The 117,766-nt window shown below is 36.7% G+C and overlaps 18 protein-coding genes, 1 long non-coding RNA gene and 2 pseudogenes across 27 annotated transcripts; 11 read left to right on the top strand and 10 right to left on the bottom strand.

The window, feature by feature from the left end:
• Window positions 1–1,930: 1,930 nt before the first annotated feature.
• SPY (Tetratricopeptide repeat (TPR)-like superfamily protein) lies at window positions 1,931–9,826 on the top strand. 3 transcript variants are annotated; one of them, XM_089066860.1, is made up of 18 exons: window positions 1,931–2,253; window positions 2,422–2,858; window positions 3,655–3,816; window positions 3,912–4,087; window positions 4,162–4,237; window positions 4,541–4,669; window positions 4,963–5,082; window positions 5,172–5,240; window positions 5,322–5,403; window positions 5,668–5,762; window positions 6,370–6,434; window positions 6,960–7,158; window positions 7,310–7,504; window positions 7,943–8,037; window positions 8,141–8,276; window positions 8,350–8,567; window positions 8,779–8,906; window positions 9,079–9,826. In XM_089066860.1, the coding sequence occupies exons 2-18, from the start codon at window positions 2,448–2,450 to the stop codon at window positions 9,522–9,524; spliced, it is 2,802 nt and encodes a 933-aa protein (XP_088922986.1). In that variant the 5' UTR covers window positions 1,931–2,253; window positions 2,422–2,447; the 3' UTR covers window positions 9,525–9,826. The 3 variants fall into 3 exon arrangements, with proteins under 3 accessions (XP_088922986.1, XP_088922988.1, XP_088922987.1); XM_089066862.1 differs by having other exon boundaries at window positions 1,931–2,277; XM_089066861.1 differs by having other exon boundaries at window positions 1,931–2,309.
• Window positions 9,827–20,910: 11,084 nt separating this feature from the next.
• Window positions 20,911–22,151, bottom strand: LOC148930677 (uncharacterized). The gene is made up of 2 exons (XR_016136295.1): window positions 21,673–22,151; window positions 20,911–21,564 (listed from the first exon to the last, which is right to left on the bottom strand). It is a non-coding gene; the product is annotated as an uncharacterized LOC148930677 (long non-coding RNA).
• A 6,190-nt stretch (window positions 22,152–28,341) lies between these two features.
• On the top strand, window positions 28,342–31,268 carry MKK6 (MAP kinase kinase 6). Its single transcript, XM_089067255.1, has 8 exons — window positions 28,342–28,511; window positions 28,600–28,684; window positions 29,215–29,349; window positions 29,828–30,052; window positions 30,127–30,309; window positions 30,419–30,642; window positions 30,910–30,955; window positions 31,028–31,268. The coding sequence occupies exons 1-8, from the start codon at window positions 28,438–28,440 to the stop codon at window positions 31,118–31,120; spliced, it is 1,065 nt and encodes a 354-aa protein (XP_088923381.1). The 5' UTR covers window positions 28,342–28,437; the 3' UTR covers window positions 31,121–31,268.
• Window positions 31,269–33,580: 2,312 nt separating this feature from the next.
• LOC148930675 (homeobox-leucine zipper protein ROC5-like) lies at window positions 33,581–37,856 on the top strand. Of its 2 annotated transcripts, none has more exons than XM_089069465.1 (9): window positions 33,581–33,711; window positions 34,716–34,909; window positions 35,005–35,122; window positions 35,203–35,862; window positions 35,969–36,070; window positions 36,149–36,352; window positions 36,593–36,764; window positions 36,826–37,181; window positions 37,270–37,856. In XM_089069465.1, exons 2-9 carry the CDS (start codon window positions 34,722–34,724, stop codon window positions 37,594–37,596), a joined length of 2,127 nt encoding a protein of 708 aa, XP_088925591.1. In that variant the 5' UTR covers window positions 33,581–33,711; window positions 34,716–34,721; the 3' UTR covers window positions 37,597–37,856. The 2 variants fall into 2 exon arrangements, with proteins under 2 accessions (XP_088925591.1, XP_088925590.1); XM_089069464.1 differs by lacking the exon at window positions 33,581–33,711 and adding an exon at window positions 33,990–34,567.
• A 163-nt stretch (window positions 37,857–38,019) lies between these two features.
• On the top strand, window positions 38,020–40,651 carry LOC148930674 (E3 ubiquitin-protein ligase XBAT33-like; annotated as a pseudogene). Its single transcript, XR_016136262.1, has 7 exons — window positions 38,020–38,627; window positions 38,752–38,811; window positions 38,968–39,038; window positions 39,405–39,651; window positions 39,727–39,871; window positions 39,947–40,030; window positions 40,225–40,651. The product of XR_016136262.1 is annotated as an E3 ubiquitin-protein ligase XBAT33-like (transcript).
• A 21-nt stretch (window positions 40,652–40,672) lies between these two features.
• On the bottom strand, window positions 40,673–41,722 carry LOC148930673 (CEN-like protein 1). The gene is made up of 4 exons (XM_089069466.1): window positions 41,476–41,722; window positions 41,327–41,388; window positions 41,219–41,259; window positions 40,673–41,134 (listed from the first exon to the last, which is right to left on the bottom strand). The coding sequence occupies exons 1-4, from the start codon at window positions 41,674–41,676 to the stop codon at window positions 40,917–40,919; spliced, it is 522 nt and encodes a 173-aa protein (XP_088925592.1). The 5' UTR covers window positions 41,677–41,722; the 3' UTR covers window positions 40,673–40,916.
• A 4,435-nt stretch (window positions 41,723–46,157) lies between these two features.
• On the bottom strand, window positions 46,158–47,105 carry LOC125209931 (uncharacterized). Its single transcript, XM_048109506.2, has 2 exons — window positions 46,763–47,105; window positions 46,158–46,504 (listed from the first exon to the last, which is right to left on the bottom strand). Exons 1-2 carry the CDS (start codon window positions 47,103–47,105, stop codon window positions 46,158–46,160), a joined length of 690 nt encoding a protein of 229 aa, XP_047965463.2.
• A 3,415-nt stretch (window positions 47,106–50,520) lies between these two features.
• On the top strand, window positions 50,521–54,793 carry EMS1 (Leucine-rich repeat transmembrane protein kinase). The gene has a single exon (XM_048112043.2). It carries the CDS (start codon window positions 50,737–50,739, stop codon window positions 54,631–54,633), a length of 3,897 nt encoding a protein of 1,298 aa, XP_047968000.1. The 5' UTR covers window positions 50,521–50,736; the 3' UTR covers window positions 54,634–54,793.
• Window positions 54,794–54,875: 82 nt separating this feature from the next.
• LOC125212033 (heat stress transcription factor B-2b-like) lies at window positions 54,876–56,496 on the bottom strand. Its single transcript, XM_048112044.2, has 3 exons — window positions 56,338–56,496; window positions 55,999–56,262; window positions 54,876–55,897 (listed from the first exon to the last, which is right to left on the bottom strand). The coding sequence occupies exons 2-3, from the start codon at window positions 56,251–56,253 to the stop codon at window positions 55,100–55,102; spliced, it is 1,053 nt and encodes a 350-aa protein (XP_047968001.1). The 5' UTR covers window positions 56,254–56,262; window positions 56,338–56,496; the 3' UTR covers window positions 54,876–55,099.
• Window positions 56,497–62,423: 5,927 nt separating this feature from the next.
• On the top strand, window positions 62,424–64,077 carry LOC125212794 (uncharacterized). The gene is made up of 3 exons (XM_048113052.2): window positions 62,424–62,699; window positions 63,511–63,587; window positions 63,836–64,077. Exons 1-3 carry the CDS (start codon window positions 62,501–62,503, stop codon window positions 63,875–63,877), a joined length of 318 nt encoding a protein of 105 aa, XP_047969009.1. The 5' UTR covers window positions 62,424–62,500; the 3' UTR covers window positions 63,878–64,077.
• A 673-nt stretch (window positions 64,078–64,750) lies between these two features.
• Window positions 64,751–67,771, top strand: LOC125211588 (uncharacterized). The gene is made up of 7 exons (XM_048111451.2): window positions 64,751–64,885; window positions 65,744–65,906; window positions 66,503–66,643; window positions 66,759–66,867; window positions 66,964–67,025; window positions 67,316–67,419; window positions 67,502–67,771. The coding sequence occupies exons 2-7, from the start codon at window positions 65,814–65,816 to the stop codon at window positions 67,599–67,601; spliced, it is 609 nt and encodes a 202-aa protein (XP_047967408.1). The 5' UTR covers window positions 64,751–64,885; window positions 65,744–65,813; the 3' UTR covers window positions 67,602–67,771.
• Window positions 67,772–69,532: 1,761 nt separating this feature from the next.
• Window positions 69,533–74,853, bottom strand: LOC125212782 (uncharacterized). 2 transcript variants are annotated; one of them, XM_048113040.2, is made up of 7 exons: window positions 74,508–74,853; window positions 72,954–73,067; window positions 72,643–72,738; window positions 72,358–72,504; window positions 72,033–72,114; window positions 70,956–71,129; window positions 69,533–70,613 (listed from the first exon to the last, which is right to left on the bottom strand). In XM_048113040.2, exons 1-7 carry the CDS (start codon window positions 74,586–74,588, stop codon window positions 69,775–69,777), a joined length of 1,533 nt encoding a protein of 510 aa, XP_047968997.1. In that variant the 5' UTR covers window positions 74,589–74,853; the 3' UTR covers window positions 69,533–69,774. The 2 variants fall into 2 exon arrangements, with proteins under 2 accessions (XP_047968997.1, XP_047968996.1); XM_048113039.2 differs by having other exon boundaries at window positions 70,956–71,159; window positions 74,508–74,852.
• A 955-nt stretch (window positions 74,854–75,808) lies between these two features.
• LOC125212783 (membrane steroid-binding protein 2-like) lies at window positions 75,809–76,967 on the bottom strand. The gene is made up of 2 exons (XM_048113041.2): window positions 76,586–76,967; window positions 75,809–76,318 (listed from the first exon to the last, which is right to left on the bottom strand). The coding sequence occupies exons 1-2, from the start codon at window positions 76,900–76,902 to the stop codon at window positions 76,018–76,020; spliced, it is 618 nt and encodes a 205-aa protein (XP_047968998.1). The 5' UTR covers window positions 76,903–76,967; the 3' UTR covers window positions 75,809–76,017.
• Window positions 76,968–77,052: 85 nt separating this feature from the next.
• Window positions 77,053–81,404, top strand: LOC125212490 (single-stranded DNA endonuclease family protein). Its single transcript, XM_048112679.2, has 14 exons — window positions 77,053–77,465; window positions 77,548–77,705; window positions 78,037–78,098; window positions 78,195–78,331; window positions 78,480–78,531; window positions 78,692–78,764; window positions 78,852–78,925; window positions 79,161–79,220; window positions 79,324–79,492; window positions 79,722–79,821; window positions 79,909–79,991; window positions 80,349–80,449; window positions 80,521–80,651; window positions 80,739–81,404. The coding sequence occupies exons 1-14, from the start codon at window positions 77,398–77,400 to the stop codon at window positions 81,322–81,324; spliced, it is 1,854 nt and encodes a 617-aa protein (XP_047968636.1). The 5' UTR covers window positions 77,053–77,397; the 3' UTR covers window positions 81,325–81,404.
• A 1,127-nt stretch (window positions 81,405–82,531) lies between these two features.
• Window positions 82,532–83,602, top strand: LOC125217001 (transcription factor LAF1-like). Its single transcript, XM_048118817.1, has 3 exons — window positions 82,532–82,658; window positions 82,738–82,867; window positions 83,107–83,602. The coding sequence occupies exons 1-3, from the start codon at window positions 82,532–82,534 to the stop codon at window positions 83,600–83,602; spliced, it is 753 nt and encodes a 250-aa protein (XP_047974774.1).
• Window positions 83,603–85,364: 1,762 nt separating this feature from the next.
• LOC125217000 (transcription factor MYB17-like) lies at window positions 85,365–87,571 on the top strand. 2 transcript variants are annotated; one of them, XM_048118815.2, is made up of 4 exons: window positions 85,365–85,523; window positions 85,875–86,099; window positions 86,497–86,626; window positions 86,801–87,571. In XM_048118815.2, exons 2-4 carry the CDS (start codon window positions 85,922–85,924, stop codon window positions 87,384–87,386), a joined length of 894 nt encoding a protein of 297 aa, XP_047974772.1. In that variant the 5' UTR covers window positions 85,365–85,523; window positions 85,875–85,921; the 3' UTR covers window positions 87,387–87,571. The 2 variants fall into 2 exon arrangements, with proteins under 2 accessions (XP_047974772.1, XP_047974773.1); XM_048118816.2 differs by having other exon boundaries at window positions 85,617–86,099.
• Window positions 87,572–87,660: 89 nt separating this feature from the next.
• Window positions 87,661–89,708, bottom strand: LOC125217003 (remorin-like). The gene is made up of 5 exons (XM_048118819.2): window positions 89,374–89,708; window positions 88,728–88,781; window positions 88,523–88,610; window positions 88,333–88,414; window positions 87,661–88,048 (listed from the first exon to the last, which is right to left on the bottom strand). The coding sequence occupies exons 1-5, from the start codon at window positions 89,540–89,542 to the stop codon at window positions 87,854–87,856; spliced, it is 588 nt and encodes a 195-aa protein (XP_047974776.1). The 5' UTR covers window positions 89,543–89,708; the 3' UTR covers window positions 87,661–87,853.
• Window positions 89,709–90,176: 468 nt separating this feature from the next.
• On the bottom strand, window positions 90,177–92,244 carry ACYB-2 (Cytochrome b561/ferric reductase transmembrane protein family). The gene is made up of 4 exons (XM_048118818.2): window positions 91,852–92,244; window positions 91,037–91,085; window positions 90,752–90,951; window positions 90,177–90,601 (listed from the first exon to the last, which is right to left on the bottom strand). Exons 1-4 carry the CDS (start codon window positions 91,993–91,995, stop codon window positions 90,302–90,304), a joined length of 693 nt encoding a protein of 230 aa, XP_047974775.1. The 5' UTR covers window positions 91,996–92,244; the 3' UTR covers window positions 90,177–90,301.
• Window positions 92,245–95,011: 2,767 nt separating this feature from the next.
• LOC125217152 (uncharacterized) lies at window positions 95,012–99,228 on the top strand. Its single transcript, XM_048118988.2, has 8 exons — window positions 95,012–95,143; window positions 95,445–95,645; window positions 95,768–95,890; window positions 95,982–96,019; window positions 96,128–96,221; window positions 96,341–97,969; window positions 98,371–98,463; window positions 98,830–99,228. Exons 1-8 carry the CDS (start codon window positions 95,081–95,083, stop codon window positions 99,055–99,057), a joined length of 2,469 nt encoding a protein of 822 aa, XP_047974945.1. The 5' UTR covers window positions 95,012–95,080; the 3' UTR covers window positions 99,058–99,228.
• Window positions 99,229–100,986: 1,758 nt separating this feature from the next.
• Window positions 100,987–108,196, bottom strand: LOC125217151 (protein SHORTAGE IN CHIASMATA 1-like). The gene is made up of 7 exons (XM_048118986.2): window positions 107,851–108,196; window positions 106,882–106,974; window positions 106,232–106,303; window positions 104,422–105,735; window positions 103,558–104,058; window positions 101,388–103,037; window positions 100,987–101,314 (listed from the first exon to the last, which is right to left on the bottom strand). The coding sequence occupies exons 1-7, from the start codon at window positions 108,139–108,141 to the stop codon at window positions 101,237–101,239; spliced, it is 3,999 nt and encodes a 1,332-aa protein (XP_047974943.1). The 5' UTR covers window positions 108,142–108,196; the 3' UTR covers window positions 100,987–101,236.
• A 506-nt stretch (window positions 108,197–108,702) lies between these two features.
• Window positions 108,703–110,556, bottom strand: LOC125210934 (putative 4-hydroxy-4-methyl-2-oxoglutarate aldolase 2 pseudogene; annotated as a pseudogene). Of its 2 annotated transcripts, none has more exons than XR_016136472.1 (2): window positions 110,307–110,556; window positions 108,703–109,417 (listed from the first exon to the last, which is right to left on the bottom strand). The product of XR_016136472.1 is annotated as a putative 4-hydroxy-4-methyl-2-oxoglutarate aldolase 2 pseudogene, transcript variant X2 (transcript). The 2 variants fall into 2 exon arrangements; XR_016136471.1 differs by having other exon boundaries at window positions 110,333–110,554.
• Between the last annotated feature and the right edge of the window lie 7,210 nt (window positions 110,557–117,766).

The raw sequence follows: 117,766 nt of genomic DNA, 5'->3' as shown, positions 1-117,766 counted from the left end.
CAAGTGAATCAAATCTGATCATTAACAAGCTATCAGTGATATAGAATAAGCTTGAATTCTAATTTAGCAATTTATATCATGTGTCCTAACTGAGCTATTCTATCTTATAAATATATGTATAAATTGACATGGTATTGATAAAGATGCATAAAATAGATATTCTTATGTTCGTCCATAATCTTGTTATTAATCATTTATGTGATTAATTTGGTTTATCTTACTTACATTTTCACTATGTTTTTATTATACTAAATTATAAACGAGTAGAATGTGTATTGAGCTAAAAAGATTCATTTTATGACTAAATACAAGCCTTGAAAGGAGACATACCAAAATAATGATTTTGGAAGAATGAAATTTGGCAAAAATAAGTAACTTAATTAACTTTATCTTTCTTCAATTTAGAAAGGGAAACACACGCAAGTTATACATAGAGAAGTGATTTGGACGGCAGAAACAAATTAAAAAAGGAACTTTTCATTCGACAATTACATTATAAATTTAGACGTAATTAGTGTAGTTAAGAACAAGATAAAAAATAACTAATGAAAGTCTTAATCAAGATAGACAATTGGATTGGAAAATATTATAAATCTTAAAATACTTCCAAAAATATAGAGTTAGCGACTTAGCATGTAATGAATGACATTGATAAACGTTGATTTATCAACTAAAATAACATTGCATTAGTTTAAGCTAAACTAGTACTTACAACATTCTTTAATTTAGGAAAAGATTGACTTAATTTACGCAACCCATAACTTTTAAGTTATAGCAAAATCTTAGTGTTGGGAGATAAAGTATAAGTGGAAGTGTCAATTTCACATTAGAGTTATAAACAAGACTACAAGGGTGAGATTGTTGTAGTCTTGTAGGCTTCTTGAAGATAAGACCATGTTTCTACTTTTTTTTTACCAACTTTACATCTCCCCATAATTCTTAAGCTCAAGCTGAATCACTATTTGAATGTCTTAATATTTTGAACCTCGTGCAGTTGGGCTTTGTTGATCTTGTTGCACCTGAAAGAGTGAAGAAATTAGGTACTTCTGGTGATCGGTTGAAAGAAATCCAGAGCATAAATATTTTTTGCGTCTGAATGCAAGAGACATATTCGCTTACACAGCTGAATGTGATCTTCTAGCCTATGTTGCATTGAATCCAACTAGCAGCTAAATGTGATCTTCTAGCTTTTGAATCCAACTTCATATTTTATTGATTGTTGCTCTTAATCGATTAGAACACAACCTTCTCTTCCACATATACACTTGACTTGACACTTTTTTGTCACTTTCATGCGACAAACACTTTTTAATACTACATGAGAGATAAAGAAAAAAAATGTCGCTTACTCATTTGCTTTCTACTCTAACACCTACTCCTATTCTTTTTTATTTTTGGAGGTGAGGTGAGGTGAGGTGAGGTTCCAAATTTATGTGAGAAAAACTTTACAATGAAGAATGACGCTAAGGTCCGATTTGATCAATCTAAGCTTAATATATTTATAATATATGCTTAGATTTAACGAAATATATATGACTATACGTGAACTCAAGTAAGAGCTACACGAACACTTCAATATGATGATAGAGAGCCAATAGTTTGAGTTATCTGGACGATGACAATTTTACGATCCTTTGTCTTTAAGTTATTTGGACGATGACAATTTTACGATCCTTTGTCTTTAAGTTATTTGGACGATGACAATTTTACGATCCTTTGTCTTTAGGGCTTCGTACGAATTTCATCTCATTTGAATTTCACATATTCGTAACCATAAACTCGAATGAGATTTACTACTACTATCATGTATGCATCTTCGAGTTTGTTATGCAAAAATATGTTCAAATAGACCTAGTCAATTTTTTTTCAAATTTCTGTTCCTTTACCTCTTTCCCATATTTGAACCAAAAAGCCCAAATTAGTTTCAAAATCCCTAATTTTCAAATTGACTTCAATATTTTTCCCCTCAAAACCCGTCAACAACATCACGCCGCCTCTCTCGTCCCGATTTCCCGACGGTTTTCCCTCAACCTCCATGCCCATTTACCTCTCTTTCACCTTCCCACCGCCCTAGTCTCCCCAGAACCCTAAAGGGGAACGAACTCGCGAGCCGAAGCCTTCGCTGCAGCTGAAGTGGCATCGCTGCTGTCCCTTTCGCTTGTGAGAATCACTAGCTGGAATCGACCGCCTTCGATCATGGAGTGATAAGTTTCAGCTGGATGGCCGCTGCCCGTCACCTCCAGATTGTGCAGCGTGAGTTTGCCCCTGGTTGTTTATGTGAGTTTTTGGCGTGATTGAGTGCAGGCGTGGTAATTTGGTTTGAAATTTGTGATGGCTTTGTTTTTTCAATAGAAAGAATCGTTCTTTAACATTAACTTATAATCTAACATAAACCACCAATACATCATTTTTTTGTTTCAGGATTCTGAGTCTGTTTGTTAAGTTAGATGGAGCTAACGAAGAAAGATGCAGATAGTGAAAAAGTAAAAGATTCACAGGATGGTCCCGTGTTCATAAACGAAGGGGGGCAACCTTCTTCGGGCAGCGGAGAGCCTCTGGGCATTACCCCAGCGAAGAAGAGTTTTGAAGGGAAAGATGCTTTATCATATGCTAACATTCTCCGCTCTAGGAACAAGTTCGTGGATGCATTTTCTGTCTACGAGAGCATTCTGGAGAAGGATACTGAAAATGTTGAAGCTTTTATTGGTAAAGGGATTTGCCTACAAATGCAGAACTTGGGGAGGCCTGCGTATGAGAGTTTCGCTGAAGCTGTGAGGCTGGATCCTCAAAATGCCTGTGCTCTTACACACTGTGGTATCTTGTATAAAGACGAGGGTCGACTGGTGGAGGCAGCTGAGGTATGCTTGCACATTCTCTCCTAGCCATAGGATGTTTCTTTAACTTGGTTGAGTAATTTTCTATATGCTTCAAAGAAATGCTATTTTACTTCTCGAATGAGCTTGCACACTAGATACAAATTCCAATTTTTCTGCTAGCAGAGTTACGAACATTATATAGGTGACAGTTTATGATGAATCCTTAAGAATTTTAACTTCTATAAGTAGGGAAGTCTAACTTGGTCACAGCCCTGAAGACTTTCTATTTCTTATGGATGAAACTTTCCATACTCCTACTCCCTTTTAATAGCTACAAGGTTTCATTCACCCAGTTCCCCAGTAAGCTTCCATAAAGTTAAATAGTAACAATTAACCTAAAAGTACTATTTTTATCTGGTTAATTTTGTTGTGGGTTTTTCCCTACTTATTCTATGTATGCTCATAGTCACATTGATAAACAACACTTTGCACACTCCAATGTTTCAAACTAACTGTACGAACTGCAATACTATGAATATCTAAGGCCCAACTTTCTGCTCTCATTATTTTTACCTAGAAGTGCATCCTATGCTTGTTAGTGGAAAATATTATTTTCTCCTCTCTGGTTCATGTATTTCACTTGGCTGGATTATAGTTAGGAAGATGCTGAAATACTATTCTGGAGTTGATAATTTATCTGGTCTCTCTTTGCTTTGGAACTGGGTCATGACATCTGTGTTAGAAGTTTCTTGCATTGCTAAACATAGCTGGGCTTTTGTTTTCTCTTGTTTGGGATTGCACCTTCCATCTTGACTTCAGCGTGTTTAATTTGGTGCAGATGTATCAGAAAGCTCTTAAGGCTGACCCTGCATACAAGCTTGCAGCGGAATGCTTGGCCATTGTTTTAACGGACCTTGGAACCAGCTTAAAGCTTGCTGGTAATACTCAAGAGGGAATTCAGAAGTATTACGAAGCTATCAAAATTGACCCACACTATGCTGTAATTCAACATTTTCCTGACTTCCATGATTATTTTTCGTTACGTGATTTTTGTTCTGGTATTTGAGTTTTGATGTATCAGTTCATTGCCTGCAGCCTGCTTATTATAACCTTGGTGTCGTCTATTCCGAAATGATGCAATATGACACAGCCCTTAATTGCTACGAGAAAGCTGCAATAGAGCGACCTATGTATGCTGAAGCGTATTGCAACATGGGCGTTATCTACAAAAATCGTGGGGATCTGGAGTCAGCAATTGCCTGTTATGAAAGGTACTCAGTTAACTTTTTACTTGTTTGATAAGCTTTCATCTATCTTACACATTTGTGCATGCTTGTATGTGCAGGTGTCTGACTGTCTCTCCAAACTTCGAGATAGCAAAAAATAACATGGCCATTGCATTAACTGATTTAGGCACGAAGGTGTGGCTTCTTTCTATTTAAAGTTATGTCTATACTGAAATACAGAAGATATTCCATTAATCTTTAAATATTTCTATGATTTATCCTATGGATCGGGAAAAAGGGTGCGCTATGGGTTACCATCGTTAAACTTAACTCTGGAACTTATAATTATATACTTTATGGCTGTTCCATTAAAAAAAAAACTATTCTAACACCTTAAAGTTCTTGTATATGCATTCACATTTTTACATTTTTGATACTATGGTTTGTGGATTCACCTGTCATTTATCTTGACTATTGACTCAACTTACTTCTATCCAGGTAAAATTGGAGGGTGACATCAACCAGGGCGTTGCATATTATAAGAAAGCTCTGTACTATAACTGGCACTATGCTGATGCCATGTATAACCTTGGCGTTGCTTATGGAGAAATGTTGAAGTTTGATATGGTAATTGAAAATAAAGTTCATGGTCCGTAAGATACTTTTTATTTCAAACATACATTTCTCACAGGGGTCATTTAAGTGATCGAGCTGTTTCTTTCCAGTCCCTATCTGTCGTTTCTTGTATCTTTGACACACTAATTTTGTAACATCCTTTTGCTTTATGCTGGAAAGTGGTAACTGCAGTAGATAATAAACTTGTATTAAGGCAGCACTTAGGTCTTAATGCTTTGTCTTGCTTCATGTACTCTCTGTCATGCCCTATTGTCATTTTCCTAAGTGAAATTCATCTAATGCAGGCCATTGTATTTTATGAACTGGCCTTCCACTTCAATCCTCACTGTGCAGAGGCTTGCAACAATTTAGGTGTTATATATAAGGACCGAGACAACCTAGATAAAGCAGTAGAGTGTTACCAGGCAAGTTTGAAGCCACCAAAGGAAAATATTTGTGGTGAATGTATAGCATGTTTTACTTGTTTTTTCTTATGATATCCATTTATTTGCAGTTGGCATTGTCAATCAAGCCAAATTTTTCCCAATCATTGAACAATCTTGGAGTTGTATATACTGTCCAGGTTTGTACTTAGAATTCTTGTTTATTAATTTAATAGTTTCATGGTTGGACAAGTTGTCACATTCTGTCATTCTGTGCACAGGGTAAAATGGATGCTGCAGCAAGTATGATTGAGAAAGCTATTGTTGCAAATCCGACTTATGCAGAAGCTTATAATAATCTAGGTCCTTCTTTTCACCCTTGCTAAAAATAAAGCTCTGGTTTTGTCAGTACAAATCTTACTTTTATCCTCATGTTAGATGTGTGGCATATTTCAAGGAATTGAATAATGCCAATATTTAATATTTCATACTAGGGCACTTTAATTAGGAAAAAAATGGTTGATTTCATTTCACAGAGTAAACGCTTTGTTGTGTTCATTGATGAAGCCATAGTGACATCTGTTATGTGTTCTGTTATTTTCTCACCAACCATTTTCGGATGTGCAGGGGTCCTTTATAGAGATGCTGGCAACATATCTCTCGCAGTTGAAGCTTATGAGCAGTGCCTCAAAATAGATCCCGACTCTCGCAATGCAGGCCAGGTATAGAAAATTCTACACAGTCCCTCGTCAATTTTCTTTTTAGTACTTGAAACTTTTTTTACATTGGGCTGCAAGCCTGTAATTAACTAATTATTATCTGATTTCTACATTTTATGGTTGATTTTTTCCTTTTATCACAAGTCCTTGTGTTGAATATAAGATGTGACATATAAAAGGGTATCCTAGACTATAATTGGTGAAAGATTTCATTATTTCAGAAGAGTTACCCTTCTAAGAGTCTTTGCTCTGTTGATTTTTTTTGCTTCTGCCATGTGTCCTTGTGTTGTATATACACGACATGACATAGGATAGGTCTCAGAGTATGTAATATTTGAAATATTTAAGAGTTGTTACTTGTTACACTTCATCTTGAAGATAAGGCCCTGCTCCAATTGCAACAAAATATGTCTGTGTTTTGGTAACTCTTTTGTGTTCTTTCATCTCTTATGATTCATTGGATATCCTCCTGACGCAGGTCTTTGGCTGCAACTTGTTTGTATCAGGATGATCTTAAGAAGTTGCATAGTAGTGACTTCCTGGATCTGAAATTTGCCTTTTGTCATCTATTGTGATTGTTTATTATCTAATTTCTTATCCTACCCTGCAGAATCGGTTGCTTGCTATGAACTATATACATGATGGGACAGATGATAAATTATATGAGGCTCACAGGTTGACAAATCAGACATTACATGCTTAATCACTAGCTGGATATTGAACTGCTGTGCCTTTTCAAACTCTGTGAAGTTATCAAAGTTTTGATTTATTGTTCACTAACATATGCAGTCATGCCATGCTTTGCACTTTTACCATCTGTATGCTTGGGTCTGTTTGGCAAGCATGTCAGCTGCACATATGATTTATTGCATTTGTACACTTGTCATGGAAAATAAATACAGTACATTTTTTTCTTGAACTTAGAGGATTCCCTTTTGAAATTCGAGCAATGTGGTTGATATTAGTTACTTCTCAGACTGTCAGTTATGATGATTAAAAATTTGATCCATTTATTCACTACCAGAAGACCAATAGTGGTTGTAACTTTATGCTTTGGTAGTATTTCTATGTTTTCTTGTACTAATATTCTAGGTCTAGCATTTTCTTGTGTTCTAATATGTACTCTAATATTTTCTTCAATCGAATAGTCATTGTCCAATATTTGTTTTCTGGTTCCTTATTCAAAATTTAAACTTGCAGGGATTGGGGCAGGCGCTTTATGAGGTTATTCCCACAATATACTTCCTGGGACAACGAAAATGACCCAGAAAGGCCACTTGTCATTGGATACGTGTCTCCTGATTATTTTACTCATTCAGTCTCATACTTTATTGAAGCCCCACTTATCTATCATGACTATACAGCCTATAAGGTGGTTGTTTATTCAGCAGTTGTCAAAGTAAGAAATCTGTTGTAATCCTTCTCATACTTTGGTGAATCACTATGTTTCCCCACAATGAGTGTATTTCTAGAATCTAGGATAAGTGACTGTCTTCAAAACATTTCTAAAATATTATTGATCAAATGATCTTTCTTTTGTTGTGTGACAGGCAGATGCAAAAACAAACAGGTTTAGAGATAGGGTCCTAAAAAATGGTGGAGAATGGAGGGATATTTATGGGATTGATGAGAAAAAAGTTGCAAGCATGGTCAGAGAAGATAAAATTGATATCCTTGTTGAACTTACTGGTCATACTGCAAATAACAAGTTGGGAATGATGGCTTGCCGGCCTGCACCTGTTCAGGTAAATTTTCTGCACAAGCTTGGAAACTTTGCACATCACTGGGTCATATAATTGTTGTTTGTCAATCTCGTTCTCTCTTCTTTGGGAAGTATTACATCTTTGGGCATTTAAGTTGGAATTTGCTCAACTGGCAGAAATCTTATTCACTTTAATGATTGTGTGAGCTGACTATATTATGTTTTGTTTTTATTTTCTTTACCAAATTCCTACATACTCTGAAATGTAGGTGCTGATCCATGGCCTTTCAAAAAATAACTTAGACTCCAAACCAACCATTTTGGGTTGATTCACCTTTTAGTTCTTCAACACCAAGTTGTTCCTTATTTATATGGCTTGTGGAACTTTAAACTAAGAGAAAACAATGTTTCATATTATGATGAGAGGGTCCTCTATATTTGTTTTTTTTGGTGCCATCTGATGAGTATTTTGGCTTTGTAGGTGACATGGATTGGCTACCCTAATACAGCTGGTTTACCCACCATTGATTACAGGATAACTGATGCGCTGGCTGATCCATCTGATACAAAACAAAAGTAAATTTCAAAATTTTTATCTATTGTATTATTTTTTGTCACCATGAGAGAGTTAGTTATTTATTCAGCTCAAGTTTACATTGTACATTTTTATCAATGACAGGCATGTTGAAGAGTTAGTCCGATTACCTGACTCATTTCTGTGCTACACTCCTTCGCCAGAAGCAGGTCCAGTGTGTCCAACACCTGCACTATCTAATGGCTTTGTTACTTTTGGTAGCTTTAACAATCTGGCAAAGGTAATGGGGACAAGCAATATTATTTTGACACTTATTATTAAGATCGAGTCCTTAAATATTTCAATTGCAACAGATAACACCTAAAGTGCTGCAAGTATGGGCAAGAATTCTTTGTGCTGTTCCAAATTCTCGGCTCATTGTGAAGTGTAAGCCTTTTTGCTGTGAAAGTGTGAGACAACAATTTCTTTCAGCACTGGAGAAGTTGGGACTGGAATCCCTGCGCGTTGATCTTCTGCCTCTAATTCTTCTCAATCATGATCATATGCAATCATATTCTTTGATGGACATAAGGTGATACCATTAATTCGTACTAAAACAGTTTAAAACAGTTGGGTGATGCCATTTTCATTCAGGCACTTCTAAGCTTTAATATTTGACTCTCGATCAATCGCTAGTCCTAAGTTTGATTAAACTGTGATTATTTATACTCTATGTACCTGACTCTGTTGTTTGCACATCAAACGTTTCTCAATGTTAATGTGTTGCTTTTTATATATTTCAGCTTGGATACATTTCCATATGCTGGGACAACTACCACATGTGAGTCTTTGTACATGGGAGTCCCATGTGTTGCTATGAGAGGCTTAGTGCATGCTCATAATGTTGGTGTGAGTCTTCTGCAGACTGTCGGTATGTATTCTTTACATGTACTGAAATGAGCTGTTTCAACTGCTTTTGGATACTTCCTTTCCAGTGAAATCATACATATACTGATGTTATGTTTTTTGACAGTAGTTCATGAGAATGAAAAATATGAACTGGGATTTGCAACTATACGATGAACTAATATATTTCTCTACAGGTTTAGGCAACCTGGTTGCCGAGAATGAAGATGAATATGTTGAGCGGGCTGTGCAGTTGGCCTCTGATATTACAGCCCTCTCGAATTTAAGAATGAGACTGCGAGATCTCATGGTTAAATCCCCCCTTTGTGATGGATCTAAATTCACCAGGGGACTAGAGTCAGCATACAGAAATATGTGGCATCGATACTGCAAGGGTGACGTGCCATCACTGAGGCGAATGGAACTGCAAACCCAACAGCAGCATTTGCAACAGGTTGGTCCAGAAGAGCTGGCCGTAAAATTTTCTGAACCTGCCAAGTCAGATACCTCTACAGATGCCCTCCAAGCAACCGTCAAGGTAAATGGTTTTACAGCGGGACAGTGTTCCTCGATCAATACTTCACATGTAGAGGAAAACGGGTCACTCCCGAATCAGAACTGTAGTTCGGGAAAATTGAATTGAGTCGTATTAGCCAGTTGCAAGTTTCAAAAGGTGATTGGAGTCCCCTTGTACCATAATATTTATGGGGCTTTATACACGGTAGGATTCGCAGTGGCAGAACGCGAGGTGATTGTTTTCGAACTTAGTCTAGGATGCAAATCTCAACTATTTGTTTGGTTAAAGGGGTGTAATTTAGCTCAGAAACTTAAAATGGTATGTGATTGTATCAAAGAATGTTGTGAATTTTCCCCCATACCTCCTGATTATAAATGGGGGTTTTGCAATATATATATATATATATGATTATTGTTGCAGCAGGTAAATTTCTTTCTCACCGATCAAACATATAAATCAATTCCCATATCATGTACTCTCTCAATCATTAAACCAATGTAAAAAAAAAGTATATATAGGAAATATTTAGATAAAAGTTCCCATTTCACAATTGAATCACCAATACTACATCGGCATGTATATTACGAATTTGGCACCTCCCTCTGACACACTGGGCAATTCTGCAGAACAAAATTAAAATAGATCAATTAATTCATTATTCAGATATATGATAGAGGCATATATATAACACTGACCTTGTTAATTTTTAGCCACTTGGTGATACACTCGGGATGATAAAAATGTTTACAAGGCAAAGTGATCACTTTATCTCCCTTCTTAAATTCTACACAACATACTGTACACCTTCAAAAAAATAAACGAATAAATTATAGCAATCGAACTATTTGAAACTCATCTTTTGACTTTTTAATTCACATTCTTGAAAACAAGAAAACATTTTGAGAAAAAAATGGAACATGCATGCAATATTGGAGTACATGCTAAAACACTAGTTAACCTTTTAGTTCATATAAATTTTCTTTGAAAAGGAACTAATAATCAAATTAATATGAAATGACAATTAGTGGAAGAAATCATACTCATCTTTTCCTTCTTCTTTTTTCTTTGATGATTTAACTTTGAACGAGGATTTTCGTAACTTGGAGATGGCTCTATCAGACAACCCTTTGCTCTCATGTCCAACAGCATCTCCCAGTGATTGTAATTCCTAATTAAGACATATAGATTTAATTAGGAAAAATTTACTACTAATATGATTCCTCAAAATTAGGGATTTTTGTATAACCTTACATTGTGAAATTACAGTTTTACTCAATATCAATTCATTCTCCTTATACTCTAGAATCAAATATCAAAACGAAAAACGAACCTCATAAGTCATTGTATCCGGATTGATGTCATGATCAAGTTCCGGGGTCTCCGCTACATGGACCTGCAAAATTTGACCATATAGTATATGCTTACTAAATCAACTATTGATTGAATTAATTAATCTTGTAATTAAGGAGTAGTGATTATACCACAACAGGTTGTGGTGGTTCTGTCACATTTGGTCTTGTGCTAGGAGGTGAAGAGGGAGGTGGAAATCCATCATCATTAACATCCATCATCATCAATGATCTTGCTAAGGCTTCATCAATATCATAGTCCACATAACCACCTTCATCAATGAAATTGCTCGATTCCCCGTGTTCAAACCCGGGTTGTCCAAAATTGGATTCCTCATGTTCAAATCCGGGTTGTTCAAACACAGGTTCCCCGTGTTCAAACCCGGATTGTCCAAAATTGTAGTACTCGTACGCACTCTTCTGTTCTCATGCATACAAATTATTATCAACAGAGCAAGCAATCTAGTTACATATATTACAGAAACAAGAAAACAAAAGCAAACGAGCAAGTATCAGTCTTAATATATGTGTATATGAGTTTTATTTGAACCTGTTGTTTAAGAACCTCTTGAGCATCAAGACCCTCAAGATCTGGCAAAATCCACTTTAGATATTCAGCTTGTTCAGCTGCTGAAGACTCATTCCAATAATTATTTCTCTCCATTTTCAGATCAAATTATCCTCATGAATTGTAAAATACAAATGTTTTTCAATGATGCTATTTATACAAACATGCACAACTATGTATTATTGGGTCAGTGTTAATGCAATATCGCATGCATAAATGCAAATTCTCTTTAATGCAATTAAATATATAAATTACAACAATTAACTATAATATATTCTTATTATAGAAGCAAATGCTATTATATGCATATGAAATCGTCTTGCATTAGTACTGGGGTGAGCATTTGGGTTTCGGTTCGATTTTTTACCAAAATCGAACCAAACTCGAAAAACCGAATTTAGTATAAAATCCAAATTGAACTGAAACTGACAAACTGAAATTGAAACTGAAAACCGAACTAAATCGAAAAAACTGAAATCATATGAGATTTTAAAAAACCAAAAAACAGAAAAAAAACACACATACAAAACCATAATATAATAATATTATATATATGTATATTCATACTATATTTATAGCATATACAGGGGATGAGAGACGATCAAAATAAGAATGCATCTCAATACAAAATCCTGACCAAATCCTGATGACCATGTTAATATGAGGGTCAATAATTATCCAAAAACATGGTGAGTCATTATTAAGCAGTTTTAGGCCATATTATAAATCTCGGATTTGATTTCATGTTAAGATGATTTTAGGTCATCCTTACTATAATGACCTAAAAATATACTAACAATGGCCTAAATATGACCTGCGTATGATTGTTTTTGTAATAAGATTGATTTTTGGATAGATCAAAAACCATATGTGATGTATTCATATCCTAACGCTAAATATAAGTAAAACTCAAAACACTTGCAATCCATTGGATCTTGTTATCTAATAATGTAGTTCAGATAATAATGTATCGTTTAGTCTAATAATGTAAATTTTCAGTCTAATATAATAATATTATATATATGTATATCCATACTATATTTATAGCATATACGGTATATGGGATGGGAGATGATCAAAATAAGAATGCATCTCAATACAAAATCCTGACCAAATCCTGATGACCATGTCAATATGAGGGTCAATAATTATCCACGGTGAGTCATTATTAAGCAGTTTTAGGCCATATTATAAATTTCGGATTTGATTTCATGTTAAGATCATTTTAGGTCATCCTTACTATAATGACCTAAAAATATACTAACAATGGCCTAAATATGACCTGCGTATGATTGTTTCTGCATTTTTGTAATAAGATTGATTTTTGGATAGATCAAAAACCATATGTGATGTATTCATATCCTAACGCTAAATATAAGTAAAACTCAAAACACTTGCAATCCATTGGATCTTGTCATCTAATAATGTAGATTTTTAGCCTAATAATGTAGTTCAGATAATAATGTATCGTTTTAGTCTAATAATGTAAATTTTCAGTCTAATAATGTACTTCGGGGAATAATGTACATTTTTAGTCTAGTAATGTAGCTCAACTATTATTATCACAACCATCCAATATAAGGATCCAAGGACTAAGATTTGTGCTGTGTTTTACTCTAAAAAGTTGTTATACATTATTATCCAAACTACATTATTAGGCTAAAAATCTACTTCCTCCGTCCACCATTAGGAGTCTCATCTGTTAGGGGCACGGGTTTTAAAAAATGTTAAGAAAAGTGAGTGTGAAAAAATTAGTGAAATATGAGTCTCACTTGTATATATTAGTTTTAAATGAAATGTGAGTGGAATGAGTTAGTGGAAGGTGAGACTCTATTACCATTTATGGTAAAAGTGAACCGGGACTCCTATTCGCGGACGAAGATAGTACATTATTAGATGACACGTGACATCAACCTAACCGTTAGATCACAAGATCCAATGGATTGCAAGTGTTGCGTGTGTTTTTTTTTGCCCAATCCCGAACCTAACCCAAAATACTGAAAATTTTGTATTTTTACAACCGAACTGAACCGAAAAACAAAAAATAAAAATCAAACTGAATTTCAAAATTTCGGTTCGGATATTCATTTTTTTTTCCTTTTCGGATATTTGATTTTTGATTTTTTTATTCACCCCTAATTATTACCCAATTTTAATATTTTATGGTTATCTTTTCCTGTAAGAGGTGACATATAAAAAGGACTATAATTGGTGAAAGATTTCACCGCTTTAGTTTTAATGATGAGATTAATGCTATGAACTAAAGAGAAATTGAAAGAGAATTCACACACCAGAATGATTTGAACATAAACAAGAAAACGTTGCTCCTAAAAGCATCCGCATCGCGTCTCGTTGCGGGCTCTATCTCGTCTCGAAGAGACGAGACCGCATCAAGACGGCGATGCGGCCTCCATCTCGTCTCGACGAGACGGGACATCTCGTCGCGTATCGCTCGCGGAAGAGGCCGGCCTCGAGACAGCTCGCCACGCGCTTTGGCGACGTGGCATGCTCCGGTTCATGCGTAACGCCCACTCGCCGGGCCGGCGAGTGGGCGTCGTTTATATCCGTTTAAAATATTTTTTTTTGTTTTTTTTTTAAATCAGGAAAATTCGAAAATAAAATAAATTAAAATATTGTAATTTTTAATTTTTGTATTTTTCAATATTGTAATAAAATCAAAAATTAAAAAATTAAAATTAAAATTAAAATTAAAAATACTCCATAGGATTTCAATTATGTATTTTTCGTATTTTCAGATTTTATAATTTTTGTGGTTTTTAATGATTTAATGAATTATTAGTATTAATTTAATATTTCAATGAAATATTAATTGAATTTGTTGGAAATAAAAATAAAAAATGAAATTGAATGAATAGTTAAGGGATGAGATGGTTAAGAGATGGAGGGATGCATGTGTTGTCTCTTAGTAAAGAGATGAGGTGAAAAGTACAGTGTGACCCATGAATAGTGAAGAGATGAGACGGTTAAGAGACGGATAAGAGACAGGGATGCGGATGACATAACACTCTTTCAATCATCTAAACTTCATCTTCTTGATTCAGTTTCATGCTAAATTTGGATACATTAATTTTCGGTACACAAACATTAAACATGTATGCTTAACGAAATTTATAATTAGCAACGAGATTGGTTAAGCATTTTATTAACTTTTTCATCAATCTTAAATGTTACGGAAGCATAAACGGTTAAGATCAAGTTCGTTACGCCCCGAAACTATAGAACAAGAATGTGAATTTGCATTATTTAGTGTCATGATAATATTAATATGTACTCCCTCCGTCCCATGCTACTCGCACTTTTCATTTTAGGCCGTAAATTTGAGATTGATATTTTTGTGTAATTAAATTAGAATTTTAAGTGTAATGAGACGTCACTTAATAAAGGACCTCTTAACTTAAACTAACATATTAATTAAATGCATTAATTCTAACTTAAACTATAAATAATGTAAGGAGTTTGTGATGTGTCGAAAAGTAAAAGTGCAAGTAACATGGGACGGAGGGAGTACCATTTTACTAAAAAGGTTGTAAAGGTCGTTATGCAAATCAACTATCAAATCCTTTTTCTAAAAGAATCAATGATAGGTCCTTGACCTATCGAGCCTGAGCACCACGATTTGAACGAACAATTTGAAGAACAAGATAAACCCTAGTTGAGGTGCTAGGGGGCGATTTCCGCCAGAACCGGGAATGAGAACAAATAATTAACTTTATTTCTCAATGAATGAAAATACCCTAACACAATCTTGCTGATCAAGAAAGATAATTAAAATAAAAGACTACAAAAAGATATGGAAAATAACTAAAGATAACTAACTAAAATAAAAGATACTCTTTATCAAATAAATTCATGAAAGATATATTAAAGATGATTTTCGGCAATATGTGCTGAATCGAGGACCCTATCAACTCCCCCACTGTTGAAAACCACCTTGCCCTCAAGGTGGAAGGCAAAATAAGAACGGCCGTAGTGATTTTCTCTTCTGAAATTGATAGCAAGTGAAGGCAAACAAAATCAAGCATCCGATACAATGCAAATACCCCATTAAAGAACACCACAACCACCAAATCAGGTCCTCTGTGATAATAACATGCTGTTAACTTTGCCTGCGTTTGCATAGAAAAGTCATTTTTGTGGAATAACTGGTCATTCTCATCAAGCTCATCTCCATTAGCACCAACATCATTCCTTTTCTTCAAATTAACATCAGTACTTTCTCTTCCAATAACTTCAATGTCGGACAGCCCATACTTCAAGACTCAGCTGGAAAATGGATCGTCCGGTGGTATGGTGCGAGCATCGCCGTATAGATTAAGGAGGACCGTTGCATCACCCCAAACTCCTTCAACATGATGTGCCTTACCGTTAGTCAAGTAAAATCGACGGTCATATTGCCATTCAAATGCACCACAGACAATACCCGTAAAATCTCCCGGGTCAAAAATGAGCACTCCTTGCTTCACATCAAACCGAAGAATTTCACACCCCCATCGTGTTGAAGCAGTAGAGAGAGTCGGCGACACCTGCCATTTTACATCAGTATCAGAATTCCTCCAGAATGATCCTAGTTCTCGGCATGGTCGAGACAAGGATACTTCATGGCCCGAACTGGACTTGCGCGCATATCCGGTGGAGGACTCGGCTGACTAGTGGCTGTTGCGCGTGTTTGGAGCAGCGGCAGAGGCTGAAGTTATTTGCAACAGTGGCTGCGTGTTCGTGACAGGAGTGTTGATCCGTGACAGCAGCGAGTCCACGGCAGGAGCAGTAGCAACATGGCTAGAGCTGATCAGTGAGAGTTCCCGATCACTATTAAGGAAATTTTGTATTGGAAAAGACTCAATAGCCAAAGGAACTTCACCAAGTTTTGCACGATCAATCAAAAGAGGAGCACCATTATGAAACTCATCATCAATGAAATTTTCCTCATTATCATCCATTCCAAAGGTAGCTGACTGACTAGATTCATATAAAGAATGGGCAATGAACCCTCCAACCTTAGTTTCAATAGCGACGAGCACATCAACCACTTTAACGTCATTCACTGTCTCCTCCAAATTCTCAAATGGGATGACGTTGCACGGAGGCTCCTCAAGTGTAGAGAGTGTGCCTGTATCATTAGCAATAACAACCTCTTCACTATCGAGGGCGAATAATTGCCTTTCATCGGCCGTCTCTGTTAAATCTGGAGAAAAATGGTAATAGACTGCCACCAAGAAATCCTCCCACGACCCATCAACATTATTTTTTTGATAATCACGAAACCAATCTAACGCCGGTTGCTCAATAATTTTTTCAACCACGGCCAAGCGAACTGATTCGTCAGTTACAAAATAATTAAAATAGTCTTGAATACCGAAAATCCAACCTAGAGGGTCATCTCCGTTGAAGAGAGGTGTCGCGCTTTGAATACGGGGAACAAATTCTCCAGTAGTGCGTGACGGCGGATGATACAATCATGGAAGCCGTGCGTCAAGGATTTCAACTACAGTTGGATTCAACTGGAAATCATCCTATTAAGATGACATCCGAAAGCTATGAAACTACCACCATTGTCTTCGTCTTGGAAACGGCTTCGCGTGGGTATCTTGCACATCCCGATTGGAGTCCGAATGAAGGAGTTATGGCAGTTTTACGGAAGTCGCGCAGAGAAGGCCGGGAGCTTCGGAAAAAACGCCCGACCGGGCGTTTCGCTTGTGAAAATCGCCCGGGGACAGGGAAAACGCCAGGGCGGGGCATTTTGGCATGTGAAAAACGCCCGACCGGGCGATTATGCCGATTTTTAGATTTTGTGGGCCAACTTTCTATATTTGGACCCATAGTATAAATATCTTTTGGATGTCATTTTTCATTCTAGATAAGATTGTGATTAAGATATCTCCTTTGTGAGTTTTTCCTCTTTGAGGATTGTATCCAATTCCTTCCTTGAAGGTTGCTTGTTTCCATCTTTGATTGATTCAAGTAGAGGTATGCATCAATGGAGTGTATCCATTGAGTAGTGGAGCCAAGGGGTGATAGAGCTAATGAAAGTTGCCTAGGGTTGTCTCCATCTTTTTGGTTAAGGTCCTATGGTTGTAGCTCTCTTATCTCATCTTTATACACATGCTTTCCATTCCTAATCTTCCATCCATTCTTGTTTAGATTCAATTTTTGTTGGTTGGATCTTTATTATCTTTTGTGTTGTGTTGATAAATTGAAAATCAATCTCACAAAAATAGTTAGATCAAACATCATTAAATGGGTAATCCTTGGGAAATGGATCATAAAATACATGGATCCACATCATTACTTTTATATATTAGTTATAATAAAATGTGAGTAGAAATGAGTTAGTGGAATATGGGGCCCACTACCAAAAATGGTAAAAGTGAAATGGGACAAGTTTTGGGGGACGGACGGAAATGGAAAAATTGACAAATTTTCAGGGACAGCGGGAGTAACTTTTTTCTCTTTCTTACTTTACTCTTTCTAACTTTATTCTCTCCGTTTTATTCACTTTATACTTTATTCTCTCTACATTTTCTTCTCTCTTACTTTTTTATCTATTTATTTAACACACCCAATATTCATTTCTAAAACTCTGTGCCGAAAAATTTCGCCTCAACTATGGCGAAACGGAGGGAGTATGATACAAACTTACACTTCCAAACATGGGTACATTAAATCAAATTCCATTTCATGTATTAATCATTAAACCAATGTAAATTCTAAATAAGATTTTATAACTATATATAGCTCAATGATAATGGATTATATAAATGAGTTCCCAGAATTCACTATTTGTATACTTATTACTTACGCTTCACTTCCTTTTGACAACGGGCAATGCTGCAATATAAAATTAAAATAGATTAATACATTAATTATTTATAGTAAATATAGTTTGGAGTACTATTTTGTTATAATTTTTACATAAAAAATATATTATAACACTGACCTTCTTGATTTCCAGCCACTTGGTGATACACTTGGAATGAAAAAAATGTTTACAAGGCAAAGTGATGACTTTATCTCCCTTCTTAAATTCAACACAACATATTACACACCTTCAAAACAACAAAGGGTAAATGTAAGAAGATCTCAATCCCTATGTTAAGCCAATAAAAATAAAATAAATATATAAATATATTTAAACATAGAGTATTCAAATATCCAATTTGAAACTCATCTTTTAACTTTTCTTTTCCAAGTTCTTGAAAAAAAGTGAACATTGGGATAAAAATATAGGACTAAGGAAAATGACTTCACATGTAAGCTTTAAACAAGCAAAGCCAATATCTATTTTGGAAAAGAAGCTAATTATATACTATATGAACTGAGAAATAGTTTTTGAGTTGAAGAAATCATACTGCTCTTTTTCTTTTTCTTTATCGTTTGATGACTTTATTTTGTACTTGGAACTTGGTAACTTGGAGAGGATTTTCTTAGACAGTCCTTTGTTTAGATGTCCAACGTCATAAAAATTATAATTAAGATAAATAAAATTAGTTAAGAAAAACTTACTAATATTATCTCCATCCACAAAAAATAGTCATGTTTTTCTATTTTAAAATGTCCACCAAAATTAGTGTTTGTCGATTTATAGTACTCCAATTCTGTCCAATTTCTACTAACAACACTTCAATTACTTAATCTTTCTATCTAGCTCTATCTAACTTTACCAATTTTGCTTTAAAACTCGTGTCATCCACATCTAAGATTATTTTTTGTGGAAGGAGGTATTACTACAATTTATCAAATTGATGTTTGCGATTATAATTATATTAAATTTGTAAGTAACTATTGATATACCGGAGTTGTTGTGCTATAAACATCAACACCCCTAGGCCCTATCCATCATTGATCTTGCATAGGAACCAAAGTCATGGTATTCCACATAATTCGTTTCACCAATGTGAATGCTCGATTCCCCACATTCAGATCCGTGTCGTCCAGAATTGTACATAAATACTCAAGTAAAAAGATGACGATCTAGCTTTACATAAGCAATTCAGAACGTAAACATGCAACAACAAAAGGCAGAACCTCTTGACTCGTTGTATCCGGATCGATGTCATGATCTACATGCTCCTGCAAAATTTGACCACATAGTATATGCTTACTAAATCAACTATTGATTGAATTAATCTTTTAATTAAGGAGTATTGATTGTACTGTCACATTTGAAGGGGGAGGTGAAAATTGATCATCATTAACATCCATCATCATCAATGATCTTGCTAAGGCTTCATCATCATCATAGTCCACAAAAACACTCTCATTCAAGCAATTGCTCGATTCCCCGTGTTCAAACCCGCCTTGTCCAAAAGTATAGTATTCGCACGCACTCTCCTGTTCTCATACATACAAATTCATAAACATTATTATCAACAGAGCAAGCAATCTATCTAAAGAAACAAGGAAACAAAAGCAAATAAGTGAGCATCGCACTGTTAACTTAAGAAGTTCCAATTTAATGACACGTATTGGGTGCCACCTACGCGATGATGATGTAAACTATATGTGTACATGAGTTTTATTGAACCTGTTGTTTAAGAACCTCTTGAGCATCAAGGCCCTCAAGATCAGGCAAAATCCACTTTAGATATTCAGCTGCTGAAGACTCATTCCAATTATTATTTCTCTCCATTTTCAGATTAGATTTTCCTCATGAATTTTAGTACAATACAAATGTTGTTAAATGATGTATTATTGATGCAGTGTTAATGCAATATTGTGATTCGTATTGCATCCCATGCATAAATGTAAATTATCTTTAATGCAATTAAATAGTATTACTTATAATTCACTACAATTAACTAAAATATATTCTTGTTATAGAATATATGCATATAAACGATTTATGTTGATTTTCTTTCTACTTCTTTCTCTATTATGTGGTTGCTTGTTCCTTTAATAATGAGCCCTTGTGTTGAATATAAGGCGTGACATATTAAAGGACTATAAAGATTTCACCATTTTGATAAACTTTAGTTTTAATTAATGATGAGTTAATGCTTCTATTACGCTCTTTGGACGAACTAAACTTCATCTTATTGATTCAATTTCATGCTAAAGTGAAATAGTTTTCACTTTTCAGTAGAAAAACATTAAACATGCTTAACGAATTCTAGCTATGATTTTGGTTAAACACTTGAGATCTATAACTTTTTTTTTATCAATTTTAAATGTTACAGAAGCGTAGAAGGTTTAAGATCTAGTTTTAAAGGTCATTAAGCAAATCTACTATCAAATCCTCAGATAAACGAATCAAATTCAATAGTTTTACGTTTATGTTTTCTGTCAATTTCTAGCTCAAAGAGACATTAGGAATAGAACAAATATTTACTCAATTTCCTTTTCAATTTATTTCAAAAAAAATGTCACATTTTTATTTTTTTTTTAAAAGTAAATCATCAAATAATACATCCAATTAGCTTTTACATTATTATTTTTATACCTTTTACCTCAAATAAATACATTAAAATATATTTTCTCTCTGAACTTAACACACTAGGCCTTAATATCTCTTAAAATCTCGTGTTATCAAATAAATATGACATCTTTTATCATACGAAAAGTGTAGTATTATCTAATATGCATAAAAAAGTACTACTATTAAAAGATTAATCAAACCATAACAAAAAATATCTATAGATATATTAAACATGAATGATCTAATTAGTTCGTCTAAACTATGTATTAGGAGCGACCAATAAAACTATAACCACACCAAAAGTAGTAAAGAAAATCGAAGTGATCCTTGGACAAATCCTTCCTTGTTGATCTTCTCAAAGTTTTCTTCAGTTTCCACTTCAACTTCCCTTTTATTTTCGTGCTTGGTGAATGAGCAAAAACCGCTACCCATAAACTATATCACTCGGTCAAGTAAAAATTGTTTAGTCTATATTAAAATAGAATACGAACTTACACCTCCAAACGAATAATTAAATCAATCCCATTTCGTGTATTAATCATTAAACCAATGTAAATTCTACATAAGTTTTATAACTATATATAGCTCAATGTATGTTACTGTAATATATAAAAGATTTCCCATTATTATTATTTTTAATAGGCATATGATTATACATTTGAAGGCCGTTCCACGATGGACTCAAACCCAACCTTTTGGCCTCATGCATAACTACTCTACTGCTAGGCCAACTCACACATGTAAAAGAGTTTCTCTTATTTCACTATTGGCAGCCTTTTACTACTGCTTCACCTCCCTTTGACACAACGGGCAATGCTGCAATATATAATAAAAATAGATTAATTCATTCATTATTCATAGTATATAGTTTGGAGTACTTTTTATTACTATTATTTTTACATAAAAATGTAGTATAACACTAACCTTCTTGATTTCCAGCCACTTGATGATACATTCGGAATGAAAAAAATGTTTACAAGGCAAAGTGATGACTTTATCTCCCTTCTTAAATTCAACATAACATATTACACACCTTCAAATTAAAACAACAAAGGGTACATTTAAGAAGATTCCCAATCCGTATTTTGAGTCAATAAAAGTAAATTAAATATATAAATATTTATACTACTAGCATATATGTTGTAGGTAGTGGAGTAGTATTCAAAAATACAATTTGAAACTCATCTTTTCCAAGTTCTTGAAGAAAAGAAAACATAGTGAGAAAAAAATAGGACTAGGGAAAATGATTCAGATGTAAGCTTAAAACAAACAAAGCTAATATATGTAAATAAAATTTTTAAAAGGGAAGCTAATAATCAAATTAATATGAACTGAGAAATAGTTTTTGAGTTGAGGAAATCATACTGGTTTTTTTCTTTTGACTTCCTTTTGTACTTGGAACTTGGTAACTTGGATAGGGCTTTCTGTGACAATCCTTCGCTTACTTGTCCAACGTCATAAAATTGCTAATTAAGACAAATAAATTTAATTAGGAAAAAAATATTAATACTATCTTCGTCCATAAAAAATAGTCATGTTTTTCTATTTTTAGAGGTCTATCAAAATTAGTCTCTATCAATTTATAAAGCTTTTTCTATTCAATTTTTTCTATTAGCAATATCATTTTTTTTTTTAAATTCTGACTTTACCATTTTGCATCTACAACCAAAGCTATTTTTTTTTTGTACCGAGGTAGCTAGTATGGGTATCAAAATCCCCCCTTTTCCCAATTTGGAAATTACGGTTTTACCCCCTATAAAAGTAAGTATTCATATATTATACCGGATAATTTGATAACGTGTTATCAAGTGAAGAGGGGGTTGAAGAGTGACGATCATCAACAGCCATGGTCATCAAAGCTGTTGCCAAGGCTTCATCATCATAGTATTCCTCATAATCCCTTTCATCAATGTGATTGCTCAATCCTGCGTGTTCAAACCCGTGTCGTCCATAATTGTGGTGTTCCACATAATCCCTTGCACCAGTGTGATTGCTTGATCCCCCGGATCCATATACGTGTCGTCCAGGATTAGAGTGCTCCACAGAATCCATTCCATCAAAGTGAAAGGTCGTTCCCCTGTATACATATGTGCGTTGTCCTGGATTGTAGTGTTCCACGGAATTCCTTTCATCAATGTGATTGCGATTGCTCGGTGGTCCCCTGTATTCATATCTGTGTTGTCCTAGATTGTAGTGTTCCCCGGAATTCCTTTCATCAATGTGATTGCTCGGTCCCCCGGCCCCGTATTCATATCCGTGGGGTACAGAATTGTGCTGCGCATGCACATTCTCATGTTCCTATACACATAAATACTGTAAAATAGACGACGATCCAGCATTACAGAAGCAATTCTCAACAGAGTATACAATAAAACAGTATAGAAAACCAAAGCAAAAAAGCAACACGATAAAAGAATAGTGATCACACCGCAAACCTGTTGTGTTTGACCATGTGGAACCGGATAAGAAAAAATCCACTCGATAAATTGAGCAGCTGATGAACCAATGTTCCAGGTCTCATTTCCGGCCATTCGAACATCAAATCCTCATGAATTATATAACAAAATGTTTTTCAATGATGCTATATATATACAAGTATGTATTATTGCTGCAGTGTGTTGAATGCTTCAATGCAACATCTAATAATACATAATTGCAAATATCATAGATGCAAATTCTCTGTCAATGCAATTAATTCAATATATAGTTTACAACAAATTAATTAACTCAATAATGTCGATAAATCTAGTTTCCATACTATTTACATATATAAAATTAAGATCACGCATGAATTATTAAAATATATTCTCTAAATTCGCCCATTATAATTTATAATAGAACCACATATATGCATATTAGCAATCTTGGAGTTGTATATATTGTCCAGGTTTATACCTAGAATTAATTTCTTGTTTATTATTTAAATCATTTCGTAGTTAGACAAGTTTTCAGTGATTATTAATTATCTGATTTCTACATTTTATGGTTGCTTTTTTCTTTCTAATTCTTGATGCTTGTCTTGCATTTATATTTTATGATTGCTTTTTTTCTTTTATCACGAGTCTTAATTTTGTGTTGGAATATAAGACGTGATATTTTGTGGCCCATGGAGCCAACAAGTGTCGCCATATATTTTTGGCCCAAAAAATATGGCCCCATTTTCCCCCCATATTTTATGTGTATTTAGTTTTTATATTATAAATGGGGTTTGGAAATATACTACTCCCTCCATTCCATAGTAATAGAGACATTCCATTTTACACAATCGTTTTGAAAAAATAATTATAAATAATTAAAGTGGAGAAAAAGTAAAGTAAGAGAAAGGATAATGTAGAGAAGAGTCTTATCTATAATATTTTCTCTTTTTTTAATTTTTCTCCATTTTAACTATTTATAATTATTTTTTCAAAACGAGTGCGCAAAATGAAAAGCCTTTATTACTATGGAACGTAGGGAGTACTACTCTGTCGATAAAAAAAATACTCTCATTATAAATGACATATTTCTTTCTTACTTTATTTTCTCTTCACTTTAACTATTTATTATGAATTTTTCAAAACACGTGCGGAAAAGAAGTGTGACACTTATAATGGAACGGAAGGAGTAATCTTTATTGCGAATGACATAAGTTTTTATGTAAAATTAAAGTATTGTTAAATAATGGAATATGAGACGCATCACATTCGAGAAAATAATATATTTAGTAGGAGTAGTACATTTTAAGTCCAGTACAATACATAAATTTAACTAAAACCATGTTTACGTAGGACTATTTTTTTGAATTTTTATTTTATTTTATTTTCTATTCTTGACTTTGCCTTTTCTTCTTTTTTTTCAAACTATTTTTTTAGGATTTTTTTTCTTCAATAATATCTCTAATGTCAGTTCATACTAGTCATTTGACATTTAGTCTTTGATTAGGTCAATTTAATAAGACTATAGCAGGTAAAATACAACACATATAAATAAAGTCACGTAGATTTTACATAGTTTTGATAAATATATATACTTGGATGTGTGTAAATAAAAGAGTTCCCATCTATTCATTATTGAGTTTGAGCCACCAAAAGTATATATATAGTAGAAACATTGGTCTTCAGTTGTATGCTAGACACTAAAAAAACTTATATGGTGTATCTTTTAAAGACATAAAAATCGAGACACAATTGCTTGCGTTCCAAAATTTTAAAAATAACAACAATTTACTACGCAAAAGAAAACATTCCTAAATTAAGGACAAATTAATTTAATATTTTGTTTTTTAAAGACGCTTCCATCCGCATTCTCTAATTTTGCTGTGACACCAACAATAAGGATTTTTTTTAAGCGTTGGTTGTATATTTAAGAACACAAACTTGCGTCCTTAATTGCATTTAAAAACATCCTTAACGGTTTTTCTTTCTGTAGTGAGAAGTGTTTCACCTCCCTTTGACACAACGGGCAATGCTGCAATATAAATAAAAAATAGATTAATTAATTCATTATTCAAATACTATACTACTATTTTATTATTTTTTACACACACATATATAATATAACACTGACCTTGTTGATTTTCAGCCACTTAGTGATACACTCGGAATGATAAATATGTTTGCAAGGCAAAGTGGTGACTTTAGTTCCTTTCTTAAATTCGACATAACATATTACACACCTTAAAAGAACAAAATGTTACGAGTAGGAAAAGTCTCAATCTCTACTTTAAGTCAATAATAATAAATTAAACATAATTAAATATAGCATATAGTATTCAAATCTCCAATTTCAAACTCATCTTCTAACTCCAACTTTTTTATAAAAAGAAAACATTTTGAGAAAAAAATAGGACAAGGGAAAAGGCGTTTCACATGTAAGCTAAAACAAGTAAGATGTTTTTTATTTTTTTATAAAGAAGCTAATAATCAAATTAATATATATAGAGAAAGACTCCAAGTTTGTGAGTTGAAGATATCATACTGTTCTTGTTCTGTTTCATTTGACGACCTAATTTTGTACTTGGAACTTGGTAATTTGGAAAGGATTTTCTCACTGAGTCCTTTGTTTTCATGTCCAACAGTATCTCCCAATGATTGAAGTTGCTGATAAGAAAAATAAATTTAATTAGGGAAAAAAATTACTAATACTAGTACGTACAATTTACCAATTATAACCCCTCCCCATATTTGCATAATTTTTTGAAATTACAATTCTATACATTATCAAAGTAAAATAGTTAGTAGTATTTTTTTAATCCCTGTTTATTTCAGGCTCCAGGCTCCAGGCTCCGAGTAGAATCAAATATAAATAAGAAAACGAACCTCATAACTCATTGTATCTGGTTCGATTTCATGATCATGTTCCAAACTCTCCCCTACATGGACCTGCAAAATTTTACCATATAGTATATGCTTACTAAATCAACTATTGATTATATTAATCGTGCAATAAAATATTCCTCCATTCCACTATAAACGAGACGCTTATTCATTATGCTCGTTTTGGAAAAAATGATACTCCCTCCGTCCCACAAAAGATATCAATCACACTTGTGAGACGATACTGGATTTTAGGAGATTTTGTTTTGTGTGTTAAATGGAGAGAAAGTATAATTTTTATATTCATGTGAGAGAGAACTTTTTCCAAAAATAAAAATGTGACATCTTTTGTAGGACAAACTAAAAAAGAAAGTGCGATATCTATCATGAGACGGAGGGAGTAATATAAATAGTTAAAGTGGAAAAGAGTAAAACAAAAGAAAGTGGAGTATTGATTATACCCCAATAGTTGGTTGTATCACATTTGAACTTGTGTTTTCATTGACATCCATCATCATCCCTGCTCTTGCCAAGGCTTCATCATTATGGTATTCCACATAATCATTTTCACTAATGTGATTGCTTGATTCCTCATATTCATACCCACTTGGCTCAAAATTGTGGTATTCATATGCTCTCTCCTGTTCTTACACACATGCAAATGCTCAAATCATAAAGATGACGATATAGTATTACAGAAGCAATTCAGAATGTAAAGATTAGCAACAAAAAATGATGAAATCGACATGTCAAGAAAGCATGAAAAATGAGTTACACGGAACCTGTTGTGCTGGAGCCTGTTGAACATAACGATGCCCTATATTAGGAAATTGAGCTGCTGATGAACCATTCCATATCCCATCTCTCCCCACAAAATTATTTTCATTAATGTGATTGCTGGATTCCCAATATTCATATATGTGTTGGTTTAAATTTTGGCGCCGACACGCATTTGCATGTTCCTGCACACACACAAATGTTGGAGTAATTACAAAAGCAATTCAGAATGTAAACAGCAACTAAAATGTAACGAAATCAATATATGCATCAACAAATCATGTAATGTACCTATTAAAAACAAACATGAAAATAATTGCACACTATCAATCCTCATCCATAAAAGAGTAGTGATCATACCACAACATAACTAAGCAACAAGTTTCAATATAATCATACATATTGGGCGCTGCCTACCCGACGATGATGAAGTAAACTATATGCATATATATAAATATATGTTTGAGTTTCATTGAACCTGCTGTGTTAGAACCTCTTGAGGAAAAACCCAGTCGAATAATTGAGCTGAGCCATTCCAAATCTCGACTCTATCCATTCAAAGATCAAACCCTCATAAATTATAATAAAATCGTTTTGCAATCATGCTATATTTATATATACACTATATAAACATGCATGAATCCTATTATTATGCAGTAGAAAACTGTGATGAATAATGTTAATGCAATATCACTGATAATGCAATTACTACAAATTAACTCAATAATTCCGATGTAGTGTGACTTATCCGAAAAATCGACTTTTCGGATATGAATGAATAACTAAAAAGGGTTACAAAAATATATTCTCTAAATTCATTAATTATGGAAGCACGCTCCATTATATATAATGCATATGACGCTATAAATATTATTCGAGTAATTTATGCTATACATACCAAACTAGTTAGCATTTTCATTATACAAATCAAAATTGTCTTTCTGTCCTTTCCTTTTTCATACTCCCTCCGTCCCCGAATAAGAGTTACTAATTTCCATTTCGATCTGTCCCCAATTAAGAGTAGCACTACATTTTTACTATAAATGGTAAGTAGGTCACACATTCCATTAACTCATTTCACTCACATTTTATTATAAAATCAATATAAAAAAGTGAATCCCACATTCCACTAATTTTTTCAACCAACTTTTCTTTACATTTCTTAAAACTCGTGTCCGGTCAAAGTGTTACTCCTAATGGGGGGCGGAGGGAGTAGTATTATTTTGGATAAAAAAAATTCAGTTTTTCGTTGCCCTTTGATATGTTATTCTTTTCCTTTTTTCTTGTTATATTCTTAATTAATATTTAAAATAAATATTGTTTGTAATGAGAAAAAATATAAAAAAAATGAAGAAATTTTTATCAAAAATTTCAAAGACCAGTCTCAAGGGCCCACCTTTGCATGGAAAGCAATATTTATTTTTGAATAAATGCTGAAATAATTGTTGATTAAATTAAACTTTTTATATTTGAATTTTTAAGTTAAAATCAAGAAAAAAAGGCAGCTTACCGTTGGAGTTGGACGGTCACTCCTATTTGAATCTCTCTTCTTCTACTCTTCTCAGTTCTCACTCTAGCTCAATCCCTAGCCCTAAATTTCTGCTTTTCAATCGGAATCATGAAGCTGAAGAAGCCCCTCAAGGATCTCAAGCTATCTGTTCCAGCTCAGAATTCCCCAATCTCTTCATTTTTGTACGTTTTCATCCATTCTACATCGTTTCCTCCTCTTTAATCGCTGTCTCGATTTGTCGATGGAGTTAATGTTCGTTTCTCGATGCAGGACGGCGAGTGGTACCTTTCACGATGGCGATCTGCTATTGAATCAAAAGGGGCTTCGCTTGATTTCTGATGAGAATGAATCACGGGTAATTGTTTTCTTGTATTTAATTTCCTCTCGATTTTGAATCTAAAGGGTTGATTTTTGTGATGTGGAGTGAAGAAAAGAAAATTAAAATTTAGTGCTACTCTAATTCGAAACCTATTCGAAAAATTGTTAGTTCTTGACGGAAAAAATCGGCTTCTTTTCAAACAAGGGGATATTCTAGTTTATTGCTGATAATTAGTGGAAAGTTGAAATCAAAGCCACTATGTATTCCAAGAATAATAGCAAATCACTTCATGTAATGAGGGGATTGGCTCGTCTTCATACCGATTTCGTTTGCTGTATTTTCTTCGAAAATAACTTGAAAATGTAAACAGGATAGAATCAGGCATGTTCTTGAGATTTGCATAACTTGTATAATAAGGTTGCAGATGGCACATGAGTATAGCTAATTTGTTGTTGTACTTTCATAAATTGGTAATATAAAGTTCAAGTGTCAAACTTTATATCTTGGGAAAGAGGAGCTAACCTGACTTTGATTTTTCTTTGTCTATGTTTGGGATACTAATTTAGCCATCAGAGATTAAGGAGCTTGATCTTCAATTCTCACTGGAAGACCTTGAGACCATCAAAGTCATTGGCAAGGGAAGTGGTGGTGTTGTTCAACTTGTTCGTCATAAATGGGTTGGGACCTTCTTTGCATTGAAGGTATGTATGGATCATATACAAACACAAATCTGGATAGCTAAGGACTGATGGCTCTAGCCTTCCCCTTTAACTTCTCCCTTTGTGATAAATGCAAATCTCTTGAACGCTGCCATGCTTAATCTCTCAATGCTCATAGATAGCAGCTTAGCCATATTACTCCATTGTGAATATCTAATTGATTATGCAGTTACAATGGAAAATCACTCAATTATGACCAAGTCACTTGTTATTATAAGAATCACCTATCTTATAGTTGTTTGATTAAGTTATATTGGATTGCAGTTGTGAAACTAATCGATAGAAAATTTCTCATCACTGTTGGACAAAGTGAACTAGTTGTGACTTTTTACTCTGTTTTCCTCTTCTCTAACTTTGGGCCCTTTCTTCCGTTTGCTTCAACCGTTATATAGCAAAATCGCGTAGTTGCTCCTTTTGTTGACTTTGGTCTTTAGCATTTAACTGAGTAAAGTTTCCACAGGTTATCCAGATGACTATACAGGAGGAAATTCGGAAACAGATAGTTCAGGAGCTTAAAATAAACCAAGCATCTCAATGTCCGTATGTTGTAGTTTGCTATCATTCATTCTATCACAATGGAGCTATATCTATTGTGTTTGAATACATGGATCGTGGATCATTAGTTGATGTAGTCAGGCAAGTCAAGACAATCCTTGAGCCGTACCTTGCTGTTCTTTGCAAGCAGGTTGGTGTTTTCTTCTCGTCACTGTACGCTTTTGTGCTTGTTTCAGTTTTAATTGAAGTATATTTCTACTTCAGGTGTTACATGGCTTAGTGTACTTACATCATGAGAGACATGTTATTCATAGAGATATAAAGCCTTCAAATCTGCTTGTAAACCACAAAGGGGAAGTAAAACTTGCAGATTTTGGTGTTAGTGCGATGCTGGCTAGCTCTATGGGCCAACGGGACACATTTGTTGGAACATACAATTACATGGCTGTGAGTATAAAATCTTAATATTAAGCATCAAATGATACAAATGTATCTACCTTTTTAGTTAAAGAACTTGGTTCTAGAGTCTTTTTTCTTATCAGAATCTTTTTTTTAGCCTGAAAGGATTAGTGGGAGCACCTACGACTATAAAAGTGATATTTGGAGTCTGGGCATGGTTATTCTCGAGTGTGCTATCGGGCGTTTTCCTTATGCCAAATCTGAAGATCATCAAAGTGGCCCTAGCTTTTATGAGCTTCTACAGGCAATTGTAGGAACTCCACCACCTTCAGCTCCAGCAGATCAATTCTCTCCGGAATTCTGCTCTTTTATTTCTGCATGGTAAGTATACACGTTACAGTCCCAGTGTAGTTTCTTCGGATCGGGTAGGGGAGCTGTTTCTTTCCCAAGATCAAGTGTTGATAGGCATATAATCCGAATTTGTGTTTAGTTTGTGCTCAGCATAAAACATGTTGTGTTAGGATTACTTTTGAGCTCGCTTGACCATCTTATCCTATCACTCAAAGTAAACGAGAAGATCACTAGCTTCCATTTCCTAGTTAATTAATTCCGCCTTCTTACTCGTTGCATTGGCTTGCAATTCTGCAGCATACAGAAGACTCCTAGAGATAGATCTTCGGCTTTGGAGCTACTGGTAAGATTGTGTTCAATATCTGCACCATATCTGTATGCATGCCTCATCTAACTTGGAACCTTGCATGCGCAGAGCCATCCTTTCATCAAGAAGTTCGAAGACAAGGATATTGATCTCGGCATTTTGGTCGGAAGCTTGGATCCACCCGTAAATTTTTCTAGATAATCGCGTTCCTTGGTATACTAACTTCATCAGCTCTGCATTGTTGCTTTGTAATGTGCATTTATACTTGCTTTATACATACTTTGTTCCACATTCATGAAATTCTTTGAAGTGATTTTATATAGTTAAGGAATGGAGCTGTTATTGTGAAGCCAAGAATTATAGTAAGCCATAGCTCTAGTGTATCCTATATTAAGCTTATTTTCGACATCTTACCAGCTCCAACAATTATAATTTATAAGTTGTTGAAGTGTTCGGAATTATAAATTTGATTAACCAGTGTACTAATTTATCTAAATTCCAAATAAATTAAATATTTGATTGGAGACAATGTTAATTATAAATAAATTCTTTACAACATTTTTATTAAATTCCTAGGTTGATCCAAGAAAATTAATTTATGCAAGATCCGATAAAAATGTTTTTTAATCATACTGATTAATGTTGTAGTATTTGACAAAATCGCAGTACGTTAAGGTAACTATATTGGTGATGATTTCTAATTATTTTTCAAACTACACTTGCGAGTCTACGTTGCGTCAACGATGATCAACACTTAATACCCTTTAATTTCTACTCCATGAAAAATATAAACTGAAAAAAAAGTACTTACATTAATGAATTTTAGTTAATAATTAGTCTTTAGTCTACAGACAATTGACAATCTGGTATTTTGACCAAACAAGATATATGGCAATTATGTTTGCTTTACTATTATAAAATCAAATAGTAGTATACTAAAATCATACAAATATATATATAAAATTGTTAATTGTACATTGCACAAGTGGTATGATAATTATTATTATTGTTATATGCCGACATCTTATTGACTTTTTAGTATTTCTTTTTTCTATTTTTTTAATAGGAGTATTTCTTAAAATTTGTGTTAAACTTAATTATGATTTTTAACTGCATATATATTAAACTCAATTATGATTTTTAACTGCATATATACGAAGAGGGTAATAAGTAAGGGTGTGACTGGTGTCCTTAAGTGTCGTTTGATACTACTACTACCCCTTCCACCAAAATTTGTCTCACTTTGACCCGGCACGAGTTTTAAAAAATGTAATGGAAAGTGAGTTGAAAAAGTTAGTGAATTGTGAGTCTTACTTTTATATATTAGTTTTATAATAAAATGTGAGTATGAATGAGTTAGTGGAATATGAGATCTACTACCAAAAATAGTAAAAGTGAAATGAGACAAATTTTGGGGGACGGATGAAAATGGAAAAATGAGACAAATTTTAGTAGTCGGAGGTAGTGTAATTTATTATCATTATCATTTAATTATCTATGAAGGATAAAATTGTGATATTATTTAGTTGTAGATTGTGGTTATGACTCATTATCATATGATTATCCATTTAGGATGAAGTTGTGAGATTATTTTAATTGGAAGATGTAACTATGACTCATTATCATATAACTATCTATCTAGGATTAAGTTGTGAGATTCAATCTCATGAACTAAAGATAATACTAGTACATATTCAATTATGTGATATAATGTTTTAGATCGAATGGGCCCTTAATGGAGTGATTTGTCATCGTTCATCAATCTAGGAGAATCATTAATTAATTGATTTGACTAAATTCAAAGAGAATTTGATATTGAGAGAGATTAATTGTTGTATTGAAAAAGATTGGAAGGGGGGCAGGGATAGTTTTTTCGTAATTTTTCGATAACAACAACGAAAATTTTAAGTTCTTCAATCTGTGAGGATAGTTTTTCTTGAAGTAAACCCTCCGGAATTATTCTAAATTTTGCAAATATCTAAGTTGTTTTTACAAAAATTCTTATTCATTTTATGGTAGGTAAATAGCTTAACTTTTTCTTTTAATAATTGGGAATCCGTACTCTATTAGAAAAATATTTGTAGTAAAAAAAAAAAGCAAAGGCCCATACGCTCTTAGCCCACGTTGGGATTATGAGTTTGATGGCCCAATTCAACAGAGGCTATGAAGTTTATTAAAAAAGTAAGTGGAAAATCAAATAAGTGGAGCAATCGATAAATACAAATATTTAAATATAATAGGAGTAGAAATATCATTTTTAGGAGTAGTAGTAGTATCATCTAGTATCATCATCATTTCTATCGTCTTGAAAAATTAAAAGTTTTAGACCATCGTGAATTCGTGATTTTAATGCTCTTGATAAAACATGAAATTGTCAAATTATTGAGCCAAATTAAACTTAGACAACAATTAATGATTTGGAATAGTATGATATATATTCGCTTTAAATGCATTTCGATATTGAGGTGAAAATCTTTGCAAAAATATTTTGAGAATATTCCACAATATCTGTGAAAGGCACGCGCTAAATGACGAGCGTGAGGGAGATAATTTGATTACACTCCACACGACATTAGTATAAGTGGACCCCATCTCGAAATCTAGCAAACTCCTTTTTATATGTGAAATTCATTTCTTTTTTCCCAATTTATTTCCCCAGAATTTAGCAATCAAATTTCAATCTCCTCTCTCTCTCAAACCATTGATGAAAAGTGCTGCGCTACGGCATATGTATTTGTATGTAAGAATAGAGTAGAGAGAGAAATCAAATTAAGTGATTGACTCCGGTGAATGTAAGTCAGCTCTTAACCTGGCAAGAATCCATTTTTGTAGTCGACATAAATTAATCAATTCGAGGAAAAGAGATTCTGAGAATTTGTAGTTTTCTGATTTTTAAATTGTGTTTTGCTTCTACTGTGAAAGTCGCACTCAAAGTCGTCACATAATTACATTGGACTTTGTTGTTTGTTTGGACTTTGGAGTTTTCACACAACCGAAAAAGGTTGTCTTTTTATGAGTACTATTTTCATCATATTCCGCAGCCAATATTACACAATAGGGAAAAGGGCCTTTTAAAAAGTGGTGTTTGATGAGAAAAGGGGGTATTATAGATTTGATTGAGAGAGATTTTATTTTCAAAAACCTAGAATCTTGAACTTGATTAGAAAGATTAAGGTTTTTGAGGGAGAGAGTTTGTTGTTGTCATCTACCAACCTGGTTTAGGTGTTGTTAAATTTTCTGGGGTTTTGGTTGGTGAATAAGTCCATGTATTGAGTAGCCAAATTCAATGGAATTTTGGTGGATTGTAATAACTATTTACAGCTCATGAACTCATTTATGGAGGATGGCTTCTGCACTCTCAACTAGAAAGATAAGAAAGAAGTTTATTTGAAAGACTAGTAGAGTAGTAGTAGTTTGGAGTAGTGAATTTCTATCTTCCACCCTCTTAGATAGATGAACAGCTTTGGGGGATTTCCTAGTAAAAGTAGAAGCTTTGCGAGTGAGGCTAGTGGTGGAGAGAAAATGGTTGCTGATGGCTTTTCTTCATACAATTACAATAATATTATGTCAACTGCTGCAAATGCTATGTCTCTCCAATCATCTTATTCTCATCCTTTGTTTACCACTCCTCCCCTCTCTATTGCCATTGTATGCATTCTTCTCTCTCTCTTGTGTTTGTGTTTGTGTTTGTGCTTGTGTGAATCAGTTTTTGGCTCTATGATTTATGTTTTTCTATAGTGTGAGATGCTTATTGTTGTTGTTGATGTGATATGGTTATGTTTTTTTGTTGAGGCAGCCCAAGATGGAGAATCTTGGGGAGATGGGCTTGTTAAGGGGAAGTCACAATAGTAGTTTGATCGGTCGATTGAGGGAGGATGAGCTCGAGAGCGAAGGTGGATCGGGAGATGAGGACAATGCCACTCATAACAAATCATCCAAAAAGAAAAAATACCATAGGCACACTCCATTCCAAATTCAAGAGCTCGAAGCGTAAGCTTGCTCGTCTTTCCTCCCTATAATTTGGTTGTATTGTTTGTCATGTTATCAACTTGTTCAACTAATTTCCGAATTGTTGTGCATTATAGTTCTTTCAAGGATAATCCGCATCCGGACGAGAAGTCGAGATTAGAACTTGGGAAGAGGCTAGGCTTGGATGCTAAGCAAGTCAAATTTTGGTTTCAGAATAGAAGAACCCAAATGAAGGTAAGTTGCCAATGTAGTACTTATATCACGCTTTTGATATTAGAATTGCGTGCATTAATGATTTAACTTCGATTATCAAGACTCAACTAGAGCGCCACGAGAATTCGATTCTGAAGCACGAGAATGACAAGCTCCGGATCGACAACATTCGCATGAGAGAAGCCATGAGGAACCCAATGTGTGAGAATTGTGGCAGTCCGGCCATTCCCGGAGAGGTACCTATTGAGCAGCATCATCTTATGATTGAGAATGCGAGGCTGAAGGACGAACTCGCTCGACTACACCACCTAGGAGGCAAGTTCTTGGGCAGGAGTAATGGTTCCATGCCACCATTAACGAGCAACTCAAGTTTGGATCTCTCGGTCAGAAGAAATGGATTTAGTGGGCTGAACTCTTTGGATCATGGGATTCCTTTGGGACTTGATTTTGGCAATAGGATGTCAAATTCTTTTCCTGCTATGCCACCAAATGGGAACATGATCAACTTTAGCGATAACTCGTTGTTTCTAGAGCTCGCGATGGTGGGACTTGATGAGCTGATAAAGTTAGGCCAGCTCGATAGCCCTCTTTGGTTTCGGAGTTTGGAGGGAGATGGAGAATCTTTGAATCTTGAGGAGTATGCAAAGAGGTTTTCTCCTTGCATCGGTGTAAAGCCTAGTGATTTTGCAACTGAAGCGACACGAGCTACTTGTGACGTTATGATCAACAGCACGCAACTCGTGGAGGCATTGATGGACACGGTAATTTCTTTAATATTTTAATATCAATACCCGACGTTACAATGTTCATTAAAAATTATTTCTACCTATATGGAAAGTCATTTTTGTGTGTGCTTACTATGTGCAGAAGCAATGGACAGAACTGTTCCCATGGAACATCGGGAATGCCTCGATTCTTGACATAATTTCTCCCGGGATAGCCGGAAGTAAAAATGGAATGCTGCAACTGGTTTGTTGTCCTTACTTCTCCACCACTTTCCAGCAAAACAAATCAGAAAATTATAGATAAAAATTCGTTTGTTTTCAGATGCAAGCTGAGTTCCAAATTCCTTCGCCTCTGGTTCCTATCCGTCCAGTGAAGTTCGTCCGTCTCTGCAAGCAGCATGGAGAGGACGTGTGGGCTGTGGCTGACGTCTCTATCGATACATTACTACATGGAAATGTCCACGTCAGTTGCCGCAGGCTCCCTTCAGGTTGCATCGTACGAGATATGGCGAATGGCTGTTCGAAGGTAGTTGATTTGATAGATTTCTGTTTATTTATAGTGGTTCGAGTAATTGGATTACAACTATTCAGATCTGAGTTTTTTAATCTGATATCGATGATTCTAGGTGTTGGCAATTGAAACTAAAAATAACATTATAACTATCCCACATCGGTGTAAAGAGAGAACTTAAATTGACTATATAAATCTCATAGATTTCTATCTTGTTATATGTACCTTCTTATATTGTTACTACTGCTGATTTAGGTTACGTGGATTGAGCACACTGAATATGACGAGAGCGTTGTGCATCCTCTTTACCGGCCATTACTCAGGTCCGGAATCGCCTTTGGCGCGCAGAAGTGGTTATCCAATCTGCGTAGGCAATGTGAACTATTTGCTTCCCTCGCGTCTGCTGCCTTTGGTGCCGATCATTCAGGTATGGATTCGATGTGTTTTACGAGTGAATGAGAACCGTATCTCACACTGTGTCATTGCAGCACTTTCGCCTAGTGGCAAAAGGAGTATCGTGAAGCTGGCTCAACGAATGACTCGTGGATTCTGTTCCGGGATTTGTTCGACTGTAGACGAGTGGGAGCTGGTCCAGGATGCCGACAACACCAAGCTCATGACGAGGAAGAGCTCTGGCAACAGCGGTGCGCCACCTGGCGTGATCTTGAGTGCTTCAACGACCGTGTGGATGCCCGTGTCGCCTCAGCATTTGCTCGACTTCTTACAGGATGAGAAAACCAGGAGCCACTGGGACGTCCTGTCGCAAGACGGCCCGATGCAACCCATGCTTCGTTTCTCCAAGGGCCGGGAACTCGACAACAACATCAGCCTTCTCCGAGCAAGCGTGAGTTTACCCTGAACGAACCGTACATGCATCGTGCGTTGCCAGCCGTTTCGTTTCTGATCCATGTAGTCTCGTGTAATACGTGCAGGCTGACGCGAACCAGAGCGACGTGCTGATCTTGCAAGAAACGTGCGGGGATGCGTTGGGCGCCGTGGTGGTTCATGCTGCGGTTCCAGCTGCGGAAATGGACGTGGTAATGAACGGCGGGGACTCTCGGGCAGTGCCCGTCCTGCCGTCCGGATTTGCGATATTTCCGGATTGCAACGAGGGGGGAGGATCGTTGTTGAGCATCGGGTTCCAGATACTGGTGAGCAACCTGCCGGAGGCGCGGCTAACGGTGGAGTCAGTGAACACGGTGAAGTCGCTCATTGGTCGGACGCACCGGGGTATAAAAGGCGGGCTCGGGTGCAACTGATTTGGTGGGCAGGAATGTGATCAGTTTGAGTCAAGAACGAACCTTTTGGTGAAGATTTTGGGTGAAAAACCCTCTCTGAAGACGGGTTGTGGTTCGGGTATTGACTCAACAGCTTGTGTTTGTGTGTGTTTTGTTTGGCTACAATTTTACTATTTCAGTTTATTTTCTCACAATAGCTAACTCTTTGTCTATCATAAATTTGTGCATATTACTATGAATTAACTGTGTTTGATTCAGCTTGAAATCACTTGTTTGATTGAGTTGAATGTGATATTATCATGAGATATCAGTGTGCTAGTAATTGTAATTGAAGAACAGATTTTACGTGAATCACAAAATTCAAAAGATTCAATTTTGTTACAAAGGAGAAACTGAATAAAATGAACCCAAATAAAGACAAACACTTATATCAAAATTTCAGTAATAAAATTACAAGAGAGAGAGAGAAAGAGGTGGATAAAAAAGGATGCATATCATCCTCACTCATGCTTTCTAAAAGCAACACAAATTTGTGCTTCCAATTACAACAATGGATAATCCCTTTATAATTTTCAAGAATGCACTTTTACATCTACGGATAACAACCTTGTGACATTTTCTGTGTTTTGTCTGAAGATATTATCTTCACTTCTGAAACTAGAGTACTTTAGTTTTTCTTTCGCAAAAGTTGGTCTCAAGATCACTTTTTTCCCACACTTTTTTTATCTTACAAGATTTTGGCCTCAACAGAAAAGGTGCTGTTGAATTTTCAAAAAAGATTAAGAAACACCTCTCCCATTTTTATTTGGGAGCCATCCATCCTTGCAATTGAATTTTCAAGCAAATTTGTTTTAATTAAAGGTTTAGAGGGGGAAGGATTGGTTAAAAATGGGGAATTCATTTGGGTGCTTCTGCTTCTGGAGAGAGATTGTTGTCGGCTGCAAAAGATGGAGATTTTGTAGAGGCAAAGATTCATTTTGCTTTGCAAAGTACTCAACTTTTGGGGCCTGAATTCCCCTCTTCATTTTGCAGCTGCTAAAGCCCACAATGAGGTTCAAGAAAATATTTTGTTTTCTTTTTCCCCTTTTTCATGTCTATTCTCATGTGGGGATGTGATTTCTTGTGCAAATTTGTGGGTTTTTGTTTCCTCTGATTACCGTGGTTTGAATTATGTAGATTGTAGCTTTGTTGCTGGAGAATGGAGCTTATGTGAATTCAAGTAATTACTGTGGCCAGGTCAAAGAATCTGCCTATTTTCACTCTGTAGTTTTGAGAAATTATGGATATTATGAAATTCTGCATCACTACTTCGCTATTTTCATGAGAGCTCTATGAATGTGTGAGTATGATTGTATATTTGGCAGAAATTTACATTTATAATTGCATTTGCAGACAGCTTTAATGCAAGCTACAGATATTGGCATTGGGAAGTTGTTCAAACTCTTATTCTTTTCAGATGCAATGTACTCCCTCCGGCCCATAGTAATGGAGGCAAAACTTTTCGGCACGGAGATTAAGAAAAATTGTGTTAGGTGAGTTAAGTAAAGAGAGAATAAAGTGAAAAATGAAAAAGGTAGAGAGATGAAGATAGAAAAAAGTAAGAGAGAGTAAAGTAGGTGTGGAAAAATGTGTTGACTTTTACTAAAAAGGGAAATGACTCTATTACTATGGAACGGACGGAAATGGAAAAACGCCCCTATTACTATGGAACGGAGGGAGTAAGTCTTTACACTAAAAAACTTATAGTAGTATACCATTTATACCATTGGGAAGTTGTTCAAATTTGGTACAAATTATGTTTTTTCGCCTCATGCTCGGGTGCCTTTCAGGTTACTAGAGCGGATTATCTGAGCGGGAGGACTGCTCTCCATTTCGCAGCTGTCAACGGATTTCATAGGTTAGTTACCTTCTTCACCACGGATAACATTCCCTCGTTTACTACTTGTACCTATCTCGTTCGCACTTGTTAGGCGCTGGAAGCATGCCTTTGCACAATGCTGCTTGTGGTGGAAATCTAAAATGCTGCCAGATCCTTCTTGCACGAGGCTCCAGTCGTTTAGCACTAAACTGCAACGGGTAATCCTCTGTTGTTATGTTACTTCAAAACTCAACTATGCACCTGGCCTTGCTCTACATGTCTGTTCGTTGCAGATGGCTTCCACTCAATGTTGCAAGGATGTGGGGCCGCCTTTGGCTTGAACCGCTGCTCGACCCCAATTCAGACCTTCCACTCCCAATTTTTCCTCGTTCTAATTATTTATCGTTGCCACTCAATGAGTGTGCTCAATATAGAAAGGTACGATGCAACATAGTGTGATATTATCAATACACTATCGATATGGACCTTGAAAATCCCTAGCGATTGCTGCAGAGACTACGGGTTGAAACTATCAGCTAGTGCTTCTGATGATGCTGAAATCTGTGCTGTCTGTTTGGAGAGACCTTGTATAATCTCGTTCCCCTAAAACTGCGACTTTAGACTAACCCGTTGCTCTCGTTCTTTCTTTATTGTTTTATCCATGTACTGTTCAAGCATTAGAGTGCAAAAATGTGGATTAAGAATATGGTAGTTTAGTGTTTTTTTCTGTGTTTTCAACATTGTTTGAATAACCAAATTTTGATTTTCATCACTTTCCAATTCTGAATATTTTGCCCTGTGACCTGCAGCCCGTTCGCACTGCCCCTGTGCACGTGCAACGAGGGACCCTGCCCCAGGTTCGAATTCGGAGAAAGCGACCTCCAACAACGGTCCCCTGAGTCCACCTCGAACGAGCCGGGGAAAACGGAAGTAATGAGATTGGAGAAAACTACATGTTTAGGAGAAGCTGCAGCAGGGAGCATCAGTGCTGAGATCAATACATAAAACTCTCGAAGCTCTAAGCCATCGACGCGGCTGCTTTAGAAATGTAGGAGCTTGTAAAAATCTGTATGTATGTCAAGAAATGGTGATTGGTTTGATTGTAATTCATTGGTTTTTCTGCAGAAATTCTTGTTTCATCAAATTTGATCACATGTTAATAGACCTTGCGAGGGAAAGGATGACACGTATGAATCGAGAAACAATAAGAGTTTTGAATGAGTAGAAGCAACAAAGACAAGCCAAACAGTGATAGCATTGAAATGAGGGGGGACCACACTACACAACAAACACACAAATCTTGTACAAAGTGTATCTACTTACAAGATCACCAGAAACCTTAAACACATCAAAGAAGTTGGTGGGGACCAATTAATAGTTCCCAAAACCTTGCCAAAAGGGTTTTATTTTTTTGTTTAATTAGAAAATAACAAACTTTTACAATTATTGATCCATGTTTGTTTATTGGTTGGTTGATTTAGGTTCATCTTCTTCTGCAGGCAGTCTCTCTTTGTGCATTGAAATAGACAGCAGCAACTGGCAATCCCAAGCCATTCTCTTCCGCAAATCCCCTTGTGTTGAAGTAATCTCTCGAAGCCGGTGGCCTCACGGTCTGTCTGCCTCTCTGCTTGAACAACAGGAACACGTAGCGATGGATGCCAATCACCGGCTTCGGAACCTCATAGCCCAAAATCTCCCTTCCTGCCATAAAAGATGCAATCTTTAATCTTAAAAAATGCAATCTTTTTTGATAAACTTATGCTATGCAACAAATGAGATTCATACCAAATGATGCATCAGTGGTGCCTGGGATGTCTGTAACTATCCTGAAAATAAAAATGAAATCATAAGATTTAAGTTTGATCAAAGTTGATGAATAAATGTGACACTAACCAGTGGAGATGCTCCCTCATGTATGGATCACTAGGGCCAGGAACATCAGGATCAGTCATCACCTACAAAAAGCCATGTATAAAAATGTGTGACAAAACCACACAACATAACACAACACAGAGAGAAAGAGTGTTGGCTAGAATACATACAAGAGTGTAAGCAGCCCTCATGTCTTCTCCACCAATATCAACCCGTGGTTTCGACACAATGACAGAGGGCATGAGCTCATGGCCATTGCAGACTTGCTTGTTGCTGTTGTATGTCACAACCAGCTTCACACACGGTACGAAGCTGTCCACGACTTCCCCCACAACCCGGCCTACGGACAGCGAATCTAGCATCCTCGACATTGTGCAAGAACTCACTCAGAATGCAGCTATACAAGCTTGTTCTTGTTTTTTCTTTGTATTGTGAGAGATGTTGAAGTTGTGAGGGTGCATTTTATAGTGAGGATTTGAAGTTGAAGAGATTCTTAGGAATCTCTTGCATGCAAACAATAGTTGTTTGATAGAACTTTGCTACTAAGATGCCAATTCATCAACTTTTGGGAGATGGAATAGAGCATTGTTTCTTCCACAACTCTAAGATATTTAATTCAATTGATTTAAAAAAACAATCTTTATGAAAACCCTTTTAGTCCATCAACAATTTGTGACATGCACTAGAGATTGATTGCTAAGGTATTACTCAAACTCAATGTGACAAAATCTTGATTTTTAGTTGTCCAACCATTGATTTGTTGCAAGTGCTTTTTGACCTTGTATGTTAATTGGGAGTTTGCCATTTCCCAAGCAATCTAGTAGCAATAAAAAACAAAATGTCATGGTTTGATTGGCTGGAGGGGAATTTGGAATATAACTTTTGTCACTATAATATGATATCTTGAGCAAATGGGAATTCAACTTTTGAGGTGCTTCTCTAACTACAATACACAGGAGAAGGGAAAAATTAAATTAAAGGGATCATAAGTGTCTTATCCTTGGAAGGATGCTTTGCCAGAAATGGAATGACTAAACATTTTGTGGAAATTCTTTGATCAATTAAATAGCATGTGGTTGTCAATCATGTGTGGTTTCCTCTTGTGGAGCTCTATATAGTGTTATTTTATTCTTTTAAAAAGTATGTTTTGATGTGTTCTGGAACCGACCCTTTGGATTATTTAGTTGTATGCTTCTTTAGGTATTACTATATTATTATACTCCCATTTTTTGCATAGATTATATATAAATGTGCATTTTATTGACCAGGCAAAAATTTATGAGACGTTTTTCATATCTAAACTCAAATATTGGGCAAATTATAAGGGGCTCTTGTGTCTTATATTTGGACGTGTTTTTTGTTTACAAACAATTTCTAGTGTTTCATCTGAACTTTTTCTTTTGAATCAATTACAAGAACCTAGTGCTTTTCTAATTCGTTTCCCTAACAAGCAATTTAGATCTAATTAAATTCAATCAAGGATACACACAACATGTCATTTTGATATGAATTAATTGGCGGACCCGGGAAAAATATTTTATTTTTAAATTGAATTTGCATTTAAAGATGCTGGAAAAACAAAAAATGCTGAAAGTTAGTACATTTAAGGACAAATAACTCTATTTAAAATCAGAAATATATCGTTAACAAGCATGGATATAAATATTAACCGACTTCATATTAAACAGTCTCAATATTTTATAGAGTAACATTATAAATGTATTATATATTAGAAAAAGTGGGACATTATTCTCTATCTTCTTTTCAAAGTAACAACTACTATTCGATTATTTTTGTAGGCTACACATCCTACACTCTTAACAATAAATTTAAATTAAATATCTTATATCTTTTCTCAAATTTATGATTTCTATCTACAAAATAATTAAAAAGAATAGTTCAAAAATATGGGAAAATTGCATTCATATATCCAATATCTTGATTTCATTTCGTAGCTGTACATTTGTACAACAAAAAGCCACACTAGTGTCACCTAGAAAATTAAAGAAAGTCTAGTATTTTCTTATTTATGGAAATGTAGCCACTTGTCCTTTATATAGGTGATGAATATGCATATTATTTGATGGTAATGTATTCAATCAAATACTACTAGAAAGTTGGATGCATGAGAATCTAGCCTGAACGTCCCAGCCCTCTCTTCTCTTCTTTAGGACCAACGTCGTGCTCTCCCTTTTTTTTTAGTATCATCGGACTTTATTACTTCCGTCATGTTTTATCGGAAGTAGGTATAATCTCGCTTGTGCTAAAATCCGTAAATAAAAACACTTGTTCCCTAGTATACGTGCAGTAATCGTTAAAAAAAATTCAAGAATCTTACCAAACATATTTTATGGAGTATCTATTTAGTTATGAATCTACTAAGCAATCAAGCAAGGCATTCCTTTTTCTTTCTTGGGGAAGGAAGGTGAAATACTAGTGATATCATGCATATCATTTAGATGTTCTTCAACATTTTTGCACTTTTTTCATTCATAATATATTTTTCGTGTAAAGAGGTTTTTAATTTGTCATACAAAATATTCTCATATAGATGTAGATGAAGCCCAGCCCACTGAGATTTTGCATGTAAATTGAATCTAGTCTAAATTGGAGAGAATATAATTGATATTTTATTTTACCAAAATAGTCTATTTACACAAAAATTTATTATAATAGTTGATTGAAGACAAATAGTGTATTGACACAAAATATAATTAGTATTAATAGTATAGTTTTACTTTGTAACTAGTAGATTATTAGCTATATTTTGTTGTTGTTAGTAATTAATTTTGCTAAATTAATAATGAGGAAATGAGTAGAAAGTATTAATATTGGGACATTGAATTTGAATTTTGAACTCTAATGCTGCAAAACTTGACTATAATTCCTTAAAAACGTAATATATAATTATTTTCATTTAAGATGTTGTAATCAATGATCTTTTTACCCGACTTAGCTAATATGGAGGTGAGAAAGTAGTTGTGAAGTAATTAAGCAATAAATGGCTAATAAATAAGTAGAAGATGAAGAAGCTGGCAGCAATAAGATCTAGGCAATCAAATAGTATTAAGATTTCCAAATTAGCCGAATTAAATTATTCATCACAACTTGCCCATGTTACATCAAGTTACAAGATATATTCTTGTTTACCTGTACAATTTTAACATTATTAATAATAATAATATTAACAATAATAATATTAACATTAAAATATATACCCCTAATAAGTTCTCTCTCGTCACATCAAAATAAATTTCTTTTTATTTTGCACATAAACTAAGAAAATCCATTATTGATCTATAGTGTGCTCTTATTTATAAATTATAGCTTTATGGAGTAGTATATTATTTTCACACTAGTAAATAAGGTGGTCCTATTAGAAATGAAATGTTTTTTTTTTTTTTAATTTGTCTCATTAAAAGTGAAATGTTTCCTAAAATGAAAATATTTCTATCTCTACTTTTTCTTTTTCATTGCTCTTAATTTATTCTCTCTTCATTAACTCAGTAAACAACACCACATAAAAACATGTGCCGATTTCCAAATGTTGCATATTTAATGTGACGGAGGGAGTATTTCACCATTGTTAACCGTAGATCAAGTCCCAACATCAAAATCTTAGATTGGACACCGGTGAAAAGTAGAAGTCTAAATTCATGGGAGATGGAAAGAGTTATAAATAGCAAATAGCATTCATATTATAATGACTTTGATGGGTGGGGTGGGCCAAATTTATGGTAATATAGATCTCTGACTAAATATTTTTGGTCTTTGGCCCAACTAACAAAAATTAAAAGTGATTAAATACATAGTAATTGGGCTTATTCAATGACAGACCTAAATGCCATCAATAGCTTAGTTACAAGTAGCCATCTCCCCTTGGTAAAATTAAAACTCTACTAAAGGTCTCCTTCTAGAAAAATATTATAATCTCACTTTACATTTTGTATTTAAAATCGTATAAAAATCATTATGCACTAGTACCAATTTTCGATTTCCAATTCCTATTTCTTGAAATTGAATTGCCCAATAATATTTGCATACAAAATGAAAGATGAAAAAGAAAATTAAACCCTGTTCCCAAGAGAGGTGGTGTGTGATGATGGCTATATTGAATAGTAAAAGTATATGGTCAAATAAAAATCTTTTCTACAGTTTCTTCAAATAGTATTGGTTTCAGAGTATCAAACCAAACAAATCTAAGCGTGCACGTTTTCGACAGTTACATCACACCAACAAAATTAACTAATTAATAAATTCATATCATAATATAAAAGTCACATATTGAATTTCCATCTAATTAATTTGTGGAACCAAATCAATTTAACACAATGTTTCTGTTCTTGTAGGGGACTGCATCTTTTTTTCCTTATCCTCGTTATATTATAATATTGATTTTGATATCTCACTCACGTTCATAATTAATAAAATGTATATATAATTCAATATTTTTTCTAATTCCGTGATAATATTCTCACTTTATAATTTATCCATCTATAAGAGCATCCACAATGGATGCCCTAGTGCATACCCCAGTGAGAGCCCTAGTGGTTGCCACGTCAGCATGCCCTATCTTTCTGCAATGGTGGAGCCCTAGTGCATGCCCTATCTAGTATCCATTTCTCATTTCAATTTTAATTTTAATTTTTTTTATGTTTACCAATTATAAATAGCAAAATTAGACTTCTAAATTAAAGAACTAGAAAAAAACATACATTACTTAATTTTTTTCTAAAAAAAGTTACAATAAAGAGGTACAATTTCAACGACCACTACGTGTCCAAACTTCTTCAATCATGTCGTTCATGAGATCAAGATGAGCTTGTTGGTTGCGCATGCTCTCCTGAGCTTTTTATCTCTCGCTGAGTCCATAGGATAAACCTCGAACGACTGGCGGGGCTGCATGACCTGCGCTCGGAGCGGCTTCATCGTCGGACCACTGGCTAGTTGCACGACCTTCATCGTGAATAATCATGTTGTGCAAGATGATGCACGCGTACATGACATTGGCGATATGATGCCTGTACCAGGAACGGGCCGGGCCTTTCACTATTCCCCAACGCGCTTGAAGCACACCGAATCCTCGCTCCACGTCATTCCGTGCAGCCTCCTGCTTTGCCGCAAAAAACTCTCTCCTCGCACCCGTTGGGCAGGAGATCGTCTTCAAGAAAACTGGCCATCTCGGGTAAATGCCGTCGGCTAAGTATTACCCCATATGATGTTGTCATCCTTTGGCAGCTTCCGGACCGTTGCCATTGCATTGCTCGGTGAAGAGACTGGACGAGTTCAGCACATTGATGTCGTTGTTGGACCCCGCCACGCCAAAGTGAGCATGCCAAATCCAAAGACTGTGGTCAACGATTGCTTCAAGGATCATCGTCGGGTGGGTACCCTTATACCTACTGGTGAATTGGCCTCTCCACGCTGCAGGACAATTCTTCCACTCCCAGTGCATACAATCAATACTCCCTAACATTCTAGGAAAGTCGTGCACCGTATCGTGCATCCGCAGCAGGTCCTGGCAGTCTTGGGCATTCGGCTTGCGCAAATATGTGGCGTCGAAGGCGTCAATAACGCCCGCATAAAAATTTACCAGACACTCCCGGCCAGTTGTATCCCCTACGTGAAGATACTCGTCGAACATGTCCGCCGTAGTGCCGTATGCCAACTGACGAAGCGCAACCGTGCACTTCGTCAGCGGGGATGGACCCTTTCTGTGGGCCGCATCTTCCCGCCACTGGAAGTACTCGTCGCACGCCTCCAACGCGTGAACAATCTGGAGAAACAACTCTCGCCGCATCCTAAATCGTCGGCGAAAAATCGGCGCGCCCCACCAGGGATGTTCGGCGAAGTAGTCCTCGAACAGACATTGATGAGCTAGGACATGCTCTCGACGGACGGATGTCCGTCAGCGGATGGGCCTCAGGACCTGCTCTTGGGCCTGCTGTTCGGCTTGCTCTTGCTCATGTATTGCACGAATACCGGCGAGAATCCGGTTCCCGAAAGCAAACATTGCGCGTTCCATAGACTGACCAATATCTTCCCTGGGAAACATTTTGGAAAAGTGAGTGAAAGAGATATTGCAATGGAGAGAGAGTTGAGAGAGACGTGTGAGAGTTGTGTGAAAAATGAGTGAAATTAAGGTATATTTATAGAATTGAAAAAGAAAAAAAAATAAAAATAAAAAACGCGTTGATCTGGCCAACGCGTGATCGGGCGCGCCTCTGCAATGGCGCCCGATCTCACGCCCGATCGATCGGGCTCGCGATCGGTCGCGACCGAACTCTCGGTCGCGCTCGGGCGTGACCGAGGCCTGCAATGGATGCCCGACCACGCCCGAGCCCGATCTCGGCCGATCGGGCGCGCGATCGGGCATCCATCGTGGATGCTCTAAATTCCAATATCTTTGTGGCTTTGTTCTTAATATTTACTACTACTAATAAAAATTTCTCTTGCACTGCGCATTTTAATAAAGTTTGAATATATAATGTTTATGTATTTATTTAGTAGTAATATTTAAAATTTTACTGAAAGGTAGTACTCCATAAATTAGTTAATAATAATAATTTCTAAAATCCAACAAGTAAAACAATTTTGCATTTTTTTACCTATAAGTAAGAAGCAAGGGGAAACAATTAAGAAAAGAATTACCGATCCCTAATCAAGTTTACTAATCGAGTTACTTTCCATAAACGGAAAGGATGGAGTGGAAAGGGTAAATAATAATTACATAAAATTGCCAAATTTGGAACTGAGAAAACAAATGATGGTATCTTTTCTTCCTTAAGCATTTGGTCAGATGCAGCTGAAATATGGGCCACATTCACCTACTTGATTTTGCTGTCTAGTCCCCATCAAATTCTCTTCACAGCCCATGTTCCTATCCCGTCCGCCGCGATGACCTTTTTCACCGTGTCTGTATCTGATGATGTCGACAATCATTTTCACTTTATTTGTCTTCTAATTACGGTGGCGACATTCTTCATTGTGTATATCGTTCGATTTCGAATGCTCAACCGATGCAAAATTACCAATAACATCTACAAGTATGTGATATTTATACTATCAATACAAGTTGCATCCAAACAATATTTGAATTAAAGTTTCCAATTAAAAATCACAGTATTTATTTTCTGTTCTTAAAATGTTATGATTCGGCAGAACAGAAATTCATTTTCCAAGATGCATACAACCAATCAAGTCACCAAATTCCTCATTAATGAGATGATTTTGCTTTTCACCGTTCATGTTTAACTAGTAGTATTTTTGTTTAAGAAGAATATTAGTAGTAAAAGTTAAAAACAGTGAAAATTTTGAAGGATGAAAGACGGAATGAATAAATTTTTAAGTAAGTATGGTTCAAATAAAAATAGTTCTATACATTTTGCGTATTTTTTTGTTATGAATTGTTTATTATGTACTACGAATATTTCCTTCGTGTGAAAAATGATTGGCTGAATAATACTAGTAGTTGGTTTTAAAATACTGACACTGAATAAATATTTTGAATATAACATATATCCCTTTTATATGCATGTAATATTGGAGTGTGAATTTATTTGGTTGCAGTGATGTAGATAGTGAATATGAACTTGTTATTTACATAGAAATCATTTCAACCTGCAATTTTTTGTCATCTATCTGTTTCATTAAATCCCACACACATAATTAATGAAAGTTAGATACAGAAATATATTTCTCACCACCAATCAAACTCAATCACTATTTATGTGTGTGACAAAAACCATTAAAACTAGTAAGAATATAAATCAATAAGTTAAAAGCATGGACCTACTACGTGGGTAAAAGCCAACAAATCTTTTGAACCATCATGCAATTGCAAATGCATGCCTATTTTATTATTCAGTTGCATGCAGTTTATTTTTCGACTTCAATTTACTTTTATACCCCACGATATAATCAATATAATAAGATACGGAGTAGTTTAAACGAAATAAACTTAATAGTAACACATTATTAAGTGCTTCAAACTCATAGTATCTCATATAGTATCTTGGCGTGGTTAAAATTAGAATGACATTTCACTTTTAACAAGCCGAAAGCCCGATAAGGAGACCCAAGTCCATCCGATAGAGTAGTATGGTACCGAACTTTCCCTAGGAACTTCCCTCAGGTGTGGCATCCACAATGGGGCGGAGGATGCGACGCCTTAAGCCTCGCCCTATGCTCCGCCACATCAGCATTCTATCCTCCCCCTTCCACCTGCAACGAGGCGGACTATAGCCTGCCATATAGTACGCCCTAAGCATTTTATTTATTATTTGAATATTTAAACACTACAAAAATATTAAAAAAAAACTTCATTTCATTGAAAGTTCAAATTACAGTATATCAATTAATTAGCAAGAATTAAAATATTTTTTTTATGTTTGCAAATTCATTAATCCTATTTTTTATATTTGCAAATATATCAATTAGCAAGAATAAAAATATAAAAATACCACAAATTAAAGGCATATCCTATTGTTAGTATTTATTTTTTATTTTTATATTTTATGCTTGCAAATATGAAAATTTTCGGAATTCATTATTGAATTTAGAGAGAAATTGAGATGGGGAAGAGAGTGGAGTGATATATATAGAAGAAAATATAAAAAAAAATTATAAAAAAATAAAAAATGTGTGCATCGTCCGGCCTATCCTCCGCACACCCCATAATTGGGTGGAGGAGAGTCCGCGGACGATCTATCCTCCGCGAAGGATAATGTGTGCTTAGTCCGAACCCCTACAGTGGCGGACTATGGGGCGGAGTGGATGCTCTCATAGCGTGATCGAAACCGTTTGAGACATTTCCCTCTCTTACATATCAGTACATAATGGAAAAGAATTACTCTCTCTTCCCACTACAAGTGAGATGTTTCTTATCAGCCGTTATTTTATGAAGATGATAATAAATCGTTAGAATGAGACAAAGTAAAATAAGAGAAAAAATAATATAAAAGAAAGTCGTATATACGTCTAACTACTAGTGGGAAAATGGAGCAGGAAGTACCATATAAGTAGAAGGGCATTATAGTAAAGTAGAGGTAGATGCTTCTGAAGTGGGAGAATCAATATGGATAATAAGTTGAAGACTGACACACTTCGTCGTCTACAAATGCTCTTTTTCGGGTTTTGGGACCCCACCACCTGTTCAAACGACGCCGTCCTAGCATGGTCAATCCCATCATAAAACATTTCATCCCTTTAAATTAATTTCAAATCGTTCAACAAAAACCATGTCTTTATGTATGTACCATCGCTCCCCACTCTCTCTTCGTGTTCCCAACAAACTGTACCTTCTCTCTCTCTCTTCCCTTTTCAATTCTCAAGAATCTCTCCCTACTGTCACACACTTCCACTGATTTCCCAAGAAATCAAAAATGCATCTTCCCATACACTGACCCAATTCTCCACCATTGACGAAAGGAATGGCGTCGCCGTCGCTCACCCTGTTCTACGCCGTTTTCGCACTCCTTTCCAGTTTCACGCTTTCACAAGCCTCCGACAGAGACGCCCTCCTCTCCTTCAAGAACTGTCTCCCAAACCCGGAAGCTCTCTCTTCGTGGAGCCCTTCAATCTCCCACTGCAGATGGCCCGGAGTTCTCTGCCACGGCGACCGAGTCACCTCGCTCGTCCTCTCAGCTCGCCAACTCAGTGGCCGTCTCCCCGCTTCCCTCTTCTCCCTCACCGCCCTCACCGTCCTCGATCTCTCCTCCAACGACTTCACCGGAGAAATTTCCCACGAAATCAGCTCTCTTGCCGCTTTAAAAACCCTCAGCCTGGGCTACAATCGTCTCTCCGGCGAGCTCCCGGCCGGGCTTGGTGAGCTGACTCGTCTCCAAACGTTGCGACTCGGCCCCAATTTCCTCACGGGGAGGATTCCGCCGGAGCTGGGGAAGTTGACGAAGCTCGAGACTTTTGATCTCTCCGGAAATGCACTCGCCGGAAACATCCCCGCCCACATTGGGAATTTAACCCGATTGCAGATTCTGGCGATGGGGAGCAACTTCCTCACCGGTGCTCTGCCCTCGAATTTGTTCTCGAAGCTTCGATTTTTAGCCTCGTTTGACGTCTCCAACAACTCCCTCTCCGGCAGCATACCGCCGCAGCTCGGAGAGCTCGCCTCCCTCACCGAGCTCTACATCGGAGAGAATCATTTCTCCGGCGTGCTTCCACCGGAAATCGGCCGTCTCTCTAATCTCGAAATCCTCTCCGCGCCGTCATGCTCGATCAACGGCCCGCTTCCGGAATCATTCTCACAGCTGAAGTCATTAAGCAAGCTCGATCTCTCCTTCAATCCGCTGCAGTGCTCAATCCCGAAGAGCTTTGGAGAATTGCAGAATTTGACAGTGCTAAATCTCGTCGAATCCGAGCTCAACGGAAGCATACCGTCCGAGATTGGGAAATGCAGAAACTTAAACCTATTGCTCATCTCTTTCAATTCAATCACCGGAGCTTTACCGGAGTCGCTCTCTAAGCTCTCGTCTCTGACGACGTTTTCTGCTGAGAAGAATCAGCTCTCCGGCGCATTGCCTTCTTGGCTCGGGAAATGGACGCAGGTTGATTCAATTTTGCTCTCCAACAACAGATTTTCCGGTAAAATTCCACCCCAAATTGGGAATTGCTCGGCGCTTAGCCACCTTAGCTTGGGGAGTAACATGCTCAGTGGTGAGATTCCGAAGGAGCTCTGTAATGCTGCTCTGTTGGCGGAGGTGGAGCTTGAAGACAACTTTCTAACCGGAAGTATCGAAGAAACTTTCAAGAATTGTGGGAATTTGACTCAGTTGAAGCTGATTGATAATCAGATCATTGGCTCCATCCCTGATTATTTATCTAATCTCCAATTAATCAGTCTCGAATTGGATTCCAACAATTTCACAGGTCCAATTCCTGTATCCCTATGGGGCTCATTGTCGTTGATTGAATTTTCTGCGGCTAGTAATGAGTTAGAGGGCTTTCTTCCTTCTCAAATTGGCAATGCGGCGTCGTTGCAGAGTATTGTCCTTCCCAACAACCGGATAACCGGCACCATTCCGGCAGAGATTGGGAGGCTGTCTTCTCTCTCTGTTTTCGACATGAACTCGAATTTCCTTAGTGGGCCCCTTCCACAAGAGCTCGGCAACTGCACTGCTCTCGCCACGTTGGATTTGGGGAACAACATGTTAAACAGCTCCATCCCACAAGAACTTGTGGAATTGCCTCAGTTGCAATGCCTCATTTTGTCATATAACAATCTCTCCGGTGAGATTCCTTGGAAGGAATCCAAGTATTTCCAGCAGGTTTCGAGCATTCCTGATTCGAGCTATGTGCAGCATCACGGTGTGTATGATCTCTCCAACAACAGGTTGAGTGGAGCGATCCCAGATGAGCTAGGGAAATGTATGGTGGTTGTTGATCTTCTTCTCAGCAACAACTTGCTATCTGGAGTGATACCGAAGTCCTTGGCTCGTTTAGCCAATCTCACGACTCTTGATTTGTCTGGTAACTTGCTATCTGGTAACATTCCATTTGAATTTGGTGATTGTGTTAAGTTGCAAGGTTTCCATTTAGGTAATAACAAGCTTGTAGGGTCGATTCCGAAGAGTCTTGGTAGGTTAAGTGGATTGGTGAAGCTTAATTTGTCTTCGAATATGTTGTCTGGTTCAATTCCTCCTGCTTTGGGCAACTTAGTTGGGCTTACTCATTTGGATTTGAGCTTTAATATGCTAACCAATGAGCTTCCTGGTGCACTATCTGGAATGGAGAATCTTGTTGGTTTTTATGCTCAGCAGAACCAGCTCTCTGGCCATTTAGACGGCCTGTTCAACGATTCTGGGGCGTGGCGAGTTGTGTTTGTGAATTTGAGTGGCAATTCTCTCAGTGGGGACTTGCCAAGTTCGCTGGGGAATGTGTCGTACTTGACAGTGTTGGATCTTCATGGCAATGATTTGACCGGTGTGGTTCCATCTGATATTGGAGATCTTGCTCAGCTCGAGTATCTTGATCTCTCTGATAACATGCTCCATGGGGGGATTCCGGAGGAATTATGTGATTTGAACAATCTCTTGTTCTTGGATCTCTCTGAGAACAAGCTTGAGGGCCCGGTTCCAAGAAACGGGATGTGCTTGAACTTGACGAGGGATGCACTGGCTGGAAACAAGAATTTGTGTGGTGGAATTGTGGGGTTCAGATGCCCTATGAAGAGCTTTCCTAGAAGGTCGCCATTCTTGAATGTTTGGGGGCTGATATCGCTTGTCGTAGGGGTGGTTTTGGTAGCCCTCTCTGTGGTTATCGTGTTGCGAATCTGGAGTAATCGGGGCAGCAAGAACGACCTTGAGGCGAGCGGAGACAGCAGCAAGTTGAATAGCTCGGACGAGCAGAATCTGTATTTCTTGAGCAGTAGCAGCAGATCAAAGGAGCCATTGAGCATCAACATCGCGATGTTTGAGCAGCCTCTCCTCAAACTGACGTTGGTTGACATACTCGAGGCCACCAACAACTTCTGCAAGAGCAACATTATCGGTGATGGTGGTTTTGGGACGGTGTACAAGGCCACCTTGCCTGAGGGGAAGATAGTCGCGGTGAAGAAGCTCAGCCAGTCGAAAACTCAGGGGCAGAGGGAGTTTCTGGCGGAGATGGAGACTCTTGGGAAGGTGAAGCACCGGAACCTGGTTTCTTTGCTTGGCTACTGCTCGTATGGCGAGGAGAAGGTGCTCGTTTATGAGTATATGGCGAATGGGAGCTTGGATCAGTGGCTGAGAAACCAGACAGGGACGGGTTCTCACCCTGTCTTGGATTGGAGCAGGCGATTCAAGATAGCCCTTGGTGCTGCCCGTGGCTTGGCTTTTCTTCACCATGGGTTCATTCCACACATCATCCACCGGGATATCAAGGCGAGCAACATCCTCGTGAACGATGATTTCGAGCCAAAAGTTGCTGATTTTGGGCTGGCGAGGCTGATCAGCGCCTGCGAGACTCATGTGAGCACGGACATTGCTGGGACTTTTGGGTATATCCCGCCTGAGTATGGGCAGAGCTGGAAGGCCACGACAAGGGGGGACGTCTACAGCTTCGGTGTGATCCTGCTCGAGCTGCTGACTGGAAAGGAGCCAACTGGACCGGACTTCAAGGACATTGAAGGGGGGAACTTGGTGGGGTGGGTGTTCCTAAAGGTCAAGAACGGGCAGGCTGTCGATGTGCTTGATCCGGCCGTTCTTGATGCGAATTCGAAGCAGATGATGCTTAGGACGCTCAAAATTGCTTTGGTTTGCCTTTCTGAGAATCCACCAAATCGGCCAACTATGCTTCGTGTGTTGAAGTCCTTGAAAGTGATCCAAGAGGAGTAACTTGGTTAGGTATAATGTTAATAATATGAATATCCACTTTATGTATGGGTTGGCAGTTAGTAGCACTATTTTCTCTAGCATATGTTACATACTTACATTACTTATGTGGTATAGTGTGGCTCGTGTACCAGAACATCATCTATTGGTATAACTTTAATCATATTCAGGTCTCTTTTACAAATGAATTAGTAGTATTACAAATGAAAATGAAGTTATTTTTCAAAAAAAAAAAAAGAGAAATATTGATATAAACAAAAATAGCCTCTTTTAAATAAAAGTACAAAAAAGGACTTAGTATAGGAAGCTTCCGGAAAAGGTCCCCATGCGCACAAGATTATCGAGACACGGGAGGCTGTTTCGCACGTGCCTCATCACGTACATACACGCGCTTCTACACTAATCTAAAACATATTTTACCAAAAGATCCTATCCTCTGCGATGCTCCGCACCACACACCTAGCACCCATCAATTAAGAGCCCTCCGATTTCTCGAGCTGCACCGCGTCAGCCACGACGACTCCCGATCGTCGCCGCTGCTCTCTAGATCCATCGGCTCAGATTTCACGTCGCCCATCGGTTGCTGCAGCTGCAAATCCATACCGTGCTCCGCCGAGCTACCTTCCCCTTCCCTCCCCCGCTTCATTCCGATCGGCACGCCGAACAATCTCGCGCTTATTTCCTCCGCCGCCGATCTGATGTGGCTCTCCTCGGCGGCGTTCGCCGCCGCCGCCGCCACGACGGCGGTCTGCATCTCCTCGCAGAATTTCGTCATCGGGAGGAGATCCAGCGGCTTCATCGCGTTGTCAGCCACGGAGAGCTTGCAGCTGTGCGTTTGTTGGTCGCCGCTGCTGCTGCTGCCGCCGTTGTTGCTCTTACCGCCGCCGGCGTAATTCGACATCAGAGTGAAGATATTGTTGCATAGATTCTTCATCTGGCTCAACTCTTTGTTGAGATGCGAGTTTTCCTTTCTCAGCCTCTCGTTCTCGCCGATCAGCTCCGATGTGCCGCCGCTGAAGTCGCGCGTCCTCGCCGGCGAATTGGAAGACGAAATCACCTGCTCCTCGCCGGAGTCGGCCGGAGAAACCGTCCGCGTCGCTGCTATTGTTGGCAGCACCACCGTGGCCGCCGCCGCAGCAGCAGCCACTACGACCGACGACGATGACGCAATTTTCCGGCGCTGAATGTCGCATAAAAGCTTCTTCTCACCTCTCCGGAAGCATTCGTTGGAGAATTCCCATCGATCCGGCATAACCTTCCTGAATCCCTAAGAATTCAACGCAAAATTTTCTCCGTCAACAACCGAAAACATGACATTCAATTTTCAATTTTCAACTTTCAACCACAGATTCAGATTATCGAGCTTACGTAGGTGTTGAGCTGCCTCACAAAACTGGAGAAATTATTGTGCTTGAAATACTTGGGGAGCAAATCTCTGGCGAACTCCGTCGGATTCCAAACGATAAAACCAGATCCATCCTCGTTCCAAGAGATGACGTCATCGATCGCCGGGTCGTCCACGAGCTGATACGTCTTCGTCAGAAACGGCGTTGGAAGAGACCGCGATGAATCGCCGGCCGTGGATTCGCCGCTTCCGCTCCGATCCGCCGGTAGCAGAGCCATGCCGCACACCTACAACCGCATCAAAATCAATCAATTCCAAAGCAACAAAACTGAATCAATCGAGAAATCGGATGTTATACTTACAGTTAAGTCTGTTGAAATCTGATTACCAGAGGGGGAAAGCGCGCAGGTTTGTGTGGTAATTCCAGAAGCTTCCGAAGACACAAATAAATGGGTAGAGAGAGAGAGAGAGAGAGAGAGGGAGTGAAAGAGGAAATGATGAGAGGATAGAGAGAAAAAAATGGGAAAATGAGAGAAAGTGCAATGATAGGAAAGAACGAGAAGTTTCGGTGGGGTACGCTGACGTGGCGGTAGGAGAGTGGTTAGAGGTAGATTAAATCACCTCGAAATAGTGTGGTGTGGAATTATACTATTTTAAACCTACATTAATTGGAGGTTATCAACTTTTATACTACTCCACTAATATAATCAATTAATTATGTTTAAAATAATTAAATTAAAGTATCCACGTAATTTATGAAAATTTTTCAAAAGCCATTAATATTTGTTTAAATTGAATGTTAATGACATTTTCTGAAAAATCATGGACATAAAACACTAGTATTAGCCTTAATTTATTAAAATTTGTAGTGTATCACTTCCAAAAATATCAAGGAGTTACCCTTGACTCTTCTTGGAGTATGGCCCAAACTTGAATTTACCACGACTTTTTTAAGTTGAATTTAAAAATATTACAAATAAAGCGATGTATCTTTAAGCAATAGATATCAAAATCAATTATGCATATTCTTGAGTAGAGAACTTTCTAATGAACAATAAATGTGGAATTTGAAAATGATGCATTATGATGCAATTTAGATCATGAGTTGTAAAACCAAGTCAATTTTGTCACCGGACATAAATAATTTTTAGTTTTTTAAAGGAGACAAAAAAGAGTAAATTTTTTTTTTTCAGAAAACGCTCAAAACGACATACTAGTACAAAATTAAGACTAACCCTATATTATGTAACTTATGTACGAGCACATAAAGCATAGTACATTTAGAATGTTTAATCTACAATGTAATTTAACTTGTAAAGTTCATGTCCAAGAGTACTTACTAGTAATTAATAGTACTCGTATAGCATTATATGCAACATATATATGCTCATTTATTACTATTTGTCCATTCTATAATTTATCATTTAGTGTAATTTATAATAGAGAAAGTCCACAGTTTTTATGTGGTGTAGAAGTGTTGGTCCCCCAAATATTGCTACAAACGGATATTGGATTTATGACAGAGCTTATCCAAAGGGATAAAATTTACAATGATACTTCAAACACAAACGACAATGACTTTTGTTTGTTGTACCACAAGATAAAAACTTACACTAATATCTTTCTTTTACAATAGTTGAAACTAAAAGTGACTGTTTTATTAATAAAAGTGGAGCGCAAAAATAGCTTAATAACTACAGTTTATGATGTACTAACCTAATAGTAGAATAACTAAATGATCGAATCGATTTTTTTGGTTGGTAGGAGGATTTACTACTTCTTCAGTTCCACATTAGCTTTCTATTTTAGATCATCTCAACAAAAATGTTACATTTTCATTTTATGAAAAAGTAAACCAATCACTAATTAATTCAACTACAATTTTTATATACATTACTATCCTAATAAAAATGTACACTTTCATTTTATCTATTAATTCAATTAACTAGTTTTTCTTTCTATGAACAATAACTTATAAAATCTCAAGTCCACTCAATAAGTGTGACGTCGTCGAATATTTTTTTTTAATTTGAAATTGGGGGTTAAAACTTATTAGGTTATTTATGATAAAAGCCCAATTCACAACCATGTATCCGGCCCATATTATCCTCTTTTCATATGATTTCGAACCCAGAAAAATAAAACATTAAGCTTTGAAACTAAATTTGGATGTGATATATTTATGAATATAATTATGAAATTGGGACCATATTTACTAAATATCTGGTCATGAATTATTTGGGCTGGAAATAAAATGTGGACTTACATAACACTAATTAATCTTATGAATCCAACTAGACTTAACTAACTATATACAGAAAACTTGAAGGATCAAATGTTTATTACTAATTCATAGCTCGTTATAATTTAAGATTTTAAATATATCTCAATAAAATAGGAGCATTTCAAATAATAAATTCTAGATACAAGCTTGACCATTCCAACATATTGTTGAGTATTTAAGTAACTAAGTCATTGAAAATATTGAATTGATAATTATCTCTTATCTTTATCTTAATATTTGAAATATATATAATATTTTCATCGTTTTATTCTTTTATTTTGTTTTTTTGGGAAGCACCGGTGGTTGTGCTTGTTCTTTTTCTCTTTTTCTTTTTTCCCTTTCCAGCTTGTACTTCAATATACTCCTACAATCCTATAACTATTTTTTGTGTGGTCCTATTTATTCTAAAATAATATGCATATGAAAATAATATCATTTGGTCTTGATATTTTACACTGAGAATTTGGTAAGTTAAAATGATGGGGTGACGTTGACATCATACTATCGGATTTTGATATTTTTAGGTTCCCAGAAAGCCTATCTTATCCTACAAATTATTTGGTAATGAAAAATAAATTAAAGTGGTCTAAAAAGTAGTATGGCCTAATTAAAGAACTAGGAGTCTTTAATTTTCTTTTTTCAAGAGCAGTTTTCTTTGCCTCAAGTTATCCGTTCCCATATTTTTATGGAACAAATGAAAATAAAAAATACACATTTTTTATGAGACGGAGGGAGGATGGAGTAGAATGAACTGTTTAGCTTGAATCATAACTTGAAATCAAAGCTAAGTTCACAACATAACTTCATTCCTACGCTTGTTGGACTTAGAGTTGTGCTTAAGTTTATTGAAAATGAGAGAGAGATATAAATTAAAGTAGAGAAAAATGGTTTTAAGGAAAATACACAAAATAAGAAGCAAAAATACATGAATGATCAAATAATTGCAAAAGCGAAAAACACAACATCCACAAAGGCAAACAATAACTATAACCAAAACACTAAATTACGTCAATAGGAAACTTTTGAGTTTTGAATGTGCCATATGCCGCTTCAATAAACAACGGTAAAGAAATTTAAAAGGCAAGAAGAGTTACTCAACTTATCATCAGAGTGATGCATAGGTTCTGATTAATCGTCACACACTTGAGGTGCGACAATTAGATTAAAAGAGGTCGACATCGTCATACTTGAGGGTGCAACCCTAAAATGTCTACAAATAAATAGAATATAAAAAACAATAATAAGAAAATGTCTAGAAATAAATAGGATACAAAATAACAATATTAATAATTCTAGAAGAATAAAATGAAATAGATGAGAGTTCTAAAACATTTAGATAGTCTATATGTATGGTAACTCAATCATTGAAAATGAAAAGTAATTCGAAGAGATTGACAAAAGATGAACATAATAGAAGCTATTAGGAAGTGTATCCAATCCTTCCAGGTTGTTAATTCTCCACGGAAAAACAAACCTCTAGCTCATTTATCTAACTAGTCAAGCGGTGTAATTTAGCATTAGACTTTTGAGCACCATGCCTAATGGCACTTTCATGCTTACAATTCTCGACCGAAAATTAAATATGAAGTGAAATAAAATTAAAAATGTTATATTTATTAAATTATTAGATGCATTTCATGCTTCTAATCCAAAGTAGCTAACAAAAGGAGAAAAGAATAGCTATTAGAAAGTGTTTACCATCTCTCCATGTTCTTGATTCTAAACACATGAACACACATCTAATTCATTTATCTCGCTAGTAAAGCTATGTAACTTAGCCGTGCCTAATGGCACTTTCTTGCTTACAATTTTCGACTGAAAATTTAATATGAAGTGAAACAAAATTAAAGATGTTATATTTATTAAATTATTAGATGCATAAAGTAAATAATAAAAACTAAACATCAAAATGAAATAAGTTGGAAAGACATATCAAGTCAGCGTATGAATTAAAAACAAAATAAATTGAAAAGAGTTTGTTGATCAAAGAAAAAAAATTATTAAAATAAAGGAACTATCGAAAATAAATTGTAGCAAAGAAAATTATATTAAAATGTAAAGAATAATTGGTTATCAACAAAAGAGCGTTGAAATGAAGTTACGGTTTTTTCTCAAAAATTGAAGATAGAATACATTCCAAAGGTTCGAACACGTGCGTGGGTTTGAACAAGGGAACTCTTTATCACTGGGCATCGATGATCTTTATTAGATTTAGTACCAATATAGGATTGAAGTTTTTCGGGTACAGTTGAACCCCTTGTTCTAGTGTGCATCCGCCACTAGTTGGTATAGTATAATGACTCTGAAGATGGGCAGGAATTCCGCTTAGATACTTTGATAACAATACTCCCTCCATCTACCATTTAAAAAACTATTTTGACTCAGCACGGGTTTTAACTTTTAACATAGATAATATCGTAACACTTGGTATCGTCTTGCTGGCGATTCTATTTCTTCAACACTCGTGATTGACCTTACCGAAATATGATAAGAATCACAACAATTTCATATAGCACATAACGTCGACATAGATCCACAATAACCAACAACAAATACATTTACTAAAAATAATTAAGGAAAAAAAATCTCAAAACATAAAAGTAAACAAAAACAAACAAACAACAAAAATATACAATCATTATGATATTTTAATCACCTGATCGATTATAATATAGCAAGAGATCAATTTTTTCAACAAAAAAGGTAGTATTACAAGTATAGTGAAGAATGTCTAGCACTAAGGTTCATTTGGAAGAGCATATAAGCATTATTCGATTCGATTTTAATTCGATTTTGCTCAATTCAATGAATGATAGGTGTCCAAAAATTTGAGCTTCCAAAAAGTTAGCCATCTTTTACATATAAGGGTATGCATGGGGTCACTATGGAGTAAAATGAAATTGGAGAATTATAAGTGGATAACGTCTCTATCTACCTTTAGAAAAGCTTCAGATTTTTATATATTTTTCAATGGGAACCAAAAAGAGAAATTGAAATTGGACTTAATTTTAGCATTTCTTAAAAAAGAAAAAAAAAGTATTTGATCTGTCACACACCACAAGAAAATATCTTAGGCAATCCTCTACCATTGATCTCTCAAACCTAGATATTTTTACCTTTCTCTTTTTTCTACTTATACTCGCACCACTACGAGCGTACATCCCACACACCAACCACACGGATATTTTATTTCTTTTTGTGAGATACTTAGATATTTTGAAACTTTATCACTTGTCATTTTATTAATTTTAAAACAAAGTCAACCAAATGTTTCTTTTGTTTTGAAAGTTGAATTTAGTAGGACCTAGATTGATGTAGATAACCTGAGATGAACTATTTCAAATTAAAAACAAGAAATGATGATGAGTAGGAAGTTTTTATAATTTTTAATTTACTATTATGGATAAAGATGTTTTAATCAGATTTGTTATTTAATACTAATTGAAAGTATTTGAATTTTATAAATTTGGAGAATCTGTGGCATTAATCTTAAGCTTCAATACATGTGTTCCGTGAAGTTTTTTTCGTTCATTATTTATCACTGTATTTATTGTCTGTACTGATGCATAGGCTGCTTTTTTTTTGCCTTATCCATGGGTGCTTCTCACCTCATTTCACTGCAGCAAAAGGCGATTACGTCGCCTTGACGACCCCCACACTCCGAGCTGACATTATGAAATGAGGTTTAATCAGGGTACGCAGTAGCTCGACAAAGGGGAGACCTTAACCCACTGACTGCCAGAAGATGCAAAGGGGGTTTAATCAAGGTACGCAGCAGCCCGATAAGGAGGAGGCCTTAACCTACTGACTTCCAGAAGCCTATCTCTCAAGGCCTCACACTTGTGTCTGAGAGATGGAAGCAACTACATGACAGTAGTGGAATTCGAACCCAGACTCATTGCAATAAGTTTTGCCCTCCGTTGCCAACTACACTAGCTGCCAGCTCAAAATGAAAGACTTCTAAGCTCTTTTCACTTTTTTTAGTGTGTTATATTCTTTTCATCAATTTATTCTCCAATCGATAAAAAATGGGGACACACGCCAAAGAGCAGCGCGTGAAGAAGAAAGAGTGGGAAAGAAAACTAGTTGAAAGAGGCTGAAAATGTTGACACCAACCAACCAATTCCAATACAACAATCAATAACTCACACTATAAAAACCCTCAAACCATAGCACCTAATTAATAAAGTAAACAAAACCAGCAGCATTCTGGCCACCGGAAACAGCGGCGGCGGCGGGTGATGGCTGATAAAAACAGCAAGTTGCATTGCACAAACGAGAAGCACTTGCATTTCTTGAACTCAATGGAAGCTTCTTTTGTTCAATCCATGCTCCAAAATAACTCCCGATTTCCCCCTCTCGACCGTTTTCTACCAGACACCTCTGATTCTACCCTGGATTTGGACAAGTTTAAATCATCTTCCTCCACTTTTCATACAGGTATAGTTTTACATGATTTCTTGGATAAGGGTGGTCATTGGTCAAAGTCACAAAGTAGGTCATTCATGTCCAATTTTTTAATACTAATGTTTATCTAATTAATAAATGCCCGGTGCCAAAGAAGAAAGCGGACTTTTGTAAAAAATATCTTGTTAGTTAAGGTTTTTCATTAATTTAGTAATCTTGGTTTTAACGACAACCATAGAGGATTAGAGAATTATCTTTTGAAGGGTTGGCATGAAATGCATAATGATGTAGGTTTGATTAATTTGTGAACTTTAATAATTCTATACTTATAGAGCTAGGATATTTAATGTGTGTGTGCGTTTATTAATTAGTGTAAGATGTACTATATGCTTTTACATGGGCGACACATAATTTGTTTTGGTTAAAAGTTGTAATATATTCTTATATTTTGTATTCAAAATGTTCCAACGGAATTTTTACCAAGATTTATTTGATCATAGCATTTTCACAATACTTTATGTACAAAAGATCAAATATTTAATAATATCATATAATGAAAAAGAAATTTTCTAGGGGGGCTGAAGCCCGTTATGACTTTAATAATATCTAGGCTGGGAACTTCTTATTCTTGAAGCTATTGCGAGATCACTCATGTGTAATAGGTCATGAAATGGACAGATTAGTTACCATATGACTTTTCTCTCCCATTGTATATATTGTCCGTTATTTTTGGCTTTGAGCATTTCTTTTAATATACAAATTACAAGGAGTATATACCTAAGGAATATGTAATTAATCATTCTATTGGGGTTGTAATTAAAAATTGAAGTAAAAAATGTTGTAGATAATGTGGAGTCCAGTGTGAGAAGGACAGAGAGAAAGACGAGAATTTTATCATGCCAAAAATCTTCTCAAGATCAGGTCTGTCTCACTATTTCTATCCTCTAATCTTCACATGCAACCATGGAAGTAACATCATGGATCAAATCAATTTTTAATACTTTTTGGGCTGTGACAAAATTGAATTAGTAAAATATCTACTTCCAATAAAATTGATCAATGTATTAGGTGGGCTTGCTATTAAATGTACAGTTATTAGTATAATTATTAAACATTGTTATTGTACTATTAATGATTTTTTATTTGAAAATTTATTTTGCATGTTTCAGGTGGTCCCAGAATTTCAGAACAAGGGAGATGATAAAAGATAATCTTGATGTCCCACAACCCATCAACAATATATTTTTATCACTTCAGCTAGTTTTTTTTTTTGTTTTATCTTATTTTACTTTGGAGAATTGACTATTTAGTTATTTGGGTAAGTAAAATAGCTTCGCCGCCTAATTGTCGTTACATAAATATTGACTCAGTATAAACATTAATTGAGGTTTGTAGTTTCATTTTGTTTTAATGTTTACTTGCAGCTGAATTTATAATTCTACCACAATTTTATGCAAATAAAATACTGATACTTAGTGATATTATAAATATTTTGTGTATCAAATTTTCGACATTTATATCTAAGGGACCCTAGAATTGATTCGACCTAAGGTTGATTTGAATTTTATATCTAAGGATCTTAGGGTTGGTTCGACCTATGATCCGGGAAAGAATCAACTAAGAAACAATAGGGAGCTTATATTTCACTCGACATTTATCTTTAAAAAAAAAAAAATTAATAATTGTATATCCCAAAAAATACAAAAATTAAATAACTAGAAAAAATAAATAATAAGTGATGCTTCTTCCTCCTAACGAGTGACGAAGTCACCATAGCGATCGGGACGCCGAGTCTGCCTTTGCGAACGTTCTCTCACCGACAGTCTCATGCGACTGTCCTCCACGATCGACGGTGTTGAGTTGTTATCCACCTCCTGCGAGCTCCCTACTTTTCCAGACTTGAATGAAGATTGTACTGGAACATAGTTTATAATTTATGTAATCTCTAATATCAAAGTATAAAATGATTAGCTTGACATTACTTACATTTATATACACATTTTTATTAGTAATATTAAATCACTCATTTTGGTACTACGAGAAATCATGTGTTAGTAAATATGTGTTTATTTTAAGAATAAAACAACTTATTTTAAAAAGAAAATAATAAAAGTACAAAAAAAGCTTGGGAATTTCTCAATCATCACGTTTTCTTCCAAAAATTACAGTAAGTAAACAGCTCTACAATTCAGTCTTGCCACTTCTCCAGAATTACGCAAGTATGGTCTTCTTCACATCTCTTCGATTCATGTTCCAATTTCCTCCGTTTTTCTCTAAATTCTGCGCAATTGCATTTCTTTTTCTTATTAATTTATTGATCCGATGTTTCGATTGCTTTTCGTGTGTTTGATTGAATTAAGGTGATCCCTAGAGCTGTATTATTTCTTAATTGTTGTTTGGATCTTGGGTTGATCTGAAATTAGTGCAAAGTTGAGATCTTGACCCTATAGATTTGGTGTTGCTAAGTTATCTTCTTTTATTTCCCCCCTCGATTGTTGGCGTTTGTAGGAGACTGCAATTTAGGGACGAAATTCCCCAGTGTTTAGTTACTTTGCGTTGAATGCAAAAAAATAAAATAAAATGATGCCAATTGTCAATCGCTCCAACTAGGATCTTGCTCTTTGATTTCATATCATTGAGGCTGCTGTTTTTGGAGAGTTATTTGTTGAATGTAGGGCCTTACTGTATCATATGTTTGATCTCTTCACTTACACCGCCAGTTCAAATGTTTGTCTTCTCATACTGGAACTACTTGATAAGAACATTCTTATACACAGTATTTGTTCATTTGATGTTGTTAGGTGGGAGAAGTGCTGCTTAACATATAGCTTCAGTTAGTGTTGCTTTTCTACTTGTATCTAATCTATTTTCAGTCCGTTGGAACAACCTTGTTACTTGATTTGTTAGCTTGTTATCTCATGTTAGGACTCAGTCCACGCCTCATAGTTAACTCGTGTATATGTAATTGCCAACTATTTTATCTCAGCCCGTTTTAAAACAAAGTGAAAATTGTTATCTCTAGTAAGTGCTTCATTATCTTCGAATTTATTCCATTTTTCTGCATTTTATGATTTCAGCTTCAGGGCATCAAGGTCCTAGTACCTGAATAGAAGTTAAAGATAGTACAGAAACCGGAACTAAGGATAGATGTTTTCCCTACTTGATGGACTATGGAAGTACGCGTTCAGCAAGATGGAGTTTCATGTTCTTATTCTTGGAATAGACAAGTCCGGGAAAACAGTAATATGCTGACTTATCTCGGAACCACTTTTTGAATACTAACTTATATGTTTGATATTTAGCACCTGATAGTTTGATCTGATATACGTAGAGACAAAACAATGGAGTTATCCTCCTTTTAGAAATATTTGCTTTGTTGCTGGTCTAGCCCAAATAAGACTGTGAGTTGACCAGTACTAAGATGGTCCTGTGCATCCATGTATTGTTGTCAAAGTATCTAAGCGGAATCCCTGTCTAAACCAACTGTTATGATATTGCCTATGTTAAACCTGATGAATTGTCTAACTGAGCTGATATATGTTAATATAAAACCAATTGAAGGGCTAAAGATGCTGATTACAGAGACTGGCAAGTGGCAATTTGATGAGGGTTTCTTTCTTTTTTTGTTCTTTTCAATCCATTAATACTTTTTATAAGACCCCTTACCGAAATGATTCTTTTTTGGCTTGTACTTGGAACCAATAAAATACATAGTTAATATATAGTGCCATCTGTTTATGTCTCGTGCTTTTTGTAAATTTTAAGAATATCCTGTTAAGGATACCTGAAGTAAGCTTTTTCTTATTGATCTTAGCTAATGAATCAATCAATTACAGACATTACTGGAGAAGTTGAAGTCACAATACTCAAACTTGGAGGGTCTCCCACCAGATCGAATTGTTCCCACTGTAGGACTTAATATTGGCCGCATTGAAGTTTCAAATACAAAACTTGCATTCTGGGACCTGGGAGGTCAGGTTTGGAATGCACTCTGAACTTTTCAGCTAATTGTTCATGACTGTATAGTGTATAGATTCATGGTTATATGGTTCTGTGAAATTATATTATGACACAAGACATAATTTTCACCAGCTTGCTCTTCGCTCGATATGGGAGAAATATTATGATGAGGCACATGCTGTGATTTATGTAGTTGATGCTGCCTGTCCATCCCGTTTTGAAGATTCAAAATCTGCACTTGGTAATATTTTGGGAATTCAAGCAACTGTAGTAGTATTGGTTTATAGTATTAGTTTAAGTGAAAAGGGTGTCCTCACTTTTCTCCCTGATATTGTAGAAAAGGCTCTGCGGCATGAGGATTTGCAAGGAGCTCCAGTGTTGATACTAGCTAACAAGCAGGTAATCGTCTCATCCTGGTTAAACGCTTATTGCCAATGATAGTTCATTACTTTGTCATGTAGTATCATTTCATTATATTTAAAACTTCAAGATATCTCATTTTGCTGGATTGCTGTGATAAGGCTTCTTGCTGTGCTGTTCTCGTGTCTACTTAGATGCTCTTATGAAACCATGCTTTATGGCTTTTTTCCTTTCACTATTTTTAGAAGAATAGACTAAGTAAGTTAAAGAAGATAGGTTGAACAAATAAGTTTGACCAAGTACCCTACTATTGATGTTGTGCTGCACAGGATCTTGAAGAAGCCGTATCAACTGATGAACTTGCTCAGTATTTGGACATAAATAAATTGGACGGGCGAGATTTTAAATTTCAAGCTGTTTCAGCTTTTGACGGGTATGCAGATGGATATCAAATTCTATCATTTTAATTTCTAATTGATGAGCCCAAATGTAACCGATTGGGATGTTTATTGCAGATCGGGAATAAAAGAGGGTGTAAACTGGCTGGTAGATGCAATGCAGAGAAGTAAGAGAACTGAAACTTTGACGCTTCGTGCTGGAAGCAATGTTGTTTAGAAGTGATCAAATATAACCAGATCCCATCCTTCATATAACTCTGTACATAAATCATGGATTAACCTTGATGCTGCGCGACTGGTGCCCGACCTTGATTGTTTGAATGGTTTTTTCTTGCAACAAAGTTGTTTTGTGACTTCACCCATTTATAAGTACTTGTTAAACCCTTACCACATTGTTCAAGTAACATGATATATTTAAAGAGTGATGCTAAACAACCACATTATGTACAACCACACAAGGTTATATTAGTAAATTAAAGCATTAATTATATTATTATAATATTCATTATAGTTAGTGGACAAATAAAATGACTTTATTAACCCTCAGCCTCAATTTTCATTTTTTAAATCAAAATTCCCTCTCTTCTTACTCTTCAAATTTAAATTAAAGTTGTGCATTAATCAGATGTTACAGTTCCAATAATAATAAATTTTAATACACAAATTTTTAATATAACCACAATATTTTGAAATAATAGTACCACCGTATGAGAATTTGGAGAAAACTTTTCCATTTTACTGTTTTTCATTTTTTTTCTTCTAATTGATTCATTCCAGAGTACTAGATTCATTATATAAACTTTTCTTCTAATTGATTCATTCCAAAGTAGCGTAGTATAACCTAAATTCTAATCATTCACTTCAACTAATTTTAAGCATAAGGTAGTACTTGTCGAATGATGTATAACCCAAATGGCATTAAGGAAAAGAAAAATGAGTCATATTACAATTTAATTGAGGTATTAAATTTAGGATCTTGATTATTTATCAGGAATTTAAAAATGATTATATAAACAATATGATTGATACTTATATTCAACTGAATCATCTAAGATTTTAATTTAAAAATGATTATATTAAATAATATGATTGATACTTATATTCAATTGAATCATCCCGATATTTCAGTTGCTAATACTATATTTTAATTTGGAAGCTCTAACTATTCTGACAATTAATTTAATTTAATTTAATTTAATTTAATTTAATATTATACTCGTACAAATTTAAAATTTAGATTCAATTATGTTTTATCATAATACAATTCAGAATATATATTAATCACGTTTGATAGCTTATGGTGGGGTCGAAGATAATCAAAATACCGAACAATAAAGAAATTTCTATACTGTTTGGATCTATACTGTTTACAAAACATAATAAGCTTAGCACCATAATGAATCCAAGAGTATTTATATGTACTTATAAAAGCTAATAAGCCAACTCTGCGTGTTGAAATTAGAAGGAGTTATGTATAAAAGCTTGTATCCTCAAGTACTCGACAATGACCAAGCTCCGGCCTTAGTTAAAAAATCAACATTTAATTGTAATATTCGACGTGCAGTTCAATTCAACAAAGGCGCGAACTCTATGAAAGGAAATAGTAGATGAGAGGGGAAAGATGAAAGTAAAACAATATTAGAGCAAAGAAAAGATCAGGCAGCAATTTCCACAAAAATAACAGCAAAGGGTATAAAAGTAAATTGAAACTGGTAGTGGACCGGAAGCTTTAAATAAACCAATTTTTTTTTTCTATTGAACCAGTTTATGGTTGTACATAATGTGGTTGTATAGCTTTTCCCTTTTTGAAACACCAATTGTTGAATACTATAACTCTTCTAAAGGAAGCCATTTTGTTGAATTTTGGACCTGTTGGTGGAAGATTTTGTTTTTTTGTTTTTTGGTTGTGGAGAAGAGGGATTTTGTTGTGCTATTGCACATCATGTAATTTAAGATTATCAAAGTGAGAAGTTGCCTTCACTTATCTCATCAAATTCAATGATTAACAAGCATTTTATGCGCTCTATGGTATAATAAATAGATGACCAATTGCTCTCTCTCTCCATTGTAATCTCTTTCATAGTCAGTCACAGTCACACTTCCCCAGAACATATCTGCCTGCAAATGTTCAAATGTGAAGGAAAGACAGGGTACAAACAAGCTAAAATAAGAAAAGTGTGTTTCTACATATAGTTAGGTAAATATGTTAGAATTAAAGAAATCTAGCACTAAGTTACTAGTTTACAGCACTTGAAATGCTAATGCACAAAGCCACAACAAGATGGAGACTTAAAACTCCATCATACATTCAGTGATTAGATACCCCACCACTACATCCTAAGCCCTTCGAGCCTGTCGCTCAGGCCCAGATTGACCTGAGTTCCATCCATTTACACACCTCGTTGCTTAGCATCCGAGTAGTTGGATGGACACACACTGTCTACCTTGATCTTCGGCAATGAACTCGCAGGGTTCTTGTACGAAATCTGAAACCGCACTCCATCCTCACTGGGCATTTCGCCTGTCAGTGTCTTCACAGCGAATTCAAAGCAAGGATCAGACCAGATATCACCACAAGGCAACAGAGACGAGCAGCCTGGCGTCTGATCAGTTGAAGCCAAGGAAGATGCTGGATTCTCATCAACTTTGTTCAAATCTTCAATCGGTATTGCACCGGTCAGAGTTTTGATTGCAAACTCGATGCACGGATCCATTAATAGGTCCTTCATAGAGGCGTCCAGATGTTTTTCATCCTTTTGATCTTTGTGGCAGACGGCTCCAGTGCTTCTGTGCTTTTCAGGAGAAATATTTTCGCAAGGAATGGTTTCTTTCTGCTCATCATTGGTTGGATTCTCTGTTATGCATTGCTCGTCTGAGTCTGCTGTACCAATTTTTACAGAGGTATTCATCTCTGGCTCATTAGATTGCACAGATGTACCATCATTTTTGATGGAATCCACTTCTTCTTTGCTTGATACTCTAGCTGAAGCCTCATCCTTGGCACTGCTCTTTACCTCCGCTGGTTGATTGGCTTCCAAATGAGCAAGTCTCGTTGAAGTTCTACGAGGTAAATTGCTCATCCATTTCCTTTTTGTGTTTTTGTTCTTACTTTGACGTGCTAGATCTTCACGCTGCTGACTATCTTCCTTGTGATTCTTCTCTTTTTCTCTTTGTTCTGAACCGTTAGTTTCCGGGATATTCAAATTGTTCACAGCAGCAATTGTTGAGCCTGCAAAGATAATTTCCAAACAACTATTAGAAGAGAAACAGTCTAAATATCTATTAGATCATGAAACTTTGTGTAGTGAAATGTGTGAACTTGCATTACAGAAAATGTAAAATCGATTTCCTGAGACAACACAAGCTGAGGAAGCAATACGGACACTGACACGAGCAAGATGAAGTTAAGCAAAGTTGAAGAACTAATACATACAATGAAGCTTTATGAATAAGTTGAGGTAACAAGTAAAGAATATGGTGAATGCATATCGAGACAGGATCCCTGAACTTCAGAAATGCAATCTGGAAATGTCAATTTGTTCTGAAACACACCAATAGCTATATTATTCACCTGACCGTAAGGCATCTCCTTCAGTGTCAAGTTTTAGTTTATTGTAAACAAATCTCCCACGCAGTCTTCTTCCAACATTGTGTTGTTCGTTGCCATTTTCTTGCGGTAGCTTATTTTGAAGTTTCTCAGTCCCAGAATCATCTTCTCTACAGCTTTCCTCTACAAGAGGCTTTACTATGGTTTTCAGTGCAGTAGCATCAGGTCCTGCAATTGTATTCATCAGTTGAGCCAAAATACAACGATCGAATTACAGTTCTTTACTCACTTTCATGTTGATCATCCGTCCATTCACAAAAGAATTATTAGTGCGTTCTCATGGTTCTAAATCTTAAAACACTGCATAATATAGCACAAAAAAAATGCAATTTTACACTATCACTTCCACAAAATAGTGATGTTAGATGGTAAGTGTATCCAACAGCAGGGCAAAAAGCAGAATTTAGAAGCTCTATATAGGCTATGGAACTCACCAAAAGTTGTACTGAAAAATTTACAACCAAGATAAAGCGCCTAACATTAAAACCAATTCATGTAAGCACTTAGCTACTTTGCTGTCAGCTAATTTCTTAATCTCATTGTTCTATAGCAAGTTGATTCACTCTGTTCACCTACTGTAGCATATCAGAGAGCGTAATTCTGAGCAAATCAATTTATAGTTGCTCCATTCTACAGTCCTAGGGCACATATTTAGATTATTAATGCAGCAAACATTACCACAATATCATGCAAAAGGGATCATAATTCAATCACACTACCTTTTGTGTCCAAACTTGTTGTCTCAAATTAGAAGAATGCATATCTTGATGGATAAACTCGATCAGCGAACATTTTCAGTTTCTATTTGCATTCTTTGATTGAATTAGCAGTTCTATGAAAGTATTGTGACAATTGTTGCCTATCTTTTTGACCCTCCAAAAAATTTGCATTCCACAGATATAAATAAACCCCATTCTAATAGGTGAAAGTGAATCTTTTGTGCAGCCAATGACCGGTGGAAAGTGAACTATGCTGTAAGAGCTTTATGCGGATAAGTATATTAAGTTGGTCTAGTACAATGCACAAGGATAGGCTCAACACCTGACTTTATCCTTTCTCCACCAGTCATATTTTTATCTCCTTTCTTGCCAATCGGCCTCTGTCCTTTAGCTTTGGCAGGCGACTAGGTACAAACCAAGCCAAGTCAAATGTAAAGTCAGAGAATTCTGAGAATAATGAGATTAAAACATAAATAAATAAATAAATCTCAAAAATATTCATAGGTGCACCAGACACCAAATATGAATAGTCTGCCAGTCTGATGCTGTGGCAACATTAACATGAATATATCACTAAAAATATCAAACTTCATAGAGAAAAAAAAGGCAACAATTAAGGAAAAGAAACAGATGGAAAGCCCACTAACAGATGGAGAATGATCCACCAACTCCATGCTCGTGCAACCTTTGTCATCTGGTTTGGACTCCACCTCTACTGAATCCATGGATTTAAGATGGCGATAAACTTCTTGCATGGAGCGAAATAGACGGCCACTAATAGGATCGGTGTAATACTGCAAGAATTATTGATACAAGAAAACAAGCAGTTCAAGAGCACCATCATTTGGCCATAAAACTGGATAGTGGATACGGTTCAATGTAGAATAGAATCATAATGAGTTGAGAATATGAAGGTTACTAAGGAATGTTACCGTGTCTGTCCTGATCTTGCCTTTAGTCTTTTTCCTCCTGATTTCTTTAATCCACCCTGGAGGTAAGTTTTCAGCCACGGTTGTTTTGATGTTAATCTACAATTTTGGGACAATAAGGATGAGAGACATGTAATATAGGAGAACATATATACAAAATTAAATAAAATATTAAGCATTATAACTTCATGTTACTATACGAGACTTTGTAAAAGGACAGGACAATGAACGTTGACTTTTATTTTCGTGAAGTTATGGTTAAACAACTCTAATTTCACAAAGTAATGTGCGATACAATTCTAGTGGGCATTTACCTTATTTATCTCTTTGTGTTTTGACGTTTTTATGGAACTCTTGAGATCTTTCAGATGCCGAAGAACCTCTGGCTTTGAGTTGAACGTGAGGCCAGTTGAGGGATGAATGTAATACTGGAGCAGATCCAAATAGAACACATAATTCAAAACAAGTAAGGGGGTGAAAGATTCACGACAGTCATAGTAAAGTTGGTAAGACTTGCTTTTGAAATGAATGACAGCAACATATCTAATTAGAGTGGCCAAACTTCGTTGCATGTTTAGAACATCACATCACTAAGAAATGCAAACCCACTCAAACCAACCTAATTTCTTTTCATTAGGTCAAAAACTACCAAGAAATCATTTCCCTAACATGATAAAGAATAAAGTAGAAAAGAATGGGAGCAAAATCCAAAAATCAATTGTGTGAATAATCTACTAAGTAGAATACCATACTAGGGTTAGTTAAATACTATAAACACATTATTGATAAATATATAAAATTCACAAAAGGATGTAATGGATGGTAGCATTTAATTAGATCCAACAGCCATAAATTGGAAGTAATTCAGTGTGAAAGCTAAAAGCGCTAAAATATGCATCTGGGGAGAAATGTTGAAGTGGTTCAGAATCAATGATTCTCATCACCCAAGGGTAAAATAGAAATTATATGTGTTGCATGTATTTATGCTCAAGATTTGACCTATTATTTAATCTTTTGAATGTTTAAGTGATTTTCAAGAATGAAGTATTCCATGGAAGCATCCATCGACATGGAAAACATTTATGTATGCTAGTCCTTCAAAATTTTAGAATTATCTATTACTACTTCATATAAGCTTAGGAAGCCCTTGTATCTCCTTCCCTCTTTTCCTTCCCCTTTTACAAGCTCAAGCTGCCCTACAAGGCAAGTGGTGAGCACAGCTCTCAAACATGAAATAAATATATGTCAAATCGGTTAAGAATTTTCACCCACAACCTCCCTCCCTCTCTCTCTCACTCACACATACAATACATACATTGGAAGTCTGCAGTCTGAACTCTATACTAGATTTGAAGGAATAAACTAACTTCGAGATGTTGGATTTCTTAATCTTTCAGCAAGAACACAGTTTTGCTTGATGTATCCCTTAACATATTAGCTCTATAAAGGTTTTTCAGTCAATAGTTCGGTAATGACGGAGGATTAGCTAATACAGTATAATCAAAACAAAGACAGTTTTGTCCAATATGACATCAATGGTGGATTGTTTGCATGATCTCTCATGTCCAAATTACCATGGAAATGAATGCAAGGCCACAGTATTACGGAACCAGATCAGAAACAACACTCTATTCTAGCCTCTCATAACTCAAATATATCCTCTTTGTTACCGATTCAAGTGGTAGAACACAAAAATGCATGTATCAATATATCATGGGGCTTCTTTTTGTATTAAACAAATTTCCCAACTCTCTTATCCTTCCACACGAAAACTAAGTTGTGAAGCATCATAAAATTAATTCAAGAAAAACTAATAAAAATATAAAGCTCAAGTGAGAAAAAGCAGCTGAAGGAATCTCCAAATTAACCTTGTCTTTCTTTCCAGAGCTCCGGCGTTTGACGCGGACCTCCCAATCGGCGGGTAGCCACTCCGGATGCTCACCACCCATTTCACAAGTTGGGATTTTGAACAAACCAAGAGAAAGAAAGATCGAAAAATCGAGAAAAATAAATACATAAACGATCCTATCGAAATATGAAACAAACACGCAACTTCCTAGTACCACTAAGATTCAATTTGAGTTGAAAATCTAGGTGATTGTTTCTGGATGAAGAAAGAAGGGGAAAACGGCAGAGAAGAAATGAAGTTAATGGAAGTAGTGGAGTTGTGAGAAAATGAAGGAAATGGACAAACAGATGCCACAACCACGTGCATTCCCACAAAACAAAAAAAATAATTAAATTTAAAAGAAGATCCATGACCATTTCATGATACTCCGAATTGGTGGTAGTAGTAATATTTATTCCCATAAATTTAATTATTAATGTTGTTGGTTTCTTAGATTATAAATGCATAAAAAATTAGTAATTCAAAACTCGTCTAAATTGAATGAACTGACAAATTGATACAATTTTGTTGGTTAATTTGAATTTTATCCGGTCTCTCTAGAATTGGAAGATTACAATTTTGTCAAAGTTATAAGTGTGACTTTGCTCATATTGTGTCAAGTGATACAATCTTATTGGCTACTTCGGATTGTTTTCCTTGTCTTAGCCATCAATGAACAATTACGTGAACACCATAAAAACTTAGATGAGAGTTTTGTTTCGCACTTAATTACTCTCACATCTAGACTAACCAAAAATTATGTTACTTTTGAAAATGGTATAATCAGATGGATAACTTATTGTAAAATTGAGAAATTAACGTCAATTCAAATTATTCAAGAAAGAAGATTAAGAAAATATCTGCATAGATAATCCTTAAATTATTGGCTGTCACAATCTCGATTAATTATTTAATTAGCCTATGTTAACATGAGCAACCTGAAAAACATGTTACTGCCATTTTTTCTTAACATTATTTATTTACAGCAGTTTACTTACCTAATTCAATTTAATGTTGCCATTGATTTCAATGTCAACAGCCATACCTACTATTACTAAGCTCAAAACTAGCTACATAGGGCAGGCTTACAGCCGCCATTGGCCACCAGTTCTTGGGGGGGAGCCACCCTAAGCCGGCGGTGGCTGAGGAAAATAAGGTAGCCATCAAACACACAGACAATCACATTAATTCTTGGTTTTTAGCTACCAAACTAAAGAAAGTTCGGTACCTTTAATGGCCTCTGTAGATGTCAAAAAAACAGAATATCCAACTCATAGATCATTTACCAGTAACATGGAGAGCATGTTATTCATAACAAGTGAAGGTTACATTCAAGTGGAGATGTGTAGAAACGAAAGAGGAGGCGAAAAACAATGCTTCTCAAGTTATTATTCAGTATTCAGTATACCTTTAATACCTAATTGCCTATGTCTATAACCTTTTTGTGAAACAAGGATATATATTGATTGCAGTTAAATGGTGATGGAGGATCACTCTGTTTCCTTTTTGTCCGACTCACGAGCAATCTCTGTTGCCTCCTCGGGTGCAACTTCACCGTTAGCAGCAACAGCAGAAGATTCATCAGCAACAGCAACCACCTTGACAGTTCCAACCTTGACATATTTGCTCATGAATTTGTATTCCCAGTCTTGCAAGGCTTCGAGCTCGTACGCGCCCAAGCCAGTAAGGTCACCGTTGAGATCCTTGTCCTCAAACGACATCTTTGCAAGCGCTCGACTAGCATCCTTTCCAGCAAATAGGGCGTACGGTCCACCTGGTCCGTAGAACATCCTGCAAAGGCCAAATTCATCCTCATCAGGCCTCAATAAAGCATTTCCACCAACAAATTGTAGCTGATGATGATTCATTTGCAGATTCATATGACAAATATCTTGATATTGAGAGTAATTGTACTTGATAGCAATTGAATTTGCAATTGGAAACTCATCAAAAAACCTAATTTCATCTTCTAACAAGCTACACTCAATCACAATCAAAGTTGACTAGTAAAAATTGGAGAAAACGCAGAGGAAATAGGGAAGAAGGAAAGCTTGATACCTGCTTTGGGAGACGTCGTAGATCTGGCCCTTGATGGCCATGAGCAGAGGCTTACTTGAATCAGAGCCGTCGTACTGTTTGAGCTCGTCGCCAGTGATCTCACCAAGCTGAACTGGAGGCGGTAGAGGCTTCACATCCTCTTCCGACTTGCTAGAGCCGTGATCAGCATGCCCTACATCATCGGAGGAACCGAACAGAGCTGAGAGCAGCTGGTAGAAGGCAATGGCCACGGCGATTGCTGTGAAGAAGGCCGCCGGCGTCAGGCCTGTGTATACTGTGATTGATTCTTTCAAACCCTCCCACAATTGCACAGCCATCGCTTCGCAACACAGAGAGAGAGAGAGAGAGAGAAAGAGTTTGTGTTGGTGTAGTTCTTCAATGGTGAAGTTTGGTTTTTTATAGTCTCAGACTCGGCACTCTGGTCAGTCAAGGACATCAATGTGGACTGTTTTATTATTTAAATATTCATAATAAAGAATTCAAATACCAAAACTACTACTACTAAAATCAAATGAATTCAAATTTCTTGAACTTCAATTGAAGCTTCCCCATTTCAACGTTCAACCATAGAAATGCCAACCCCTCCACGCAACACAGTTTTTTTCCCCCAAAAAATGAATCTTTGATGATTTTGAATACTCAATCCGAACGCATTCCTTCCACCGGAAATTCACTTCTCGACCGAAGCAGGAATTTGCAAAGATGATCAGAGCAACCATTGAATCAGTGAAGAAATCTTTAAAATACGGTTTTAGTTGTGCCTAGTTTCGAAAGGAACTCGTCACACAGTACACTCGCAGTGTGAAGAGAAGATGGGAGTGAAGAATCTGTGGGATATCTTGGAAACTTGCAAGAAAACTCTCCCCCTTCATCATCTCCAGTAAGTTTCAATTTTCAACTCCCATGATTAAAAAAAATTCCTACTTTATTTATGCTGATGAACTGGGTTTGTTGTTGGCTAGGAACAAGAGGGTGTGTGTGGATTTGTCGTGTTGGATGGTTCAGCTTCAAAATGTGAACAGATCCCACTGTCCATTGAAAGACAAGCTCTATTTGAAGAGTCTCTTCCACCGCCTCAGAGCCCTCCTTGCTTTGAATTGCAGCCTTATCTTCGTTACTGGTACTACGTCTCTACTTCTCCTTTCCAATTAGACCTATTTCACTCTTCAATCAAGTGTACAATTAGTACAATGCTGGGTTTCGTTTTAAGCTTTGTGGACATTCTATTGTGAAAATGTGTCTTGGGGAAGGGATGGAGAAGGATAAGGATTTGTAGAAGAAGAGCTCAACTTGTCATAGACTTCTAATGTATCCATTTTGTTTCAATCTGAAATAAGGAGTAGAAAGCAGGGATTTGTATGCTTAAGGGATTTGGCTATGTGGGAATTTTTTTTTAAAAAGTATGTTCACATTTTTCATTAACTAACACAAGCTTTGTGCTTGTTGTCTAGACGGCTCCATTCCTGGTATCAAATTATCTACATATAGGCGCCGCTTGAATACAGGAAATGAGGCAAGACTTCAACATGGCTCAACTCAATGTACCTTTATGGAGCATCACAGTTTCATTCTTTTACCTCCGTACTAAACTTTTTTCTCTATGGTGCAGGCAATGCCAATTGTACATGCCAAGCATACTAGTGAAAATGTATCATCTTTGAAAAGAAATATGGGATCTGAATTTTCTTGCATGATCAAAGAAGCCAAGTTGCTCGGCATTGCCCTTGGGATTCAATGCCTAGATGGGTAAACTGTGTGGCCATATTAAAATGTTATTCTAAATCTGATGCTTTGAAGTAAACTTTAAAAAATATACTCCTATTTAGAATGGCTTTGCAGATTTTAATTGACATTAGCTAACATGTTTAACCTATTTTGCTTAAAACATACACAGGATTGAGGAGGCTGAAGCTCAATGTGCTTTGCTGAACGCAGAATCATTATGTGTATGTGAATACCCCTATTCTCTCCTGAAGATTTAACTCAGAAATTTCGCACACTAACTTTTCTTGTTCCACGTACAGTTTTATGTACTGCAGTTCATTTGTTATCACCATTTAATGTCTGCTAGAACTCTCATTTCTGTTGGTTGAATTATGAATTCAGGATGGATGTTTTACATCAGATTCCGATGCTTTTCTGTTTGGTGCGAGAACAGTTTATAGAGACATTTGTTTGGGTGAGTTATAGTACAAGTTTTTTGCTTTCCAGTAATCATTTAATATATACTGATAGTACAAATTATTTTCTCCCCTCTGAAATTTAGGAGAAGGTGGTTATGTTACTTGCTATGAAATGGACGATATCGAGAGAGAACTTGGGTTTGGAAGGGATTCCTTGGTAACTATCTCTCTGACCTTTATGTAATCGGCATCATTTACGAGTTAGTCACTAGCCATTCTGTTTTATCGTATGGTTTCACAGTGGACAGAAAATTACGCGGATGACCAAACATTCTTGTTCTGCACATAACTACATATTGCTTTCATGTTTTGTGAGTAGTTTGGACATAAATAATTGGTTGTGTGAATTGGCAGTATGGATCAAATCTTGTTTACATATTTTTTATCTTCAGATTACTCTTGCTATTCTTCTAGGGAGCGATTACACCCAAGGAATTCGTGGGGTTGGGCCGGTAAGATGAATATTTTCTTCGTTTCACTTGTGTTATCTGGTTAAAAATATTTTCTGATCTGCATACAAACCGGATGTAAATTTTTTTTAAAACTTGAATGTAGGAGCATGCTTGTCAGCTTGTGAGAGCTGCTGGTGATTCGTCTGTTCTTCAGCGGCTTGCATCAGAGGGCTTGTCATTTGCAAAGAAGCCAAAAAACTCGAAAAAGAAGGGCAAAATTACTGAGGGTGAAAATAAAGAGAATTATGATGATAACAAGAGGGATTTTAATGGTGAGCTTGCAATGGCTTCTCTATTATCATTTTCCTTCCATTAAAAAATCCTTTCTTTCTTATCAACCTTTTTTTTTAATCTTGATGCTGCAATTTATACGGGCTTTCGTCACACAATTTGGAGATGATATATGATCATAACCGAAAGTAGATATGGTGGTTGCTTTGCAGCCTGCTAAGGAAGGATATGTGCAACTTTCGGTTTTAACTTAAGTTTGCTCGTTTATAGGGAACGAATCTGATTTTCCAATGGACAATCAGTTTTTGCAAGTGATAAATGCATACATGAAGCCCAAGTGTCATTCAGCAGACTCAGATGCAGTGAACAGGTATAGGGGTTTCCTCCCCAGAAATTTGTTATATTCCATCGTTTTTTCTTAACAGTCGAAAACTTCTACATTTCTTTTGTTTAATAGGGCTCTTGCTTCCTATCAAGTCAACAACAACCAGCTGCATCAGATTTGTGCTCAATATTTCGACTGGACGCCTGAAAAGACAGGTTATATTTTGTCAACCCTATGTCCCATCACGATAGATATCGCCATATGCACCAAGGTTATTATGTATCTCACCCTCTTAGTGTGTGTATATCCACAATGTCACGCGCACAAGGGATTTAAGACATCGGCAACCTTTATTAGAAGTTCAAAGATACATGTTGCTGGTTATGAATGTGCACTGATGCATTCACTGGTTATGCTTTGATGCTTTCTTTACCTCTTGGTTGTGAAATGCATCTAACAAAATGTATATTGGTGTCAAATATTGGACTAAAAAATAAAATAATGAAATGTGAGAAAAAGATCATCGGAAACTCTACTTTGTGTTGCTGAAGTTTGTAATTTTCTTGGGTTAGATGAGTACATCCTTCCGAAGATTGCTGAAAGAAACTTGAGGCGATTTGCTAACCTTCGCGTCACTTCTTCCAAATTAGACCTCCATCCGCCAATCAACGAGGTACGTGGCACCAGTCTCTTCTTTCGACTTCACAAGGCTGTATATTCAATGAGTGTTTCTTGTGAGTACAGATTCCAGTGAAATGTCCTATATCTAGGATTATCAAGCAAAGAAAAATCCAGGGAAGGGACTATTTTGAGGTTTCGTGGGAAGACATGGATGGAGTCGAAGCATCGGTTGTACCTGCTGATCTTGTGCAGAGGTATGCCATTTCAAGAACCTGATGTTATCAATTTATAACATGCATATATCCTCGAGTAGTTTGATGACACGGCTCGTGTTCTTACAGTGCTTGCCCTGAAAAGATCATGGAGTTCCGGGAGCTAAAAGCTCAGAAACAGAAGCCCAGTCGTAAACCAAGACAGAAACAGAAACGAGACACAAAGGAACTCGACAGAAAGCTCCAACAACTGGTGGACGAGATTGAGAAGGAGAGCACCACCTCGAACGCCATTGGAGAGACGAAAATAGATGCTCCCACATCGAGACAGAAGACGGTCGACATCGAGGAAATCGATGGAAAGCTTCAGGAACTGATCATCGACACAGAAAAGGAGAGCAGTGGTAGCGGCTCGAGTAATCCAAGAGGAGGAATGCTTCAGCAACAGAGGATGATGCACTTTGGTAGCAGCATTGGTGGTTGCTCTGCTGCTGCAGAAGTTATTGATCTTATTAGTCCGCTGCCGCCACGACGATGTCCGGTGTCGAAGCCCCGAGATTGTGTTGAGGTGATTGAGTTGAGTGATACGGAGAATGATGCCACACCTCAACATGCGAGAAAAATGGTTAGAGATCAAGTCTCTACAGCATATGATGACTACCTTTATAAAAAATCTGATAACTGTGCTTCCAAAAGTAGTGTGATTTTGCTTTGATTAATGAAATGATTGGATGCAAATTTTATAGCATTAAGCCCTCTTGAGGTTCTCCATGAAACTCCTCTTTTGGATGTTCATCTTCCTCTCTTTTGCATTATCTCAGAGATCAAAATGAAAAGAAAAAAATAGAACACAAAAAAATAAAGAAGATGGAGTGCAAAAAAGAAAAAGAAACAATGTGGAATTCTTTATTTTTACGATTTTTTTTGCTACTAAATTTAGTTCCAAATATTGATAGAAGATTTAATATTACTAAATAAAGAGACATTTTATGTATACAATTCGAAAATCAATAAAAAGGGTTAAATATTTAATTGATTTCTTCATATTTCATGCAATACAATATTGTATAATGCTGAATATTCATAGCACAAAATGGCCACAATGAATTGCTAAATACTACTCCCATTAGTTCATTACTAAGTTCTATCTAAAATGTGATTTTTTGTACTTCAAAAATTAACTAAATTTAATACATGTCGCCATTATATTTAAAGCTAGCTATTATGTTAAGCTATAATTTATCACTAATACCAAACTCATGCACTTCTAAATTGGATATCAAAATGAAAGTCGCCTTACTCAACTACAAAAAATAAATTAATAAAACGTAAAATAATTAGTTTTAGGACAAATAATCTATTTAAATACACTCACGACTCACGAGGATTATTAATCAAACACACCGACTCATTAGTATGTTAAAATCGCACTTACAGTCTGTCTGTCAAATCAAAATGTATAGATTGTATATTTAGGGCCACGATTTCAAAACCATATACTAGTATTTTATGACAATTATTGTCCCAATTAAAGTTTAGAATTGATGTAACAACATAGATTACCTTAATTCTACCTAACCTAGAAGAAATATCAACACGAGAAAAATGTAAATTTATTGCTATTTGTGAACTAGTGTGAGAATTTTGAGTTGATTAATGAATTCCACATTAGAATAATGTTGTCAACCATAATGTGAGAAAACTACACAGGATCTGCCAAAGTCTTAAGTAACAGAAAAAAACAATAGAAGTTGAACAATGTGCATGCAAATATTGTTACTTTAATGCTTCTTGTTTAACTTTACAACCCATACTCTCCAAATCCATTGAAATTTTAAAATCCTTTGCCTTTAAATACAAGACAACAAACATGTTTTCATCATCAAATTTAACAACACATATACCTGCAGCTTGTTCGAAAAATGGGGTGTAAGAAGCCGACACAGAATCACAAGAAGGGGCTTTGGTCACCAGATGAAGACCTCAAGCTCAAAAACCACATCATGAAACATGGTCATGGCTGCTGGAGCTCCATTCCTATCAATGCAGGTATGTATGTATGTTCACGCATTATTTAAACAAATATATATCAACATGCAAAATAGGAGTATATATGTGTTTTGGGCAGGTCTGGAAAGGAATGGAAAGAGTTGCAGATTGAGGTGGATTAACTATCTAAGGCCGGGACTGAAGCGAGGGGCGTTTAGCTTCCAAGAGGAGGAGAAGATCTTGGCCCTTCATCAAGTTTTAGGAAACAAGTAACTTCCTATAACATGCTCTTTATATATATGTATGTATAAATGAAAAACTAAGGTTTTCAACTGTTTGTACTTAGAAAATGCTACTCCATTTGGATAAAACTGATACTGGTTGATTTTTCTGTGTTTATATCTTTATACACAATCTCAGAAAAACATAGAATTAACAAAATTTAACATGTATACTGTCATTGACAGATATCTATTGAATTTTAACATTAGATTATTGTATGTATCAGATGGTCTCAGATAGCTTATTACCTACCTGGAAGAACTGATAATGAGATAAAAAACTACTGGCATTCTTACCTTAAGAAAAGAGTGTCAAAACTGGAACCAACCTCTTCTTCTACTTCGAAGTCGGGTCAAAAAAATTGTAGCTTCCAGTCTCTAGAAAACATGGAAGGATCATCAACGGACCACCAACAAGGAGCTGAGAAATGCATCTTACCAAAAGTCCTTTTTGCTGAGTGGCTGTCTCTTGACCAGTTCAATGGCTCTTCTTCCAGCATTGCACAGGTCGACTGTGGAAGCTCGAATTCTGAAGATTCTTCGGCTCACGGCCAGCAGCTGAGCAGAGAGATGCTCGGTGCGTTCCACAGTAAACCAAACTTTGTTTGTGTTGATGATATGCTCCAATCAGCATTCGGATTCGAGGATCAGATCTCGGAGAGTGGTCTGGTGGATTATTTCCAGGGAGTTTTTGACTTTTGTTGTGATGAATTGTATATGTGATGTATGTTAATAACTTGTAGACCCAAGGGCCAAGATACATGTAGCTAGTGGTCATAATTAGTGGTTATTGTGTAGTTTGTTTGATCACACTCTCTCCAGTTCAACATTGTAGAGGGAAATCTATCTTCAGTTCTTGATTTAGTTCAAACATTCTTTTACTTGATATCTCAATCCAACAAAAGGGGATTTCAATCTACATATAATACAATGGTAGCATGGCTATGAGATAGAGCTTTCATCAAATTCACCATGTTGTTCGAATCCACAGATCAACAAAGAACACATCACAACGACGAAACCATCTGTTTGAAGTTTATAAAACCAGTAGTATCTTCGATATAATCACTACTCCTATTGGGATCCATTTCAATCTGCAATAAATCATAGTTCTAGTTCCAAACATAAGCAGCCCCTCCCATTTGTTATGCAAAATACCTCTCTTTTTTTTTTCATGTAAAGCTTCCATATCTGTTTCTATTACATGTGCTGTAAAAGCTCTCTGAAATCACATCTGTGTTTTGGGAAGCGTCTTTGATAAGTTGGCTTGTGAGTATCAACATATTTCCTTCTAACATTTGCAATCACAGCATCTGCATTTCAAACTATCATCTTGAAAATTTTCCCATCTAAATTAAGCTTCCAGAGCACTATTTCCAATTTACATAATTTAACAAAGCTATATGGTCTCATTACACTGGTAATCAAGGCCAAATCCTCAAACTTCACAATCTTGTACACTCAATCAACAATGTAACTGAAAAAATGGATAGTAAATAACATGGTAAATTAACCACAACATCCCATAATAAAAAAATTAATACTTGAAGCAATAAATGATCCAAGAAAATGGTGATCTTGGAAGGTGGCAATGCTCTTCTAGAAGCTTCCTGGAGCAAGAACTCAGCTTGTTGCTTTTAAGCAGAGATGACATGTCATCATCATAATTCTCTTCATTCACAAATCTTGGACATTGGGCTAAAGGCAGGCCCATCACTTACCCTTCCAAACATACAAAAAAAAAAAGAACAAGTTTCACTACTTTTACTAAGAAAATGAAAAGGGGTTTAGCTAATTTCTATTTTCTGGCTGTGCTGTTCTGTTGGATACATGGAAAGGGAAAGAATTGGGAATGTGAAATTTGTAATAAAAAGGAAATGTTGTTTAGGACAAAGAAGGGAACCAAAAAGCAAAAGGATTTGTGGGGGCCAATGTCAATTTTTCTTTTCTTGAACTTTTAATTATACATGTATGGGTCACGTTTGGAAATTCATTAAGGTTGATGTTCACTAATTTGTTGTGGTTATGTTGTTGTTATAGTGAGTTTAGTGTTTTCATGCTATACAGTCCCAAGCTTATGGAATCACGTGATTCATGTCATGTCATGCGTTTCATGACCAAAAATACAAAATGATGGTTAATAATTATTCATATAATCCGTAAATCACAGACTAAAGAAAATGATATAGTATGACCTAATGTATGGAAGATTTTTTTTTATATACGGCAATCAAGCTTCAATTGTTTTTGCCTCTTTTTTTTTTTTTTTTTTTTAAATATTCACTGTATTTGGTTGGAAACAACTATATTGCATCTTAGTATAATTTATTAATATCAGTATAAAAAGCTACACAAGTCTTTGTATGATAAATTAAGAAACACAGAGATGAGAAAACAGATTTGTACGGTGCTCCGACACTAAATAAAATTGATAGAGTCATATCTTTATTTAATATAGAAAAACGAAGGAGGTTAGTATCTTACAAAATTCACAATCTTTTGTCATTATATATTGGGAAATTAACATGAGAAGAGAAGATGGCATGAAATCAGCTAAAACAAGGCATAAAATAGAACACTTCTAAAGAAAAGCCCATCAGTTACACGCTTTCTCCACTGCTTCCTTTCTCCCTCTTGATTTCTGGTAAGCACCATCTCCCTCTCTCTCTCTCATGCAACTCATATGCAATAGAATTAATTGGGTGCAAATTCTTGAAGTTTTTTTTTTTGGTGCTAGTCAAAAAAAGATGGCACCTTTATGACTCTAAAATGAAGTTATGTCAGAGAGAAGTGAATAGCTCATAGCTGGGAGAGTACAAACATTTAATAAATGGGGATGATGCAGAGATGAGAACAAATGAAAAAAATGGGGAAAGTGATGCTTTGATTTTCACTTGTCAATATAATCCCCATGCATTTAATGCCCTTTGATTCTCTTGCTTTGCTTCTTGCTCCCTTCTTCTTATCTCCTCTCTCTCTCTCTTGAATTTTGAAGGGTGGCACTTTTTATGTTTTTTTGAGAGAAGTGAAAATTGGTTGAAAATGGGGATGAAGAGAGAGAAAGAGGAGGTGAAGAAGAAGAGGAAGAAGGGAAGAAGGCCATGTTGTGAGAGAGAGGGAGTTACCAAAGGAGCTTGGAGTCCTGAGGAGGACAAGATTCTTGTTGAGTTTATCACACAGAATGGACATGGCACTTGGAGAAATCTCCCTCAGCTTGCAGGTTTCTTCTTTTTTTTTTTTTTTATACCAAATTTGTCATTTTAGGTTTTCTGATGGAATAGTTTACTGTATGGTAGTAGCTGAGTTTGTGTTGAAGAGATGAAAAATAAATTAAGGCATTTGTGTTCTGTTTATTATAGTACATATAAGATTTTCACTTTGTTAAGCGAAGGCCCAAGAATTGATTTTGTTTTGTGTGTGTGTGTGTGAATGTTCCTAGTTTGTGATTGAGGGTTTTAGGTGTTGGAGATCGATGGAAGATGAACCATATTCTGCAAATGTTGCCTATGATTCTTTCTGATCCTTGATAATGATGAACCATTTTAGTGTGTTTGATGCAGTTGATTTACTGAGGCATTCACTGTGATGGTCTTTTGCTTGTGTGGTAATTTTTTAAGGTCTCCTTCGCTGTGGAAAGAGCTGTCGTCTTCGCTGGACCAACTATCTTCGACCTGACATAAAACGTGGTCCCTTCAGCCCGGAGGAAGAGACTATGATTATTCAACTCCACGGAGCGCTTGGTAACAAGTAATTCCATCACCTCTGTCACTTGTCCAGCTCTAAATAGATTTTGTGGTGATGAATTCATTGTACTCCTGTCTCTGTCTTCCATTTTTGCTTATTTACCTGGCAATTCTTGGTTAAAAAACATCGGTAGGGCCCCTGCTGTTTCTTAAAATTGTGATGTTTGTGTTTGGGTAGATGGGCTGCCATAGCCTCTCATCTCGCAGGAAGAACAGATAACGATGTCAAGAACTTCTGGAACTCACATTTGAGGAAGCGCTTCGACAGCAAGGCTCTCGACCGGCCGTCTTCATCTTCAAAGTCTGTTGACACAAGATCTGTTTCCCCTCACATGGTTAAGTGGGAAGGTGTGCGGTTTGATGCTGAGTCCCGCCTCTCTATCCCGTTCAACAACAGCAAAGGTGACTACTTCCTACACCTCTGGAACACTGAAGTCGGAGAGTCATTCAGAAACGTGCACGAAACTGGAGATGGATGTGGTGGAGCTGCTGCATCTCGCAGTTCAACATCACAGTCATCATCATCCTTGACCAAAGTTGAGTCGACCAGTGTTTTAGAACTCTGTAAGACCCCCAGCCCGGTGGAGATGAAAGTCGAGCTTATGGATATCAAGAAGGAAACGGAGGAGGACATTGCTGTGTTTTCAGACACATCTAAGCCATATGAGCTTGAAGATCCATCTGATTCAATGCTGAAGCTGCTGCTGGATTTTCCTATTGGAGGTAACGACATGGCATTTCTCGACTCTGATGTCTCTACATAAGCCCGGGATTAGCCCTAAGCTGCTCTCATCAACATATATATATAGCTCACAAAGTGAACCAACTTCATTTTCAGCTTAGAGCTGTTTAGTGTATTGTAGGTTGGGTTCTGAGAGCCTTTTGATAATGAAACGTAGCTTCTTCGTCTGGATTTTATAATTTATACTACATCGGAACTGCTTTTTTCCGTGATCGTCTACTGTCGAATCTCTAGCTTTTATACATGAAAGAATGCATGTATTTTGGTTTCTACAGCAGTTTCTAGGAAAAAACTCGTGTGAAAATTTCTTATAAACTTCATTTCTAGTTTATATAAACAAATAAATCACTATTCAAGCATAAGATAATCAACAAGAGACAATCATATTCTACATCAGAATACCACAGAATGAATCTGGCAACCAATAAATAGAAATCCCATAACAAAACAATGTACAAATCAACTTGAGCTTCAAACCCCATTTCACCTTCAGAAACATCCAAGTAATTTCTTTGGACCAGTGCCCGTGGCGCGATATTTTGCTGATGTCTCCTCTGCTTTGAGAAGTTCCTCTCCACGCTTTGCCTCAATCATCGCTCGTTTCTCCTCCGCTTGCTTGTGGAGTAGAGCAATCTTGTTCTTCGTTTTCTCAATATACCCGGCCTTCTCTTTCTCCAGTTGCTCCTATTAGCCACAAATGTATTAACATGACAGTTAAAGCAGCTCACATGAGGCAGCAAAGCCTAATTCAGAGAGGACATGAATTTGGGCATAAAAGCTTCATCTGTTTTATGCATCTATTGAGTTCAGATAGGGACCATTACAAAACCAACACATCAAGTAAGACCGAAGCTGTAAATTTCGACTGGATTATTGGGCAACGACATAAATATGACGTTCAAGTCAGCCAACTTTCCCATGTGTATGTGTCTACATAGAGCAAAACTGAAGACATAAAGAATCTTTACCTCTATCTTCTTCAGCTCAGCTTCGAGAGTCGCTTTCTTGCTATTCTCCCAAGCCGCGACAGACGACACTTTCTTCTGTGCCCTGTAAAATAAGTAACCAAGCAAGAGTCACATCACTTTTCCCCTCTTAAAATCAAGTGAAAAATCATCTTAAATTCTAGTATCATATAGTATTGAGGAGCATTCTTACTTGTTCTCAGCTTTTGATTTCTCACTTTCCTCCCATGCTCTGATCAACGACAATCTCTTCTCCGTAGCTACTCGGGCAAGCACAGCATCTACATAGACACCAGAGGAGTTGAGTAAAAAAAATTCTCATTCCTTATCTTATTGGCCATAGATTATCTTATTTCCAGCAAGATAATTATAGCTCAAGAGCACAGTCATCTTGATACCTCTGTTTATGGAGCCCTCCTCAGATTTTTTTTCTTCGGCAGCAGCTTCGGGTTCTTTTGAAATAGACATATAAAGTTCCACATGTTAGTTGGGGGAAAAATTACTCAAAAAACAAGGAAGCCATGGACTAGCAGTTTGATTTTAGGTGAATTTTTGCTTTTCTGCTAAAACAAAAATCCCACCTTTTTTTTGAAGTTTGAAACAAAGAAAAGGAAATAAATAAACAAGCTTTGGACAGAAAACTGGTAATAGTTTAAAGAATTATTCAGCAAGAGAAGGCAAAAGGCTCCTGCCTTTTTTTTTCCTTTATTAAATACAACTAAGAAACAGAATCAGTTCTCTAATCCAATCTCAAAACAACAAACAAAATGATTCCAAACACAAACTTTTACAGAACAATCCAATAAGATATTCATCACCTAACAACAATTCCAAGAAACTAAAAAATTGAGAAATCTCATTTTTAAATATTCGATTATGAATTGTTTTGGAAAAAAGGTAAAATAAAACAAGGATAACAAATTTCTTCACGTGAATAGATATCTAAATTCAGAAACCAAGCATCAGCTACACATAAATGAACAAACACACACAAAGAGATGCTAATATATGATGAAAGTGAAAGCAAGTAAGAAAGTGAATTACTTTCAACTATGACTAGAGCTTTGGAGTCTTCTGGTTTATCCTGTGCCGGAGGTAGTGGCGGTGGCACCACAGCTTTCTCCTCAGCCACGTCTTTTGGCGGCTCAGCCACCGGAGGTGGGGACTCGGTACAAGGCTTGGACTCGACTGCTTTTACTTCCTCCTCCGCCATCACTCGAGAGAATTCTGATATGTTCTTACTTTTCAAGGAAAGTTATCACACACACACACAAAGAGGAAGGAGAGAGAGAGAGAGAGAAGTTGGTTGGAAGATATTAAACAAGAAAGGAGGGAAGTGGCCTTCTATGAGTTGGCACAATACAGATCATTCCTACATATTATTATAATCATTAAACAGTTACCAGAATATGATTGGTAATAACAGAGAGCTAAGGTTATAGATATTTTCCATGTCTTTGCTGGCAACTTCCAAACGTTGCCATCAACTTTGTATATACATATTAATGTGTATCCATCTGTAATCTCATCAAATGTTTTGTTTTTATTTATTTGATAGTAGTATGATTTTAATCACATCAGTATTTTCTTGTTTTACTTCTTTGTTTGGACTTTGGATCATACAAGTTACATGTTAATTAAAGAATGATTTTTTCTTCTCCACTTTAACTTCAAAGAGATGAACAATTTTTTTATACTCCCTAAACAACAATAATATTAATACAAAATAAAAACAAAAATGCTGATGCAGATTCCCAGATTCTCTGTCTTTCTATAGATAGATCAAAACCTCAAGCTTCTTTGTGTAATCAACATTACTTCAACTTATAGTGATAATGATTCGAAAATACATAGTAAAAAACATTTATAATACATCGAACACAATCATCCAGTCCACTAGCCTGTATGGCTAGTCAAATTAAGTGTGTAACATTTTAACACTTAACACAAATAGCAGAAACATACTACCACTTCAAATAGCTGAGTAACTGTACTCATCTTCTGTAGGTGACTGGCCGAGGGTGGTTAAGATGACGAAGGTGCCATACAAGACAGTGACAATGGCTGTGAAGTTCACAAGGAATGCCTCTGACCCGTATTTTTCAAGCCCAGAATTCTGAAGGAATGTCAGCTTCTCAAGGTACCCCAAGGCTGCCGTGGCAATAGCTAAGATGTACACAAAGATACCAAAGAGCACGTGCCATGGAAGCGACTCACTTCTGATAGTTGGTGTTCCTCCAGGGAAGAAGAAGACAACGAAGCCATAAATCCACTGCACATTGTGGAAAATAGCATCACAGCATATCATGAACCATAACAAGTTCCCCAAGGGTTCACTTTCAAAGAAAGCAGCTTGAAATTAAAGAGAATGTTTGAAGCAATAGAAAGAAAAATAGTATATGATTTTCAAATGAGTAATTACCTGAATACCATAGAGAACGATAACACCAATCCCGAGCCAAGAGTGCAAACTGTATAAATTGGCAATATTGCTTTCATTGTGAAACTTGAAGGCTGTGTATATCCCAATGATGCCAAGTATGAGAGCAATAGCATGCAATACGAGATGTATGAGTTTCTTCTCAGGCTTCTTTAGTGGGAGGCTTCTGTAACTTACAATGGCTGCACTTAGGAAGAGATGGCAAATGTCAAAGGAAATGGTGTATCAGTTCAATCAAGCAAGTTATAGCTAGCAAAATTCGGTTACCTTCGCCTCCAATTACTATGAACCCAATGAACATCAGAACAGGATGAAGCTGGAGCCACAACAGAAAACAGAATATGAGAATCACAAAAGATCATAGATATATGTGTTTGGCTTCACCAAAAAGATTATTCCTCATTCATGCTAGTTCATTACATCCAATAAACCTCGATGATGGTTGTATTCCATAAATTGAAATGGAAAAACCAAGGCTACACTAGACATAGATATACTTGCATATCAGAAAATCACAGAGAGACAACTCAGGCAAGAAAGTAAGCTCAAGGTAAAAGATAGTCAAAGGCTATTTAAATTAGGAACTTGGCTAATAATGGAGGCATTTTCCACTTCTCCCTTAGTCCTTAACCCTTCCAAACAATAACAAACAATAACAATATAGTAGTATATCACTGCAAGAAGCATTTCAACTTCCAAATCAGTATATCACCCCAAAATCTAGTGGATTATGCATCATCAGGCTCAATGAATTAATCCATCATCCACAACAACTAAGCATTGAGATACACAAGAACCAACTACCTCCACTCCAGTATTATCACATCACATAAATTACAAATACCAACCATAAAACAGTAACAACCCAAGCATTAGCACTGCACAAAATCTTAGAAGAACACTAAAAATCAACTTTTACCCCCACCCCACTGGAGAAAAGGACTGCCAAATTGATAATAATCTATCTAGCATATGTGGGCATACAGCTAATAGACAAGTCAAACACAAACCACAAACAATTTTTTGTAAAAAAAAAATCTTTAAGAAAGTAGAAAAGGGAGGAAGTGAATGAGGGGATTTACATTAAAGATAAGGCTCTTGTTGGAAGAGTCCCATGCCAAACCTCCCCTGAAGCTGATACACCAAATCAACACCAAAATTGCACCCACCACAGCCAAAAAATGCACAGCAAAAGAAGTGTGCAAAGCCTTCAACGCTAACGCCATCTCTCACTCACTATCTCAGTCAAGTCTCAACGAAATTAGCAAAAAGTCTCGATCTTTATGTTTATGGTATAATACTAATCCCTCAGCTAGCGAGTTCTTGATTTATCTTCATCTCATCATGATCGTTCAGAGCCGTCGGATGAAGATGTAGACACGCGTAAGGCGGTGATAGGTCTATATCTGTACACGTGTTTCAGGCGTCATCGGTTTTCGTGTTCAAACGTGCGCCCTCTCTCTTTGGTAGCTGAAGAATGTGGATTCAATTTGGTTGGTGACAAATTCTTAATTATGGACTATTAATTTTATTAATTTATGTCGCGTGGATTAAATAAAATTATACTCTTACGGAGTACTAATAGTTTGTGGAATTAATTATATTCGGATAATTTAGTTTTGTCTTTCCGCCTTATAGAGCAAAGGGGCACCAACTTTTTTATATATTAAGGTCATCAATTACATAAAATTAAGTCTAATGTGCTGTTTTTATCTACCTTTCAAAGTTAATTGAAAATCGAAATGAATGCATACCCCCTTTATTCATATATAATAGTTTAGGATTCTTATCATCTATTTACCTTCTTTTTTGCTCTTCCTATGCTACAAAGCCCCAGAACAAATAAAAACTTTATTAGAAGTATATGGTAAAATAAATTATTGACAACAACACCTTTATTATATGTGTGTTTTCCTCTTTAAGTATGATTAGTATATATATTCAAAATGATAGGTAATTGAGAATTTATGTGTAAAAGACAAAATGAGTTGCTCCATATGGAGTTATGGACACGAAACAATATTTTAAGTCATTTCTTGATGATCTGTCATTTGTGCTTTAGCACTAGCATTTTTTCTCTTAAGTATGATTTGATAGTTTAATACTCAGAAATTGGTACCTGGTTCATTAAGGTTAGAAGCTTACAAATAAAGATAAAGGTCTAATATGTTACTAGTGTAATTATTCATCTTTCAAAGTCAAGAGAAAAGCGAAATGTGTATATAACAAAATGGAGTAATATACTAGGATTCTTATGAGTTGCTTTCCCTTTTTCCTTCCTATGCTACATGGTAAATTAAATATTGAAAGCAACAACTTTATTACATATTAATAATATATATTCTGAATGATAGGTAATTGACAATTTATGTGTAAAGACAAATTGTATTGATATTTGAGTTACTCCATATGGACACGAAACAATTTTTTAGTCATTTTGTTAAAATATCGAAGAAAATTCATATTGCATAGCTTATCCATTACGTCACCTCTTATATATTGGCCCCTATTATCGGGCCGTCATGGGCCAAACTTATTCTATATCCACAGCCCGATTTCGAAGCTTGTGCCCATCAAGCCATTAATTTGTTGTGAACCTATTTTAAAGATAGTGGCAAAAGATAAAAAATGAAGAGCATTAGTTGATGAACAGGTTAAGTTGTTATTTACTTATTTCTTTCATTTTATTAAAAATAGAGTAAGGAACAATTAAAAAAATAATGCGAAAGAGTAGAGTGTGCCAGCACATGTATTCACGTGTGAGTCCAAATTACCAGATTAATTTTGCAGGCCTTTAAAATTTTAAGCAACAATATGGAACTTATTTTCTTTATCAAATTTAATTGTGTGATGCTCCCAAGCACAGCTTTCATCCCACCAATTTGATGCCCACTTATTACCAAAATCACAGAAGCTTATTCAAGAACCTGCAAAAATACAGAAGAAGAATAAAATTGATACCAAACACAACCATTAATCATACAGTACTACTCACATTCTTCATTTCAATCGCCATAAATGACAAACGGCTTCTCTCTCCTGTACAAATACACCTAATGCTAATAAATAGGCAATAGCAATCCGACACATACCCAACTCAATTAAATCAAATATAAGTAATGGTGTATAATTATTGCATGATTGATTAAATAGTCTAGACCACAAGATTATCTTTCTATGGATATTCGTTATCAAGAACTTCAAATCTTACCTCTTCGCACCCTCACAATCAGGCTGATAGGAGCTACATCTGGATAATTCTGTTACGACTAAAAACAAGCCAAAAATAACACGTGTAACCGTCACCGATTGTGAGTATTACCATTGCCAACGATGATTGTACTATTGGAGAACCAAAAATCAATACCATCATTTATTTCACTGCACGTATACAGAGAGTAAATTGAATGCAAATATGATGGTTGTTGGATTTTAAATCTCCAACGAAAAAAGAAAAAGAAATGAGCAGAGGGTTAAGCAAGCTACTGCAAAAGGAACTACAAAGACAGCGACACAAGACTGGCATAATTTGCATCATGTAAAGCTGCAAGTTACTTGGATCCCCATTCTATTTTTTTATTTCATCTAATCATATCTATATGGGAAAAATCATAAATTAATACTCAAACTATAGAAGATTCTCACATGATTAGTCTATTAACCAGGAAAGTAGATAAATAAATAATTAACTAATTCAGATCTCCTGATTTATGACAGCCACTGATTAACAGTTAACATATTCATATAGAAACAGTGATTAAGCAGACTGTGTGTCTAGTTGCAATTTTTTAATGAGATTTAAGAAAATGGCGTTTATAAATTAAGTGGAAAAATAATAAAGTAGGCAGGTAAAAGATACAATAAAGGGTAGATGAGAGTGATGAATTATATTTGCCAAAATATGAGAGTGGGGAAAAAGATTCATTTTAAGTAGAATGTCTAAAAAGAAATAGTATGAGTTAACTGAATTATATTTGCCAGAAACTGAGAGAGTAATTGAATTATACTCCGTATTTGCCAAAAAAAAGGATTTATTTTAAATAGGATGTTCCAAAAAAGAAAATGAGGATTGAGGGAGTATCTCATGTGCAGTAATATAAGAAAAATATAGATACAGTAATAGCATCCTGTTCATAAAATTACTGTATCTTATTTGTAGCATATTATAATATAAAGGGCTCTGAAAATCTAATTTTAGTATTATATTTAACCACCGAATCATTTATAGACTCTTAACTGGCACCTAAATAAAGACTGCAGCTCTTCCCTCACAAAGAGCCGACGAATTTTGATGCTCAATAACCAGGAAAAATGTTCAAGCGAAGCGAGAAAAAGATCAAAGCAGTCTTCAAGATGCAGTTTCAGGCAACACAGGTATGTCAACTCAACATTGTTTATGCCAAAAACAAGAGCTGTCTATCAAACTTAGAGTAACTTACAAGATTTATATTTCGGAGAAATCTTAATGTTGATTCTGCCCTCATTCCTCTCTGCACATAGATAGAACTATATGAGTTTAAAACCCCTTGTGCTTGCGGTTAAATGCCTCCAATGCTAAAACATCTATCATAGATCAAAGACATGATGATACTAAAGATATTACTGCTGAATTCAAGATTTTTGAATGTTAACATATCTCACCGATGATTTGGCTTATGTATTGAAATTATGGCAGGTACCGCAGCTCAAATCAAAAAGCCTCATTGTTTCTCTGGTTCCAGTAGATGTTGGAAAGCCTACAGTCAGATTATCAAAATCACCAATTGTTGAAGGAACCTGCACCTGGGAAAATCCTGTATACGAAACTGTAAAGCTGATCAAGGAGGTTAAATCAGGGAGAATCAGAGAAAAGTTCTACTATGTGATTGTATCAACAGTAAGTGATACTCTTCTCCATCTTCACTCAAGATTACAATTCAAAATTTCTGTATTAAAATGGCAGTTTTTGTAGTAAGCTCAAACCAAACAAAATGAAGTGTGTATTGGGGGTACTTACAGGGGTCATCAAAATCGGGCTTTCTTGGAGAAGTCTCAATTGATTTTGCAGATCTAGCAGATGCCTACAAACCAGTGAATTTAACTCTCCCTCTACAGACTTCAAAATCGGGTGCAGTGTTGCACGTTAGTCCCTCTCTCCATCCCTTGCACAGCATTAATAATTCTGGCTAAAATAAACTTGGTTGATAGCCCTGACATCAATTTTACAATTCAGGTCACAGTTCAGAACATGAACGGATGCCCTGATTCAAGGTGAAGTAGTAGCAACAGTGATCATTGTATTCTATGATATAACTTCGATGAATAAGGTCTTCAGAAGTTTAAGTAACAGAAAAGCATTTGTGTGATGAAATTTCTCAGATATGATGAGGATAGTGAGACCCCAGTGGAGGAATCATGTGAGACGAATATGGATTCTGCTGTCTATGGAAAGAGAACCCCAAAATCTCCTGAAGTAAGGTCTCCAAGTAAACTTATTGGTTTTACTTGCATCTAAAAGTAAGGGAACTGAAGTATGTTATGATTAGCATTAATCAATAAAGACTCCTTCCCTTTTCTTTTTCCCCCTCACAGAGTGATGATTTGAGTGAAGCAGCATCCATGCGCAACGGACACCATGGAAGCTTTGGAGATGCAGAATCAGATTATAATGATGCTGAATCAAGAGATGGAGTAAAAGGGACTTCACTGGCAAATCAAATGAAAATGTTGGAGAGGAAGGCTGAACTTTCAGATTTAGAAGTGCAGGCTCTTCGTAAGCAAATCATGAAGGAAACCAAGAGAGGACAGCAATTATCGGAGCAAATTGACTGCCTAAAGGAGGAAAGAGACACTCTTAAAGCAGAATGTGAGCGACTCAAGGTCTCAGCATGTGAGGATGCATTTTCAATTCTTACTCCAAAAGAGACTGAAAATATGAATGTGTCGCTTGAAAAGGTCAAGCAAGAACTTCAACATGAGAAACATCTAAACAAAAAGTTGAAGTTACATCTACAGGAGACAGAAGATTCAAATTCTGAATACGTTCTCGCTATGAGAGATCTTACCAAAAAATTGGATCAGAAAAATGAAGAAATATCTCGACTTTCAAGCAAAATTAAGGCCCTCCACTATGGTGCAGAGGGTATTGCAGCATCACCTAGAATGAAAAGTAATGAACTAGAAGACCTGGAGAAGAAGCACGGACATGTTGAAGATGTTAAAATGTTGAAGCAGAAAATTGAGACTCTCCATACAGAAATAGAAGCTCTCAAGAAAGAGAATTCAGAGATAAAAGCTCAAGTTGAGAGGCTTACTGAGGATTACGATAGTTTAGAGGCAGAAAACAAGGATATAAGCTCGAAGTTCGAGCAATGCGAAACGGAAAAGATGGAACTTGAGCAAAGTTGTGCAGAATTCTTGGCTGCAGAGAAGAAACTCAAACACCAGATAGCAAGCTTGGAAATGGAAAACAAAAGGCAGGCTCGTCAATACTCAGAGTCCCTGAATATCATTGATGAGATTGAGTTCCAGGTTGAGAATCTGCAGAAAGAATTGGATATGCAGGCGCAAATTTTTCAGGAAGATTTGGAAGCAGTAACTGAATTGAAAGTAGAGCAGGAGCAGAGGGCCATACAAGCTGAAGATGCCTTGAGGAAAATGAGGTTGAGCAATGCAGAGGCGACTGAGCGACTCCAGGAGGACTTTAAACGTATTTCTGCTGAGATGTCACTAAAAATTGAGGAGAATGAAAAACTAGCCCAGAAAGCAGTTGCAGAAGCTAATGATCTGCACCAGAAAAATGAAGATTTAGAAGGATTGCTCCAGAAAGCCAAAGAAGAACTTCAAATCATTAAAGAAAAACATGAAAGAACAACCAGAGAGCCTTCAGAACAAAATGAATCAATTTCTGGAGGTAAATCCTATCAGAAAACTACTAGAGAATCAGAAACACTCCAGAGATGGCAATCAGAAAAGGAAAATCTGGAGAGAGAACTAGATTCGGTGAGGAAGGAAGCAGAAAAATCCAAGCATGAAAATGTCTCCATGAAGTCTCAAATAGAGCAGAAGAAAACCAAAGAAGATAACTTGCTATTACAAATGAAGAAGCTGAGAATCACGAATAACGAAGCCAAAAGTCATCTACTAGAACTAGAACAGGAGAAAGAAGGCCTGAAGATAGAGATGTTAAAATTACAAGGCAACCTACGCAAAAAGGAAAAGGTATGTAGTAGCTTATATTTCCAGAACAATAAAATTATATACGGAATAAAAGAGTGAAATAACATCAAATGCTTTTCTTGATGTGCTCTAAAACTACTCCACAGTAACATTAGCTTGCTCAACTCGAATGACTTTGAAGCTCTTGCACATCTTTTTAAAAACTCAGTTAAGAATGTGGTATGTTTGTCAACTTGTATTTGTATTTTCCTCTAACAACATATGTTGTGTCTCAATAATTCTTGGAATAGTACTGGCATGGATCAAAATTGCTAGAAAGGCATGAAAAAGCTTCTGTAATGTACTACAGCATTCTCCTTCCTTGAAATCCTTCAACAAAGATGAATACGCAGTACTTATTTTGTCTCTCACAGTCGGAGTACTAACAGTGGTTGTTTCGACAGGAACTGGAAAAGGCGGAACTTCAAATTTCTGTAAATTCTCCAGCAAAGGAACAGAATCTTAAATGTAGCACCACAGAAGTCAGAAAATATCAGGTAAAATCAACAGACTCTTTTTCAGAACAATTAGAACAGGTTGATATGAACACAAACAGCAGAAAAAAGTATAGTAATGTTTTTAGGAAACAGAAGAACTTCAATTTAACTATCCTAGACATAGCATGGCATCTATGAGCTACGTAATAAAATAAAAAGGATGGATAACAAGAAATACCAGTGTTGCACATGTGGTAAGGAAAAACAAACTACAGTTAGAGTTCCAGCAAGAAACAGATAAGAAAATACCATGCTCAATCAGATATGCCAATCACCACAAGTTTGGAAAGAAACACAGCACATCGTCTCTTCTTTGTTACATCCATTTATCTGATTTGTAAGGACAAGTGCTTACCTTGACAACAGGAAACTATTCCATTGCAAATTAGTGGTCAATCCAATGGTGGATGTGACGTCTCCAGCTTGGTGGGTGAAGTAGCATCCTTGAAAGAGAGAAACAAAAGCATGGAGGAAGAGTTGAAGGAGATGCATGACAGATATTCAGAAATAAGTCTCAGATTTGCAGAGGTAGAAGGTGAACGACAACAACTTGTTATGGCTCTGCGTAATATTAAAAATGGAAAGAAAAACTAGTTTACAGCAATAGCGTTGAAACCCAATCACATAGCATTTAGGCACAGAACGTATGATATGTAAATCAACAATTTCCATCATATGTGACCCAATTTGTTGGTTGGTTTCTTACCCTTCAGAACCAAAAGCAATATGAACAAGTTCTTCAGTATTGTGATTTTTTCGTTACAATTGCACTGTCATTTTTTGCATAGTGGAGGATCCTTGTAAATATTACACAAATTAGCAGTTCAACTTGTACATATGCCAGTCCTGATGTCAAGCAATACATAATTTTAACAAACCAAAAAGGAAAAGAAATCATGTATAGGAACTATTATAAGCTCCATATACGATAATTATGGAGAAACCCAGATAGAAAGAAATAGAAGTAATGGAGATCAACTTGATATAAAAAGGACAAGGAGCAGTATTAAAAGCAATTTGTGCGTCCTATGGTAGAGGGAGTTTGTAAGCCATTGTCCAGATTGTGTTCAAGATCTGATAAGGACCAAAATCTTACAAGGGCTCGGGCTGTAAATTAGAACAAAAACAAGTGTTCAACTCCATTAATGACTGAATATAGGGAACTTATCTTGATGTCATCTTGACCAACCTTCTCCTACATATGCCGATTTTCGCCAACTTTTCTGGACATCCATCAATACAGAAGCACCTATCAATTGAAATTACTCCAAATAAGAGATTTTCATCTCCACAACCATTGCAGTTCTTGTCAACTATGATCCACCTATCAGCAAACTTTGTAGCTGAATATGCAATTCCGTTCCATGCAGTTCCAGGAGCTTGCCAAGGTCTTGAGGAAAAGGTGTCTACAGATGTATCAATAATTGATAAAACCATGATGAAGGAAGGATTCTGCAATGGATTCCTCTAGAGCTTCATCCAGCCACTTATCATGCTCAATATCTGGCTCTGCTTCCACCATATACACTTCTGTGTTGTCTCCATGGAAGAATCTAAATCTTCATCCACTGTCTCTCTAGGCCGCACATCACTCTCATAAAATCCAGGTAATACGCCGGTCAATGTGAACTCTTGGAGCTTGAAGGGGCGTATGCATTGGCTAGGGTAGTTGGTTTAAACATCCGGACCGGTGTCTGCAAATCATCTACTAAGCCAGACAAGAACAGACGTTGTGCTTGATCTTCTTCTGTTCCAGCCCTAGGATATAACTCGGCAAAAGCATTAATATAAGTTCTGCTAGAAATGGGTTACTCACCCCCTTAAAAGGCATTATGAGGAGAGAGGGTTACCACTGATTTATAGAAGAGTCGGGACACCATTTTTTCGACAAGAAGGGGTTTTAAAAAGTTTGAAGAGTTGATACCTGTTTGAGATTCATTAGATTGGCAAGTGGATCCTCTTCTTCTACTTCTGTGATCCACGGCTGGATTCCACCTCCACCGTTCTGCAGTTTTCCCCTGATTCAGCAAGCTAATATGTTAAAGTAACTGAACCAATTTTTTCAAATCGAGCCTCCGATTGTTGTCGCTTGCCCCATACTTCTGGTCTAGATCATGGTATTCAATTCCTACCTCCCCTCCCATTCAAATGGTTGTATCTTCTTCGCCGTCACCAAGGACTAGAGACTCTTGATCCAATTTATAGAGATTGAAAATCTCAAAGAAAACTCACGCTAAGAACAAAGAATACTCATTCTATGAACACAAAACTCACACATGACGCAAGGATAAACCAAGCTCTCACCGGACAGGTTTCATCACATTCAACTCAGATAGCATACAAAGAGTGACAACATTGATATTTATTCTAACTAATTTGTGGATAACTGTCTTCTCAGCTCATCTAATTCATAGTCAGTTATAACTTCCCTTAACTAATTCCGTATTTTATTTATCTTCTTAGGCTCTAATATGTTGCTTTATTCTTCCTTCTTTCTTCCTAGAGGGCACTGGTAGCCAGCTGTTGATATGCTAACAGAATCCTTAGTTCATTCATTAAATTCTTTTGATACTACATTTACAGAACATCTGTCATACTTATACTCCTGCTCTCATAATGAAAGAAAATACATGTGATCCCAATTCCTAACACTGATAGCAAGTATACTCAAGTCATCATCTAGCTGCAACATCACCAGAATCAACATTACAGTCAACAACCCTTTAGTTTTTTATAAAATCTACAGAGACCATACTTGATGCTATGGGTTTCTTTATGTGGGTTGGTAATCATTATCCCTCCAAATGAGCTTACTTTGCCCAGCACTTCCATATGTCGAGAAAGATAGTGTCTGCAGTTAATCAAACTAATTAAGATGCAAAAGAAAACAATCCAAACTAGTACAAAGGATTTCATTTGTATACCCGTCTTGCTTTCTTATCAGCTGGAGTTGACGAAGGACCTGAAGCAGAAGCCTTCTTAGTCTTCAATGAGTTTACTCCTTGTGAAAATCTCTTCAGTCTCTTCTCTTGAACTATTTTCTGTGGGGTACCACCCCCTTCATACTTGTAGAATTCAAGAATTGAGGGACTTCTTCTTTTAGTAACTTTGGATATGTTCCCAGAGGAACCCAGATATTGAGAGGGTAAGTCATATGAAGCAGATTGCTTATGCATTCTACTCTTTTCCCTTACTCTGTTAAGGAATTCAATAGTCCAGGGCGATCCTTGAGGCTGAGTGGAGTGAAGAGCATTTGAGAATGGTGTGCTATCAAAACTTCCCTTTTCTTGAAAATACTTGTAGGGATTTTGTGAATTTCTTTTCATCATATCCTTTTCCAGCTCTTTTTGTTTCATAGAAGTATTGTTTCTGTTAATGATATTATTTGGTCTGATTTCATCCCTCAAGGTATGTCTCCTATTATTTTTGGAAAGCCAAGCACCAGAGCCAGACTGCAACTCAGTAGGATTAGTAAATTTGGGAAGATTGATTGCGCTGGAAGGCCGTTTATTCATTCCAGAGTTTCTTGCAGAATATTCATTCTCATTGTCAAGCAGAGTAGGTGAAAAGCTACTGGTGGTTGCAATAAAGAAATCTTTTCCAAATGCTGCACTATCCTCTAAATTGATAACTTCACCAGTAGAATCACCCTGCCGAATCCCATTTAGTTTCACACTTCGTCTGCTCAAGTCATTGTTTATTGTGGTGGTTGATCTCCAGCTTGGACAGCAATCTATTTCAATTGGAGGCACCCAGGCATTCTCACTCTCATCGGATATTTGAAGACCTTTTGGCAACGCAAAGTCATAAAGGCTTGACTTATCAACAGGCTCCATCATGCCAGCCGCAGAAGACCTCATCACATCAAGATCAATATCCTGACTATGAAACAGTGATTCATCATTGTAAGATAAACTGAACTCCTCCGCTTTAGATATCTCAGCCCTTCTTGACAGCCAGGAATCATCCGATACTGATACTTTAGGGAGATCAAGTTCAAAATCAGGAAGTGATTTTCCTAGATCCACAGCAAACAAGTCATTTAAAGGCTGATCAGCATTTAGGTTGTGTGTGTATTTAGGTTTCTTTCTCTCAGATGCACTTTTAACTCGAGCATTTCCTGAGTCTGGAAGTGATAGTGAGGAGGAACAATCAGTCATTCCTGATTTAGAATCTTCCCGCTCTCCGTATTTGCTTGCTACACTGAGCAAAGCTATGCTTTCATCAGGAATATGATATTTCTGAAGAGCGCCCATTTTGGACCCATTTGACAGTTCGAAAAGGTTCCCAAGTCGAACGTCTGAGGACAATATCGCATGAGCTGAGAGAGGATTAATAGAAGGAAAAGCGGTAAGAAAAGATTCTGCCAGGCTTTCTGAGTCGGGCATTTTCGGATAGAGACCCATTCTCAACTTTGTCGCAGCATTGATGCAGGACAATATAATTTCTTCAGTCATCTCATGTGAATATGAGCAAAAGAGCTGTATATCAATTCCTAAGCTTGCAGCTGCTGCATAGAGTTCGTCTGATGATTCCATAATGCTTCCAAGAAAACTGCTTTCTCCTTCAAATATCTGCAATGATTTAAATGAAGCACGCAGTCATGGACATACAAAAGTACTGAGAGTCTTGGTGAAGGTTTGGCCAGATCTAATCAGGAAACAGTGCAGTAAGGTAAATGCTGATTCCAGAACGCTGCATTTTTACCCTTCTATTCCAACAATCATATAATATTTCATCCTAAAACATTTTAAGTCCAAAATCATAGCAATGATGGATTTAAGACGGTAATGACAAATGCTTTTTTGGGGTTTGTCAAACAGAGTAAGCAAACTTCAAAAGATTATAATAAGATGAATGAGCAAACTTCAAAAGATTATAATTTTTCGCATGTGTATTTTATCAATATGACTGAGTTTGAACTGCATAAAGCATGCTATAAGAAAGTGATTCCCGCCTAATACATGATAATCACCTTTTACACCACATACTCACCACCAAAGGAGGTATATAAATGACTGAAGAATCAGAATAAAAAAAGAAAAGGCACCAACAAATATCTTTAATAATCTTAAAACTTTCAGTTGTAATTACCAGGATGCAGCAACTGAAAGCAAAACTCAAGGATGTCAAAATACTCGCTGCAACACTTTCAATGCATAAGGGTAAGCTTGAAAAGGCCTCGTCTGGCGCTGAAGCTTTCTTTCCAATATTTTTGCAGTCATACCACGTGAGACAAATTCCAGAACTTACAATTACATCAACTGGAAGACCTATATCGCGTTCTACAACTTGTGCTCCTTCTTGTTCGATTTCAAGAATCCTCTGGTATGTGGTTCTCCTGGAAATTACCATTTCTTCATTGAAATTTCTGGTGTTCACTATTATAACTGCGTTGGGGCCAAAAGGCATGCAAGAAAGACTTTGCTTTGATTCTGACATGGATCGAACAGGTATCATATTGCTGACTTCAGCATCATTTACAGCTTCCATGGGTACATTTCCATAGGTTTTCTTGACAGGTACAGCATTTAATAGCTCTTCCAACTTCAGTTTGCACCCCTCCGGAGCTGATGCCAAATCCAAGCCTCTTTCCTGGTATGGTGTTCCAATAAGAACAACAGTAAAACAACAAAACGAACAAAGTCTTCATAGTGAGTGACTTATTATTCATTAAAATCATTGCAAATTTGTAACATGACTTGTACTTCAGCTATTTGAATAGTTCAAACGTACAGATGCACAAAATGAAAACCTTGAAAAGGCTGAGCAATTAGGACAAAACCAACTATATGATATAATATAATTAAATTTCATTAAAAATTTTAAAACTCAACAAGATGATGGATTTTATCACTAGATTTTAAGAATTCACCAAGTGAGTCAGTAAATACGTTCCTGAGATTTTTTCCAATCCCAAATAATCAATTATAGTCATATATTATTAGACAAACTTACCTCATGTTCCTCTACATTCAAGCTCTGCTGTACAAAAGTGGTAGAACTAGCAGCGGCAGAATCACCACTAAACATACACCCTTGACTCAAAGTTTTGGTAACTGGCTTATCTGCAGGTATATTTTCTTTTCCTAGAACATAGTTACGGGGGTTGAGGAAAAATTCAAGATCACTTGTCATTGATTCACCAAACAATCGAACCTTCTCAACACCAATTTTCAATAAGATATCATCTTTCTTTCGTTTTCCATCGCCTCGATTCTTCAAGCTACTTAACTCTACCGTACCAGAGGAATGAGGTATAGAGACATCAGAACAAGATAACTCTAAAATTTCTGTGTCCTTTTCTGGGTTTGGTTTACTAGAATTACTAGAATGGTCTTCTGATAGAATAAAATTCAAGATCACTATTCCACTATCATTTGAGCACATATCAATGTCAATGCTGTAAGTGTCTATATCCCACAACAATTTCCAACATGAAGAATATTTTGCTGATTCACAATCGCTTTCTCCAAGAAAATCCCAATCTAGATATAGATCATCAGATGCTGATGAACACTGCCAATCAGACTGGGCCAATAAATTCTCAATCAGTGTTCGTAGTGAACTAGAATTTTCATGATCTGAAATAATAGGCACCGGCAGAGATTTAAAAGTGTCATCCAGAAGAGTAAGCTCATGGCAAACAACCAATTGGCTAAAACTTGTAAAGTTCATGGCTTCTCCAAACATGTGTTCACATGTTTCACATTCAATCTTCTTTGCTGAATCTGAACGCACCTCACAGAAACTATACAGATCCAAATCAATAAACATAAACTCATCAAATGGAGTTGGCTCCACTGACCAAATTGAAAAGCCATCTGCATCCCCACAGAGCATTGGGTACTGCTGGTTATGTGACAGTTCAATAATTCTTATGCAGTCCACTTCTGATGACAAATTTGTTCCTTCAAGGCAATTTAGTTTTTCAGAATGATGGAACATATAGTTTATCAAGTCAGACTCCATAGAACCCAAAAGCTCTTTGTTATTATCTTCTTGCATCACCTGCCTCTTTTCAATATTTTCAAAACTCAAAACTTCTTCTATCATAAGTATTCTTCCAATAACACCCAGGCTTTCCATATCCACTTCAAATTCAGGAAATTTGATGTTATAAGAATGATGTTTTCCATGAACAGAATCAGCATCTTCCAGCATATCAGCCTTTTGCTCTGTTAAGTTTTCTATACTTATGTCATCAACTATATAAAGTAACTGTTGAATCTCAGCCAGGTCATGCAGTACAAACTCAGAATTTAGCAGGTCCTGCAAATTTCAGTTTAGAGCTTAACAAATATATTCTTCATAGAAAACATAAACTGGAACATACTAGGAACCAGCTATTTAAAACATAACAGGAAATGATTTTATCTTCTACCGATGCATGTTAAACAGTCAGAAGATTGATATAGACTGCATAGCACTATCTAACAATTGCAAATTGTATGAACAAAGAAAATCAAACTAGAAGGATAACAGTGATACTTCAAAGACCATGACAATCATTGAAGATTAGATGAATGTATGCATGTCACTATCTTTATTATCTATGGTATCATTTCAGTAGGCCCTTCCAAAACAAACATAATGATTTGAGAAGATACTCTTTAATTACCGCCAAGAGCTTGTCAAGTAGCATAACATGTTTAATCAAGTTGAGCAAAGTCTGGAAGCTTAAAAAAGAAAGACTCGTTCATTCTTAATTCTTGAAAACTTATGTGGGTAATATTATAAAGATGGCAAGATAAGCCAAGGAACTAACCTCTGCATATTCAGCATCTGGAACCTCAGAGAAAATATCCATGTGCTCGATTTGGGAATGGGCAGAATTTTCCTGCCAATACAGGAAGAATAATAGAGAGATCTCACTGAATTTTAATATCAATGATGCACAGAACGGATACAGCAGACACAGAACTATCAGGTTTAAACCCTGACAAGCAATACACACGCACACATACTCATGCATGCAAGCATCCACTTAATAAAATATTTCTGGAGATATAGGAAACAATTGCAATCGGAAAGGCATTTTTCAGGTTGTCAATACGCCTGTTGATTTGATTTTCGAATGTTCATTCTGCTGATAAAGCTTGTATAGACTCACAAAGAAAAACGAGAAGACATGCGCAAGAAATGAAATTTTTTGGGCATAGACGTTTGCGCCAACACATCATGGTTCAGAACATTTTTTATATATTCCACATGTTTAAGGACAGTAAAGCTTGACCATAGGTAACATCATCAAACATGTGTTTTTTTCCAGCCATGGATGGCACTGCTATGTCCTGTGTCGATATATAATATGGGACCAACGGTACAAAGTGATTCAGAATCAAATGCATTGCTCATAAGTCATAAATGAATAACAGAAAGTTAATGAATATCTTCAGAATCAGGAAGAAGCCTTACAGATGGAAGCAAGGCCATATCCATCTCTGGAATTTCAAATCGCACAATAGGTTCCTCTCCGCCTTTATTACCAGGAATTGGTCCATCATTGTCCTGAATTACAATGAGGTAAAACCAAATTAGTATCACAATATATAACCTGTCTAGTTATTTCTCACCATGATTAATATTTATTCTCCTCTGGAGTTAGTTTGCACAAGTTTTGACAGTAAATTTTTTTTCGTATTTTACACTTTTATTTTTATAGAGATGATTACTCAAAGGAGAAAGGAAAAATATGTTTATATATATGAACTGAATATGCAGTCGAATTTTTAAGGGACAGAATATAGCAATGTCCACATCTAAGTATGGGTCATACTAATGAAGAGGACCAACTCATCTAAGGGGAATATCTGATAAGATTGCAGAGAAATATAAATGTGATGAGTCTCAAGCTGAACAGAAGAAGAGAATCACACAAATGATAGAAACTAAGGGTGAAGGCAAGCAATTTTAAGAGAGTCAAACTGGTGTTGCAGCCAGAGATTGGACAGATACACTTGGAACGAAATTTAATAATCAAAAAAGCCAATTGTCTAGCGAACATGACTCCAGGTCATAACAATCACTACCGACAATAAAACAGGAAAAATGTTTTCATAATTCATTTCCCTTGTTCGATGGTGATTATATGATAAACAGTTCAGCCAATATAAGTTTCACCTCAAATTACTGTAAAAATATTGTTGAAGAAGTGTATAATTTCACCAGAACTAAAGCTGGACTCGCAACAACATAAGATTAAAACAAATAGCTCGCGTATATCTACAGAGAGAGGTAAACTTCGTCAATCACTTCTAGCTTGGCATTGCACATCAAATCACCATCGTTTTCACATATAGCTAAGCATAAGCATAAGCGATCACACAAAAAAAAACTAAATAGAGGAAGAGCTAAACTAATCAGCTATCAAAACATATAATTAACCTCATATCTTTCAGTGTTGCTATCAATTTGAGGTTGCTGAATATCTGCATCGCAGACGAAGTGAGGGACAACGTCAGCCAAGAATATTGAGAGAGCGTCGTCGATCGGCAGCTTATCGATTTCGCGAGATACTCCAAAAAAGGGGATTTCATCGAAAGAGTGTGCAGAATTTGTTGAAAACGAGGAAAATTTTGGAGGAGTAAGATGCGGAAGAGGCAGGTGGTAGAAGCCTGGGGTTTCGACCGGATCAGTGACGGCCGTCACGGCTGCGGCGAGGAAGCGAGTGCGCATCGTGTGAGTAATGAATAAGAGAGCTGAAATATCTGACAGTTTTGACGCTAGAATTACGTGTTTTGGCGGTAATATGGGAAAATGAAATGTTATTCGCGGATTCTGTCCAGTCAGCATACCCTACGGTTATGTACAGTGCAACTTTTGGGAATGAAATCGTTTTATATTTATGTATTTTGCTCGGGTTGCTTTAATTTAGTGACGATATAATACAATTAGATGACGATCAATTTGTTAGACAAGATAATACACGAGCAAAATATAAGAATAAATACGGCATCTATTTATAAGCAATAGTGGAAACCGGACGAGTGCTTAGTAGATTTGATGTCCGAAAACAATGAGAAAAAGAAATTGTGATCCTCTGTTGATGAACGGATGGAGTACAATACATATTTTTCTTTGAAACATTCAATGGATACAATTTTCATATGTTCATATAGTTTAGTGAGTTTCGAAATCAACCTCATTCACACCTTGATTCTGTTTCTGCTGCAAAGATTTTGACACAAGTGAAAATAGCATAAAGAGATGAAATGACTATTCAAGAAAACAATCAGATACAGATATAAAGTGAATAGCATACAACTTAAATGGATACTAGAATGGCAAGTTCAAAACACAAGCATAAATATTACAGTACAGACAATAATTATAAGTTCCTCATGAACTGAAGAGAAGAGAGTAGAATCATAAACAGTACTATCAAACAATACATATCACAAAACCTCTCCTGTCAGTCGAGCAGAAGAGAGACGTTATCAAACCGACAGCTCTGTTTTAGAGACCAAAATACCATCAGTGTCCACATACATCCACTCTCCATCACAGATTCTGGTCCCAGCAATGTTTACAGGAACATGCTTTTCTCCGACCCCTTTCTTATTAGCTTTCATCGGGTGTGAGGCCAGAGCTCTCACCCCGATGTCACAACCATTAATTTCATCTGCATCCCTAATGCAACCATTGACTATTATACCAGCCCATCCATTATTCTGAGCTTGTACAACTGGGTTACCACCCAGTATCGCGCATCTCAAACTACCACCTCCATCAACAACAAGAACCCTTCCATTGCCCTTCTCCTCAAGAAACTCTCGCACCAAAACATTATCTTCAAACACTTTGAGGGTAACAACTGGGCCGGAGAACACTTGCCTCCTACCATAAATCTGGAAAACTGGATGGAGTGCCCGGAGCTCACCACTCACTATAAGCTGTGGGTTTGTATCACACACTTCAGCTGTTGTGACCAAGGCCATCCTAGATTAATAACCTTCAGAAAAGGACACACCACTGTTAATGATTATACAATTGTCTACCAACATTGATTCGAAGCGAAGAGCACAAGTAATCCATTCAGTAAAGCCAAAAAAAGTAGTTGAGATACTCATTAAAACAGCAAATACAATCATTCCATATCATGAATAGATCTTCAAAAAATGTAGAAGACAAAGTATATTGTTTCGTGTTAGTTCATACATACGACTGGACTACTTTTTGCACTAATATAGAGCCAAAATCAAGCACCTGCAATTCTGAAAAATTAGTAACCTATTTTCCTGGCTTGAAGTATCAATATGTAGATGTGGAAAACCAAATTCAAAGGCACAATCAAGCCAAACATATGATATGTCAGAGTGTCAAAGGTGCATTCTCAGACTACATACAGACCCAGTACATAATGAATAACTAGGGAAAAGCAAACAATTAACTTGATGGAATTGAAATCGATAAAACACATCCTCGTGTCTATCTCACCAGACTCTAGAGCCCAAAATTGTCTTATGCATTGATCTGAATTTGCTTGTATCCAGCAAATAGATGAATTATAGCAGTAACTAACAAATGAATCAACTAGACAACAGACATGGATCTACTATCACATTTCAGCTATCATTTCTGCCTTTAGATTAAGACTAAAATTCTTTTTATTAACACGTATAGACAGAAGATCGTCGACGAAATGAAGCTAATTGAGCTCGCACGTCATCAGTTGCATAACGGAATCCTCAATCAACAACCATCCATATCTATTTAGTTCACAAGTCAAATTACGGCAACTATGAGATAACTAACCAAACAAACAGATATAAGCAATAACAGTGAAGCAGATAAATTGTTGAAATCAAATAGTGAGTTCAAGTCAAGCAAAGCATTCAGACCAATATTTTAGATCGGAGAGTATTACAGTGAAGTGCTACGGTGCGATTTAGCCGTCGGAGCTATTGAGCAACTGCTTGAAGTCAAACAATGAACCGAGCTAACTCTTTTGTGAAATTCAAACTTCTCTTTGTCGAGCTTGATTGGTTCTGTAGCTCTAGCTTGTTGTGATTGGATCAAATAGACAGAGGAGTGGTTTTGGCAGAAGGGATTGATTTGGAATTGGATATTTCTTGGGTCATAAAAGTAAAGGTCCAGTAAAGTGACAACGCATGATATCAAATACTAAAATTTTTACTTAAAGCATCCACAATGGCTTTAGTCAGCCACAGGCTAACCACTCTCTCCCTACCACATCATCAGCATTAAAATTTCATCTGTTACATTATCATTTTAAGCAAATAGGTTAGCCGCAATAAAAATAATTCAAAAACAACTATATTTACAGAATTAAATTTACGATAAATTACGAAATTAAATTTACGAGACATATACGGGAAAATTCATTCATTTCATTTAAATAAAAAAAAAGGTACATAGATCAAAAAAAGTACATAATATAAAAAAAAAAAAAAAACGGGCTTCCACACACGAGCCCCGCCTCTCTCTACTCCTCATCGCCGCCGTTGCCTCTGCCACCCGGGACCTCCACATCGTTGGCATCTGAGCCCCCCATCTGTGCCCTCGCGGCATCCAAATCGACCCGCATGCTCTCGAGCATCGAGTGAAGAAACCTCTTCTCCGTTGGGTCAGTTGCGGCCCTCCAATCTTGGAAGACCTTGTACATCTATTCTCGCGTTTTTTGACGCGAGAATAAGGTGTACGCGGGTGGGGGGTGCCGACTGGACCTCCTGGGGCGATAGGGGGGAGGATCCCTTCGCTGCCCGTTGCGCCCGCTTTTGGCCAACCGGGCGAGTGCGGCGAGCAAACGATGGAGGGGACGAAAACTCCTCAGCATCCGGGGGGAGGTCGTGGGAACCGCCGATGCTGCCGCTGTAATCGCCGGAATATTTCAGCTTCTGCTTCTTCGGCCACCCAGCGTCGACCCCCGCCCGGAACTTCTCGGAGTCCTTCAGCACCAGATAGCAGTTCCAGTAGGTGAACTCCTTATATTCCCCCGGCACGGGGAACAGACTCTCCGCTATCCTCTGGCAGTCCTCCTCAGTCTACCCACTAGTCTGCATGCAGAGGGCGTTAGCGTACAACCCCGAAAATAGGCCAACCGCAGCCCTAATGCGTTCCCACGCCTTCCGGCACTCCTTCCCGGTGAAGTCCTTTGCATGCAGGCAGTACCTCTTGTAGGCTGCTCTAATCTTAGCCCACATATTGACGATCCTCTTTCACAACCAGAGGATCGTCGCAAACCGACAACCACGCCTTGGACAGGGCGACGTTCTCATCGTCCGTCCACTTCCTCCGTGCGGTGGTGTCGTCAACAGCCGGCTGCGACGACTCGCCGACCACCTTGCTCTTCTTCTTCTTCGGCGCGACCCGATCCCCCCTACTCCCCCGCTGGAACGGCAGTGTCCGCCTCCCCGATATCGATCCCCAGCTCATGTAATGAGAAACGGTCATCCCCAGTGAACTGCGTCTCCACTGGGGTCGATGTGTGAGACGAAGCCGTCAAAAAGTCAAGAGTGGGACGATACCGGGCTGCATCCCCCCTGCCATACTGGCATCATCCCCATCATCTGTTGTATCATCTGTGGCGTCATCTGCGTCATACCTCCCCACCCCGGCATTGCCTGCCTGCCGCTGGCCTGCCCGCCCGCCATCAATCCCATCAACTGTTGCCAAGGGTACATGTTGTACCCACCGCCCATCTGGCCGCCGCCCATCTGCCCCCATCCAAACCCCACGGGTACCGTGGGAATCTAAAAAATATGCCCCCATTCAAAGGAAGCTAAAAAATATGAAATTATATCAATCAAGGAGTATTATAGGAGGAGAAAAGATGATTTTTTTTTTGGCAAAACTATAGCAAATATGGTCTCTATTTATAGAGGATGAAAAATTAAGAATTTTGGTATAATTTCTATAATTTTTTAATATAATATATTAAAGATATATAATTTTTTAAGTAACTGCTTTTAAAGTCACCAACTTTCCATGAATTCCGTTTTTTCCAACGAACTTTAAAAAATTCGTGTAATGTCACGGACTTTATTGTCGGTTGCCATTTTCCCATGTCAGGTTTTTCGGTCTGATTCAAACTGTTCGTTTCCTATTAAGACAAAAAGATAGAACAAAATAGAATGGGCGAGGGGGATCGAAATGGAAGAAATTGAGGAGTGAACAAATGACCTCTTGGAGACCGAAGGACCTCTACTAAAAAGATGATGGAAACCCTTGGCAACTTTCATCCAAGCAACCATTTAAATCGACTCACTCGCTAGCTTCACGACACTAGGGTAAACTTTCGTTCGAGCTCCGCCACTAAAGATATACTCTTTCGAGCTCCACCCCTAGGGTATACTCTCACTCAAGCTCCGCCACTAGCTACATGGTACTAGTTATGAGTTTACCAAGTGGCTAACCCCGGGCCAACCACCAAGTAACCATAATCGGGCCATGGATTTTTCCAAACATTCATCTCACCCAACATGGGGAGGGACTCACACAAAGGAGACACTCTTTTATCTAAACTCAGTCTAATCTTATCTCTAATCTCTTATCTATTACAAAAGATACAAAAGACCCTATTTATAGATGTGGGAAACTGGGAAATGAAAAGTCACTCAAACTAGGGTTGGAATATGAAAAGTCATTAAAAATAATTCAAAATCCCGCCTTTTTGAAGTCTTCTCGGACATAAAACGCCCGGCCGGGCGTTTTCACTGTCGTCGGGCGTTTTGCTTGTTGGACTGCGCGGATTTTGTAAAACGACTATAACTTCCTCATCCGAGCTCCGATTGAAGCGTGCAAGTTACTCACACAAAGCTCTTTCGATGGCGAAGACAATGGTGGTCTTTGACAAGCATTTGGACATCATATGGATAGGAGAATCTTTGCTCGAATCTGACCCCAGTTGCGGCTTGGCTCTTTGTCACCTCTTTCACCTCACTTTCCTTGGTTTAGCGCTACCTGGATTCGTATCACTCTTCCTCCAGCGCCCAGTGAAGTTCTGAACTTCACTGGACCGTGGGGAACAGGCCTTCACGCCCACCACGCCTTGCATGGCCTCAATAGTCTCAGCATCCACCGAGTCCAGCAAGCTGGTGAGCGCGTCCGCGATGATCCAAGCGTACCCCTCCTCCATCATCTCGACTCTCCGGGCCATCTTGAAGAAACGCGACGCAACAGGTGGGAGCATGTGGACGACAAACACCCTCGTCTGCATCCTCTTCAACTCGAACAATCTTTCGAGAATGGCGTTGTTGTCAGCGGAAGGGAAGATTGGTGTCATGTTTGAGACAAGAGCGTTGCTCTCGAGCATATCCTCTGCTAGGAAAGTGATACGATCCTATATCTTATTATTTAGGGTATAGTATTTGAGTATTATAAATAGGGATAGATGGTTATTATTTGCATTCATTCGTAAATCAATAAATTCATTATTTGTCCAACATATTGTGGAATTCTCTACAAACCCTAGTTATCGCGTTGCCTGACGGGAAGAACCCGCGCACAACTCGAAACTATTATTTCCGCCGACCCGACGAAGGCCGCCGGAATACTTTCGCTGCAGATCGCAGTTAAGGAGAAGGTCCTTAACAAATTGGTGCTTGTACTCATGAAACGTTTCACCAACAACGGTAAAGCGGTTTGGAACAATTCTCGATTCGATCCTTTTCAAGGTGTTTCCTCGCGCCGTCAACAGTGGGTTGGCCATTGCGATCAAGGAGGGTTTAACCGCCAAATCGAAGAAGATGGTGATTTAGAAGGCAAACTTGGGGATGATCACTCCATGGAGGAGCCGGTGGGTCGCAAATTGGACCGATTGTTGGATCGGTTTGATAAGCTGGAGGGGTGGAGAGACGAAACAGATCGGAAATTTGAGAACTTGGAACCGTACTTGGCGCGCGATGCGGATCCGCCTTTCGGGTTTAGTGATTGTGAGGATTTGGAGGACAAGGATAGTCATCGTCGACGTTCATGAGATAAAGGTGTGCGCTCCAGACACCCAAATTTTGGAAGTCGAGAATGGGGGATGGAGAGTCGCGACAACCGACACCGCGCAGGAACTGGTTGGGATCAACAGGGGCCTCGTCAACCTCGTAATCAATTCAGAGGGAATGAACACTCATTCGACCGACCAGCATCCTGTTGGAACCTTCCCCAACGTTTCCAGTCCCTGGGTGCCGCGTACGACAAGCCGGAACGGTTTGAAATGCGCCCTCCTCGCTTCGACGGCACGGATGCGTCGAATTGGATCTCGAGGGTCCAGTACTATTTTGATCAGCTGATGATGTCGGAGGCTCAACGTCTCCATTATGCCGTCATGCTATTCGATCAGCCGACGGCCGATTGGGTATTTGATTATTGTGCCAATAACGATTTCGTGACGTGGCAAGATTTTCTGGAAGATGTGCGTCACCGTTTTGACAGACAAAGTTTCAAGGATTACTTCAGGCAACTAGCAAAGTTAACGCAGACCTGGACGGTGTTGGACTATCACAATACATTCGAGAAATATTTGAATCGTGTAAAAGGTATTCCGGAGTCTGAGCTATTCACTCTCTTTGTTACATGCCTCAAACCTGATATGCAGGAAAGCTTGCAACTACATCAGCCATCATCTATAGTGGCTGCTATGGCTCTGGCACTGGAGCTCGCGGACTCCCAGAACACGCAACCACAATCGCCGACCACTCAGCGCCGCCAATGGCAGAACAGAGAGGGTTGGGGTCAGGCGAATCTGTCGCCCACACAGCAGCCATCACCACACACCCCAGCCTCGACGCAGCTGTCGGGTGGCTCAGTGCGTGTAGCTGATTAGTCGAAGCTGCCTCTGGTGCGTGTTTCGCAGGCTGAGAAAGCCGAACGTGCTAGGCTTGGCCTGTGCTATTATTGTCCCGAAAAATGGGTGGTAGGTCATGTGTGCAAACAACGTTTATTGTGTTACGCTGAGGAGGGAGATGAGGGCGTGGCCACTGACGGTGAGAATGTTCCCAACAATGTTGCTCACAATGGGGGCTCTATTCTTGATGTTCCAAACGACGAGGTCATAAAAGAGATCGATAAGACCGACAATACGCCGCTGCAATGGCTCGTCGGGGTATATGATGAGAAGATTGGTGAAGAGGAGGAGACATTGCTAGAAGATAAAGAGGAGAATGGTACTGTTGGTGAAGTGGGGAAGATAATCGCATCGTTCAAAGTGGCTCAAATGTCATCAACGGATGGTGCGAACTGTTGGTTTAAGAGAGGTGGTGCTGGTGTAAGGATAATTGCCTATTCTATGTGGATTTCATTGATGGCCATGTTCCAAGTATTGTTCTTCGTTCGACATCACTCGACGTCAATGCGTGGTTCATCCCTTCGTGCAATGACACGCCATATTTGAGTGTTCTTGGAGGTGATAAAGGAAGACATTCAACCGTTCGATATGTGTTTGATCCCGAAGGAGACGCCTCGCCAAAGCTTTTGCTTTCAACTCTCGCCGTTGCTTCTTGTCTTCCACCTTGAGGACAGAGTGGATTTTAACCGTGGGGGAGTTGATACGATCCTATATCTTATTATTTAGTTATATCTTTTGATTCACCAAATCCTTCCGTATAATTGTTATCTTGGTCAATAAGTTAGGGTATGGTATTTGAGTATTATAAATAGGGATAGATGGTTATTATTTGCATTCATTCAGTAAATCAATAAATTCATTATTTGTCCAACATATTGTGGAATTCTCTACAAACCCTAGTTATCGCGTTGCCTGACGGGAAGAACCCGCGCACAACGAAACTATTATTTCCGCCGACCCGACGAAGGACGCCGGGACATTTTTCGATCGCCGCAAACACGCTGCAGATCGCAGTTAAGGAGAAGGTCCTTAACAGAAAGGCAAAAGGCCACTCCCGTAGTTGGTGTCTTCGTAGACTAAGACAACTTCCCTCCAACCAAAGTGGTTGACGATTGCGGCAATTGCTTTGGCTTGAGAAGCAGAGGACCATGAAGATCTGATGAAGAATGGGGATTCTTGAGGGGATAGAGATGGACTAGTTGCTGGTGAGATTATTGGGACATTCACTTTGTCACCAATGTCTATTACAAAATCTGCTGAATGGATCTTTGTGGCCCCAAAATTGCCATTACTTGATTGTTTTTGAGCAGATCAATAGCTTAACCTTATACTCCCTCCGTTCCCTCATAGTTGAGACAAAACTTTTCGGCACGGAGTTTAAGAAATGAATGTTGAGTGTGTTAAATAAATAGATAAAAAAGTAAGAGAAAAAAAGGTAAAGAGAATAAAGTAAGAGAGAGTAAAATAAGAGAGAGGAAAAAGTTACTATATATGAAAATGACTTAACTACGAGGGAACTTCCCAAAATGGAAAAATGACTCAACTATGAAGGAACGGAGGGAGTATTAGATTAAGACGGTTTACATATCTCGGGACGGAGGGAGTATCAAATATATTTTCTAAAATGTTTTTGGAGATTACAACCCGTCATTTTTTTTGGGTTATTTTATATTAATTATTTTTGCTTTCCCGTTATTTTCCCAGCTGAATAATTGATCATAAGTGATATTTATATTAAAACATTATTAACCTTATCATCCCATTGCAAACTTTTCAAGTGAGTTTTGGTTACTTATCTTAATTTTTATTTGAAGTATTAATTTTGAAGAATTATCTAATGATAGTCAACCAGGAGTAATAACAAAATCTTGGTGATGTTATAGCAGCGGTTTTGACATATTACTCAATATTTTAGTAAGAATAATTAAAATGATTTATTCAAGTTGTCGCGATAGTTCTTCTTTGCCCTAAACCCAATTAAGATTAAATCCAATTAATGATTTATTCAAGTTGTTGCAATAGTTCTTCTTTGCAATAACTAAATCCAATTAAGATTACAACCCGTCATTTATTTTGGGTTATTTTATTCTAATTACTTTTGCTTTCTAGTTATTTTTCCAGCTGAATAATTAATCATAAGTGATATTTGTATTAAAACATTATTAACCTTATCTTAATTTTTATTTGAAGTATTAATTTTGAAGTGAGTTTTGGTTACTTATCTTAATTTTTATTTGAAGTATTAATTTTGAAGAATTATTTAATGATAGTCAACCAGGAGTAATATAATAACAAAATCTTGGTGATGTGATAACAAACATTTTGACATATTACTCAATATTTTAGTAGGAATAATTAAGATGATTTATTCAAGTTGTCGCAATAGTTCTTTTTTGCCCTATTTTTTTTACAAATTCATTCGTATTATTCAATTAAATCTATTGAATAACAAAAAATATAATCTTAAATGATTGATACTACCACTATATTTTAAGAATCGAA

The sequence above is a fragment of the Salvia hispanica genome, chromosome 3, assembly GCF_029641045.1.
Source record: "Salvia hispanica isolate PSC_SH4W2 chromosome 3, Shi_PSC_v1, whole genome shotgun sequence".
In the NCBI taxonomy this organism is placed as follows: Eukaryota; Viridiplantae; Streptophyta; class Magnoliopsida; order Lamiales; family Lamiaceae; genus Salvia; species Salvia hispanica.
This window is presented reverse-complemented; position numbering and strand designations above follow the sequence as displayed.

What these genes read in the sequence shown, in the direction of transcription:
- SPY (XM_089066860.1), top strand. Translation starts at nt 2,448, where the DNA reads ATGGAGCTAACGAAGAAAGATGCAGATAGTGAAAAAGTAAAAGATTCA. An exon ending in GACTGGTGGAGGCAGCTGAG is followed by an intron (nt 2,859 to 3,654) that starts GTATGCTTGCAC and finishes AATTTGGTGCAG; the next exon opens with ATGTATCAGAAAGCTCTTAA. An exon ending in AAATTATATGAGGCTCACAG is followed by an intron (nt 6,435 to 6,959) that starts GTTGACAAATCA and finishes TTAAACTTGCAG; the next exon opens with GGATTGGGGCAGGCGCTTTA.
- MKK6 (XM_089067255.1), top strand. Translation starts at nt 28,438, where the DNA reads ATGAAGCTGAAGAAGCCCCTCAAGGATCTCAAGCTATCTGTTCCAGCT. An exon ending in CTGATGAGAATGAATCACGG is followed by an intron (nt 28,685 to 29,214) that starts GTAATTGTTTTC and finishes ATACTAATTTAG; the next exon opens with CCATCAGAGATTAAGGAGCT. An exon ending in TGCTCTTTTATTTCTGCATG is followed by an intron (nt 30,643 to 30,909) that starts GTAAGTATACAC and finishes GCAATTCTGCAG; the next exon opens with CATACAGAAGACTCCTAGAG.
- LOC148930675 (XM_089069464.1), top strand. Translation starts at nt 34,373, where the DNA reads ATGAACAGCTTTGGGGGATTTCCTAGTAAAAGTAGAAGCTTTGCGAGT. An exon ending in CAAATTCAAGAGCTCGAAGC is followed by an intron (nt 34,910 to 35,004) that starts GTAAGCTTGCTC and finishes TGTGCATTATAG; the next exon opens with TTCTTTCAAGGATAATCCGC. An exon ending in ATAGAAGAACCCAAATGAAG is followed by an intron (nt 35,123 to 35,202) that starts GTAAGTTGCCAA and finishes TCGATTATCAAG; the next exon opens with ACTCAACTAGAGCGCCACGA.
- LOC148930673 (XM_089069466.1), bottom strand. Translation starts at nt 41,676, where the DNA reads ATGTCGAGGATGCTAGATTCGCTGTCCGTAGGCCGGGTTGTGGGGGAA. An exon ending in TGAGGGCTGCTTACACTCTT is followed by an intron (nt 41,389 to 41,475) that starts GTATGTATTCTA and finishes GGCTTTTTGTAG; the next exon opens with GTGATGACTGATCCTGATGT. An exon ending in CACCACTGATGCATCATTTG is followed by an intron (nt 41,135 to 41,218) that starts GTATGAATCTCA and finishes CTTTTATGGCAG; the next exon opens with GAAGGGAGATTTTGGGCTAT.
- LOC125209931 (XM_048109506.2), bottom strand. Translation starts at nt 47,105, where the DNA reads ATGCGGCGAGAGTTGTTTCTCCAGATTGTTCACGCGTTGGAGGCGTGC. An exon ending in AATGTTAGGGAGTATTGATT is followed by an intron (nt 46,505 to 46,762) that starts GTATGCACTGGG and finishes GGTAATACTTAG; the next exon opens with CCGACGGCATTTACCCGAGA.
- EMS1 (XM_048112043.2), top strand. Translation starts at nt 50,737, where the DNA reads ATGGCGTCGCCGTCGCTCACCCTGTTCTACGCCGTTTTCGCACTCCTT.
- LOC125212033 (XM_048112044.2), bottom strand. Translation starts at nt 56,253, where the DNA reads ATGGCTCTGCTACCGGCGGATCGGAGCGGAAGCGGCGAATCCACGGCC. An exon ending in TGAGGCAGCTCAACACCTAC is followed by an intron (nt 55,898 to 55,998) that starts GTAAGCTCGATA and finishes TTGAATTCTTAG; the next exon opens with GGATTCAGGAAGGTTATGCC.
- LOC125212794 (XM_048113052.2), top strand. Translation starts at nt 62,501, where the DNA reads ATGGCTGATAAAAACAGCAAGTTGCATTGCACAAACGAGAAGCACTTG. An exon ending in TTCCTCCACTTTTCATACAG is followed by an intron (nt 62,700 to 63,510) that starts GTATAGTTTTAC and finishes AAAATGTTGTAG; the next exon opens with ATAATGTGGAGTCCAGTGTG. An exon ending in AAAAATCTTCTCAAGATCAG is followed by an intron (nt 63,588 to 63,835) that starts GTCTGTCTCACT and finishes TGCATGTTTCAG; the next exon opens with GTGGTCCCAGAATTTCAGAA.
- LOC125211588 (XM_048111451.2), top strand. Translation starts at nt 65,814, where the DNA reads ATGTTTTCCCTACTTGATGGACTATGGAAGTACGCGTTCAGCAAGATG. An exon ending in TCTGGGACCTGGGAGGTCAG is followed by an intron (nt 66,644 to 66,758) that starts GTTTGGAATGCA and finishes AATTTTCACCAG; the next exon opens with CTTGCTCTTCGCTCGATATG. An exon ending in TGATACTAGCTAACAAGCAG is followed by an intron (nt 67,026 to 67,315) that starts GTAATCGTCTCA and finishes TGTGCTGCACAG; the next exon opens with GATCTTGAAGAAGCCGTATC.
- LOC125212782 (XM_048113039.2), bottom strand. Translation starts at nt 74,588, where the DNA reads ATGGGTGGTGAGCATCCGGAGTGGCTACCCGCCGATTGGGAGGTCCGC. An exon ending in TGGTGGATCATTCTCCATCT is followed by an intron (nt 72,115 to 72,357) that starts GTTAGTGGGCTT and finishes GTTTGTACCTAG; the next exon opens with TCGCCTGCCAAAGCTAAAGG. An exon ending in AGGAGATGCCTTACGGTCAG is followed by an intron (nt 70,614 to 70,955) that starts GTGAATAATATA and finishes TTATCTTTGCAG; the next exon opens with GCTCAACAATTGCTGCTGTG.
- LOC125212783 (XM_048113041.2), bottom strand. Translation starts at nt 76,902, where the DNA reads ATGGCTGTGCAATTGTGGGAGGGTTTGAAAGAATCAATCACAGTATAC. An exon ending in TACGACGTCTCCCAAAGCAG is followed by an intron (nt 76,319 to 76,585) that starts GTATCAAGCTTT and finishes TGGCCTTTGCAG; the next exon opens with GATGTTCTACGGACCAGGTG.
- LOC125212490 (XM_048112679.2), top strand. Translation starts at nt 77,398, where the DNA reads ATGGGAGTGAAGAATCTGTGGGATATCTTGGAAACTTGCAAGAAAACT. An exon ending in TTATAGAGACATTTGTTTGG is followed by an intron (nt 78,765 to 78,851) that starts GTGAGTTATAGT and finishes TCTGAAATTTAG; the next exon opens with GAGAAGGTGGTTATGTTACT. An exon ending in CTGGACGCCTGAAAAGACAG is followed by an intron (nt 79,992 to 80,348) that starts GTTATATTTTGT and finishes TTCTTGGGTTAG; the next exon opens with ATGAGTACATCCTTCCGAAG.
- LOC125217001 (XM_048118817.1), top strand. Translation starts at nt 82,532, where the DNA reads ATGGGGTGTAAGAAGCCGACACAGAATCACAAGAAGGGGCTTTGGTCA. An exon ending in CTCCATTCCTATCAATGCAG is followed by an intron (nt 82,659 to 82,737) that starts GTATGTATGTAT and finishes TGTTTTGGGCAG; the next exon opens with GTCTGGAAAGGAATGGAAAG. An exon ending in CATCAAGTTTTAGGAAACAA is followed by an intron (nt 82,868 to 83,106) that starts GTAACTTCCTAT and finishes TGTATGTATCAG; the next exon opens with ATGGTCTCAGATAGCTTATT.
- LOC125217000 (XM_048118815.2), top strand. Translation starts at nt 85,922, where the DNA reads ATGGGGATGAAGAGAGAGAAAGAGGAGGTGAAGAAGAAGAGGAAGAAG. An exon ending in AAATCTCCCTCAGCTTGCAG is followed by an intron (nt 86,100 to 86,496) that starts GTTTCTTCTTTT and finishes TAATTTTTTAAG; the next exon opens with GTCTCCTTCGCTGTGGAAAG. An exon ending in CACGGAGCGCTTGGTAACAA is followed by an intron (nt 86,627 to 86,800) that starts GTAATTCCATCA and finishes GTGTTTGGGTAG; the next exon opens with ATGGGCTGCCATAGCCTCTC.
- LOC125217003 (XM_048118819.2), bottom strand. Translation starts at nt 89,542, where the DNA reads ATGGCGGAGGAGGAAGTAAAAGCAGTCGAGTCCAAGCCTTGTACCGAG. An exon ending in AAATCAAAAGCTGAGAACAA is followed by an intron (nt 88,415 to 88,522) that starts GTAAGAATGCTC and finishes CTTATTTTACAG; the next exon opens with GGCACAGAAGAAAGTGTCGT. An exon ending in CTGAGCTGAAGAAGATAGAG is followed by an intron (nt 88,049 to 88,332) that starts GTAAAGATTCTT and finishes TGTGGCTAATAG; the next exon opens with GAGCAACTGGAGAAAGAGAA.
- ACYB-2 (XM_048118818.2), bottom strand. Translation starts at nt 91,995, where the DNA reads ATGGCGTTAGCGTTGAAGGCTTTGCACACTTCTTTTGCTGTGCATTTT. An exon ending in ACAAGAGCCTTATCTTTAAT is followed by an intron (nt 91,086 to 91,851) that starts GTAAATCCCCTC and finishes TTGTGGCTCCAG; the next exon opens with CTTCATCCTGTTCTGATGTT. An exon ending in CATAGTAATTGGAGGCGAAG is followed by an intron (nt 90,952 to 91,036) that starts GTAACCGAATTT and finishes TCCTAAGTGCAG; the next exon opens with CCATTGTAAGTTACAGAAGC.
- LOC125217152 (XM_048118988.2), top strand. Translation starts at nt 95,081, where the DNA reads ATGTTCAAGCGAAGCGAGAAAAAGATCAAAGCAGTCTTCAAGATGCAG. An exon ending in AACGGATGCCCTGATTCAAG is followed by an intron (nt 96,020 to 96,127) that starts GTGAAGTAGTAG and finishes GAAATTTCTCAG; the next exon opens with ATATGATGAGGATAGTGAGA. An exon ending in CAGAAGTCAGAAAATATCAG is followed by an intron (nt 98,464 to 98,829) that starts GTAAAATCAACA and finishes CCTTGACAACAG; the next exon opens with GAAACTATTCCATTGCAAAT.
- LOC125217151 (XM_048118986.2), bottom strand. Translation starts at nt 108,141, where the DNA reads ATGCGCACTCGCTTCCTCGCCGCAGCCGTGACGGCCGTCACTGATCCG. An exon ending in GCAACACTGAAAGATATGAG is followed by an intron (nt 106,975 to 107,850) that starts GTTAATTATATG and finishes ATTGTAATTCAG; the next exon opens with GACAATGATGGACCAATTCC. An exon ending in ATATGGCCTTGCTTCCATCT is followed by an intron (nt 106,304 to 106,881) that starts GTAAGGCTTCTT and finishes CTGTATTGGCAG; the next exon opens with GAAAATTCTGCCCATTCCCA.